A 125,588-nucleotide genomic window follows, 5' to 3' on the forward strand; every position below is an offset into this window, starting at 1 on the left:
GTTTGATTCTTTACAGGGCTACTAAGTTATAATGGCCAAAAATATTGCTTAAATGAATATATTGACGAACATAAAAGAACGAACGACAAATGTAAATTAACGAACATGAATGAACGTAAACGAATTTAAATAAATGAACGTTCACAAACATAACTGAACCAAAGAGACATGTGTTCGTGTACGCTCGTTTAACTAAATTAAAAAAACATTTGTTCATGTTCGCTTGTTTATTTTAACGTACTCCTGCATAACTATTTATGCGCTTCTTTTTCTTTTTTTTTTGTTTTTGCCTTTTAGATCGGGAGATTCGACAGCAAGAATCTGGACCGTTGGTGATGGACCATGTAGCTCAAATCCACAAAATGGGCCCTTAAACGTTGCGGTTTTAAAGCATTACAAAGGTCGAACAAATGATAAGAGTAAAGATGTAACAACACTGGACTGGAATGTGAGTTCTAGAATCTTCTACATACTTCTAGAATCGTCTATCCTTTTTGCATAATCCAATCTTTATTTTATGTAGAGTGACGGTACACTTCTTGCAACGGGTTCGTATGATGGCCAAGCGAGAATATGGAGTAAAGATGGTGAGTTTTTTTTTTTCTTTTTAATTTAAAGAGAGGAGGAATTTGGCTTTATTGGTTCTTTAATTATTTATGTTTGTTATATTTAGGTGAGCTTGTAAGTACATTAACAAAACATAAAGGGCCAATATTTTCTTTGAAATGGAACAAAAAAGGAGATTATCTTTTAAGTGGTAGTGTGGACAAAACTGCAATTGTTTGGGATATTAAGACAGGAGAATGGAAGCAACAGTTTGAATTTCACGCAGGTGCGTTTATATGTGTTCTAATAATTTGGGATGATTTCCATATATGGCCCTCAAAACTTTATATAATGTAGTATTTATCCAACAAAAGATCATAATATTAAATATGCCAGTTTTTAAGGTTTTGACATTTATACCTTTTCATTAACACTTGCATTAGGATATGAGTAGAGATGGGTATACCAGTCATATTATAAATTGTATTAAAATGAAATGGGTAAATATGAAATTTTAAGTATTTTGAATGGGCATATTTGATATCCCCTCAGAATTTGGTATAATATCATATTTACCCAACAAAAATCATAATATCGAATATACCATTTCTGTATTATGACATTTATATCCTTTATTTAAAATTTTCATAAGGATATGAGAGTTTGGAGTGTGAGGAGAAAGAGAAGGGTATAATGGTCACATTGTAAATTGTATTTAGTGAAATGGGTACATATGGAATTTTAGGTGTTTTGATTGGGCATATTTGATATCTTCTCCGAACTTGGTGTGGCGGGAAAAAGAGAAGGGTCATATTAATATATTATAAATTATATCTATTGAAATAGGCAAATATGAAGATTAAAGTATTATAAACTGGTAGATTCGATATTAATTTTCAAAGGTGTATATGATATAGGCTCTAATAACTTTTAAACTTAATTTCTATGTGTGTGATTAAAAATTTCTGGTATCATTGCAGCACCTACTCTTGATGTTGATTGGCGTAATAATGTCTCGTTTGCAACATGTTCGACTGACAACATGATTTACGTGTGTAAAGTTGGAGATAATCGGCCCGTAAAAACTTTTGCAGGCCATCGGGTATATTATTTTTTGTGATTAGCTTTCTTGCAAAAATATTCCAACATTTTTTAATGTTTGAAATTTGTATTCATCCAGGGTGAAGTTAATGCAATCAAATGGGATCCTACTGGTACATTTTTGGCTTCATGTTCAGATGATTCAACTGCCAAGGTGATTGTTTGTATTATAAACAGATAATTGTCTGAAATCTTGATTAATTACTTAATTTAATTAATATATTTATGGTTATAGATATGGAGCTTGAAGCAGGATACATGCCTGCATGATTTAAAGGAACATACGAAGGTACACCGACACACCGCAGCTAAATACTTTTCTACATATTATGATCATTTTATAGTTTTATGTGATTTTTGACATTATGATATTAATTTTGAAGGAAATATATACCATCAGATGGAGCCCCACGGGTCCCGGAACTAACAACCCTAACCAACCTTTAGTGTTAGCAAGGTAAATAATAAATATGCCTCTTTAAAATGTTTATACCATTTTTTTGCATCTTATATATATTTAAGTTTAAAAATTTTTATATGTTAAAACAGTGCATCATTTGATTCTACAATAAAGATATGGGATGTGGAAACAGGGAGGCTTCTTCACAACTTAGTTGCCCATGGGTACATTGCTTTATATTATATTATAGCTTTTTCATTCATTCCCACATATTCTAGCTGCAGTTGCACGTGTACCCAATTATTGTTTAAATGTTCGCAACACCAGCTGCCATGTCATCATTTTGATGGATTTTGGGTAGGGCTAGCCAAGCCAAGCCAAGTTGCGCTCGGCTCGTTTACAAACTAGGTTGATCTGGTTCAGCTCGCTTATCTTATCTTAACGAGCTGAAATGCTGAGCTTGAGCTCGGCTCGTAGGAAGCTCGGATCAGCTCATTTATTAACATAAATTGTATTTTTACACATTGATATATAAAAACAAAAAAATATATATATTTTTTGAACATACACATCAAGTAGAAATTATTTATATATCTTTGCGTGCATGCGTTTGTTAATTTAAACGAGCAAGCTTGACCCAAAAAAGTTTGCTGCCTTTTTAAAAACACAAACGTAACTACTTTCTGGTAATGTGATGTCCGTATACGGGCAATTTTGTAATGCCTTTTTTAAATTTTGAATGAAGGGATCCGGTATATTCTGTTGCATTTAGTCCGAATGGGGAGTATTTGGCAAGCGGGTCATTAGATAAATGCATGCACATTTGGTCTGTGAAAGAAGCGAAGGTAGTGAAAACATATATGGGAAGTGGTGGGATCTTTGAAGTTTGTTGGAACAAAGAAGGTGATAAGATCGGGGCGTGTTTTTCAAACAATGTAGTTATTGTCTTGGACTTCCGAATGTAATCGTTTTTTCATTATTTTGTGAGGCTGTGTATCATAAAAAACCGTGGTTGGTTGCAGGTAATTTGGTATAATTTATAATTTAGAAACCTTGACATTTATTTTGTTTGGTATGCATTTTCATAGGTGTTTTTGGTGCCATGGGTCTGCTAATATGTTTTTTTTATTGAGATGGGTTTGTTTTTGTTGGAATAGTGTAAATTGACATGCTGGTATAATTGAAAGCTGAGCAGAATATTTGTTCTTAACTAAACCTAAAACCATAATGTTAAAAAGTTTTGTTAAAAGTGATTTTAATAAACATTCTAGCTATGTTTTCTTAAAAAGTGACATGATCCTTTTGTATGTAATCTTTTGAAAAATAATATCTTAGTTCAGTATGTTATGGCTTGTGAATGTAATACATGATTTTAAATAATATCAAGTTTGGTAAGGTGATCTTTCACATTTGAAAAAAGGATGTGCTACTAAAGGAATCCTTCGGATGACCTTTTACCTTTGAAGAGTTCATACTAAGGATTGGTCATATTGGAACTCTATTCAAGATATATGTGGAGGTTGTCTACAACATTACACCAAAACTTATGAAGGAGATTTTGTTCATCTAATTTTATTTTGTATGACTTGTATAATGTTTTGTTCTTTTCTCAACCACCCCACTAGTTCAAGGTATGCAAGATTGTGATGAGCTGAAAGATTACAAGACATTCTACTTGTCATAGTATACGCTGAATTGAATTTAATTATCAAATTCTTTGTCGTCGTCGTCGGTGTGAATCAATATAATCACACAACTTTGTTGATTTTAAATAGAAGAGGTACCAAGAGTCTATACGCAATAATTCTAGAACTATTTTCGAAGAAGCTTAATTTTATGAGAGTATATGCGAGACATGAACTTGTTTTCTAATTTTGCATACATCGAGTTTCCATTTTTAATTTGTTTCACATGCTCTTTATTTGTTAGTTTTGCACTATTGTCATATTTGCATGTCATAACATTCTAAGCAGTAAAATAAAGTTTTCACTTGTATATTCTAGACAGACTTTAGGATCTTCATTATCGCCTAATTTGCATGCATATAATCCAATTTCCTATGTACATTTATTAGTCTTCTGCTATACATTCATTACTGAATGTAACATTTAACTCTTGGTCATATAATTATCCTAACACTAATCAAGTTAAAGGCTAGATTATCAATGATGCATATTTACACTAAACAATAAAGGATAAACTTTGTATTTGAAATTTAAATAAATAATAAAAGATATGAAGATGCTTCTGCATCAATCAACATGTTCAACATCAGTAAAAGTCATATTATATATGTTGGTGAAGGGTATTAATAAACTTTGAGCAAGTGAATCAAGAACACGAACACGAGGATTTGATCAACACACGATCTACTTTTTTGTTTATTATGAAGAAATGAAAGACAAAATAAACCTAACTTCTATGGTTTATATAACACCCATCTATCCCTATACAAACTCAAACTAGGAATTTAAATAATAAACTTAATTATCTAAATTCTAAACACTAACAAGTTAATTATAAACAAACTTAAACTCCAAGTAATTCAAATTAAACCTTGGACGTTATTAATCTCGTCCAACCACCCTTATAGAGATTACCGTACCACCCTTGTACTTTACGGTACTAACCATTCGAGTCCTTTAAGTTGCAGTGGCGGATCTAGAACATAGTTTTAGGGGCAGCGTAAAATTTTTTTGACCGTACGTTCATGAAAATTTTTTTGACCCGTTTTGCGCGTATGGGTAGCAGGTTTCGCGTTTTGCGCGTATAGGGGCCCGATAGTAGGGATGAGCAAAATCAGTACTCATCGGTACCGATACCAAAATTGGTACCGATTTGGTACCGTCAGTACCGAATCGGTACCAAGTTTTTGAGTTTTCGGGACCGGTATGATACTGGTATTTCCCGAATTTTACCTTAAATATCGATACCGAACCGAACAATTCGGTACCGGTACCAAAAATTTGTGATTTTCGGGATCGGGATTTTCGGTACCGGTACGGTACCGAACTCATCTCTACCCGGTAGCGCGTTTCGCACTTCCCCAGCTTGGTTACGCGCTACACGTACCGGCGTTGGGATTATTTGTTTCGCGTGTACTAGCGCCCAGTTACCATTTTCGCTGGTCTCGTAATGCATTTCGAGTGTACCGGCGCCCGGTAACACATTTCGCTCGTAGAACCACCTTGTTAAGCATTTCACGCATCCCAGGCCTAATTTAGCATTACGCGCGTCTCCACGTTCGGTCACCTGTTTAGTGCATACGGGTGCCTGATTACGCGTTTCGTACCGTCGCACAGTAACCCTTTTCATGCATACCTTCACACGATTATAAGTTGGACTTTTAAGTTTTAATTAAATGTTAGACTTTTAATCATCAAAGATAAAGTTTTGGACTTTTCAAAAATTTTGAGGGGTAGCGTAATATATTTTTAGAGGTAACGTAATACATAAAACGTAAAAATTTCTACTTCGCCGGAAAAGTTGAGGGGTAGCGAGTGCTACCCCTCCTTATTGCTACATCCGCCCCTGTTAAGTTGGTATTGTATCATTTTTAACAAGTATGGCACTTCAACTCTTGAGTTGAATCCAAAGACTACGTGTTATCCATCCATAGTATGTTTGATACGAAAAATGGTTTTTGAAATTTACTACTGTATTATATGTTTGGTGCAGCTGCTATCAAGTCTTCTTAAGTATATCTACATTATGAACATGTGCTTCATACATTTGGTACCAGTTTCTCATGCGTCTCAAGTTGTTATCATCAAACATACCAACTTTGTTTCTTTTCGAGAAGTATTGCGAAATCTTCTTGGTCTAGGTGTTAATGTTTTGTTACTTACATTTCTAATTCCATATCTTTATGAAGGGTTGTAAAATTGTTTAACCTTTAAAATTTCTTAGCGATGACTTAAATGATGTGTTTTATAGCGAGGTACGATAAAAGTGTTGTATTTTGAGAGAGTTGAGATTCTTGCATCTTATATTTTATAAAGAGGTAGGCAATGCACCTTTTTTATCAAGCATCATGAAGTTGATATCTTGGAACAAAGGTTGTCATTTTTATCCGCAACCTGAAACACTATTAACCTTAACACAAAAGTACTCACACTCATGAAACCCGAAGTAGAATCTAGCAAAACCTGACATGCACTAATTCGAGTCGAGAGTACTTTCAAATGAGTTTTGGGTAAACCCGAATAACTTGTTTGACCTAGTTGACCGTAAAAAATGCTATTATATTGTCAATTCATATTCTGCTCCGTTCTATATTATATCACCAATTCCAATATTGTTGGTAAAATATTTTACTCAAATTCCAACATTCCAACCCCATCAAATCCATTATCATTTTAATCTACTTTAGTTCCACCGATTACTTAAGAAATATGACTATATATTCAATTAAATTGATCAATTTTTTGCTATTGGAGTTTTTAATTTCGCTTGTTTAAAGTTTCTGTATTTTGGATTATATGATTTGTTATTTACTTATGTAAGTTAAATTTTGAAGATAATATTTTTTTTTCTTGAATTTAAGCATATAAAATATTTTTTTATTTCTCTTTAATTACTCATAACCCGATTAACCCGTACTCATAAAACACAAACCCGAAGAGTACTAGAAATATATTTCTCCGACCCGAAACCCGAAAGTATAACCCTAATAACACATAGTTTGGGTAATTTAGATCTGGAGAAAATTTTTAAATAAGAATAGTTTTGAATATGAGTGTTTACTGCTTCATTCGGCCAGTTTTGACACATTAAAAACTTAACCACTAACCTGGTTTTATAAAACAAAAATGTAAACCAGTGTCAATTGGATTAGCTTGTCAAACCAAAACAGGTCTCGTTGATGGTTTGGCCCAAGTTTGTTTAAAAAAAAATCAAAATCATTAGTTTGCATTAAACTTTAAAATGACAATGTATACATTTGAAACTTTATATTTTTAAAATAAAAAAGTCAAACCAGGTTTTTCTTTTCAGAAAAAAAAAAAGTCAAACCAGGTTTTTAAAACTGTAAGCCAAAACATATAAGCCTCAAACCAGCCAATTTGCTTCGGTATAAAAACCCTAATTTGAAGTCATTTACTCATAAATATATGAATATAAAAGGCACCAAAATTTGAATCAATATGTAAACTTCTTTTCATTATATTGTGGCTGTAACCAAACTTTCTGACATGAAAATTATCATGTGTTCCTTTTACCTAAACAACTATCCAACATCTGTTTCTCATCCAAAATTGTATATGTAAAACTAAACCCACAATCATAGTCAAAGACTCAAAACCATAGTCATAGCTTAACAAGACCAAAACCCCCAACCATGACACCACCCTCATGCCATCCAAATCACCACTCAAGTCAAAGATTCATCTTTGCTTCATATCCTTCCATATTGGAACATAATCTTCATGAATCCGCATAAACCCGTCACCCTTTTTCCAAAAGTTATGTCACCTTGATGTCATCAAAGTAGGATGATGGAATCACAGAAGGCGAAGACAATCCAGACACACATTTGAACTGCCATAATAAATTATCAAAAAGTTAAAATCACATTTTATAGCAATGGTATAAAGAATCATTTAAATAAGTTGCATTAATGCTGCACAAACCTTATGTTGGTTGTATTTTTCTCTAATTGCTACTAAATTTCCAGCTCTTCTACTTGACTGCAAATCATGTAAAATTTGAACACAGTCTTTCACATCGGATGGTTTGTATCCTGAGAGTTGTTCTAGAGCTGAATTCTGTAAAAAAGATGATATAATTACATCAGAATCACTGTTTTATTTGATAAAAAAAAGTATTTTATAAAAATACAAATTGTTTTAACAAAGATCATATTTTTTAATAAAAAATAAACTTTTTTCAAGAATATTGTTCTAAAATCAAAATGATTGCATTTAAAAAAAAGATTTAAATTTTTACCTAAAAAAATAAACTTTTTTCAAGAATATTGTTCTAAAATCAAAATGATTGCATTTGTTAAACTTTTTTTCAAGAATATTGTTCTAAAATCAGAATGATTGCATTTTTTAAAAAAAGATTTAAATTTTTACCTAAAATTTAAACTTTTTTTAAGAATATTTGTTCTAAATCAAAACGATTGCATTTTTTAAAAAAGATTTAAATTTTTACCCAAAAAAAATAAATATCACATTTATTTAATAAAAAAGCAACTTATTTTTATAAAAAGATCTCATTTTTATTAAAAGCATCAAATTTTTATGATTCTTACCCAGGGATGTGAGTTGGGTTCAAGAGTGAATCTTGAAAGAAATGTGACAGATGCAGCAACCAAAGAAGGCAAAAACTTGATGCAATTATATTCCAACAAGCTCAATTCAGCTAAATAATAACTTAAAAACTCCAACTGCAAATTCGGTGCCTGCAAATTTCAAAACAAACCCATAAATAATCCATTACATAAAAAACAACACGAAAATCATAATAAACACAACGGTAGCAGAGCTTACGTTATAATCTTCTTGACCAATTCGAAACCTTCTAAGGAAAGTCCTAACTGTTGGATTTCCCATTTCAAACTTGAGTGTTTTTAGCACATCCGCTTCCATTTTCACAACTTCTTGCTTCGTATATGTATTATCAGTTATGTAGCAAAAATCTTCAGTATGTGGAGGGCTAATTTCTTCATATTTTCTGGTAAAAATAAACCAATATTAGATTAAATGCATTTACAATTTTTTATATCATTTATGATGTTACAAGTTTGCTGTCTGGTCCGGTTCTGAAAACACTGAGCATAATATAATCAATAAAGCACCTGAATGTGATACTTACGATGCAATCAGCATTGAAGAAACACCAAGAAGTTGAAGTCTTTGTCTGTTAAGAACATTTGACGATAAAAATCTGTCAATGTATGAGATTGTGAGGTACAAAGTGTCTGGAAGAAGCTTATATTCTTCTGCAACTTCAACTAGCCAATCAACCAGCACACTCCTCATATTAACTGTCACATCTTTTTGTATTTTTTCAATGTAATCTGCCATTGGTCTCCTTTTAGCCTCCATCTAGATTGAATAACAAGAACACAAATTCATCAATTTAGTTGTTGAATGCAAAATAATTTGACCCTAGATCTAGATTTGAAGTTCTTGGTTCTTTGATTTATCAATGGACACGTCAATTAAAAGCTAGAAGTTGGATAAACTACAAATTTGTTTGACACAGTTCATTTCACAAAACCTGGATTTATGGTTTGTTAAGCTAAAAGCTGATACTTTTTTATTAAACAAAAAAAAACTTATTTCAATCCAACTCTAATTTGGCATGAACCTAGTTAAACTCAAACAAAATTCACTTTTTTTAAACCCCATTTTGACTCAAACTCATTCTGCTTAGAACCATATTGACACAAACAAAATTGATATAATTTTTTTTCTACAAAAAGTGTATTTTGATCCAAACTCATTTTTACTCAAAACCAATTTTCATCCGAACCAAATTGCAACTTTTCAAAACCATCCCATTTAGAACTGAACTCATTTTGCTCAAAAGATGCAAACCAAATTAATTGCTTTACAAAACAAGCTAATTTGGCACAGACTCATTTTGCTCAGAACCCATTGTGGCATAAACCAAACTGATACATTTTAAAAACAACCCATTTGACCAATCTCATTCTGCTTAGAACCCACCCGTTTTAAATCGAATCAAATTGATACCTTTGTATAAAGAACTCATTTGACCCAACCAAAACCGATCTCATTTCACTCCAAACCCATCCAATTTACAAGGCTTAAAACCAATCCTAAAATATAATAGATACAAACTAACCCTAAGATCTAGCAACATAAGTAGAGATCAAGTAAAATTAAAAACAAAAAATGTATCAAACCTCCATATTATGAAGATAATCAAATATCTCCGAAACATAAGCCTCACACATCTGAGGGTCAACGGAAGTCAACGCATCACCAACACTCTCATCTTTTTTCTCCACAACCGGTTTTTTCACATCCTTCTTCACCTTCTTCTGAACCTGATCCAAACCCACCTTCGGATTCTCCCATGTAACCACATTATTCGACAGCTCACCCAACACCACACGTTTCTTGTTCGCCGGTTGGAGGTGGGACCCAATTGCTTCCATGGCCCTCTTCTTCGCCAGCCTTGTAACCCTCACACTGGTGTTCATGTTCTTGTTCTCCTGGTCCGCCATTGATGGGTTAATAATAATAAGAATATTTTTTATTATTATTATTGGAAGCAACGAACACAGGAGATGAGTTGAATGATGGTGGTGAAATGGGGTTAGAGTTTTGAGTATTTTAAGGAATGGGTGTGCCGCCATTTTTAGTATGATTTTGAAGTTTTTAAGGTTTTGGTGAAAATGGTTGAAAAGTTTGGAGGAGCGAATGGGAGTTTGACACGTCGGATTTGTGAAATGTGTAGTGGCGGGTTGTTTCATGGGATTTAAAATGTTAAAAACTAAAACATGGGTTTTGGTTGTGGTTTGAAATGTTAAACCACGCGCCTTTTCAAAATATGTTGAAATTTTTAAGTTTTTAACATATATGCCTTTGGTGCTCGTTACATGGATTCAATGTTTTTTAAAGATATTTTAGGTAATTGTATATTGAGTTAATTGCATGGATAATTCTTGATCTCTTGTGGCAGGAAAAAAAAATAACTTTATGGATTTTATATTCCTACTATTTGCGGAACTATAATACATTTGGTTTTAAAATTAACAAACGTTAATATATATTTTTTATTTGCAATTAGTTTGACAGTCTCTTAACTACAGGCAGGTTCAAGAAAGTTGCAAATGGTTTAACATTCTTATAAAAATATTCAATATATTTTTTTTCAAATTAATGTAATGTTAGCGTATTCCAATTTAATGTGCTTTTATATGGCATTTATATTTATACAGATGTAACATGAAAAGCTAACGAAGTATACAAATCACAATTGATACGGATTTTTAAGGTAAAGACGGATACTACAAGAGAAATAATTGAATACAAGTCATGACTTGTGGCAAAAAGTTATGTATAAACGCATGGCGTAAAATTTAATGAACTATTTGTTCTGTGGAAAAAAGGAAACAAATAGACTATTGTTTGCCCTAACAGCATGTGAAGATTGGTCGATACATCATTTGGGTGTAAATTATACATCTCTGCACGAACACCTACAAGAAGATGTTCATGTCCTGTAACCAGACACAATTATAAAGCTAGGATAAGGAAAAAAAATCTACGAGCTAAAGAAGGCCCTATACAAACTGCGTTAAGCATTGCGTGCATGGAACTTATGATAATGATACACCTAAAGGCTTAGGCTTTATTCAATGCCCTCAAGAACATGCCCTTTATAAAAGAACTACAATCAAGTCAATGGTAAACATTGGTGTTTATGTCAATGCTATAGTAGTAATAAGAAACTATGAAAAAGAAATCACTACATTTAAGAGGGAGATGCAAAATCAAATTTGAAATGAGCGATTTTGGGTTATTTTCGTATCACCTTGAAATTGAAGTTTGCCAAATACCCGAACGAGTTTGTCTACAGCAATCTACCTATACTAAGAAAGTGTTAAGATAACTAGGCGTGGAAGATTGTAATCCAACTAACACAATGGAAGCAGGTTTGAAGCTATCCAAGGACGGTGAAAGTGAACCAATAAAAGCAACAAAATATAGACATTGGATTGGTAGCATCCAGTATCTCACCACCCATACCGATTAGATGTCAATTTTGCAGTTAGATTTGGAAGCCGATTCATGGAAAATCCAAAAGTTGCCCATACACAAGCATTTAAACATCCTATAAGATACTTGAAGGTAACTATTAACTATGGGATCACATATAATGAGGGAAGAAGCAAGAGCATTATAAGCTACAATGACAGTAGTTAGCAAAGCAAGCAATAGTACCTAATGCGAGTCATAAATCATGACTACAACATTAGTAGCATGTTATGGCTACAACTCTACAAGGATTATTGAAACCATATTCCATGAAAGCGCCAAGCACATCATAACAAGATATCATTTTATTCGTGAGTGTGATGTAGATGTCGTGTTCTAATAAAAAACAAGTATTTATTATAATTAAATACATATAACTAGTGTGGGTAAGTAGGGCCGTCTTCACAGGGAATCAGTGGAAAATGCAAGTCTGACTCATAACTTCAAAACTAATTAACTAGGAGGACAGACAATATCAAGCAGTTTAAAAGGATGAATTAAATTACACGATAACTTTTAAAGTTGTTAACAATTATGAGAAAAGTAATTCACTCCATATTCAGCTAATGTGATATTCAACTAATCACATATTCAATTAGCTTGATTGCGCAGTAACTACTAGACCTATTAGTTTGATTGTGGTGACAAACGATACCCTAACCGAATTGTTGACACAATTGAACTTGATTTACCCAATTACCAGTTTATGTTATGAAAATCAATTAGGTTGCAATGACTAGAGATTATTGCTTCAATGATACAAGAGCTAACCCTAAATGTTGATGAACACAACCAGATAAATGATGCAAGATTCAATAATCAACGGCGCAAACTATTTAAACAACCAATTGATAAACCCAACAAGATCAAATAACAAAACCTAATCAAGTTCTTAATCATTAAGCACAACGAATCTGATCAAAAGTTAATTTGCATAAACCCTAGCCTAGAGTGAACACAAGCGTTTTAGTCTAACATCGACATAACAATCAGCTCGCCTATCTGATGAACGGATGAACTCATGCGATGATTTGACGAACTGGAAGCTTCGGGATGATGCAAAGTCATCCTAGGGTATGTCTCTGGCTGCTGGAACAAATGATAGGTCGAATGGGGGCTGAAAAACTAATCATATATCAGTTAGGGTTGTTTTCTCCCGTTTTTATGTCTGTTCGCGTAGTGCGAAGCGTTTTACCCCATCAGTTCGCATCGCGCGAACCAAACTAACTTCATATTCATATTTTTGACTCGTTGAGAAACCCGAAATTCATATATTGTGGGTCACGTAACTCATTTAGGCCGAGATATGCCCGTCTTTACTAAAAGGCACTTTCCTAGTAACCCCGTTTTGTTCAGTTTTCGCTTCGGCTTCAGGTTTCTCATCCAAAACCTTTCCCGAATCCTTCTTAACCCTCCATATATGTTTCCCTATGCTTTCATCTTCTCGAGGCTTGCTTAATATTCATCTGAGTAGCTCTGAATTAGCTCGTTTAAGCTTCGAACACTTGTGATCATAAAAGAACTCAAAGTAATTGTGCTCGCTATACATAAACAATAATTAAAATACATGAAATAATACATATATACACATGATTTATACCCGACCATCAAAGTGTACTGAAAATGTGGAAACTAAGAGCATTCTCAACTCATCCTCAAAGTTTTTGTAAGAGGATTTTGTAAATTATAGGATAAGGTTAAGAGTAATTTGGTGGATGAGAGAGAAAAACTAATTATTTTTGTAAATTTAGAAAAAGTTTGTTTGTCCACATTTATTTTTTAGTATTTGTTGAAAATATATGTGAGTAGAGAAAAGAGAAATTGTAATTATAAATGTATAAAAAAAATATTATTTAATTAAATAAGAGAGTAAAATATAGTGTTATTTAGTGTAATTATAGAGATGTGGATGAAAAACGGGCTGGGAATGCTCTAAAGGTGAGCACATACGTAAAGAACTCCAAAATGCAAACATCTGAACGTTGGCTTAATTTATCAGGAGTAAAGTTGAGAGAAATGAGAAGCGTACTTGGAGAGTCGGAGAGTCAAGTAACTGTTTTTCTTTTTTTATATTTAGTTGATCTTATACTACAGCATCCTCTTATACAAAAAGGAAAAATGATTGTATTCATTTATCTATATCTACCATCCTGCTTTACAAATAGAACAGATGATTTGTTTCTATTTATCCAAATCGACTTTGTTGACTTTTATAAAAGATTTCTTATATAAATCAATTAGCTTTAGAACCTATGTATTATATGAGATTTGTTAACGTGCAAATTAATACAATGAAAAACACTAAATGTTAAACATAAGAACATAATTATGTAAAAAATGTATTACACATAATATTCGAATATATATGCTACAAGTACTAAGAAGTTTAGAATGTACAAAATTGAAAAAGGTAAAAAAGGATTACTTGGAAATTTCTTACATTTGGACTTCTGGATAATTTTAAAATAAGACGTAAAATAATGACACAAACATAAAGTTCAATATTAAAACAATACGTGAATGCATGAAGTGGGCTTACAAGATGGGGTAAGTCTATATGTTTCAAATTTGTAAATACTTACACTTCAATTTCATCAGTGGCAGTACCCCGATTGCCACGTCCGGCGCCTTCACGTTTTCCCATTATTGCAAACCATAAGACATAATTAAAAACATATGGTCATTTATTAATTTTTATCAATTTAGTAAAAAAGTTACAAATAAAAGAGGTCATCCGCGACCAATGTCATTGTGGCGTTAAAGTTTGTAAATGTTTGAAAACAAAAGAAGTTGATTATGAATCCATTGAAACATTGATTTTCGTTGGATGTTTGATATGTAATTGTATAGAAAATCAAAAGAGAAGACTTGGATATAAAAACATAAAATAATGAAGGTGTGATACACTTGATATAATCCAGAACACAATGATCATTTACAATAGTAATATTCTCAAGAGTAAAGTGCCAAAATAGCAATACCTCATTTCATATCCAATACGTCGGTCAAAATCTTCAATTTCAACTTCCACAAACCCTTGCATTTTAGGGATTTAAGAAAATATTGAGGGGAGAAGGAACTTTTGATGAGAGAGGTGGTGGCGCAGGTTTCCAATGAGATGAGTGGTGGTGGTGATTGTGTGGCGGTGACAGTGGCTAAGGTTGTTTGGTGGTGGTTACGGTTTGTAAAGTGAAAATTAGGGTATGAATTTGAAGAAGATGAAGATGGTAAAAGATCAAAATGGCCCTTCATACCTTAGTGAAAAGACGGTTTTACCCTTGAGTTAACGATGAAAATTACCGGAGTTAACTATTTGGACGTAATTAACAAAAACTAGGAAATCTCGATGGTCCAGCTGCAAAAATTAAACTTTTTGGATGGAAGTCGTATAATTGATCAAACCTCAAGGATGATTTTGACACTTTACTCTATTCTCAAATGAAATTGTATATTTATATATATAAGGTGGATAAGAGAAGAGTCTGCAAAAACTATCCGGATTTTGCTATATTAAATAAATATTGTCTTGATCAACTATTAGAGTCAAGTCCATTAAATTCTTTTCTTTTTATGTGATTTAAATATGCTTTTTTACATACGAAAATATTTTTTTAATTAAATTATATATATGTATACATATTTTTGTTGTTATGCTACAAAATATAGATATATAGAAAAGTTAAAGATATCAAAGAAAGTAATTTAATTTTTAAATAAAAAGTTAAAGATATTATTATTATTGATACATTCACTTTTATATATTATTATGTATGACATTATTATATATTATAAATTAAAATTGGTTAAATATTTCAATTCCATTTTTAGTTTTTTTTTTCTTTTTTGTCATCTAAATTTCAATAAACACAACTTGTTTTATTATGAATTATCCAATTTTAGAATACATAATCTTTATTTATATGAAAAGTTTATATAATGCCTATAAAAAGATATTACTAATTTAAGCGGGAAAAATTAGCCAAGAATAAATATGAAACTGCCACGTCATTCTCATTATTTTCTTTTATTAGTATAGGTAGATTTACATATAAACTTATTTTACAAATATCAAATATTAATCTTATCAATCTAATTTTCATATGTTTGCTTATAATATTCCGCTACAGAAGTGAAGCGGTCTGTATTCAGTAGACTAAAGTGGGCTAGAGAACTCGAATGGGCTACATATAAAAGTTAGGGTTCTTAAGTCAGACGGATGATACAAGTGTATTTGATTTTGGCGTAAAATGGAATGCTGCTAATCTTGAGGGGATAAAGATGGAAGCCTTTTTTGCGCTAGTGTTCAATGGACCATTCTCCCTAAGTCTTAAGCATTGGAGATTGGTCTAAGACACGGAGACAATCTAACACCAGAGTACATGTGGGATTTGTATATTTTAAGAATCATACCGGCTAAAAGTCTTTCACCGTAGATGCATCCGAAGAAACATAACACTCGTGACGCGTTAAACTTAATAACATGGGCTATTTTAATAAGACCACTTGTTATGGGCTCACGCCCAGACATTAGATCGCCAGGGAGGCTTTAAGGCCGTCCAAAATGCCAAAGTGGCGCGAAAGGGTGAGGCGCCACTCATATAATGCCACTTAACTTGTAGATTTTTTTTTTTGAGAATCTAATAAACGAATATATTTTATTTAATGTTAATGCTAGTTAAAGCTAGTTAAACCATAACGTGCTAGTTAAAGCCCCTGCTAGCACTTAGAGGCTTATGTCTATATGGCGATGATATAAGACATTGATGTGATGTTTAAACTATCATTGCTAGTTAAAGTACCATAATGGATAGTCCAAGTGTCATGTGGTCCAATAAACTAAGTGCATAATTTAAATGTTTAACATATCTAATAAGAACTAAATTAACTGGGGCCAAATAAACTAACGAGGATTAAGTTTTATTATGTATTGTATTAGTCTCCAGGTACATGACCAGACTCGTATCATTATTAAACATAAAGTGGCTACACAATAATGCATATTTTCTTTCACTCATACCTATCGGAGAACCAAACTAGTCAAAGTTGTGATAAGGGATTTAACATGGTAGCACGAGGACGACAAATTGCCTCCAAGTTTATAGCCTTGGAGATGCTTATTCCTTCGATCCCTTCACTCATATCAACCCGGCTCTCACTTGTTCGCTCCCACTCAAAGCACTGGATCAGAGATCCCAAACACAACCCGACCAAGCGCATTCCCATGTCATCTCCTGGACAACCTCTCCGTCCAAACCCGAATGGCATAAACTTGAAACCATCTCTAAAACCTTTTAGACCCTCAAATCTCTCTGGTCTAAATGTTTTGGGGTCACCCCATATGTTGGGATCGTTTTGTATTGCCCACACATTGACTAATACTATTGTCCCTTTAGGGACGTGATACCCTCCCACCGTGCAATCTTCTGCGGACTCATGAGGCAACAAAGGACCTGGTGGAAGCATTCTGAGAGTTTCCTTTATTATGCAACCAAGATAAGGTAGGTTACACATGTCTGACTCCTCAACACAACGATCATGACCCACATGTTTTTCGATCTCAGACCGTGCCTTATTCAGAACACTTGGATTGTTCAGTAAAAGAGACATTGCCCACTCCATGGTGGTTATGGACGTACCAGTACCTGCTGCTAAGATCACCTGCGCGTTGAACATTAAGAGATATGCTCAATTGTTTTGATTCCAGGAAACTTAATAAATGAGAAAGGCAGTATGCATGTCTTGAACATTATTGAACTGAAGGATTGTTGGTACTTTCCTGACTTTCTTGATTAATTAGCTAGGTTATATATGCAAATGCGGTTTTTAATTTCTTTTACCATCCCGGTCCATCGACACATTTTGTCAGTCAGAATGACGGCCATTTACTATTTGTGTTTGTAATAAATAAATCTGTCAATAAGAAAAGAAACTTTTTATTACTGGGCCTACTAATTTATATACTGTATATCCTCACAAGCTACAACCATCAATATATGTTACCTCAATTTTTAGCTATTCTTCATTTTTAAGGATAGATTTTGAGAATAAATCGTAGCAACTAATTATATTTATCCTTAAAAACTATTTTTACATCTCTAATTGAATCCCTCCTTCTACGTTAGTATTACATTATAACTACATTATTTATTTTAATTAACTATATAATCTTTTAAACAACACAAATTACACTACTTAAAAATGAGATATGTCCTTACGACAGTTTTTGTTGGAAATTTGTCAGAAAACTCATTTTCCAACGATTTTCTTTCAAAATACTGTGCGAGAAAAACACACAGGGAAAATCATTTCCAACAAAATGGCTACAAAAATATGTTGTTGTAATGTTCTCAGGCTATCTCGTGTCTGAATATTCGTTTCAGTGGGATCCGGTAAAGACAGAACAAGCAACATGTACTTTTAGCTGTGGATGATGTATGTGTTAGAGCTTAGCCAGGGGGGGGGGGCTTTAACCGCCTTCAGGATAATTGATGAGAAGGTGGTGGTAACTACGGAAGCTTAATGTTCTAGATTAAAGAGGAACAATTAGAAGCACATATGATATGAGGGTTTTCAGTTAGTTGTCCGAGTGGGAGATTGTTGGGCTTATAGGTCTTTGTTTATGTCCGGGTATTAATTAGTTGAAGTCAATAAGGAGGAAACAAGTTTAGGGTGGCTTGTTTGAGATTTCTTATTTACTAAGTTACAAACCCTAGTCTAATTCCTGTATATATCTTTGCTATGTACTTTTAATTGTTAGTTGACACACGTGACCGAGGTTAGTCAAGACTGAACCATGTTAAATCTTTGTGCTTGTTTATTGCTTTTCGTTTGTGTTCGATTTGTGTGTATCACTACAAAAAAATTGGCATAGTTGCATTATAAGATGAAGTTGGATTAGACCTAATGCAATATTTTTGTAAGATAATGCAATTGTTTCTTTCAAATGTAACTTTTCAAAAAAGTTGCATTTGAAAGAAATAATTGCATTATGTAATAAAAAAGTTGCATTAGGTCTAATGCAACTATTTTTGTAAAATAAATGTTGCATTAGACCAATTTTTTAGTATATACTGATCCTAACAAGTGATATCAGAAATTAGAATGGTTAGATCAACCGATGGAGTTCTAGTTAAAGTCTCATATTTATGGGTTTAAGTTAGTATTATGAATTATCGGTTTGCTTTACGTTTATCAGTTTGCATATGTTCAAGTTCGTTTTAAGACTAGGTTTGGTTTGATATTTTGATATAAATATACATAGGTCTAGCTAGGTTGGTCATTTGTTTTTATTAATAAAAGAAGAGTGGGTCTTGTACCTTGAATCTCCTAATTTTTTCATCTTGTTTAAGTGTCTGATTAATTTCTTGTTTGTTTATATATATACTAGGTTTTATCTTTCTGTATTATGGGGTTGTTTTTATTTTTCGTTTATAATATTTATATATTTGTTTATTTGAATTTTATTAATTGTAAGAAAGTTAATAATATACTTAGGGTTTGATGGTGAAAGAATTTCACAAATAAATGACATGTTATAACCCGTTTAAAAGCTATCTGAGTTTGGTGAGACCTATGACCCGCTTATTTTTTATTATAAAATTATTTCTTAATTATAAATAATATATTTTCTAAAAAAATGGATATTAATTTTTAGTATATATTCTTATTTTATAAGATTTTCATATCAAATATTTTGATACGATTAATTTTTAATATAATGGGATGTTATAACCCGTTAAAAAGTTATCTGGATTTGGTGAGACCCATACATGTGAATTCGGATCAAATGCATGAGAAATAAAACAATCTGGTGACTTGATATTAACTCCCTCAATTAATAAAATTCAAATAAACAAATATATAAATATTGAAAACGAAAAATAAAAACAACTCCATAATACAAAGAGATAAAACCTAATCTATATATATAAACGAACAAGAAATTAATCAGACACTTTAAACAAGATGAGAAAATTAGGAGATTCAAGGTATAAGACCCACTCTTTTCTTATTAATAAAAAAATGAACCTAGCTAGACCTATATTTATATCAAAATATCAAACCAGACCTAGTCTTAACAAGAACTTGATCAAATGCAAACTGATAAACATAAAACAAACCGATAACTAGAAAACTTTTAAATGTTTTATTTATATATATTTAAGATATATCTGAAAAATGCATATGAGATGATTAATTTGATTACTAGGTTAATTACCATCATGAGGCTTCGGATCATTTCATCAGTGTAGCAATCAGGTTCGGATTTTTGCAGCGATAATAACGTCTGAGTCAAGTTCATCATCTTCTTCTGCTTCTCTTGGCAAGAGCATTCCATGCTGTCTTTTATCTCCTCCATTAGCTCCTGCATGAACAAGTCCCGTTTTGCTTGCAAATTGATCAATCTTTTCTCTAATTTATTCACTCCTAACCACCTCAACATTGGCAAGTAGTCCCCTACATTTGTAGCCCCCATAAGCTTCAAAATCTCAGTCACAATCACCCGAAAGCGATGCGCCTTGTCTTTCTCCTCCGCCGTTAAATTAATATCATCAGCATTTGTACTATAATAATATCTCTTACCAGAAATCATCCTCATCACCACATTGAGAGTTAGGTCAGCCAACATAGATTGAACCTGCACCACATTGGCCTGTTTGGATGAACATCGATAGAGCTTACGCATCATAAGACGCACTTCGTCCGCACGTATAGGTGCAAACTCGGTTAGCCGATTAGGTGAGAAGATTTCAAGAGAGGAGATACGGCGGAGGCTACGCCAGTGGTCGCCATAGGGTGCAAAGACAAGGCTAGTGAAGTTGTAGCCAAGGTACTTACCTGCAAGCAACTGAGGGCGGTTTGCGAAAACAATATCGTTCTTGGTGAGACATTCTTCGGCTGCGGAGGGAGAGGAGACAACAAGGACTCGACGTGAGCCGAACCGCAAGAGTTGGATCGGGCCGTGTTTATCCGAGAGTTTGGCTAGGGCCTTGTGGATTGGTTTCTTGACAAGGTAGAGATGACCGATTATAGGTAGGGGAGGGAGCCATGGTCTAGGTGGAAGGTTTTGGAGTTTGTGGAGGAAATAATCAATGAAGATGGAGATGAACAATAATACTAAGGGGAACAACATGTAAGACACTTCCATTTCTCACTACCTAAGTTCAAAACACTGATGTCTTCTATCATATCACCCTTGTGTTCCCTTTATATTGAGGAGCATTTCGGCTTTCTCATCATTTAAAAAATAAAAGAAAAAATATATTCAATTTTTCCCGGTAGGTAAGAGCATCAATACATACGTTCTTGTTTTGAATTGTCAATTTAGCATGCGAAATCAGATTTTAAACCGACCTGTAAAAATTTTTAATCTTCTTTAATAGTTATTACTTATTACTCGGTCCTTTTTTTTTCAAATCACCACCTCACTATCCATCTTATAACATACTTTTCTCTTTATTTTACATAACAATTTATATCTTTTATAACTAATTATTTTATATTTCGTATGTATTAAATAAAGGGATATGATATTCGTACATTATTTGGTTATTCACACGCCTTACGTACGATTGTATAGGGGCTATACGATCGTATGAGACCCCATGTTAAAGGGTGTGTAAATAACCAATGCCTAAATAAAAAAGGATTCCCTCGTGAATTGTTCTCTGCACGAAAATAGTGCTCAAAGATGTAATATCCCATCAACTAGGACCCTTCATGGCATTTTAAATCATGTTTTCTAACTTTTAATACAATCAAAATTTAAAACAATTCATATCTATGACTTTGCCAAGAATGAAAATATGGAGTATATGTAGGGTCCTGTTTTGTTATATAGTCTTTTGGGGTGCATAAAATAACTGAAAGGTATAAAATAAAATAACACAGCTTCATATATCTAGTGAAAAAAATCTATTGCAAATAATTGGAACCGTTTTTGTAGTCTTTTGCTTGTTTTAATGTCTAATTGTTTTTAATGTCTAAAAGAATTTGTAATATTCCGGGATTCTAAATATGCTGCGTACCAAATCTTAAAATAAATATAAAGCTAGTGACAAAAGGTATACAATTACTTATCTGTAGAAAGAATTTGTGTAAGTGGACAACGGATATTGCTATCATAAAAAGTAAAACAATTTTAAATGGGAAAATTATATGCATGCATCTTTTAAATTGGAACCGTTTTTGTAGTCTTTTGCTTGTTTTAATGTAATTGTTTTTAATGTCTAAAAGAATTTATAATATTCCGGGATTCTAAATATGCTGCGTACCAAATCTTAAAATAAATATAAAGCTAGTGACAAAAGGTATACAATTACTTATCTGTAGAAAGAATTTGTGTAAGTGGACAACGGATATTGCTATCATAAAAAGTAAAACAATTTTAAATGGGAAAATTATATGCATGCATCTTTTAAATCCATGCATGTCAAAATGATTATTAAGATAATTATATTTGACACCCTTATATTTTCTCTTTTCAATCTTTTCTTTTGATATTACAAATTGTACTAATCTTAATAGTTGCCTCTTACCGCTACTGGTGGTCATAACTCATAAGTCATTGAAACGACGCAACCAACGCAACCGTCTAAACCAAATCAAATCAAGTTGTTCGCGATTTCAACCATTTTGTTCTTATAAACCTAATCAAACTGCTCCAATCGTCAAATCGTAACACTTTGGCTATCTTTAGGGGTGTTCAAAACCGTCTAAACCAAATCAATTCATATCCACCTTTAGGGGTGTTAAAAACCGGATATCCAAAGTTTCGGATATTCGAACTTCGGATATCCGGACCTTTTTGGATAGTGGATTTCACTATCCGAATCCGAATCCGAAATTTCGGATCTGATAGTGAATCGGATATCCAAGATTAAAGAAAAAAACAAATTGTTTCAAAATCAAACATACAACATATCAAGATTCAAGTTTCAATTCCAACAAAAGAACACACATGTTTTTCAACAGTGCAACCATTCAACAAAAGAACACACAGATTCTTCAACCTATGTAAAATTGAACATTGAAAAACTCTATAATGTTGCAAACAACAAATCTATAACTCACAAATGAACAAATATTATAACAAATCTATAGATCGGAAACCAATCGTGTGAAATCTAAAGTTGGCACTCATCAGAAATCGGTTCACGCAACCACCGGCTCACCATCGTTTGATCATACACCACCACCGTCAAGTCGTAAGTCTTCCACGCAATCACGACTTCACCACCGTGTAGTTGTCCACCCAACTGGAGAGATTGGGAGGCGATCGGAAGAATGGTCACGGCGATTGAAAGACCGGAGACAGCGAGATTTGAAGAAGGGTAGGGTTTTGAAGAGGCTGGACTTTGAAGAGGCCGCGTGTTTGTTTGAAGTTTGCGTAATGGTAGGGTTTTTATTATAAGATTATATATAATAAATAATTTAAAAGAAAGCTAAATTGAATATTTCGAATAGTTCGGATATTCGAACTATCCGAAAAATCCCAAAATTGCTATCTAAATCCGAATTTTTGGAAATCCGGGATTTAGATATCCGAATTTTCAGATATCCAAAATTTCGGGTAATTTGAATTTGGATTTTCGGATAATTCATATAGGGTTTCAGATTCGGATTTTTTTGGACATCCATACTAATCATGATGTAATTTACTTAACTTATATAGGGATTCGGATTTTTTTGAACACCCCAATTAATCACGATGTAATTTACTTAACTTTCGTTTTGTCGTAATAACGTTTGGGCCCGAGGTTTTGTAATGGTGAGCCCGTTGGGCCAAACATAATGAAAGATATGTGTATGAAGATGCACTATATATAGTGCATCTTTCCATGCACAAAACAACATTTTTGGCAAAAACTCTATCTTATCCATTCACAAACTCTCTCTACTTACTCTCTTACTTTCTACAATCGAAAATAACCGAACACCAACTAGATCTGAGATCTCGATTACTTGTAAGTGATTTCTGCTAGCTTACAAGGAGATTGATCCAAGAACATTGTTGTTTGATCCCGTGTCTAGGAACTACAATTGGTATCAGAGCTTTTGGCTCTACTAGTTGAGGTTCTTGAGGCACAACCTTGGGTTTTGGTCTAACTTGAGTGCTTGTGAGGTGTGTTCTTGCATAACAAAGTGTGTCTAAGTGTTACAAGTGGGTTTTCGGGTTGGATAGTGCGTGTATAAGTTTGAAAATTGGTTAAAAGGTGTGTTTGAGATTGTAGGAGTGTTCTTCGAGTTTCCATTAGTGTTTGAAGGTTCAAAAATGGTAAAAAGGGTGTTTGTTGTCAAATCCGTACGTAAAAGGTGGATTTGGAGTTTCTAGACATTTTAATCGAATCGAGTTTCTTTCTAATCGAATCAAGTTTCTTTTTAATCGAATCGATTTTTCATTTTAATCGAATTGAGTTTTTTTTAATTGAATCGAGTTCTGAAATCAATCGAATCAACTTTCTACATTCGATTCGATTCATTTTTATTCGATTCGATTCATCTGTATTCGATTCAACTCAAACCGATTCGATTCAAATCTAGTCAATTCGATTCCTTTTTGTTCGGTTCGACTCCTTTAGACTTGTATTTCTAAATCTGTTATTGTTCAAGAGTGTTTGGTTCTCTGATTTGACTATCAAAATGGCACAAGATCCTTAAGTAAAGACCTACATAATGCTTGAGAATGAAGCCAGTACCACAAACAAACCACCTAAGCTTCTGAATTGGGAGAATAACTTTTTTGGAATTTAAATGGAGATTTAAGAACTACATAAGAATAAATGACTTTGCTCTTTTACGATCCATTGAAAATGGTCCTCATAGACCTACCGCAGCCTCTCCTGATGGACCAGTTCTGGTTTATATTGCAAGTTATACTGAAGAGGATAAAAAGTTGATCCTTGATGATGAGAAGGCCTACAGTGTCTTAAGTGTGTGCTTATCAATTGACATTGCTCAAACACTTAGAGAATACACCACTCCAAAAGATCTTTGGGATGCTACGTTGAGAAGTTTGAGGGTAATTTAGACATGAGGGAAAGTAGAAAAGAAATGTTGAAAGGTGAGTTCAACATGTTCAATCACAATCAAGGAGAATCCGTGACATCCCTCATTCATAGATTTGTGACCCTTAACACCAAAATGAGAAATGTCGGATTTAATCTTGAATACTCTGAAGTAAACAAGAAATTGTTGAATTCATTGCCTTACACGCGGAATAGTAGTGTGACGACTATTAAAAGAACCATGAATCTGAATACAAGAACATTGAGCGACTTGACGTCCATCATAAAGTCGTTTGAGATGGATGATAAGCTGCGATTAAACAATCATGTCAGCTCTCTAAATCATGCCAGGGTTTCTACTGGTTCTAGTGTAAGCGCAACTGTCCTTAGTCAATCACACCCAACTGTTCATACTGTTGATGGTATAAAAGGGGATGATGCTCAATCTGAGAAGAACAATGCTTTCAAGGCTTCAGCAAATCAGCTGGTATCATCATCAAACTCATTTCAAAATGCAGTGAATAAGGCCGTTGAACAAGCTCTCAAGGCTCAAGGAATCAGTAAGTCTGCCAGCAAAAACTTAGAAAGTTCAAGTTACTCACCGACTCATGTTGATGACTCACACATTGCACTCTTCCATGCTTTCATGGCCATCCATGAGGAACTGATGCAAGGAAGCCTCTTGCCCCCCGCCTTTCCAGCAAGGAGATATCTCTGAGATTGATGAAATGGATCTTGAAAGAATGGATATCAGGTATCAGTTGGCTATGGCAGTTCACCGTGCCACCAATTTCATAAAGAAATATGGCAAGAATAGCTTCAGGGATTCCAATAACAAGAGTATTGTGTTCGACAAAGACAAGCTCTGTTGCTACAATTGCAACGAAACATGACACTTTGCAAGAGAATGCACGAACTCGACACAATCTGCTGATGATGTAAAGATCACTGAAGTGTCAGATGGAGAAAGCAGTGGGAAGAGAAATGACAAGAGGCCTAGGGCCCTGATTAGACAGTCTGCTGAAGCATCTGAGCAAGACTGGGAAGGTCAATTCAAGGAGCTGATGAACCTGCTGAACTTTGCCGGCATGGCATTTGTGCATGGAGACTAAGCTCTGCATCAGTAGACAACCAAGACACTCCTAACACTCTCGAGGCACACACAGATCTTTGCTCTCAAGCATGCATTCATAAAGTAGAAAATTACCGAATGCATAATGCCGCTCTAATTGAAGAAAACTTTGGCATTAAATATCAAATTGGTGAATACAATAAAGCTAACAAGATGTATACTACGAGAATTAAAACTCATCATGACTACATGGTGTTGTAATAGTGAGCCCGTTGGGCCGATCATAATGAAAGATACATGTATGGAGATGCACTATATATAATGCATCCTTCCATGCACAAAACAAACCTTTTTGGCAAAATTTGTAAGGCCCCGAACCCGGTGACCCTACTTTAGCGTCGGATTTACTCATAAACACAGTTCTTCAAATCAGAGTTTATTAAAACTTTTCGTGGAATATAAAACATCAATCATTTGTTACAAAACATTAAATCTTTTCTTTGATACCATAACACAAAACTTTATATTTAATACATCTTTACTTCTTTCTTCAGATGCCAGCCGTTCAATCCATGCCGTATGTCAACCTCATGCTAACTCTATAATCAGCTCACCTGCGTGCATACTAAAAGTCAGCTACGCTGAGTGAGTTCTAGTTAATCAGGCAACATACAATTTATTCCCATATATTTCTTCCCGTATCCGAAGACACATATTACTACCTTAACCTCGTATAAATATCCATATGAGGATCGTCACGTAATATCTATTAAAAGAACCATTACCATTACCATACTATATATAATTTCCATAGGAGGAACACTCTGTATACTTTCCATAGAAGGAACACTTTACTATCCATAGAAGGAACACTATACTTTCCATAGAAGGAACGCTATACTTTCCATAGAAGGAACACTATACTTTCCATAGAAGGAACGCTATACTTTCCATAGAAGGAACACTATACTTTCCATAGAAGGAACACTATCTATAAGTTATTATTTAATATCCATGTAAGGAGCTAATCACTTCTCTTGACGATACGTGCAATATCCGAAGATCGTTCACGTACCGACAAGCTTTCATTCATAATGTTCATACGTCATCCTTACATTACATACAATATTAATATCTTTATTTATATCCTGACAGTACGTGCAATATTCGAAGATCGTTCACGTACCGTCAAGCAATCAATCGTATCTATCACATATATCATACACGGCATACACTTACCATTTAAGGTAGGTGTATTAACTATCACATTGAGTATGCACACAGCCCCGAAAACATAACAAGGAATGGGGCTAGAAACTCACCTGAACTCTGCTTCTTCCTCTGGTAGCTGTAAATCCCTTCTTTAACTGAGCTCGGCTGACTGTACAAGTTACACGTATCAATACTCGCCTGATCTAATCTGGTGGCCTAGTATTAGCTTACTTTAACTTATCGCTTTTAATTTATTTCCTAATCGAACTCGGCTTTAGGCGAAGTTAAACCTTAGGTGAACTTGGCTTTAGGCGAAGTTAAACCTCAGGCGAACTTGGCTTTAGGCGAAGTTAAACCTTAGGCGAACTTAGCTTTACAGCGAAGTTGTCATCAGGCGAACTTGGCTTCAGGCGAAGTTGTCATCAGGCGAACTTGGCTTCAGGCGAAGTTGTCATCAGGCGAACTTGGCTTCAGGCGAAGTTGTCATCAGGCGAACTTGGCCTCAGGCGAAGTTACCAGTTAGGCGAACTTAACTTTACAGCGAAGTTGCCATCAGGCGAACTTAGCTTGCAGGCGAAGTTCATCAGGCGAACTTAGCTTGCAGGCGAAGTTCATCGCTTTGAAGGCGAAGTTGCCCAGATGCAGGCGAAGTTGCCCAGACAGCCGCTGTTCGGTTTCTTTCCAGCATTTTGAGCGATTTTAATACCCTTTCTTTGGTTCAATATCACCCACTACGCTTCCCGACCATTTTCGGTCGCTTATACACTAAAAGCTTGGATCTTTAAACTTCAAAGATCAAGAATCATACATTTTTGAGCTTTGTTTGGATCTTGTTTACTTGTTAATCACAACCAACCGCTCTCTCTCTCTCTCGGATCTGCCCGATTCTTCCCTTGGCCCGGCCGGCGAAGTTGTGGTGTGTGGTGTGTGTGTTTTGGGGTGTTAGAAAACAAATGGAATGAAAGATATTTTGGGTTTAGGGGATATTTATATCCCTTAAATCCCATGGACCTAAGGCCCATTCTCATTTAACCCGTCTCCATTAATCCAACACTAGCCCGACTCATACCAACTCCTACTCTATTATTTATTTCCTGACAACCCGAGTAAACTTTCCCTCTATTAGTAAGTAATATAATTAATATCACTTTGAAATTTCGGGATGTTACAAGTCTACCCTCCTTATAAGAGGTTTCGTCCTCGAAACCTGCTTAATCCTTGTAAAAGGAATACTTCCTGTATTCACATTCTTTCTTGAACCGACTTAGCTCCCTAACTTACCGGTTCATCCTTTGTCTTACAATCAACGAGTGATGTTAATTAATTTTAGCTTCCTAGGTAGCCTGTCCATGAAGTCCTTGGTGATACACTTTCTTATCCAGACTTTGCAAGTGCATATCGCTTCCACAAGCATACTCTTCTTTCTTGTCCTTTAAATAGAAACATTGCACTTACTATCATTACACTTAGCACTGAATGATCATTCCGTCCCATTACAACCTTTAGCAAATATACTGCTTTGCAATACGTTCAAAACATATTAATTCCAAAAAAAAGGAAACCTCTTCAGTTTCTTCTTAATGGTTACTTCTTAGAAATCCCTTTGTCTATTCCTTGAGAGAGAACACTTCTTGCAATTCTTAAGCGCATCCATTGCATAACTTGTCGGAGAACTCCTTAAGTCACCCCTTATACCTTCTTTCATTTTCAGCTCTGCATCAACATGTAAGGTCCATGAGTTATAGCTGTCCAAGGTAGCTTGATCATGAAGTCCATGATGATACATCTCCCTCTTTCTTGAGTAATCAAGCCTCGCGTTGTCCTATGAATCCATTGTTGTTTGCCGTTGCATATCAGGCTGCCTGACCTATCGTAACCAATTACCTTAACCGACTTCCTTTCTGGCATGTCTTGACTTTCTTTTATAATACCATTCTATCCTTTCCGTTCCAGAGGACTTCCTTCCATGATCACATGATTATCAATTACTCACTAATCATTTGTGCCAAGACTCGTCTAAACCATATCTACGCTTTCCTTGCATGTCTTTCCACCTTTTGTCCCTGGTTTCTAGCATCCTCTTGCAGTGTGACCGTCGGCTCCATATTCGTAACACATGGGGTTGTTCTTATCTGTGTATGCAAAGTATCAAGTATATCCATAGCTGTCACATACCATGGACTCATCTTCATTTGACTTCTACTTAAGCATGTGACTTCCATTAGTATACGCCTTCATTATAACCGACATCTAGACTTATGACCTTCATCTAGGATTTGGCCTCGAGGATACCCATGACGTGGAATCCTCAGGTGACCAAATCTGATTTTCACATCATAAGTATTATCTTTCAACTCTTGGTGTAACTAGGGAATTCATTTATTTATTTTTTTATCTTGCTCTCATCCTTTATAACTTTTAAAGGTACCTTGTGGATCTTGCTAATGCAATCCGGAGTACTAATTAATTTATACTACTTAAATGTCGTGATATCTTCTCCACATTCTGGCCGTCAGCAAACCAGGATAATACTTGATTCCACAGTCATAATCCTTTATCAGCCTCACTCATCTTCTTGCCTCGTATTCCGTTCCTTCTGCTTCTTATGAAATGTGTCAATGGTACCCCTTGAAAACTTAGCCAACGATTACTCTTTCTTCAGCGTTTCCAACTCTTCTCTCAAGTGTTCAGCATGGTCGGACTTATCCCTTGAATAATCAAAACTATCTTCTGTGAAGGCAACGACATATTTGTCCTAATATCGGATGACATACCTAATTCATCATAACCATAAATGTTGCTTGAGCATTCGTCTATCTAAACGGTATCACGAGAAACTCGTAGTATTCATATCGCGTTTGAAATGTTGTCTTAGGGATGTCTGCCTCTTTCACTTTCAACTGATGATAGCCTGCTCTGAGGTCTATTTGCGAGGACCAACTCGCACCTTGCATTTGATCAAACAAATTATCCATTTGTGGCAATATATATTCTTCACAGTAAGCTTGTTCAACTCATAGAAATCTATACACATCCTCATACTTTCATCTTTTTTTTTTTATCGGAATGACGTTAAGCCTTGAACTTTCCTTAATATCATAAACCGTCACTGTACCGTCACCCAAAGACTTAAACATTATCAACTCATTCTTACCTTCTATACGAGCTTTAAGCTCAAACGTCAAATCCAGTCCCAAACGACATCGAACTCTCTTAAGGTCAATCATAAAGAGTAGCAAGGAACTCACATCCTTCTAATTCTACCTTACAATTCTTAACCATCCTCATATTTTAACGAAAGTATCGCTAGTGGTCTCTTCCATATGGTCTCAGGTACACAACTAGATTCTTCTTAGCGTCTTCTTTCATATTCACTACACTATGTAGCCTCATCCTTTCATGCATGTTTACTCAGGATATCTTGACAATCACCGTCCTTCTCAATCACCTCCGCTTCCTCATCATTCGCTTCGTTACTCCCGATCCCAGCAAGTTCCTTTATGGAGTTAACCATTGCAGACATACTACATTTCTTGACTCATTCTAGTTGGCTTATCTCCGTTTCTTTCATGTTGCCTCCACTTGGACTTCCCAGTTCGAGCTGCATTTGATGCTTCAGAGAACATTTTTGGCATTGTAGTGCGATACAATTTTAGCAACTCCATTAATATTTTACTACAAGCTCCAAGTGTGGTCCTTCTTCAATACTTCCTAAAGTTGAAGTCCTGCTGCTTTCGTACATCGCTTTGTCACCCTCTTCAAAAAGGGTGTCTGGTTGGAACGTATTGTACCACAGCGTCCAGTACGACCTCCTTTGTATCGGTCATCTATCTTATCTCTAAGGAAACACAAACATTATCTCTCTAGGAATTATTTAGCACATGATTCGTAAGGTAAATAGTTAATGACAGTGGCCAAGTGTAATTAACTCTTAACATTACTCCTCAGGTTCTACATATTTCCCGTTGTGATTTCACTTGTGCTAGTTTCTACTTCACACACAACCATAATCATACATATAACCTACATTCTTATCCTTAGCAATTAAGCTAGCATACACACATTCCTTTTTTAGCAATTTAGCTAACATTCAAACATTCTTTCTATAGCAATTAAGCTAACTTCCTTACACATTCTTACGTTATACATGAAATTAATCATATACTTTTACCTTTACCGAGCTTGCTTGTGTGACACATGGCTATCTTGAACTGGCATCTTCTTTCATTTCTTACTTTAATCCCATTCTCTGTCCGAGTCTAAGCATGTAGGATGCTTAAATCTCTCGAACTTTGCTCTGATACCAACTTGTAAGGCCCCGAACCCGGTGACCCTACTTTAGCGTCGGATTTACTCATAAACACAGTTCTTCAAATCAGAGTTTATTAAAACTTTTCGCGGAATATAAAACAACAATCATTTGTTACAAAAAATTAAATCTTTTCTTTGATACCATAACACAAAACTTTATATTTAATACATCTTTACTTCTTTCTTCAGATGCCAGCCGTTCAATCCATGCCGTGTGTCAACCTCATGCTAACTCTATAATCAGCTCACCTGCGTGCATACTAAAAGTCAGCTACGCTGAGTGAGTTCTAGTTAATCAGGCAACATACAAGGAACACTATACTTTCCATAGAAGGAACACTATCTATAAGTTATTATTTAATATCCATGTAAGGAGCTAATCACTTCTCTTGACGATACGTGCAATATCCGAAGATCGTTCACGTACCGACAAGCTTTCATTCATAATGTTCATACGTCATCCTTACATTACATACAATATTAATATCTTTATTTATATCCTGACAGTACGTGCAATATCCGAAGATCGTTCACGTACCGTCAAGCAATCAATCGTATCTATCACATATATCATACACGGAATACACTTACCATTTAAGGTAAGTGTATTAACTATCACATTGAGTATGCACACAGCCCCGAAAACATAACAAGGAATGGGGCTAGAAACTCACCTGAACTCTGCTTCTTCCTCTGGTAGCTGTAAATCCCTTCTTTAACAGAGCTCGGCTGACTGTACAAGTTACACGTATCAATAATCGCCTGATCTAATCTGGTGGCCTAGTATTAGCTTACTTTAACTTATCGCTTTTAATTTATTTCCTAATCGAACTCGGCTTTAGGCGAAGTTAAACCTCAGGCGAACTTGGCTTTAGGCGAAGTTAAACCTTAGGCGAACTTAGCTTTACAGCGAAGTTGTCATCAGGCGAACTTGGCTTCAGGCGAAGTTGTCATCAGGCGAACTTGGCTTCAGGCGAAGTTGTCATCAGGCGAACTTGGCCTCAGGCGAAGTTACCAGTTAGGCGAACTTAACTTTACAGCGAAGTTGCCATCAGACGAACTTAGCTTGCAGGCGAAGTTCATCAGGCGAACTTAGCTTGCAGGCGAAGTTCATCGCTTTGAAGGCGAAGTTGCCCAGATGCAGGCGAAGTTGCCCAGACAGCCGCTGTTCGGTTTCTTTCCAGCATTTTGAGCGATTTTAACACCCTTTCTATGGTTCAATATCACCCACTACGCTTCCCGACCATTTTCGGTCGCTTATACACTAAAAGCTTGGATCTTTAAACTTCAAAGATCAAGAATCATACATTTTTGAGCTTTGTTTGGATCTTGTTTACTTGTTAATCACAACCAACCGCTCTCTCTCTCTCTCGGATCTGCCCGATTCTTCCCTTGGCCCGGCCGGCGAAGTTGTGGTGTGTGGTGTGTGTGTTTTGGGGTGTTAGAAAACAAATGGAATGAAAGATATTTTGGGTTTAGGGGATATTTATATCCCTTAAATCCCATGGACCTAAGGCCCATTCTCATTTAACCCGTCTCCATTAATCCAACACTAGCCCGACTCATACCAACTCCTACTCTATTATTTATTTCCTGACAACCCGAGTAAACTTTCCCTCTATTAGTAAGTAATATAATTAATATCACTTTGAAATTTCGGGATGTTACAAAATTTCTATCTTATCCACTCACCAACTCGTCTCTGCTCACTCTCTTCCTTTCTACAACTGGAATAACCGAACACCAACTGTCACACCCCAACCTAAGGTGGAAATGCCAGGGCATGATTTCGATTGCTCACAGCTCGAGGATATTATCATAATATAAAAGTGACAATATCTAATTAATTATTTTATTCAAAGTATACACACATTATTCAAATACAACAAGCAATTTAAATACATGAATATAAGCTCAAATAATGATTATCTTGATTATACCCTAAGGTCTTGTCTACGTGTCCAAACTTCAATCTTCAATACAAGCAACCTGCATATGCGTAGAAAATGGAGTCTGTCAACATAAAGTTGAGTGAAAATATCGCCAGTTTGCATATCAATATAAATAAGCATAACGTGATAAAAGCGGTAAACATAATCAAACCATAATCAAGTATGTAGATCGTTGCCAAGCGAATAGGGCGTTGGTCAATAGCATGAGAACCCAATACATGGGAGTATGATAGACCCCTTCGAATATACGAATGAATGAATATTAACACAAGTAAGCATGCAACATGTATATTTGATTAAGTCACTCACAATTACACGTATGCATTTGTTTGATATATATATATATATATATATATATATATATAGTATGAAATACGGATAGGTACGCATATGTCCCCGAAATGTTTAGAAAAGTTGGTTAAATAGAGGAATGATAAACTCACCTTAGATTAACGACAAACGAATATAAATACGATTAAGCGAGTTAATGAATAAGCGAGTCGTCCACTACATGTCAAATGATATAAACAATTCAGAATCTGATATTTTAGTTTATGATAATATAAATAAAAAAGAACTCGTTGTTGCTGGAATCAATCCAAACGTTCGTTTAGAATTTAAGTTATGTTTGTTTTAAGATTTGAGCGACCTGGTACTGACCAGAATCCGAACAGCGAGTCGGAAGTCAGGTTTTGGTCAGTAGCCTTAAAATTACGTTACGAGAATAAAAGTCTTCTGGACCGAACGTTGAATCCGACCAAAAGTATGAGAAAACGTTAAGTCAAACTAGTTGACTATTTTGTCCTTTAACGAGTTTTAAACGATTTGACCAGTCAACACTCTTCAACCACCGAAATTGATTGAAGGTTATTGACTAGGGAATATATATGAATGATTTCTATATTTACAACTTACCTAAAAAGTGAAAGAATCAACATAATCAATGAGTCAAAGGTACACATGTAAACAAAGTCAAACGAACAAGCTTGTATCTTCAACAATAATGCAAAAACCAAAGGATTTTATGAATCATAGAGAGGTGTGACAGCTGAGAATGCTTCTTAGGGTTTAGGTAAAGTTTGTGGCAGAGATTATGAGTCTTGTTTATATAAGAATGTCAAAAACGAACCATATATGGAAGATTTACTCATTTAAGTAACTAAATACGACATTAATAACCAAATCAATGAAATAAGTTGTAGATTTCGTGCATGATCAGTAAATTATGAATATGGACTTGTAGTTTAGTTATAATCTTTTTCTTGGATCTTAATTTACTCGATTTATGCCAAAAATAAGCGATTTGGATGCTAAAAACAAATTATGAAACAAAATAAGCTATTTAATAAGAAAATATAGTACAATATCTAACAAAATTTGGCTTGGACACAAAGAAAACGAAATTGGACCAGCTATAACATTTCTTGGAGTTTAAGTTTCGTTAATTTAATCGAAAATATGAAAGAATTGACAAAATTAGTCCCTGTAGTTCCCGGAAATGTGATTTTTAGCCATTTTAAGCAATTTTAAAGGTTTTTAAGGATTATTTGGCATGATTGAAAATTATGGAATTATAAAATAAGTTAACCCAAGTTAAATATAAGTTTTAATTAGTTCAAAAGATCCGAATTACATTCTCGAATCGGTTTAAACAAATACGAAAAATCCAAGATGTTACACCAACTAGATCTGAGATCTTGGTTACTTGTAAGTGATTTCCGCTAGCTTACAAGGAGATTGATCCAAGAACATTGTTGTTTGATCCCGTGTCTAGGACCTACATTACAATTTTTCCATCTTAGATGGAGGGTTTCTTGTTAAGCTGCCACGTGAGGGAACATATTTTTGTCGAATTAACTTGGGATCCAACCATATAAGATGAGCGGATCCAGTTACCACAAGAGAACATGTCCTTACTTACTTGGAATACCACTAGGAGAGATGAGTCAGTCCCGCTATCTCAGATGACAGGACACCTAGAATCCTTTTAATCACTTGCTAGGGACCTAGAAAACTTTTTTTTTACTAAACCTACTATTGTAAAAAAAAATTCAAGGTAATAATAATGAATACACATGTTAGGCTAGCGTGTCTGTTTTTGGTTCAAGCATCCTTTTTTCAAGAAACAATTTTATAATATTGAAAGAAACATACATGATGAAATTTAACTTATTTTAAAAGTTACTCACCACTTGCTAGACCTAGAAAACTTTTTTTTCACTAAACCTACTACTGTAAAAAAATTCTAAAAAAAATAATAATAATGAATACACAAGTTAGGCTAGCATGTTGTTTTTGGTTCAAGCACCCCTCTTTCAAGAAACAATTTTATAATATTGAAACAAACATATAGGGTGAAATTTAACTTATTTTAAAAGCTACTCAGGCTATGTGTAGTGGTTGATATTAAAAAAGTTTGCTAAAGTATCACGTCAATATCACGTAAGCAATGAAAGTTAACTTATTTATCCTGCTTTAATAATTATGTAGTGGTTAACTAAACACTAAATAGAAGAAAAGAAAATATGGGACTGTGTGCTTGCAAGTGGGCCCCGCCTCCTCTGATTCTCATGCCCGCCAACCTGTTATCACCCAAGCCAATACCCAGCCCCCACCACTCCCCACCCACTTGTGAAATGTGTATAGGTGACCATATTATAACCATCATTTGTCAGAATAACTCTGCTAACATATCTATACTAATTAGCTTTAATGGTGGTCTACGAATTAATCTCTACCTCATTTATAAACCTAATCAACTAACATCATACAGTATAACGATGCCCACAGAAAGACAATAATTAGAAGAAGTTGTGAATTACTTTCATGGAGGTAATAGTTGAGAGTGATTATAATTTAGAGGGAAAAGATCCTATATCTGAATTCATTAAGGCTCCAATATGAAATCAACCTTAGCATAAATTTTAGAACGCATCATCGCTAACAGTGAAACGTATTGCAAGTATGAAACTATTATATAAGCATTTCATTAAACGCCTTATATGCACAGTTAGGCTTAACAATCCAACTTTATGCTCAGATATTTATAACTGCAATTCTAGTTGCTTGTTACCAAGCAATATAGTTGCCACGCCAAGAGTCCGTCATCCTCATCACTGGTGTGGCACAGTTGTCAAAGAATTACATCAAACACCTTATGTGCATAGTAGCTAAGATGACAGATATCCATGACAGAGGCTCAGAAAACCATCATAGTCTTTTTAAAGCCCAAACGGACTGACATGCATTTAATCTAACACCTCATGTGCGTCTATGGTCACAATAGAGGCAACACACTACGTGTAGGTCTGCCGCCTCCATATGCGACCGAAGCTACCAGCAACATCTCAGCAAACACCCCACTTTGCTTGTATTTCATTCTAAAAAACGAAAGAAATACATGCAGAGAACTCACATGCAGAGAACTCAGTTGTAAAGCCATCACAGTTCAAAAACATATATACCGAAAATCAAAACAGAGATCAAATAAAATATAAGTTGTCCTAGCATCCAGTTCAGAAGATAGCTAATTGAACAAAAAAAAGGACCGAGCGCCAGACTACCGCCCAGCGCCAGACACCAAAGACGGCCTAAAACAACCGCTGTCGTCCAACGTCCCTAAAATTGGGACAAAACCCCCCATCCATAACCACAGAGAAAAGCCGAAGGTCCACCACCACCATAGACAATCTCCACCATCGCCGCCACCAAGGATTCCATCATTCCAAAATGGAATTCGGAAATGGCCACCACCGCCACCAGAAACTGCTAAAAACAGCCGCAGGCAACAACGGTCGTATGGTGAGACAAATACGATGAATCGGCATTCATATAGTGAGATATGGCTATGACGGTGGGAGAACACCCGACATTAGGCTAATGGTTCGTGGCTACGACAGAAACTCCATGGCAAGAGTATTTTCGTCTTTTCACATCTAAAAATATGGGTGATACATTTATGCCCGTTTGGTAACCAGGTTTAAACACTTTAGTACAATACCGATTGTTAAATGGCCTCCTCCTCCTCCTCCTCCTCCTTTGAACAATTTCTTCCCCAACCTTGTAAGGCCCCGAACCCCGGGAACCCCACAGTTGGTATTCATTCAAAACACTTGTAAAAATATTTAAACTTAAAAACGATTCATTTCATTAAAATAACCAATTTAGAGTATAATTCAGCGGAAAACATAAATAATAAAATAAGTTCCCAAAATCCCGGGAATATTGCCCAAAACCAAATTAATTATATTTTATAAAACTTTTTAAATAAAATGTTCAATAATAAAATCTTCCTTCCACGTATGCCCTTCACCGTCCAAGTAGCTTTGTGCACGTCCAAGCGATAAGGCATCATCTTCCTAACCTGAAACTCACACTAACATGCACACAAAGTCAGCTTGAGCTGAGTGAGTTCACTTTTAAGTAAGTAACATCAATAAGTAGTAATCATAGTAGCCATTCCAAAAGTTTAAAAGTAAAAGGAGTACATCAGTTAAGCCATCATCATTGATAAATAATCATTCTTATATATATATATACATACATACATACATATATATAAACATCCTTATAAGTACATCCCTATATATATATATAAATATATATATAACATCCAAGTAATAACATCAGGGTCAAGCAAACGTACAACCCAAACACGTAACATCTCATCAACGTATGCAAACACAAAGTAGGCATACGTAACATCCGTAGTCGATACGACTACAACATCGCCAAATATAGGCCATACAATAATACACACACACACACACATACTATAACATCCCAAGGCCTACCATATACTAGCAAGCCTATATAAAATAGTTTAAACGTTTCATCAAGTAAAATCACTTAGGTGTGCATGCTAGCCCAAAACTTAAAAAGAGTTAAAAAGGGCATCGTGAACTCACCTGACACAAGACACGTATTCAGCCCGAGCTAGGAAATCCCTAAGTGATCCTAAAACTCAAACACCTGTCGGTTTACATACAATTGTTACAATCGACATCGAAAGTACTCGTTTATCCTACGAGACGTTCTAACATGGTTCGAGTTACCTAAACCCTCGACCTCATCAAACTAAACCACAACAGCCCCCGAGGCCTCACGTTCACCAAAATGACCCTTAGACACTCCCGGGAATAAAGAACTCCCAAATTACCCCCGGAAGCACTAGGTGATACCAATACGCGCATTTAAGAGTCGTTTAGGCCATTAACATCCAACTCAGCCCTGTGTGGTCCCAACATGATAAAATCACAGCCAACAAGTCCACACGACGCTACACGAGTCAAATGGGTCGGTAATTCGCAAGTACAACGCACCAACTACTCAATAAACGCAATTGCGCGTTGTACCGACCCGTTGGAGTAACCGATAACCAATTCAGCCTCATAACTTATAAAAATGAATTTGCAACAGCCCGTACATCAAACCAAGTGTCCCCGAGCTTAATTGGTCGTTAATCACTTCAACACTCACGTTAAATGCATCAAACTACAATTCTAGTCAACCGAACACTAACAATCTAACTACAACTAGTTGACCAATCTAACGAACACCAATGAACATGATTTTTAGGTATGATATACGGGACATACCTAGGAAGATTGTGGTGCAAAAACTCACTTCAAACAGCCTCGACAAGAACACAATTGAACATCCACCGGTTAAGCCTAAAACGAACCAATCGATCAATAACAAGTAGAACGTGCAGATTTTAGCATCCGATGATGCATTTAATTACATAGGATAACCTTTGAAATAAATTATTAAATTTTTACCAGACTTTAATAAATGTCTTAGGTTTATAAAAATATTTTTATTATATTTTTCTAGTGGACACAAAAATTATAAAAATTCCTCCAACACAGCAAGATACGTACAGCTATTTCAGTGCGCAATAAAATGGTTTTATTTTTATAAAATTCATTACCGAACCAAATTAAACGATTCCAATTGGGTTTGATTCTTAACTCAAATTATTAAGTTCCAGAAGTGGAACCAACTAATTTGGACTTGTTGAAAAAGAGTTATGATGTCGGGAAGACAGACCAGAGTCCGTCATCCCGCATCAGCTTTGACACTCGATTTTATAAATTCATAAAAACCATTCAAATCTCGTCCAAAAATTACATATTATACCTTTCTGGAAACTAGACTCAAAATAGAACATCATGGAATCAAGAATCGATCAAAAAAAATGGATTATCATCGCGTTACAGACCCTACAATAAACATATACGAATCTGCCAGCAAACTGTTATCATCAAAACTCAATCCTAACGTGTTCGATAATGGGATTAATGGTGAAAAATACTTGCATGGACGTTAGACTAACCTTTAATTGATGTTTTACGCTCACGAATTGGCCGGAAAAGAGGAAAATCGCAGGGGGGGCTGGAGCTGCCGTTCTGGATTGAAGAATGGGTTAGGGTTAGGTTTGTTTATGTTATATACATTTTTCACATCCAGTCCCTCCAATTATAAAGAATTAACATTTTGGTTGAAAAGTTAGATGTTATAACGTACCAGGATGGCGAGAGGGCTTCTGAGAACGGTCGGTTAAACCCCGAGAATTATACATACTTTACAGACTTTAATTCTTTTAAACCAGAAATTAACGTGTGTTACAAGCCTCTTCTTCCTCCTTCCTCTTCTTTTCTGCTACTTCCCCTAATCAATCTCATCCTTTATCTTCACCAATATAAACCATCACCATCACTGATTACCATAACCATATTCGGTTCACCTTCACCGAGCACCATCAGCATCACAGTCAAATCATATCCGGTCGCACCAAATTCGGTTCACCATCACTGATACATGCACAAATATGCCATGCCAACCATGTTTCCTTTAGTTATGCATTTTGTCTCTTTTAATGCAGTAAATAGGAGTTTTTATTTGTTACATTATTCATCTAAATTAGATTACACATGCACGGAAATAGGAAGTAGTGGAGTAGTTGAGTCGTGAGTTTGCTTATTTTAAGTTGATGTACTTTTCATTTGAGGTTTAGTGAAGAAAACTGAAGTAAAATTATGTCTTGTTTTCTCTATTTTGTTAAAGTCTAACCCGCTCAAAAGGTCTATCTATTAAGAGATTAGCCATCTCGAATCGTCTTAATTATTATCAATAATTCAATAAATACATTCTGAAAGCAAATCCGCCATTAACAATGGAGGTTCCTTATTTATGCATCTCCCTCATAGTCCTACCTCTTCATCACCATCAGCCTCCGTTGCATATCCGCCAACTGTCTTCCCGTATCTCCCTATAGTCGGCCATATCTACCTTCTCAAATTAACCATCACTATACAGAACCTTAGGCAAACTCTCCACCAAACACGCCCCCCGTTCTTCAACTCCAATTAGGTTTCCGCAGCCGAACAATGCTTCACCAAAAACGATATAATCTTCGCAAACCACCCGAAGTTATTATTCGGAAAGATAATCGGAAACAACTACACCAGTTCTCCCTACGGTGAGGACTGGCGCAACCTCCGTCATATTGCATCCATTGAGATTCTTTCCACCGTCTCAACAAGTTCCACAACATTCGTGTAGAGAAAACAAGCTTCTAAAACGTAAACTGTTATACAATTATTCTTCACATGTGACTTTGTTGGTGTTCTACGAACTAACTTTGAACGTGATGATGAGGATGATATCCGGGAAGATATATATTATATATATATATATATATATATATATATATATATAGGGGAGATTTCAATTAAGAACCCTTTTGAGTTTTAAGAACTCGAAAGAACTCAGTGTAACGATTTTTTTTTTGAATTTTTTTTTACACATGCGTAATATATGTAAGTTACATACACGTAAAAAATTACAGAATTTTTTACGCACCGAGTCGACTTTTTACACATGTATAACGGACGTAAAAGTTAGTGTAACCACTTACATATTTATTTTATATCCTACTTTAACTTTTTTGCGAGATTTAATCTCAACCACATATTCCAGTCCATTTAATTAAATGTGTGACCTAGAATGAAGTTCTTAAGTTCTTAAAACTCATAATGGTTCTCAAAATATCCCTCCCCTATATATATATATATACACACATGTATGTATGTATTAAGTGAGAACCACTTTGAGTTTTAAGAACTCAATTGTAAGGCTCTCGACCCGGGAACCCTACTTTCTCGCTGGTTGGACTTACTCATTCACATAATTCATAAATCAGAGTTAATTAAAACATTTTGCGGAATTAAAAGTCAACTATTCATACGTAGCATAAACATCTTGTCTGACAATACTTAACATTAGTCTTTAAACATAAATTACAAATAACACATGTCTCTTCTTTTCTTCGATGCCAGTCTTCCTTTATTCGCCACGTGTCTCCCTCAAGCCACCCGTCTCATCCTACTCACCTGCGTGCATACTAAAAGTCAGCTACGCTGAGTGAGTTCTAGTTAATTACATACAATGCATTCACTTACTAATACGCACCCGAAGATACGTATTAATACCTACATGTTCCTCTATTAATCAAACATACATTCATAAATTTATACTGCTTACTAACTACATACCTCGGATACTATAAAAATCCGGTCCTCATTTACTTTGGATATTATAAGGGTCCAGACCCTACTTACCACGGATACTATAAAGATCCGGTCATCGCTTACCTTGGATATTATAAGGGTCCAGACCCTACATACCTCGGAATTAATAAGGATCCGGTGTCCTTCCTACCTTGGATAACTTCAGAATCCAGTCCCTACTTACCTTGGATATTATAAGGGTCCAGTGCCCTACATACCTCGGTGCCCTCTAATATACACTACAACTCTACCTTCGTTACCTTTTCTTTCTACTTCCTTCAATCATAACTAATATATCAACTACTTGCATACTAGTTCATCAATCAATAACATTCACATTCATACGCAAACATATATCTAATATACACTTACCATTTAAGTTAAGTGTATAAATCTAAACGCATCGTAGTATGTACACAGCCCCGAAAACATAACACATAAAGGGGCTAGAACTCACCTGGATCCTATTACGTTCGCCGTTAATAGTGATTCCTTTCTTCAATTAATCCCGACTAATTGTTATTAACATACACGTATTAATCCTCCATAATCTTTTGTCATTCATTTTTACATTAACGGGGTTAACTTTTTAAGTTAACCAAACCGACATGAAATCTTTCAAGTTGTTCTTGTTAAATTAATATACTTGGCACTATCTTATTATCGAACCGTCTTTATTAATTTACGTTCTCAACAACATTTATTATTATCGTATTTATATTCATTATTATATTCGTTCTTTACTATTCGTTCATAATTATATATTCTCGTATGTCATCCTTTGTTTACAAACTCCTTTTTACTTTCTTCATCTACACGGACCTTTTTGTTTAAGTGTTACCAAACGGGTCCCATAAATTCTTGATCTGGCATAGGACGGGTTACGGGTTATAGACGAGTCGGGTCTCGGATTTTGTTTAAGTTCTCATAACCAACTTATTATTATTATTATTATATCATAGCATCCAACTTATCCATTTTGAAAGAAATCCAAATAAATAAATTACATACAAAACAGAGATTGAAAGCTATACAAAGCCATTGATTCAAAAAAAAACTTCTAAGCACACACATGAAAACAGATCACGTGCACCATGATAATTTGGTCAATGTCAGCAACATGGCTAAGAGGTATTATTATTATTATTATTAATATTATTATTATATATATTCACCCAAACCCTACCCGGCCCCATTCCCCACTCACACCTTCCTTCCTCACTCAACCCCTCCCTCTTCCTTGTTGCTACCCCCGCCGCCACCACGTTCGTTTTCCGGCGACAACACCACAGCACGGGAACTTCGCACAGGGGAACCTCGCGTAGGGAATCTCGCTTGGAGTGTTTCGCTTGGCCATGCGAATTCCCTGATTTCGCATGCCGTAATTTCGCGCGAAGTTCGTATGGTTTCGCTCGGGGTTTTCGCATTCCAAGTTCGCTTGGGATGCGAAATTCAAGATTTCGTTTGGATGGGTTCGGTTTCGCGCGAAATGGGTTCGGGTCTGGTTCCAGCAGCCGCGTCTAGGGTTTCGTGCGGCTCTCTTTATGCCGGAACTCAGATCCAAGCCTCATTTGGCCGTTTGGGTCCACCTCGGGTCTCATGTCCGTTTTCCGTTCACCGGAACCCACCCTCGCCGGAGCTTCAACCCGTTGATTCCTCGTGACCGAATATGAATATATATATATATATATATATATATATATATATAGGATAGAATACACTAATTGTTTATCGTACATTAAGTACGCGACGCTTCCAACCGTTAGATTTTCAAAACCCAAAATCACAGTTACACTAATTTGTTCGTCCCTCTCACTCAATCCGTCTCCACCACCTCTCACCGACACCAGCACACCTCCTTCACCTTCGCTTGCCGGCGCCATCAACACTCTTCGTCACCATCATCGCCGTCTACAACGAACTCATCGGGAAAACGCAAATCACAATGTTGTTTAGTTAAATTGAAATTGAAATTGAAGTCAATTGATCGGTTAATCTTTGAAATCGATTCAATTAATCATCAATTTGAAGCTTCAATCTATCAATTTTTGAGTTCTGAATGACGGGTTTTTGAAATTGAACGTTTAAGATTTTAAACGTATTAGCAGAACGTTCTTTTTATACGTTTTGATAAAATGGTACAATATGGCCACCAAATTAATCCATTTAATACGTTTTTGATTAATACGTTTTGGAATATGGCCACCAAATTAATTGATTCAATACATTATCCATTTAGACTTATTGGGGTGTATGTCAATATGGGCCACCAAATTGATAAAACGTCCAACATAATACGTTCTATGTCAATATTGATCTTATACATTTTTTATAAAACGTTCTATTAAAACGTTTTGATAAAACGTTTTTGATAAAATGTTCTATTAAAATATAACAGGTAATAGGACGTTTTGATTAATACGTACTATTACCTTTTGGTGCACAAGAAAGCTCATTATTAAACTGTGTCCCAACCTTTTTAATCAAATTAATTCAAAAGAAATACTATTCGAAACATGATTAATTCAATTATAACGACCTGCAAATTCAATTAGTTATGTCGATAATGGGACGCTCGATTTTAGGGGTGAGTTATTGTACAATAATGAAGAACAACAATTTGGGACGGAATTACCCTTTTGATAACCGCCGTATAGTATCGTATTAATGTATCTAATAATTTAATCGTGTTGAATTGTACGTTCTGGATTATCGCGTACCTAATGCACGATAAGGTATTAGTGTACGTTAACCGCCTCCTATATGTATATATATATATATATATATACGTACTCGCACCTGCATATATACATATGTGTACACATGTACATACATATGTATATATATATTTGTGTACATACATATATACACACATCTGGACAATCACAATTTCATTATATGTATCTTAATTGTATTATTTGTCAATTCTCATTTTTGTTAATGTTATTTGTATTAGATTTGTTTATGTTGGTTTGACCCGGTTTAGTTGTTAATAATCTTAACGAAGAACGAATGACAATAAATATAAGGTTTACCTTTTTGGTGATTGGACTAGATCTATGATAGAAATGAAAAGATGGATTTATGTGTGTATGAGTGTGTGACAATGATAGGGAGATAATGATGAAATGATAAAGATTTTAGGGTTTAGGGGTTTAAATAGGCAAGCACAAAGACTTTTAGGCCCAAATCACTCTAAGTCCATAAATCCCTCTTTAGCCTATCAAACTTCTATATATTATTTAATTAATTTAAACGACATCTCTCGACATGACAACTAAAATAAACTCGAACGTTTTATTTATTATTATTATCAAAATTAGGACGTTACGTCAATGTGACAATTTTTTTTTTTGAATTTTTTTTACACATACGGAATATATGTAGGTTACATATACGTAAAATAATTACATAATTTTTTACGCACCGAGTCGACTTTTACACATGTGTAATCACTTACATTTTTATTCTCTCCCCTACTTTAATTTTTTAATCACATTTAATATCAACCATATAATTTAATCTATTTAATTAATTTTTTTTTTCTTTCAACCAGGATTTACTCATTTTATATATGGTAAAACAATCATGTTAATTGGATTACATCGAAACAGAAGGCAAGCGGACAACAAGCTGCGCCGCTACCCCTTTTTGAATCGCAAAACCCAATCTTTTAAAAACTATATTTGCTGATCTTGGAGTCATAACATTACTATGCATGACTCGCTGAACACGGGTAAGTAGCTCTACAGCTTCATGCGCGAGGAAACCAAAAGTGTCAAAAGCAAAAGGAATAAATACATGTTGGTTGTCAAGACACGCCTTTTCATGTTTTGCCACCTTACCTGAAGCAGCTTTTAATGCGGTTTGACCGACCGCGAAACCACTACTCCCTAAGCCCACCAAAGGAGAAACCCCTGTTAAATCCACACACACGTGTTTCCCTCCTATCCATCCAAACACCAAAATGTCAGCCGGTCGAAGAGATGATCTTCCCTCCGACGGGTCAGTCAGGAAATTCACAGGTGCTTCTTTCTTAACAGAAATTCCAGCTCGCCTGAATATATCAAAGAGCACATCCCTAACCAGATCGTGTCGGTACTTGAACCCCGGGAGCTCTTTATAGTGCACCGCGTGCTCCCCATATGAGTCTAAACACGCTTTACGACAAACAGGACATATCTCATCAATCGGAAATAGAGGAATCATAAGGCGATACTTAAGGATACTACGATACTCCACTGGAGACATATGCTGGCCTAACCCATCTATAGGGATAGCAAGAAGAAAATCTTGAGCATGTAGTGCTTGTAGACACTCAAAAATGGCTTTTTGTCTGCTTGTCATGTTAAAGTGTGACTCCATGTCGTGAACAATTTTACTAAAAAGAGTGCTCGCCAATGCATGCTGGGCTTTAGAGGGGGCGGTCTCTTTGTTAGAGAAACTGCTAAAATCGAAGCTTGGAATCATATCACGAAGACAAGCCAGAGCACAAGAATAATCAGAATCCTTCCCACATATACCACTGTCTCGCAAAATGTGATCCTAAAGCTCTCACGATTGGGCTCTCGAGGCCACAAACGCATAAGAGGAAGCCTCTACTGCCGAATACAACCCCAAACCCCCATTCTTAATGGGTAAGGAAGCAAGTCGCCATTGGAGGTCTCCAAAGAAAGGACCTCCACAAACTACAATGTCCTCGATCGCCTCACGCAATCCCTTGTCAAAAAACACCGCTGCCTCCATCATGTGTACAGGTTGGCATGTTCTCAAACCGAAGAAAAGTCTAGCAATACCCATACATGATCGAAGCAAAAGTAACTCACTCTGCGGGTCACCAAGTTTTGGGATAAGACGCATCAAATCAACAGCATTAGTAGCTCTCTTCTTTGCCAAACCCTTAATAAACCCGGTGTCTTTACTAACAGCTCCCCCAAGAAGCTTCACCCCTAATAATGGTCTCCCGATGTCAGCAGGGAATAAACCGTCACGAGACTTCGTACCATCACAAGAAGGCCAAAATAGCTCAGTTTTCTTAATATTCAGTTCAAGACCCAAAGTTGGACCCGTCACCTTAATGATATCCAACACTTTAGCGACCTCCATTGAATCTCCAATGACTGTCTCATCATCAAGATACCAGGCATGAAGAAGAAGCTTGCAATTGTCTCGAATCTGATGCACAAGGGGGTGTAAAACCAAGGAAAAAAGGAGTGGTCCCAATGGGTCTCCTTGTTGAAGTTCTTAACTTTTTAAAATTAAATGTGTTGTCAAGAATGAAGTTCTTATGTTTTTAAAACTCAATAAGGTTCTCAAAATATTCCTTCCATATATATATATATATATAATGGAGGAGACATGGGCAAATTAAGACACCTTATTTTTAAGTAAAATACAAGATTTAATGCATAAAGTATAACACACAAAGCATGTTGAACAAGGGCAATAAGGTCTTTCATCATGAAATGGTTACATTTTGCCCCTCAAATTTAATAAGATTTTGTAAATTTAAGACAGAATTACAGAAATTGTTCTTTATCTTTCACCCAAATTTCACTCGTGGTCTCTCATCTTCAAAATATATTCTTTTTTGTCCTTTATGTTTCAAAATCCAACAGCGTTTGTCTTTTTCGCCTAACCCGGTTAGATTTTATCGTTAAGTCAAGTCATGTGCAACATGAGGGCAAATTGGTCAATTTACCTATTTAATTAAAAAATGTTTTAATAAATAAAGAAAAAATATAAAAAAAACTAATATATATATTTATATTCTTTATCTCTCTCCTCCCTTCTTCCTCCATAGCCACCACCAAGCTTTCCGGCAATCACCACCGCCGGCCGCCGTCTTCTCCGGCCACTCCATCTCCCGCCGCTGTCTTCTCCGGCCACTCCATCTCCCGCCGTCATCTTCTCCGACCTGCTTCTAAACCTCCAGATCTCGAACACGCACAGACATCCAGATCTTCGACCTGCTTCTCCGTCTTCTACAACCTGCTTCTCCGGCCTCTGACCTGCTTCTTCGGCTTCTTCAAAACCCTCAACTTCACACACCCAATCCCAATATCAGTCACACCTGTACACCTCACCAAACTCAGCCTCTATTAAGCACAAACCCAACCACCACAACCTTGGAATCACAAAATTGATAAATTGACAATAATAATCAGCCCACAAATCAATCAAATTGGGGATTTGATGATAATTAAGTGTCGTGAAAAAGAATGGTACCCACTAAGTATTGTGGAACAGAAGGCTTTGACGGTTAACTTTGGTCAATCGGCGGCAAGCATCGCAACCATCGTAAACCACCCTCGGCAATGCGCGACACCAATGACACCTAGGATTAATAAGTCGAACCCAACAACGATGGCTGACTGTAACTACAAACTCATGCACCCCGCAACAGCCGCAACCGCACTATCGGTCAAATGCACCGCATTCGACAGATCAATCTCCACCAAATTCAGACAGTTGTTCACCAAACTCATCAACCCCACCTGCGTAAACACCCGAGACCTCGAATGCACGACAGTTTTCTTTGTCAAAGAAGACCGCGGCGGTGGAGGCTGCCGGAGATTGGTAGTGGAGGAGGAGGAAGGAGGAGTAGGAGAGAGAAAGAGAGAGAATTAAATATGTATTAATTGTATTTTATTGTTTTTCTTTATTTATTAAAACACTTTTTAATTAAATAGGTAAATTGACCAATTTGCCCTCATGAGCAAGGTATATGATCTGACTTAACGAGAAATCTAACCAGGTTAGACGAAAAGGACAAACACTGTTGATTTTGAAACATAAAAGATAAAAATGATCAATTTTGAAGATGAGGGACCACGAGTGAAATTTGGGTGAAAGATAAAGAACAATTTTGTAATTCTGTCTAAATTTAAAAAAATATATTTACAACTATGGTACCTAATCTTTTACATATATACTCTTGTTATTTTTATTTTAAACCCAACTTCTCCCAACGATTTTTAAACGGTCATAACTTTTTCATATGCAAATATTTTTTTAGAAACCATTGGACCATAAAAATGAGCATTTTATTATCTTTAATTTGAGTATGATATTGCTATAGTTTTTCAGTTAAAAAAAAACATTTTACATAGGGGTTTTTGCGGTCTGATTTTGATAGTTTTTAAAATTAAACTGCGAGCCAAACCATAGTAACATTTTTTTGTCGTTAGAAACTAAAACTAACCTGTTGAAAATTGAAGTTGGATGGCCAAAAGTTAAAGTAAAGAATCAATCATGAAATCAAACTAATGGCCGGTTTGATGGTTTCACAGTTTCAAACTGAACAAAAATGCCCATAAACTTGTTACATGATTACCACAGTATGAGTTTTTTCTGCATCGCGCGGGTACCCGTCTAATGTGTGTGTATATATATATATACTACTACAAAAAAAGGTATTTGCTACGGTCAAATCCGTAACAATTCTGTAGCAAACACCCCGTTTGCTACGGATTTGCTACCGTTGTGGTCCGTAGGACAAGTCTCGTAGCTAACTTATTTGATACAGATTTTTGCTACGAAATCAGAATTTTGCTACGAATATAGCTACAAAAAGAGTCGTCGTTATTTTAGCTACGATAGCTACGATTTAGCTACAAAAATGTTTAATACGGATTTTTTAGCTACGAATTGTTAGCTACAAAATTTTTGCTACATTATTTTAGCTACGGAGTTTTGGCTACGATTTTATAGCTGGGTAATTTTGCTACAAATTTGATAGAAACGGAACTCGCTACCAAGTTTCAGCTACAACCTTGGCTACGGATTTCATCTAATGCTTTTGCTACGATTTGGCTACGAAAATTTGACATAATTTTTGCCACCAATTTTGCTACCGATTTTATATGAATTTTGCTTTAAATTTTGTTCACAAATTTTAAAGAAATATAAATTTTTTTTACTACTTTTTCACTGTAAACATTATATTCAAATATTATACCAAAGATAAATATTTAAACCAAATAATATAAAATATCCAAATGTAAACAAAAAAGATCTTAAATCATCCAAAAAAACAATAAAGACCATAATTTAGTGTACTAACACAAACCCATATGTCTTAACTTAATGGAAAATTATGAAACTGGTTTCATAACAACTTAAGTTTCTCATTCATTTAAGCGTGCAGTCTCGTATTTTCTTCAATTTTCTCCAACATAGCATGTTTCTCTTCTATTCCTCGTCCTAACTCTATTAATTTTTCCGATTCCAACACAACTATTTTTTCTTCCAACTGAGCACTTGTAATTATAGTAAATGCATACATCATCCTTAATAACACATCAATGTTAAATGTTCTATAGAAAATGAAGAGACCAAGTTCACATGTTCAAACATTAGGGCCAAAAGAAACCAAACTCTGTTTCTTTTTTCTTTTCTTTTTTCTAAAAGAGAATACAAACCTTATCACTTCTCCTCAACTGAAAAAAAAACTATCAGTACTCGGCTTTTTGATGCACGACATATGGGTTGACGATGTGGCCAGTCCTGTACAACAACCTTTTTTCTCCCCCCCTACAACGCTTGAGTATAATTCCATATCAAATTTTGAGTGTAAGCTAGCGTCGCCTCCATACTATATAACCAGTTCCTTGTATGATTCCTAAGATGGGAGCATTAAAAATTAGTACACTAACATTATATAATTAAGCAGTAAAAGCTAGAAGTGAGCATTTCACGGGTTAAGCCCGCCAAAACCATGTACCCGACCCACCAAACACGTGGAACAGACCCACATTTGATATAGGTTCGTAAACCGGTTATGAATTTCAACACAAAACGGGAAACGAATCAGGTCAGGACGTCCAGATGAACAAGGTTGAAACCGAGAACCCGTGAAGATGAAAAGATCTGCTAAATCAGTTCTCAAAATAAGAAGAATGTTGCTAGTTTGCATAAGTAGAATGTGTTGCACCCTACATGTTAATAAAATAAATTTTAAACAAGAAAAAATGTTTAAAATAAAACAAAGATTGCCAATAGTTTGATGTGTACCACCATGACCATCAAAGACTCCAAAGAGACCATTGTTTTAGCATCTCTCTTTCCATCTGAGCTTGCAAACACATAATTGAATTTTGAATCTTCAATCACACCATCACACCGCCACCACTATCTACGAATCGCCATTGTGTTCACCTGAGATGGCAAACGATAACAAATAAGATTGCCATAGTCACCAAAGTCGAATCAAATTTCCTATCAATAAAGTTCAATCTTACAAATAATAGTAGTAAATGAAAGAACCTTCATCATTGAATCGTTGATATTCAAAGAAACATACCAATAGCTGGAACAAATATCTTAGATAGCTAATTCTTTGAAAAATATTTGTCTAGATTAAACTTTATATTGCCTTTGCATTTAAAAATTAATATATAACACAAACCAGTGAGTACATGTTTTGTGTTTTTGTTGGAATGATAACCATTTGAAATGTAGTCTTAAGTTGTGAATAGAAACTAAAACTTTATTTTTATTGTATGTCAAACAATACCAATTGCGACTTTGTAAATTATTTTTTCGATGTTACAAACAACTGGAGCATTGTAATACATGAGATGTTCGGATCAAAAGTTCGCCACTTGCCTAAAAATTGGTTTAGGTGTATATGCAATTGTATCAAATTAAAATGACAAATGAACAACAATATGACAAATTGGAAATATTCACTTTTTTTCTACACTATGTCACTATAGATAATTTTTTTTTATCAAATACCTGCTTTAAGAAGACGCTGCTGCAACTCTATTTGTAGATCAATCACCTTAAGGCTAAAAAAGGGAAATTGATGAGAACAAGACCTAAAGATACGAACAATGTTGACATACGTATATAGATAAAAACTTCTCACCTAGTAGCGTCTATCATTATTGAGATTCGATCGCAGCATCGTTGTCTAGATTTGCTCAAGTGTGGTTGACGGTTTGGATGCTGCGGCGGCGGGTAATATAATGTCAACAGGGATGGCCACAACAACAGCGGGGCATAGTCAAATAAATCCATCGGTGGAGGCTAGAGATAAATAGGATTGGAAACCAAACGCAAGACAGTGATAGAGGGAGGTTGATTTGGGCTTATGTAACGGGGAAACAATAACTAGTCGTTGGAATTGGATTAAGTTTGGGGATGTAGTCAATTTAGGAGTAGTGGATGGAATGTGAAAATGAAAAAGCCTAAGAGGGAAATTGAAGCAAACGAGAGGGAAATCAATAAGGTGGGTTAAATTAGAGGGGGGAAGTGAAATGAAAGTTTGAGTATGTTTGATAATGAGTTTGAAAAATGCTTATTGGTGTTTTTAAAAAGTCAACCAGTTAAAACGTGTTTGGTAATTACGAAAATTTTTCTTAATTTAACTTTTTAAAGGGGTTAAAAAACAGTTTTTTAAAAGTCTCCAATTCTTTCTTTTCAAAATGACTTTTTAAAAAACCAATAAGCTAATATGCACTTTTCATCTTTTTTATGTTTTGAAGAAAAAGGTGTAAAATAAAAACCTATACAGGAAAATCTAGACCAAAATTAATTAAGTGTTAGTGAATAAACAACCAGTGGTTGGAGGCTTGGGTCCTCTAGTGGAGACTCAAGTTCGAATCTCACTTGTGTCACGAGCAATAACATACATACATACATACACACACATACATACATACATACACACATGCGTTAATACATACATGCATACATACTCACACACACACACATATATTACATACATACAGTTGTCCTACCAGTGAACCGCTAAAACGTCTAGTTCAATTTTCGATCGAGTTCAGAAACAAGTGTTATAATAATTGCATGTTCGGTTCAGTTCTTGGAGATTTTGTTAAGTCTTATAATAACTTATTTTAGTTATTTTTTAAATATTTGACTTTTAGATATTGCTATGGATTTTGCTACCAAGTTATTAAAATAGATTTTACATAATTGTTTGTTATTTTGCTAATTTTGGTACAAGATATATTTTAACTATTTTTTCATTTTTTTGTTTCTCAACTTAGCTACAGATTTGCTATATATTTCACTAAAGTAGTTTTATAGTTTTATTTGTTGATTTGGTTACCGTTTTGTAACGAATGTTATTTAAAAACTTTCTCACTATTTTTATTTTCTTAAGTTAGCTATGGATTTTGCTAAGAATTTTAGTAAACTTTTCTTTTTTATGAATTTTAAATATTTATTTTCATGATTTTGCTACCGCTTTTAAGAAGTCCTGCTTTTATTCTTATTTGCTCAAGTTCGTTACAGGTTTTGCTATGGATTTCGCTACCACTTTTATGAAGTAACGTTTTTATTCTTATTTTCTCAAGTTCGCTACAGGTTTTGCTACCGATTTAGAAGTCATTTTAATTAAAATAATTTTTCTCAAGTTTGATACGGATTTCGCTATGGATTTTTTTTTTGCTACGAAATATACGTAGCTAAATCATAGCAAAATGTGTCCCTAGCTAATCCGTAGCTATTTCGTAGCAAAATTTGCAACCAATTTTTTTCGTAGCCAATACCAGTTTGTGTGTGTGTGTGTGTGTGTATATATAATTATATATACTTTGGGGGAGATAATCGGAATCTGGTGGAAGAAGGGAACCGGTTTCGGAAGATACTGGTTGAAACGTTTGTACCTGCGGGTGCTTCGAATGTTGGTGATTATTTACCTGTTTTGAGTTGGCTGGGAGTGAAGCGTTTGGAGAAGAAGTTAATTGCGTTGCAGGAAAGGAGAGATGTTTTTTTCAGGGGTTAATAGAATGATTGAAGTGTACGTTTTTGTCGCTTCAAGAATCAGAAACTAAATATTACACGTACAGATGCCATGATTCGAAGCTTTGTGCATGGTAATCCTTCTGTTAATCTGAGTCAAATTGGTTGTGAGTTGTTTAGATCAAACTGCGTCAGGTTTGAGTTTAGGCTAAACCGGTTGACTTTGATATTATTTATGCAATTATATGCAAAAAAATCGTTACATGTTTAGCTAAACGTACTGGTGGTAATTTTGGATTTTTTTTATTTATATTGCATTTTGTATATGATTTTAAAGGTTCAGAGTATATTATCTAACAAGATATATAAAGTTTTAGTCAAATAGATTTTGTTGGTGTCAATCCGTGAAATCCTAAGTCATGTTCACTTGTCTGGCATGACTTTCCATTTTGCGTCGTGTTTTGAGTACACTAAAATTTTTCATATTCATACACCATATATTACACCCCTAAGTTGATTTCCAATTGGCATCTAAACAAATGATTTGCTTTTGATCAGGTTATATTAGCAGCATGGACTGACACGTCGGTTGGAACCATGGAATTGGCCATCTCCCTTTTGATAAACCACCCACACAATCTAAAGAAAGCACAAGATGAAGTCAATCGAGTCGTCGGCAACAACCATCTGGTAGATGAGTCAGACATAGCCAATTTACCTTACCTTCGTTGCATCATAAACGAGACCCTCCGGTTGTATCCTGCTAGCTCGTTACTAGTCCCCCACAAGTCTTCCGAGGATTGTGTAATTGCAAGCTATAACATCCCACGTGGGACGATGTTGCTAGTCAATCAGTGGGCCTTACATCATGATCCGAAGGTGTGGGCCAACCCTGAAAGGTTCAACCAAGAAAGGTTTGAAGCGCTAGAATGGACCCATGGGTTCAAGTTGATGCCATTTGGATTCCGGGAGGAGTTGTCCGGGTGAAGGATTGGCGGTTCGTAAGATTGGGATGACTTTGGGGTCGATTATTCAGTACTTTGATTGGGAGCGGACGAGTGAGGATATGATTGACATGACCTGGGCTCACCATGCCTAAAGCTGTATCGTTGGTCACTAAGTGCAAACCACGGTTAGATGTGATGAATCTACTATCTGCGCTATGAGCTGAGCCTTATGTCTATGTTTGAAAATATATAAGATTCAGTTTAATATCTTCTAGTTATGAATTATATATGATCATGCTAGTGTCTTATAGCTGGTGGAATTTGGGCGTTTCAGTAATAAAACATAAGTGTGTTCTGGAGTTGGTAGGTCGAACCTGACACGAACCAACAAAGATTACATGAATCCATAAATAGTGTAAACACACAAACCCAACACGACTCATGTACTTGAGTTAAAACAAGCTAGATCTGTTTAGCACAGTTTTTTAATATTTGAATAATATCAGTCTAGAAATATTACAAGAGATGAAGTTCTCTTTTAAGTTTTAACATAAACTACATCAAAAATAAATTGGTACATTTAAACGTGTTAGGGCAATATGAATTTGACCAATTTAACTAAACCTATTTAAAGGTTATTTATTATGATAAACATGAACTCATGAATACGGCATGCATTTAAGAAAAATACGGCAAGCATTTAAGTCGAATACGATTGAAGGACTGACAGTTACAAATTACGAGCAATTCGGACTCTAGAGGTTTCAGATTCTGATATACGAATAGGTCGACTTTGGAAATTTTAGATTACGAGTCATCGGCTAATATCAACTTGTTAGAGGAGGTTACGAACATGGCTCATAGTTCGACTCTTTTTATTTGATATACGAATTACGACTCTTTTTATTTGAAATTAGTGTCCAACATGACAAGTATACAAATTCGTTTTAACAACTTGTATTCGAATAATAAGATATTACGTAGACTCATAGTTCGGCCAATAGATCTTGTAATTCTAGACGTGGTTTACACTTGGCAACCAACGGTTTGTCCTTGGGCATGGTGATACCTGGACCTTCCCTCATAACAACCATCTTATCGCTTAATCGTTCCCAATCAAAACATTGAATTAGCGACCCTAGAGTTAACTCAAGCATATGAATGGCCAAACCTTCCCCTGGACAACCCTTTCTTCCAGACCCAAATGGCATCAACTTAAACCTATCTCTCGAGCCTTCCAGCCCCTCAAACCTTTCAGGATTGAACCTATCAGGGTCAGGCCATAACTTGGGGTCATGTTGTATGGCCCATTGATTAACAAGCAACATGGTCCCACGAGGTATGCTGTAACCCCCAATAATACAATGTAGTGATGACTCGTGAGGAATTAATAAAGGAGCACTAGGGTATAATCGTAATGTGTCGTTTATAATACAACGAAGGTAAGGTAGATTAACCATATCCGACTCACCCACAAGGGCGATCTTTGCCAACATTTCTATCAATCTCGTTTTGCGCCTTTTGTAGTACTTGCGGATGGTTTAGCAAAAGAGACAGGCACCATTCCATGGTTCCAGACGTAGTATCAGTTCCAGCCAACAACAAAACCTAGACACGAATTTTCAAGTATACGATCAACAACATATGTTATAAAAAGTTACTATATAATTATATACCAGCACAAAGTTACGAATCATTTGATCACTGTAGTATTCAGGATCTGATTCTTGCAAAGATAACAGGACTTCAATCATCGTCTTCTTCTTATTCGCTTCGCCTTTGGATCTTCTAAGTTGCTCGATCAATCCTTGAAAGAACCGATCCCTCTTTTCTTGCAACACAGTCAACTTCTTCTCCAAACTATTCTTTCCAAACCAACTCAAGATCGGCAAGTAATCCGCGATATTAGCAGCACTCGCGAGCAAAAACGTCTCATCCATTATCTCCCTGAACAGTTTCCCTTCTTCCTCGACTGCCGGAATATCCCCGCCAAAATATCTCTTTCCGGATATCATCCTCATCATCACATTCAGCGTCAGTTCATAAAATGCCGAGTTGAAATTCACCGGGGAGTTAGAATTCGATATCAGTTTACGGATCAGAAGGCAGACTTCATCAATCCGTATGTGGTGGAGTTCATTGAGGCGGTGAGTTGATAAGATCTCGATAGCGGCAATGCGGCGTTGGTTGCGCCAGTTTTCGCCATAGGAACACCATACGAGGTTAGTGTAGTTGTTGCCGATGATCTTTCCGAATAACATCTTCGGGCGGTTTGTGAAGATGATATCGTTTTTGGTGAAACATTGTTCGGCTGCGGAAGGAGAGGAGATAATAAGTACGCGGCGGAAGCCTAGCTGTAGTTGGATAACAGGGCCGTATTTAGCAGAGAGTTTGGCTAGGGTTCGGTAGAGTGGTGGTTTTAGAAGGTAGAGATGGCCGATTATAGGGAGGGCCGATAAGATGGTTGGCGGGAGATTGGCGGATTTGCGACGGAGGCGGGTGGTGAACAGGTATGAAGCTACAAGGAGTAGGAGGGAGACGTATAGATAAGGAACCTCCATTGTTGAAAGTTTCTAGTGCCTGTGTTGATGGTGGTATATAGAGTGGGCGAGCTGAGTTACTATGACCAAAATGACGTGAAAAAACCGTATAACTTTTTTTTTGTTAATGTATTAACCACGTGATATCTGATACTTCTTTATTTCGAAAAGGTTGTACACACTATTTTTGGTATGTTACAATAATATCAGGCTTTGTTTGGTAGAAGTTAATGAAATGAATGTGAAATTAAAAATAAATCATTATTATTTGTAATCTACGAGAATGCAATAAATTATTACTTTAAGTTTTCTGGTAGCAAAAAAAAAAATTAAAGAAACGGCATGAACAGTGACGGATCCAGAAAATTTTCTTACAGGGGTCGGAAAACTTCTGTGTTAGTACTCAGTTGCTTATCGCTATATAAATTTTTCTTCGGTCCAGTTCGGTTGTATGGGTCAGGTCAAATCAGTATATAATTTCTTTTTCGATCCGCTTTGGTCGTTTAAGTCGGGTTAAATATGGCCAGGTCATATAAAAAAAAGATAATCACACAACATACCATATTACCATATAACCAAAAAAAGATTACAGGATATGTCATTAGTTATACATCATTAAAATACAATATATTTATGGTTGTTTTCTATGAGTTTTTATTTTTTGGTATCTAATTATAACATTATTCGTTCGATATTCATATATTAAAAAATATATAAAAGCAAAACAAATACTTATTAAAAGTTAATTAATCATATACGAAATAAATGGTCAAGTAATTTTCGGCAAAAAACATGTTGACTTTTATTATATATTAGGTTATAATTTATAAGTAAACTAACTTAGAAATAATTAAATGTTTTGTTGACATTATCATTATATTCACATATCCTATTCAATTTTGGTAATATAATGGGCTGTGAAAGAGAGTTAGTAAATGGCAATTACATCCTTAAAATGTTAAATTAGGTCATCTTCTTTCTTTTTTAACTGCAACATGAGAATACTTCTTTGCGTCGGCTACTGGAAATATGGTTGGTTTACTCTTTTCTTTTCATCTCAAGTTCTCTCTGTTGATAGTCGTTCTCAAATCCATAGGGGTCGGCATCAAATATTCATAGGGGTCAACCGGAATTTTAACACAAATATATACCACTAAAATTTTTTTTCTCAGAGGGGTCGGTCGACCCCCCTACCACTAATGTAGCTACGCCACTGGGCATGAATGAAATTGAAATGCAAAAAGATATACCTCAAAATAAATAAAGTTAACAAAACAAAAACAAAAAAAATTGGCAATGATAACATTGGTGGTGGCGATGGTGGTCTGATAGCGGCGATGGCAGTGATGACGGTGACAGCGGCAATGGTTAAGTGGTGGTTGTGGTGCGGTGTTGATGGTGGCGTCGGTGGTCAGGTGGCGGTGGTGGTTGTAGTGGCGGGTGGTCAGAAGGTGGTGGTGGCATCGATGGGTGGTCAAGCGATGGTGGTGGTGATGAAGATAGTGGCAGTCAAGTGGCTGTGATTGTGGTGGTGTGGGCAGTCAGGTGGTGGCAATGGTGGTCAAGTTGCGGTGGTGGTTGTTATATGGTGCTGTTTAGAAAGTAGGGTAAAGAGAAATGTAATGAGAAAAAAAAAACAGTATGGAAAGGAATGGTTTTGATGAAATGAAATTCCTTATGTAATGGTTTGATTTTATTCCATTGACCAACTAAACACCCCGTTTTTCATTCCATCACGTTGATTCATTCCATTACTTCTTTTATTCCGGCATATCAAACACTACCTTATTATTTTAGATCAAGTAGAAATGTTCATACTTTCATTGGGGGTTAGGTATGGCAATGGGTTAGGTTTGGGTAGGATTTAGGTATTCCCAAACCCATACCCAGTTATAAAAGTTTATCTCAAACCCATCGGGTTTTAATCGGTAATTACCCGTCGGGTTTCGGGTTTTCCCTTCGGGTGTCAGGTTTCCTATCGGGTTTTGACAAAATACTCGTCGGGTATACCCGACTCAAAACCCGTCGGGTTTCTACCGGGGTTTTGACAAAATATAGCTAATCGATTACAAAGATGATTACCTTAAAGGTAGAATATCTCAAATAATTGACATAAACAAGTTTCGACAAATAATATATTTGGAATGTAGTATATGTATAATATAATAAGCTATATCGGGTACATCGGGTATATAATCGAGTAAATGGGTGTATGTTATCGGGTAATCGGGTATATTAGAAATCCCAAACCCTAACAAGCCGGGTATTACCCGTCCCATTTATGTCGGGTTTTCCTATCGGATTCGGGTTTCATTGTCATTCCTATTGGGGGTTTATTACATAATAAAAAGAATAATGAGAAAAAAAAATCTAAACCAAAAATTAATGGTGTATTGTCATTTTCTAATCCGTTTCTCTCTTTCTTTCATTGTATTTATTATTATCTTTTTTGAAAATTAACCTATTTGATGTAGGGCTATTGAGCGCCTCCTTTAAATAAGATTAAACATGTTAATCAAAATAGTTTATTAAATAATTTTTTTTAAATAATTGAAATTAGCAGGATAATGTCTGATATTTATTCTTATTGGTACATGAAACTTAAAGTTGTGTTATAGGCATGACATATAAAATAGTTAAACAAGTTGTATTTAAGTTTGATACATGTGTTAAACTCGTCGTCTCTAACTTATTTAACACGATTAAACCTGTTTTGACATCCCTAATTTGATGAAATTGAAGCATAGGTTTAAACATTGTGATACACTATATTTGAAAGGTTTCCGACGGGAACAAGCTTGCGAACAAAATGATACTCTTTTATGAGTAAGCGAGTTTTGACTGAGAAAGATAGCACTCAAGTTTTCACATATCAATGTTGGACGATCAGGTGACAATGCATTAAGATCGCGTAAGGGATGAGTGATCCATATAGTTTCGGCTGTAGCGTTGCCTGATATTCAGATTCACGACTAGAGCGAGCAACTGTTGGTTGTTTCTTGAAACTTCAAGAGATCATATTTCCGCCAAGGAAAATGGAATAGCCATAAGTTGAACGGCATGTTTCGATACACCAAGCCCAATCTGTGTCTGAAACCTACAAGAGATGTCTTTGTTGGACATGAAAATATGCAAGCCATGACTATAGTTTCCTTAACATATCACATAATATCTTTGCCCATGTGAAAGTGGTCGTCTGTGGGATTAAGGAATTGACTGACTTGATTGACAACATATGATAAATTTGGTCGAGTAATAGTAAAATACTGCAAAGCACCAACCAATGACCGGCATAGAGTTACGCCATGAAATAGTACCCAGAAGTAGTGAAAACATTCACGGTAGAAAGAGGAGTGGACAAGGATTTGGAGTCAAGTAATCAAACTCGGGTGAGAATATCTCAAGCATATGTTTGACTAAGAAATAAACCATCATTTATGTAGGCGACTTCAAAAACCCTGAAAAAAATAGTTAAACTTTCACAAATCATGTTAGGTTGATACCATATTATAATGGTTTAATTTCGCCACACCTCAAAAGGTTCATATCATTTATTAATATGATACTTTTTTTTAGTCGATGGGAAATATATGATAAGATAAAATATACAAAACATCTTATTGTTTTTATAAGTACGTTATATCATTATATTCTTTAAAAGCATTTAATAGTGCATCCAATAACAAATATGATGATGAACAATAAAACAAAAGGAAAGAAAATGAAAAAAGAAAAATAAAATGTATGGATTTGATTTGATATTTTAAAAGGAGACTTGAAATTGCAAAAAATATTACAGGGTGGTCATATGTCAAATAAAATTGTACAAGGAATTGAAAGTCTAGGGGATGAGGTATGACAAGTACACGAGAGGGTACGTTTAGCTTAACTCTTTTTTTTATTTGGGAGGGGGAGTAATCAAGGAATTTGCTTGCTAAAATGGGTCATTTTGGTTATTTTTCCCATAAATTTAATTAGTTGAGTTAATTACTCGGATGCTTCCTATAATTTGCACGCGTGCTTCCCATCTTTCTAAATTTACAAGTATACTCTACTATTTCTAAAATGTAACATGAATGCTCTTTTGAGCGGATGACCCTTGTTTTTTCAATTAAATGTGTGCGCAATTACAAAAAGATCCATTTTTATTTAATAAATATAAAATAAATTAAGTATTAAATAAATAGTTAATTAAAGATTCCACATGATTTTATTTTTATTATTACAAAACAAAAAACCGAAATGTTCATCCTTGTTAATCTCCATGGCGAAACCGAAGCCTTCATGGCTACAACTTTCGGTGATTAGCCGATTCTCCATAGTTGTTCAGGCGGTCTAAACCCCATACCCTAGATTTTTTAGTTTGATTCGTCCAGATTTGTGATTTTAAAAGAATGGCTGAGGTTGGTCTTGTGTCATAGACCTGGTTTAGAAAGGTACGAGAGCATAGGTGTAAGAGCATTCCTAGCAAATTCTTCATCCTTATTTCAACAATTACACTAAAAAACACTATATTTATCTCTTATGTTCAATTAAATAATATTTTTTTATATTTTTTCATTGCAGTTTTCTCTCTGATCTACTCAACCAATTCAATAAATATTAAAAAATAAATAAGGACAAACAAAGTTTCCCTAGATTTACAAAAAATTACTGCATTTTTCTCTTCACTCTATAATTTACACTTATAACCATTCATAACTGCGTCTTACAATTTGCAAAATCCTCTCATATCATTTTAGAAAAGCTATTAGGAATACTCTAATTTGCGCAAACATATACATCCTACATTCCTACATCATACAACGTACAGCTTCTCTCCACCCTATAATTCACACTTACAACCGCTCATAACCCCCGTCTTATAATTTGCAAAATTCTTTGATGTCATTTTAGATAAGCTGTTTAGTCTAACTCGCACAAATAGATACATCCTACCTTCCTACAACGTACAACTCTAATTATTTGACAAGAATGTTGAGAGTTGATCTCAACCACCTGTTCAACTATAGAAGTTTCGTCCATCTTCGGTAACACTTTTGTCAAAAAGAAAAAAAAAATTGATTTTTCACGAATGAATGATATCACGTCATTTTCTTATCAGCACCATGTCACTCAACTCACCAACAATATATCACACAACTAAGATAGTAAGATCCACCATTAACACTCACCAAAAACCTTCAACAATGGAGGTTGTTTATCTATACATGATCTCCCTCATACTCCTCCTAGCTTCATATCTCTTCACCACCCACCTCCATCACAAATCCGCCAACCACCCACCAACCATCTTCCCAACCCTCCCTATCATCGGCCATCTCTACCTCCTCAAACGACCACTCTACCGAACCTTAGCCAAACTCTCCGCGAAGCACGGCCCTGTTATCCAACTCCATCTAGGCTTCCGCCGCGTACTTATCATCTCTTCCCCGTCCGCAGCCGAACAATGCTTCACCAAAAACGATATTATCTTCGCAAACCGCCCGAAGATGCTATTCGGAAAGCTCATTGGCAACAACTACACCACTCTCATTTGGTCTTCCTACGGCGACAACTGGCGCAACCTACGTCGCATTGCCGCTATCGAGATCTTATCAACTCACCGCATCAACGAACTCCACCACATCCGCATGGGTGAAAACCGGTTTCTGATCCGTAAACTGATGTCAAATTCTAACTCCCCGGTGAATTTCAAATCGGTTTTCTACGAACTGACGTTGAATGTGCTGATGAGGATGATATCCGGGAAGAGGTATTTTAATTTTGGCGGGGATGATTGGGAACCGGAGGAAGAAGGAGAACGGTTCAGGGAGATAATGGATGAGACGTTTTTGCTTGCGGGTGCTTCGGTTACGGCCGATTACTTGCCGTTCTTGAGTTGGTTGGGCGGGAAGGGGTTTGAGAAGAAGGTGATTGCTTTGCAGGAAAGGAGGGATCGGTTCTTTCAAGGATTGATCGAGCAACTTAGAAGGTCTAAAGACGACACGAAGATGAAGAAGAAGAAGACGTTGATTGAAGTGTTGTTATCGTTGCAAGAATCAGATCCTGAGTACTATAGTGATCAAATGATTCGAGACTTTGTGCAGGTATTTTGTTAAGTAACTTTTTTATTTTATATGGATATTATTATTAGATTATATAAATTATAAGCTCGTTTAGACTAGAGGTCGGTCAACTTGATGTGTTAAAATAGAAAAGATATACAGTATAGACCATGGTAGGATTGTACAATGAATCAACTTATTCTAGGTGGCTCAAATTTTAACTTAATATTTTTAGTCACATTAGCAAGTCATTTGTTGAGTTGAGACGTTAGAGCTTGGTCTGTTTTACATGCGTTTAGTTTATTTAAAAATAAATAAATAATAATTGAACGATTTAAGCGTGTGCTTTTTACCTACTAGCTTATTCCTATAAGGTAAAGGTCCGGTTTGACTAACTTGACCCAAACCTTAACCAACAGTTTGACCTACGACTCTGATCGGGTTTGACTTCTTATGATTGCGCTCTCAACCCTTGACCAGAACTTTGATTGCACCTTGACTCGTTTCCAACTCACCCGAACACACTTCACCATCAACCAACCAAGCATCTACTCACCATCACCCGATTATTTAAGTTGGGCATTTAAGTTTTAATTAAATGGTAGGCTTTTAATTATCTTGCGCTTTGGGCTTTCAAAATATTTGATGGGTAGCGTAATATAATTTTCAGGGATAACGTAATGCATAAAACGTAAAAATTTCCACTTCGCCGGAAAAGTTGAGGGGTAGCACCACCTTATAAGTTGCGTCCGCCTCTGACCACAACCACACATCTTCCGTTGTTACCGACAACCATCACGCAAAACACCACCACCGAAACCAACAACTACCATCACCAGAAAAAGGGAAAAGGTGTCGAGTAGGCTAAGTTACTCTGTTAGTCGGCTATCCTCGCTAGAGATTCAACCCTTCGTCAGAAAAACCATATGTTGCCGGAATGACCAAACACCACTGTCCCCACATCTGATTTTTTTTTTCAAAGTAAGAGGTTTAAAAAGAAAAAAATGGTTTCTAGGTGTTTGACAACGGATCAAATAAATTTTAGGTATCCAGCCATCTGAGATGGCTAATCCAGTCACAACAAATGTACACGTCATCGCTTACATGGAACGCCACTAGGAGAGTAAACATGATCCAACCATCTGAGATGGCTGGACACCTAAAATTCATTTGGTTCATTTTCAGACACCTAGAAACCACTCTTTTTCTTTCTAAACCTAGTACTTTGAAAAAAAAATCCCCACATCGACCTGTCACCACGACATCAGATCTTGAGTTTAGGTTTGCCAGAAAGCTGTTACAGGTCTTCGTTGCCCTCTAGTTTTAATTAAGTTGTCTTTGATCGGCTAAAAGTCATTAATTGAGCTGAAGTTTTGATCTCGAATTTGGCTTGTATAGAATATGAGCCATGTGCTAGCTCGTTTTTTAAACAATAGTAGTCAAGTTGAAAAGTATTAATGCATTATAAATAGTAGTAATATATATACTAAAAAAATAAGTAATTGCTACGTTAAATTAGGCAAACTAATTTGGAGAACCCAATGACCTAATAAATAAAAAAGTCTATCGTTTAAAAAAAAAATAAACAATAAATTAGTCAAACTCAAACTTGTGTAGTTTATATATATAAAGCTTAAGGTTTAAGCTCAATCTCTTATTCTCTGTATAATCGAACTAGTGGAGCTCAGCCTTGTTCTAATTGGTTTGCCAAAACTCACAACTGGTTTGATTTTAAGAAGACGGGTTTTGACTAGTGAACAGAGTATCTTATATTTGGCAGTTATCAAACCCTTTTTTTTTCTTTACTTGCGGATGTGTACTCATTTGCACCATGGAACTTTTCAAAACATATTCTCATCAAAATATATTTTTATCATATTCTTGAAAACTTGTGATCAGGTCTTGTTGATGGCTGGCATTGATACTACGTCTGGAACCATGGAATGGTGTTTGTCCCTTTTGCTAAACCATCCACAAGTTCTACAAAAGGCGAAAAATGAGATTGATAGTAAAATTGGCAAAGATCGTATTGTTGATGAGTTAGATATGGTTGACCTGCCTTACCTTCGTTGGATTATAAACGAGACATTAAGATTATACCATGTTGTTCCTTTACTACTTCCTCATGAGTCATCACAAGATTGTATTATTGACGGTTACAACGTACCGCGTGGGACCATGCTGCTTGTTAATCAATGGGCCATACATCATGACCCCAAGTTGTGGCCCGACCCTGAAAGGTTCAATCCTGAAAGGTTTAAAGGGCTCGAAGGAATGAGAGATGGGTTTAAGCTTATGCCATTTGGGTCTGGAAGAAGGGGATGCCTAGGGGAGGGTTTGGCTGTTCGTATGCTTGGGTCAACTCTAGGGTTGCTAATTCAATGCTTTGACTGGGAACGATTAAGTGATAAGATGATTGATATGACAGAAGGTCCTGGAGTCACTATGCCCAAAGCTAAACCGTTGGTTGCCAAGTGCAAACCACGGTTAGAGTTGCAAGATCTATTGTCCCAACTATGAGTACGTGTAACATCCATTTATTTAAATGGATGGTGGAAAATTCAATCAATAATGCGTGACATTTTCATTTTATACAAGATGGTAAACAGTCATTTGATTTAATCTCTTAAACTTACAATTAACTATGAGAAATTATTTACTCACGAAAAAACTCTCTTGAGAAAGTAGTTCACGAAATAAAACTTAAATTAAGTTGTGTATCAAGCACAACATGCTAATTTTTATAAAAATTCTTTTAATGGCATGCATTCTACAAACGACTCATTCCAAATAAAGAGACTCGTCATGTTACGTTTGCAATTATAATAAATTGTGAAATTGAAATGCATATATATATATATATATATTCATGTGAGGGTTACAGTATAATAATCGTCTATCATACATTACGTACACGAATTACACTTAAGGTATATACAAATTACCCTCAATGTTAAAATCCAATTATACTCAAATACAAATATGTTTTTCATAATTACGCTAAAAACATTTTCATTAAGAACAAACCAAAAGTTGATCAATCAACTATCTAATCTATGTGTTTGAACAAGGTAATGCTTGATTAACTGGATAATGATTGACAATTTCAAAATCACGTGCTTTGATTTTAAGAATTAATTTCATGGATATAGAATGTTCTATGATTATGATTAACCATTATTGCATTTGATTTTTTTTTAATCTATTTATAAAGTTAAAAAATAAAAATAAAAGCGTATAAAATTAATAGGTAAATATCTTAAAGAGAAGAATAAGCTATTTTTCAAGTAAGTTGTAACAAACCCAAAACCTTTAAAGTCATGATCCAAACAAATCCGGAGGAAAAGTAACGAACTCTATTCCTAATTACACGTCTTATTCCCGGCGCCGGAGATCACCTCATCCCGCCGGCGACCATGACACAACACTCCTCTCCGATCACCGAACCAAAACCCAAACCCGAACCCGAATCAGAACACCACACTCTCCTCCCCTTATCCACCGACTTCACCCCCACTCGCACCGCCGACAACAACGCCTTCGAATCCCAACAAAAAATAATAATCGACGGCTTCGATTCAGATTCATTCTCCGAAGATTCCACCAACACGCCGCCCTTTTCATGGAAGAAGCTGTGGCTATTCACCGGACCCGGGTTCCTAATGAGCATCGCGTTTTTGGATCCGGGGAATCTCGAAGGGGATCTTCAGGCCGGAGCTGTTGCCGGGTACTCGTTGCTTTGGCTGCTGATGTGGGCCACTATAATGGGTCTGTTGATCCAGCTGCTGTCCGCTCGGATTGGGGTGGCTACCGGAAAACATTTGTCGGAGCTTTGTCGGGAAGAGTATCCGAATTGGGCGAGGTTGGTGTTGTGGGTTATGGCTGAGGTGGCGTTGATCGGAGCTGATATTCAGGAAGTGATTGGCAGTGCGATTGCGATACAGATTTTGAGTAATGGGGTGCTGCCGATTTGGGCTGGGGTTGTCATTACTGCTTCTGATTGGTTAGTATTTTGTTGAGTTTTGAAATCGGGATTAATCGGTGGTTAATTGGTAATGGGTGGTCAAAATTAGATCTTGGTTTTAGCCATTTAACACGAATTCCCGACCCAAACCATGAACTAGTTAAATGTTTGGATTTTTTCTAATTGATTTGTTATGTTTACGTATAATTGTTTATCTTTGAACTATACTCTCTGTGAACTTTGAAGTATTTATGTGAACTTTTGTATGTAATTATTCATTCTAGTGTTGTAGAAATCACAATTAGGTGCCGATTAATAGAGATCGGAGGGCTACCGATTCGATTTCACCTAATAGGCCCCTAAAATCGGTAGCATTTGTCAAATTTCAGAAAAAATTTGTTGAAATCTTTTGAGGTATTTGAAATTTTTATATATGTATAAATAATTCGGAAACATTACATATAAAATTCCCATCTGGTCAATCCCGATTAATCGCTAGTTGGTACCCCACCGTCCGACTGGCGTCTAGCGAGTTGTACGACATTGAATTCTTCAAAATATACATATAAAAATTTTAATATGATTAATCCCTTTTAATCGCTAGTCGGTACCCCACAGCCTGTCTAGCGCCCAACTGTTTCTACAATACTGTTTAGAGGTTTATTGTAATTCATCTTTTTTGCTTCTTTTCATAACAATGGTGAATTTATATCAACAGCTTCATGTTTTTGCTTCTTGAAAACTATGGAGTGAGGAATTTGGAAGCTGTGTTTGCAGTTCTCATCTCAACAATGGGATTATCGTTCGCATGGATGTTTGCAGATGCAAAACCTAGTGGAAAGGAACTTTTAATAGGTTAAATTTCTCTAGTTTTAATATTTTACTACAATAGTATGTGCAATTTCTTGATTTACGTATATTATTCACAGGTCTTTTAGTCCCAAAGCTCAGTTCAAGAACAATTAGGCAAGCAGTTGGAGTTGTAGGATGTGTAATAATGCCTCACAATGTATTTTTACACTCTGCGTTAGTCCAATCAAGAAAAATTGACCCGAACAAAACAGGGAGGGTCCAAGAAGCCATAAATTACTACACAATTGAGTCCTCGATCGCGCTTTTCGTTTCTTTCATGATAAATTTATGTGTAACAACTGTTTTCGCAAAAGGGTTTCATAATACAAAGCAAGCCGATAGCATAGGGCTTGTAAACGCGGGTCAGTATCTTGAAAAAATATATGGAGGAGGGTTTGTGCCTGTTTTGTACATTTGGGGTATTGGGTTATTGGCTGCGGGTCAAAGTAGTACAATCACGGGTACATATGCGGGTCAGTTTATAATGGGAGGGTTTCTTGATCTTCGCTTGAAAAAGTGGTTAAGGGCATTAATAACTAGGAGTTGTGCGATTGTGCCGACAATGATTGTGGCACTTGTGTTTAACAAGTCGGAAGCTTCGTTGGATGTGCTGAATGAGTGGCTTAATGTTCTTCAGTCGGTTCAGATCCCGTTTGCACTTATTCCGCTTTTGACGTTGGTGTCGAAAGAGGAAGTTATGGGGAGTTTCAAGATTGGACCGACTTTAAAGGTGCGATCTTTGCTTGATTCTTTTGTTGTTTGGGTAATATTGTTGTTGTGAAAGTTAAATGGCATTCTTGTTTTTAGTTTAGGGGTTTAAACTAGTCAAGCCTGAGCTCGTGAGTGTTTTTTTAGCTCATGACTGGCTGTTATGTTATTAATTAATTAATTTATTTATTTATATACATTTATCATTATTTTTTATGTATAACATAATATATATTATTTGGTTATTTTATCATAATTTATACATAATAATAATTATCAAATATATATTAAATAAACGTTATATAAATGATGGACTTGTTTAGGATCGTAAGCCGGCTCAGGCTTGATATATGAAGCTTGGGTAGTCGGGATCGACTCATTTTTTTATATAATTATTAATTTATATGCATTTATAAGATTTTTTTGTGTATATTTTAATTATAATTTTTTTATATAACATGATATACATTATTTGGTCAATTTTATCATACTTTTATACTTAGTAGTAGTTATTAGATAATTATATTTAAAAAAAGTTGCATAAGTAATAAGCTTGTTGAGGCTCGATAGCCAGCTCTGGATTGATATATGAAGCTCGAGCTCATGCTCGTTTATTAAACAAGCTTATTTCTAGGCTCGAGCTCAGTTAAGCTCAGCTCGATTTGGAGCTTTTAGGAAGTTGATCTCAACCAGCTTGGCTCGTTTACACCCCTAGTTAACAAGAAAAAACTATGAAACATCAGTATGATATTTTGAAGTAAACATGGATCATCAAAAGTCAAAACCTTTAGCTAAAGATGGTCAAATGGCTGGGTCGAACGGGTTGGAAATGGGCCAAAACATGTAGTTTTTATGTATTGAGGCAAGCGGGGCGGGTTGGTTAACCAGTTACACTTTTTTCCCATTTCTGTAAATTTGTAATATTAATGTGTTTAATATGATTAAAAACTATATCATTAATTTTGTCATTCAATTTCATTTAGTTATTTAGTTATATTTATAAATTGCAGAAAATTGCGTGGAGTGTGGCTGCCTTAGTGATGGTGATCAACGGTTACCTTTTGATTGATTTTTTTGTAGCCGAGGTCAACGGGTTCTTGTTTGGGTCTTTAGCCATAACATGTACCACCGCTTATGTGGCATTTATATTATATCTTATAAATCATGGAAATTACCTACCATCTACATGGTTTAGCAATATAATCAATAAAGGGTATGCAAATATTTGAAAATAAATCAAGTCCGTTGACCCGTTTTTTCAAAGTCAAAGATTGGCTGCTGGTATAGCAATATATAAACTTTAACTTCAGTTTAAATGAACTGAAAGAACATGAAGAAGAGATTGAAGTTTTCACAAAGAGAAATGAAGATATTTACTGAATTACTGTCCATAGGATGACCATTAACCAAAGTTGAAAGCTTTATCTTGTATTTGATTTGATTTTGTGTAGAATAGCGAAATATTTTGTTTGCACGTTGGTAGCGTGAAAGTAGACATGAATATTTGACATAGAGCATTGATTCATTTGGTATACGGCTTTAAAACACCTTAGTTTTGTATCACTTTTGTTAGATTTAAGTAACGTTTATAGCAAAATTAGTTGTATTACGTTTGTTTCAAATCGGTTCAGGTTACGTTTGTTTCAAATAGGTCAAATCAATAACCATATATACAAACCAATTCATGATGCCCTTAACACTTGGTCTTTTGTCCACTCTTTAGATAATTGGTAACTTATTACTTATTGACTTTTGGTTCAAAACTTATGCTTCTGATGGCCAAGTGTTAAGTCGTTATTCGGGCCGTCGTTTACTGTTGTGTCACATATGTTGAATCATGTGTAAGTGAAAGATTGTTGGTTAAGTACCCGGAACCAAGTATACAAGGACACGACTAATATATTTATAACGTTCCACTCATATAGTATTTTTCTAGTATTATTGATTACATATGTAGCACAACTATATCAAGGTATGCACATAGTGGTGTCCTCACTCGTGAGGATAGGTGTACCCACATACAAAGATGGGGGTAACCGTCTTTCATAAAAAATTGTGTTGAAATCCTGATTGCCCCTCATAAAATTTTGATAAGTCCTCCGATTGACGGTTATGAAAAGAACTCTAGGTTTGCCATTGCGTGAGGGTTCGAGCCCCGTAGTTGACAATGACAAATTTGAGACCAGGATTAGCGGAGTGTTTGTTGGCGATCCCCTAAATGCCCCCTCCTCTATGTTGGTGGATGACGAGCATCGTCAATGGAGGCTCATGGACGCTCCTCTCTCCGTGTCGTTGAAGCCTATCATTCTCCTCCCTTCATAGTCTATCCATGGATTACTTCCCCCTTTCTCCTTCACATCAGTTGCAATGAGCTGCGACATCAACCATAGATTGCCAGGAACATTGAGTACTTGTTATTCTTTCTTTCTCTACGCACCCAACATAATGCTTCCACTTCTTACAAGATATACTTTCTAGAGAGAAATATGAAGAACAATATAGGTATAAAAAGTTCACTTAACCCAACTTAGTTATCTACTTGTTGGTGTCTTTAATATGCAAGTTACACAAGTATGGTTTATATCAAGGGCTTTACACCACTAAATGGCTGATGAAATATGATTGAGGACATAAATTGAGTAATTGAATGTGTGTGTTATATTGAATGCTTCACCCCCTTTACATAAGCCTGTATTTTATAATATCCTCTGGTTATTATCTCATTGCTTTTCTATGTGACCTAAAGCTTCTTCCTCCACTTATGATGTTCCTTTCACATCCTTCTTGCCAGCCTCCATGGGTTTGTTGGAAGTGGTTGGGCTTTAAATGCCTTGTTTCCTTCTTCTTTAGTAGTATGATTAGACATCTGGTTAAGGGATCTCGTTCCCACAATTATCCTCTAATGGGATCCCCTTTGGGGTAAAAAAGATGCTGTGTCAAGAAGCTATTTTGATGGGCCTTCATGTTTGGGCCTTACTACTTTGTCGATGGGGCCCTGTTTAATAGGTTGGCTCTTCGTTAAGAACCTAAAGAGTGGAGTTGGGGAATGATCAGGGCAAAAAGGGGTTAGTTATGAACGCCATCCCTTGGTTTCACCCGAATGATTTTCTATGCAATCCGGGGATTAGTTTCCATTTTTTCGGATGAATTTTCTTGTGGTGGACCGTTTCGGAAGAAAATAGGAAAAAATTGGGATGACACCGTGATGTTTGAGGGAAAATGAGATAAAATCTGAAAAACAAGGAGAAAGCTGATATGACATGCATGATAAAATAGAGAAAAAGTGTGGAAAGACTCGTGTGGTTCATCCATCCTTTTTGAAGTTCAGCTTCAAGGCTCGTTTTCTTACAACTCACCATGCATAAGTTGAATATATGTGGATCGTTGGACATTGGTAGTTGTATGTGTTTTCTTACAAATGTTTTCCCATTTTTTCTTCCATCCGAACCGATCATTATGGTTACTTCATCCTAATTTGTGATCAGATTTATCCACTCTCAAATTATTTAAATTCTAATTAGTGACGATGGCAATTCTTTTCATAAATAAAACATTGCATTAAATAGTAAATTACCACTATTTTATTTTATTTACATATAAAAATAAAAATACAGGTTACAATTAATGCACTCCATCGTTTTCAAGTTCATATATACTTCAATGCCTGGAAAAGACAGAGAGAATATATAAGTGATTTACGTGCATAATTGTCCAAAAGATAAGAAAGCTCACATGGATGGTGACATATTATTAGTAACTTTAGTTTTATATTTAATCATAAGTTATATCTTATACACGTGGTGTACTAGTTTTGTATCTAATTTTTAAAATGACAGAGAACATGAGAAGAAATATAAGGTTTTGGATATCTAACTCTGTCAATACATAAAATGTGTGCGTTAGATCTATTTAACCCGATTAATTAAACAGGTTAACTCGTCAACTTGGTTAATATTTTAACAACTTGATTATTACATGCCAACCTGTTTGACACGTTTAGATAAATGACTTAAATCTATGGGTGACTCAAGTTGCTACGGGTAAAGATATATGCTTCTTATACAGATATATGCGTCGTGTCCGAATTGAGCAATGTAACCTATCAATCCAACATCTATGTGGTGGCCTTATTCCCATTTAACAAAGATATCAATTTAGTTTTAACTGGTTTCTGTTTATGGGGACGTCTTTTACACACTCGTGGACTATCCTTTATGGGGATGCTACTTTGGTTCGTATTGTGTAGTTCATCCATTCATTTTGAGGTCAAACTTCAAGGTTAATTCGTTTGTATGACTTTTGTTTCTCAGATCGAATGGATGTGGATCATTGGTCGTTGTATGGTCGCCGGACTAATCAACTCTCAAATCATTTAAATTCTAGCTATTACATTAACAGTAACATACCACTATGCTATTTTATTTACATGAGGAAATTAAAGGGAGAAAAAAAAAAAACTGGTTACATGTGCACACATCTTTTTCAAGTTTGTACCTCAATGCCTATAAAAGACAAAAAGAATATGCAGTGATGTACGTTCATAACCGTCCAAAAGATAATAAAAAGCTCACTTGGTGGATAGCAACATACCATTTTAGTATTACACAAAATTATAAAATCATATATTATGCTTGTAGTGTACTACTTAATTTAACAAGGTTGACCCGTCAAACTTGGTTAATATGTTTACAACTTAAAAAAAAAAAAAAAAAAAAAATACTTCCCGACAATCGTTTGAACCCATTTAGATAAAAACGTTAACATATAAGTTAAAGCATATATGCGACTACGCGTTAAGATATTTTGATACGAATAAACATATAATGCCCAATTCCGAACTCTTGCATTGCATTATCATAACAAACACATTCTTGTTCATGTGATTCTCATCCAACACAAAAGTCGTACGGATTTCCGTTCAGATGAACTTACAAACGGCCAATAATAAAATCATTAATTTATCATGGGACGACCATTTGAATTCATCGTGAGTATGCATCAAAGAATTCACGGGGCCCACATAGTGCCACGGTGGACAAACTTATCCTCCACGCATCAAAATATCATTCCATATTTGCATGCAATCCTTTGTTTCTCTCTCTAAATTGTTAACAACCAACCAATCAATCATATTCATTCTTCATAACCCCATTCCACTTCATCTCCCCCAAAATCAGCACACACCCAAACAACCAACAAACGTTCCTCAAATCCCAAAACCCTAAACCTCGTATTTCACAATCCCACTGTCTTATTTCATATTTCAACCCATTAATGGACCATCGAAGAAACACCCACATGATGCAATTTCCGACCCACCAGAACTACGCCGGAAACGGCGTTCCATTCCCGTCTTTTCCGCCGGAGTTTAGTTCCGACGGCCCGTATTTATCGGAAAACAATCATTTTTCTCATTTTACTCATTTACCATCTCCGATTGACGCCGATCAGAGCTTATCTAACGTCTTTTCCTTGCTTAGTCTTTCTCCGGCGCCATTTAACACTAACCCATCTCCGTTTTCCGGTCAAATCGGTTCTTTCTCCGGCTCCGGAGAGGGTTTTGGTCACCCGATGAACAGCCCTAGAATAATGCAGTCTGATTTGGGCGTTCAACGGTGGTCCGACGAGATTGAAGCTCGCCGGCGGCACTGTTCTTTAGGGTTTGACGACGTCTTTGACTTTGGCCGAAAGTCTCGTTTGGAGACTAACAAAACCCTAAATTTCACACAACATTTTGAACAAATTACTGGTAACAAAATGAAATTTCATAAATCAGATGATTATGAACAATATGAGCAATATAATCCTAGTTGCAGTAGCAGCCAATTTCAAAATCAGAGTCAAAGTCAAAGTCAAAATAATGAGGTTACTTGGTGTTTTAAGAAATTAAGGGGTAGGATTTACACAATGGCTAAAGATCAAAATGGGTGTAGGATATTGCAAGCTATGTTTGACAACCCAACATCGGACGAGGTGGAGTTTGTTTTGTCCGAGGTTGTTGGTGTGGTTTCTGATTTGATGAAGGATCAATTTGGGAATTATTTGGTTCAAAAGCTTGTTGCTCTGTGTACTGATGATCAGAAAATGCGGTTAATTCTATCCATGGTTAAAGATATTATTCTTGTGTGTGTGAATCCACACGGGTATGTGAAATGTTTATAATTATTTAATTGAATTTTTGAACTTGAAGAGCATATGTTTTTATTTGTGTTTTTGGTGGTTTAATAGGACAAGATCAGTACAAAAGTTGTTGGAGAATTTGCAAGATACAAATCAGGTGAAGTTAGTAATTAAAGCTTTACACCGCGGCGCAACCATGTTGGCAGTCGACCCGAACGGTCATCATGTCATACAATTTTGTCTGGTTAATTTCCCTACCGATATTAACATGGTACGACGTTCTCTAGCATAATTTTTTATTTATTTTTATGCGGTTGGTTAAGGGTAAGCAGTAAGCACCCCTCCTGTTAAGTCAAAGTAGAGAGGTGAAATTGCTGATTTAGTATTATTTTGTGATTGTTATATAATATTGTTTATCTATAGCTCTAAATGCAAGTTTTATTGAGTTAATTAAAGCCAAAATTGGCTTGAGGTACCAAAGCACCTTATTAATGTGAATCTTCATATCTTTCTGGAACACTTTTGTTGTACATATCAAGGAACATTTTAAGGAAGATTTTTGTGAATATTAAGGAACATTTTAAGATTGTGATCGTTAATGCTAATGTTATTACCTTTGACAGCCGATTCTCACTGAAATCGCCAATGAGTGCTACAGAATAGCAACTGATAGAAGTGGCTGCTGTGTGCTACAAGCGTGTGTGGAACACGCGCGAGGAGAAGTTAGAACACGTATACTTGCTGAAATTATGGCCAATTCAGTTCACCTAGCTGAAGATCCTTTCGGGTTTGTTTCTAAACTCAAAACGCGAGTTTTTTATTTATCTTTATGGGTTTTGAACTTTTCATTAATTGCTGTTATTATTTTGTTTAGTAATTATGTTTTGCAACACATGGTGGGACTGAATATACCAGAATTAACTGCACTGCTAGTGAGGCAACTGCAAGGGAATTTTGCAACTTTATCATGCAATAAGTACGGTAGTAATGTCGTGGAGAAATGTTTGACTGAATCTGGAGAAGGTATATCTACAAGAATCGTTTTGGAACTTGTTAGAAGCCCTAATTCATCGTCGCTTTTGGTGGACCCGTATGCAAATTTTGTTATCCAGTCAGCACTTAAAGTTTCCAAGGTTAGTTCATATTTTCAATTACCAAATAATGAAAGAATAATGTTTTTGATACTAAAGTTTCTGATTTATGAAATGATGTTTGATACTGTTGATGGTAAGCAGGGTTATGCACATGAGTGTCTATGTGGCTTGATTTCCAAGAACATGTGGTCTATGCAAACCAATCTTTATGGTAAAAAGATACTTGGAAGATTCAACAAAAAGAAGGTTAATTTTGTCTAAGCTAGAGACTTCAGTGGGTAATTTGAAAGTTTAGTTTGTGAATAGATGTTTTTACTTCACAAATCATGTAGCAATTAATGTCTGTCATATGTTGTCTCTTGAATTATGTTCTTCTTTACTTGAACCTTCAAGGTTGACGTTTGGAATTTGGCTTTTGACCATTGTGTTATGAAGTTGTTAAGACATGGGAGGTTAGTGATTATATATGTGATGTATTAACTTTTTTAGAAATCTTCTTTTGTTTGAACTTTGAATCATGAAGGATGAATTATATGCTCACAATAGTGTCCATGGTGTTAACCGCCATCAACCACCAAAATTATGCCCGACGTTTCAGGATTACTATACATAATTATTCTAGATCACACCACACTACATGTTCATGTGGAATAATTGAGTCCCGAAAAGGTAAGGAATCTTGGCTTGGAGAATTGAGTTAGAGAGATACTGGCAATGGCATTGTTGGCCAAGAGAAACGTTGATGTGGCTTCAATATCTTGTTCAGTTTGTAGGGATATGGAGTAGACGGTTGAAAGCATTCTCGTGTCCCGTGAGTTGGCACAATTGGTATGGCAGGCGATTTCATCGTGGTGTAAGACTCCAAGCATCTTTGCTTTTAGCGTTCATGATCTTTTGGATTTGCATAAGTACACTAAATTTCCAAAGCGTAAAGCCAAGGTTTTTTATGCCATTTTTTTAGGGTTGGCTTGGTGCCTATGAAAGACAAGAAATGATATGGTGTTTAATGGCAAACTGATTGTGGTAGAAAGCATATTGGGTGAAATCAAGTTGCTTAATTACCTTTGGATATAAAATAGATCATGTGGGCATCACTATCATGAAAGGATTGATTTGGGTTCAAAGTGTAAATTGACTAGACTAAAATATATGTAATTAGATATATGGAGTGTTTTGCTAAGACTAGCCTCTTGTAGGCCTAGTAGTTGTATAAGTAATAATCTTTCTCCGTTTCTTTAAAAGAAAAATAATTATTCTAGATTATGTCATGTCATAATTAGGTCTTGATTCCTAATTCAACATCTAGAGCTCAATACCAACTTGCAAAATTTTAGAAATGGCTTAAGGCCGTAAGAGTACAAAGAGATGATTGAGATCATTGATCCTTACAACATGCTAAAATTTGACAAAGCATGTCAAGAATATTACAATATTCACTTGGAGTTATTGACACATAACCAAATCACCAAATCTCACTCTCTCTTGACTTTCTTGAATTTCACTTTGTTGATATGGCACAATTAGCCCTCAACTCCCTTTTTCTAAATGCAAAACATCAAAGTCGAGTTTTGTCAAAATTTGATATAAAGTAACTGAAGTCGAGAATTTCATCAATTATATAAAGTAATAACCATTAGAAATATAATATTACAACGTAAATTGAGAAGCTAAACATTAACTATGAACTTATTTCATGTAAGAATCTAAGAAAGGATAGAAAGGTTAAAATACTCTTAAGGGCATTTCGACCCACCCTTAGAATTCTTCATGTCCCTATAACAAGGGCATTCGCCCTCATTCCCGTAAGTGCCAGAAGGTACACAATGACACTTTTCACAACATATCCCGCAATAGTTTAAGCATCTATCATGCATCCTTGACTTCAAACATTTAACATCTCACTACGCCCTTCGAATCACAAGAGCCTACAAACACACAATCCAATTTTAGGAACTACATAATGCATGAAGTACAAGAATCAAATGCATAAATGATATTTATGAAATCTAATGTAAAGAAATCAATGGGTTTGTTAGAATCACATCCAAGAGGGCTTCTTATTCAAAATATGTTAACCTAAGTTATATCAAGTTATGTTGAGTTTCTCAACCCTTTGACTTGAGAAGTTTTACCAGAAAGGGAAAACATATATGATAGTTGGGCAGACACTCCCCGGTAGTGTGTTCTAGATAGAATAGTTTTCGATCTGCCTGACTCTCATGACCGAGGATTTTGATACCCAAGACTTTACTACTTAGAGGCGAAAATGACTATGCCTTGAACTTTGTCAAGCTTACGCCCTGGCCAACACCACTTCTTTGATGATCAACTACTGGATAGTTGAAATTGAAACCATTTAAGTTGAGAGCCATGTATTGCCAACGAGTAAACAAGAGTTATTGAACCTAGTATGTTGAAAGATCAATCGGCCAAAATAACAATGAGAAAATATGAAAAATGACTAGTAAATTGGTTAACTTTAGAAGGAAAGAACTCCAAGAGTGCGCTAGCTATAGCCTATAAGCATAAATACCGCAACAAAAAGCTTCATCTTTTTTTTTTCTTAGAATTAAATGAAATAAAATTGCAAAAGGAAGAAGTTATTTTATCTAACAACTGACTCAAATGCTCCTAGAATAAATGGATACACATGTTCAATCTTCATTTATGTCAATTTTGGTGAATTGTGATAATGTAGGATTTGAGCTAAGTCTTTGAAGGTTGTCGGTTTGAATCCCAAGCATACTCGGGTTTTCGTCTCATTGTGTGTTACGTCAGAGAGTTCTGTTCTTGCGATGGCGCAACGGCTGTCAAGTGGCAGCCAACGGTATGGTTTCCCGGGGTAACGACTAAGCCAAACTTTAAAGCCAGCGTGGGCCTGGTTAAGACAGCATAGTCTGCCAGAGTGGGACAATGCGAATCTCCAGATTAAAGTATTGCGGTGAACTAACACACAAGAAAGTCGTCGTTCTTTAAAAAATTAGTGAAATTGTTTTCTTTTCATCAATGTAAAAAACAAAACAAATAAAACACAGTATGTTGTTTGAATTATCTTATGAATGGTAAGAACCAATCTGAGCCACTTATTTATAGAATCAATAGTTGCGAGCGAACCACATCACATAGATGAAGTTTGACTTTCTAAGATTCACATGCAAGCTTTTCATTCGTTAAAAAAAATATTCGGAAAATTTTTTTATTTAAAAAATTCACCATGAAATCAAGTGTTTTTTATGTTTGATATGAGTATGATATTGCTATACATTATTATTATTATTATTATTATTATTATTATTATTATTATTATTATTATTATTTTGCAAAACACAAAATTGGAGTTTTTGAACATATGATGTTTTAACATTTTACACATGGTATTTTAACTTTTCCGTCCTGACGTTTTAGCATTAGGACATAAATTCGAACATGTTCTAGATTGGTCATAGTTTTACACCTTAGCACCAAATTTAAGCATGAGGTGGAAGGTGATGTTTAAATAATTTTGTGAATGGTAAGAATCAATATGAGCCACTTATTCGTAGAATCAATAGTTGCGAGCGAACCACATCACAAAGATGAAGTTTAAAAGGGTGAAGGGTAGAATAGGAATATCGAGCCAATTTTGACTTTCTACGATTCAAATGCAAGTTTTTCATTTGTTTAAATTCTTCATCACGTGCGTTATTGTGTTGGCGAGTGTGGCAGTGGCACCCTCTATTGGTAAAGGTGTAATGGTGTTGGGGCCATGATTGGGTGATTCACTGATTTGGTATGCCCTTCACGTCCCACCACACTTAGTCTTAAGTGTGGGCCTAAATGCCCCCAGTATTTGATACCATTGTGTTGAGTAGAGGTGGTACTACTCTTCAATATGGATTGAACTCGAATGTAAACTCGAGTTACATTTTAGATCATATCTTTGACACTTACCCGACTACATAGTTCTAGATATTTTAATTGTCATAACTCTCGACTGCATTATTAATAACCAAAATTCTTTCTAGGATTATTTTCGAAAGTCACGTATTTATGATGCTTTACATTAATACCTACAAGATAAAAAGAAAATAAATAAGCAGAGTTCAACACTTCAACTTGCTTAGGCCTAAATCTACCAGCCTTTATTATAACATTGGGCCTGAATAATCCAGGTCTAGTGTCCCTCATACGCAAAACCCACAACAAATAAAGACTAAAATCTTCATGATTCAGGTTCGTAAGGCCTGCCTGGATAAATTCGGAGAGCATGCGGTTCATTGCAAGGAGATGCATGGGTTCAAATACCGACATGATTGGGTGCGGGACGTTCTTTGGGACATCTTAAGGCGAGCTGGGATATCAGCTAAAAAGGAAGCCCCCGTAAACTTCCTTACAGACCCCACGGAAGGGAGATCCACTCTACGACCGGCAGATTTGCTCGTCTTTGGTTGGGCCGGGGGAAAACACGCTTGTGTTGACCTCACAGGGGTATCTCCCTTAGCTGGTTTGAGGGATAATGGGTTTGTAGCTGGGCAAGCAATGAAAAGGGCTGAAACGAAGAAGGTGGAGAAACATGCTAAAGCCTGCGAAGAGAACCAACATGTTTTTGTCCCTCTGGCTTTTGATACATTTGGCTCCTTGGCACCGGAAGCTATCCGTTTTCTAACCAGGGTCCAACAGGTTGTGCATAGCAATGTGTCGACTCCAAAGGGGCAGGGGTATGTCTTTAGCAGGTTAGGGTTTGCAATTCAGAAAGGGGTGGCGGCGCAGCTTGTTGCCCGCCTACCTGCTATATTGATGTAATATCTATGTTTCTACATATTGGAACCCAATTTTTGACACATCTAAATAAAGAAAATTGATATATTACTGAACGTTTAGAGAACCATTTTTGAATCGTTTAGTGGAAAGTTTTTTTATTAATTGAACAACATAAACGAACATTTTGTTCATTTAGTTAAATAAACGAATATGAACACATGTTGTACTTTTCAATTCATTTATGCATGTTCTTTTATATTCATTTATGTTCCTTAGTTTACTTTGTTTAAGTTTGTTCGTTTATATACCCATTTGGCCTAGGTTTGTAAATTTAAAATATCATTCGTCATAAGTCTAAATTTATTAATATTTTTAGGCTCGAAAGATTGATGCTCCCATTTAATTTTATTTGGTGTCCGATCAGTTATGTTCGTTCTACTATGTTCGGTAATGTTCATACGTTTATGATCGTGGGCCATTCGTTTAACATAAATGAACAAGAACACCTGCATTTTCTTAGTAAATGAACACATACAACAAACCACATTCAGTTATCGATTGTTCGTTTGATAAAAGTTAAACGAACGAACATAATTCCTTACCGACCCGAGTAAAAGCAAATTTATAAATGCCAGAACTATTTGATCAATCTTGTCGATTAACCAAATCTCAAAGATGTATTTATATGAGATGGGTTAGGTTATAATATGAAGTATACTTTTTGTATGAAGGATAAGAAGTAATATTGTCCATTGATTTTGAATATGTAGGGTTGGGATTAGTTTAGGGGGAAATCAAATGTGAACACAAGATAAAGGGCATAAAAGGAATAACACATTTGTTGACTTTCTCTCTTCACATGCAAGGCACATGCCAAATTCCCCCGTCATTTTAAAATGTCCATAACTTTTTTTACGACGTTTTTATTGAAAAACAAATTCACCATAATAACGAGTGTCTTTTTATCTTTTTACCGAATTGGGTTTTACAAAATTGTGTTATACAATAGTATTTATCATTGTGTTTTTTTTTTCTCATTGTGTTTTTTCCATTGTGTTATTAACATTGTGTCATACAATTGTGTTTTTATCATTGTGTTTTTTTTTCATAGTGTATTTTTCCATTGTGTTTTTTTCATTGTGTTTTTTTGAACTTTTCCGGCAAGGTGGTGGCGGTGGGTGACGGTTGTGGTGGCGGTGGGCGGTGGAGTGGTGGTGGTTGTAAGAGATGAGTGAAGATGTAATTGGGTTTTATGTAAGTAGGTTTTTGAAATTAATTTAAGTGGGTTTTGATATTAAAGTATTAGACTAAAATTAGGGCTCGCAATTTATACACGAGACACGAATACACGACACGTACCTGCACGACCTTAACAGGTAACGGTAAAGCCTTAACAGGTTTCGTGTACTAAACAGGCAGACACGAATTTACCTGTTAATTTTCGTGTCTAAACAGGTAAAATACCTGTTTACCTGTAAGTACCTGGTTAAATTTTTATAATTAAATATATATATAATATTATAATTATAAACTATTATTATCCTCAAACCCTAACTCACGTTTCCACTTTCCACATTCAGATTTCAGATATCCACATTCACTCCATCGCCGCCACCACTTCTCTAGACAAACCCCTCTCCGCTCGCCGCCCCTCTCCGGTGATTCCCTTGCCGCCGCCGCCCCTCTCCGCCCGCCGGTGATTCCTCCGCTGCCACCACATCCTCACCGGACTTTCTCCTCTCCGCTGTCAGAGCCGCCGCCGCCCGCCGGTGATTCCTCTTACTTGGTAAGTTATTAATCTTTACCTACCTATTATTCCCTAAACAGGTTGTCAAAGATGTGTTACTAAACAGCTCTTATCGTGTATTATCGTGTATTACAGGTATTAACAGGTTCGTGTTCGTGTTTAGGATACAGGTACACAAAAAGTTTTCGTGTCGTGTACAGGTATACCCATTTCGTGTTTGTGTCTTATCGTGTACGACTATACACGATATGCCAGCCCTAACTAAAATACTCCCCTTCCTAGCCTTCTTAGAAAAATCAAACTTCTTATTTGAACCTAACCCTATATATTTATATTAATATCAATGTATGTGATCTTTTAGCAAATCGTGTTAAGGCATTAATTTTATTGGTTATTGGTCGTACTAGAATGTTGATTTATTTTGTTTATTTGAAAATAAAATTAACAATTAAAAAAAAAAGATAGGACATTACGTATCAATTTAACATAGACTATTGTAAACTATTATTTTAATATAATACTTATATTAGTTGTTTTAATCAAGAATCTCAAAATAGAATCCATCTGAAATAGCATCCAAGGACATATCGTTTGAATGCTAAACTTTAAAGTCAAAAGTATCTTCTTAAAGGACAAAATCTTGAAAATGAGTTCATGTTTTTCTTATATTAGCTAGTTATAGTATAACTTTATTTCTTGATCAAATTAGCTTGGAAAAACTGTATGACTAATTAGATTTTATATATTTATTACTAGTTTTACGGATGATGACAGATGTCGGGTTCATATTAGCAGATTATCCAGACACCCGCTCTGGTCAAACACTTCAAAGGTACAACACTAAAGGAATTGATCTAGATTCAGACCTATATTTGTAAGGATCTGAATCTAAGTGAACAGACGGATAGATATTCGGATCCTTCTCCTCAGTCGAACGTTGGAAAGAAACAACTCCCAAGAGGCTGACAACTTAAAGTTCCAACAAAGATAATTTCCCAAACAAGACCATGGAAGAATGCAACGATTCATGAAAGAAGAAAGTTCTCAACACACACACACACACACATACACACACAAAGAACAAGAATAGTTATCATATCAGATACCATTGTTGACCTTAAAAGGACTATAAAACGAACCCTAACCATCAAAGGGCAAGCATTCAATACACTCAGGATATTCACTTTCAACAGACACACGATTGGTCTTGGCTTTAAAGCTATCCACAAGCGGTAGTTCATTCGTTGGTTCAGATACCCTGTTTCAACAACTAATGATTATAAAATGTACGAGATCCGCATCCTCATTTTTTGTAAGTGTGATTGAATGTTGCTCCCGGTCGTGAGAGTTTAGCAAGCATTTCGCCTTTCTTCTTTTGCAATTAATAGTTTGTTTTAGGGTACTTTATATTGTTTATTGATTTGTTGTTGGGTTATATGGTTACAAAAACATATAGTTTACTTGTCTTTATGATATTTTATTCATCCTCAAAACGAAAGCCGGAGTACGGATTGTAATCCTTCAGAAGAAATGTATAACGTCATAGATGATTCAACTTGTTTATAATATTGCTCTTGTAGATCTTGTCATCTTGTGAGGTTGTTGGTTTAACTGCCTCAGAATTTCTTGTTATATTCTATGAGTTAGTTCATCATATCTTGTGATTACCCGGATGTGGTTGCAGATTTGATTCTTGGTTTGTATATATTATGTGATATTTTTAGCACATCCTCTTTAGGATTTGACGTTTAAACATAATTTATACACAAAGGCAACAAAAGAAAACAAAAAATCACTTGTTAATGACATCAATTTGAATTTGAAGAAGAGACTTACGGGCTATTTGGTAGCCTCTTAACGGTCATTAAGAGGCTACCTCTTAATGGTTTGTAGTCTTTTATGGTTAAGAGATAACCTTAAGTCTGAATGGTCAAGAGGCTACCTTTTAATCATTAAGAGGTTATGAACCATTAAGAGGCTACCAAATAACTCCTTAAGGCATTATGGCTGTTAAGAGCCTCATGTTTTAGATCTTCACTAAATATTGATGCGACTACGAGAGATCCATTATTTGTGAATATGAATCTACAATATATGGATAAGGTAGATGATGATCAGATGTGATTTCCCATCGATGGTTACCCATGTTTAGGTTTGGGTATTTAGCTAACACATTCTTGTCTCACACAAAAATCAATTACGTCACCTTTAGCCTCATCATAGACTTGGAGTATGAACTTTCAACTTTATAATGGCGTTTATCGTCCATGCATGGTCGTCTATAACCACAACTGCTTTTACATATATCAAACCTATTCTAAATATACTAACAAGTTAATTTTTATATGCTTCAATTAAAAACCTAAACAACTCATCGATTAATCATGAAATGACTTGTAACATATTTAAAAAACTGTCATAAAAAGTTACACTAAAAGATGGTTGAGTATTAGATAAAACATCATAAACTCGATAATTGACATTAATTTTTTTTTATATTAAAATTCAAGCTACTAATTTATGTTATCCCTAAACTCCTAAAGTCTAATTAGAAAGGAAACAATAAGCATGAGTTGAAGTGATAGGACGCGGATCTCATCTACCGCCCGTTAGTTGCGCCATAACTCACCAAACAACTAGCAAATACTCAAATTAAGCCCCCCACCAACTCCCATTTCCTATGTATTATAAGCTGAGTATTTTTTATAAATAGTTCAAGCAAAATAAAAAAACCCGCGATTAATAAATCTGATTAAGGTTTTTTACGGTCATGTTTGATTGATTTGACAAAACTTTTAAACTGAATCACTATGGTATTGGAAAACGGCAAACGAAGCCACCTGGATTGGTTGAGTCGGTCAAAATGTTCGATTTTAATGGTTTGAACCTTCTTTTATTTTTCAAATTCATTAGTTTTTATTAAATTTATTTAAAATAATAAAGATGGTTCAAGTTTGTAAATCATATACATAAGCTGAATTTGATAAAAAAAAGAGTAAAAAAACGGTTCGATTTACGCAGATGGTTTCATGTAAATCGTCAGTCAAAATGTTAAATTGTCAAACTACCAAACCGGATGAAGCATTCAATTTGCTAATTTGTTTTGGACTGTTTGACTATGGATCGAATCATTAAACTGTCAAACTGGATAAATCGTCCGATTTGATTTGGTTTGGATTGTTCGACCGCCTTTTACTGTTTATGAACGTGAGCAAGGCCGGCCCTTAGGTATGGCAAACCGGGCGGCCGACAGAGCACATAAATTTTGGCGGCCAAATTATATATATATATATATACTATTATATCTATACTATATAATAAAAAAAACTTTGTAAGAACCACATGTCATCACCAAATTAATCCTTACAAAATTTTTCCTCATTTCTATCATATTAAATATATTTATCTTTCTTATTAATAATTTTGTATTTTGTTTTTTTTTCTTTTTAATCTTTCATTTTCTCTTTTGAATATTTTTTTCCTGATTTAAAAAATTTAATACCAACACAAATATGTTATTTTGTTTTATATAAATATATTGCATTAGTTATTCATATTAGGGTTTTATTATAAGTAACTAATTTTCATATTATTAGTTAATTAATGTTAAGGTTTTAAAAGAAATGAAATTATTGTTTGAAGAGGCAAGATTAATTTAAAATTAAAATTTCAATAAACTTAATTAACTTATTAAATATATATGATTATTTATGTTAGTTTCACTATTGATGTCATTTCAGTGTTTATGTTAATTTAAACAACCAAGTTTCTTTAACCTATTAAAGTATCAAATAGGTTCAAGTCAAAACAGTTTATGATTAGAATGAGTTTCAGTCCACGGGTTGGTTTAAAAAATTAGTAATTTACAACTTTTTTAATTAACTATTTAATCAACCTATCATTTATGCTTAGTTCAACATCTTAAAAATCCAGAAAATTATAAACACCAGACTGCATGTTTTGGTTTTTAGGTGGATAAGGCAACTTCTTACCATTCGAATACAAATGTTAGACATTAGCACACTGTTAATCAAATGATAAATTGACTTTGTATATCCTTCAAATATTGAAGATTTAAAAAATATAGATTTTTATAGTGAACGAGTTATACATGCACAGAAAAATAAGGTCGTTCAAGAAATTAGCAAACGTTTGCTATCCATGTTTTTGGAAGATGAAAAATATTACCATTCAGATAAAATGATACGTTACATAGTTTTCTTATATTTTAAATAGCCTCAAAATCTAAGGTTGTCAAGTCATAGGTTAGCCCTAAAAGTCGATGTTGAATGAAAATACAATATGACAGTCATGCTATAGAAGCCGAAATCATATCCGGAAGTAATATTGGAACTCACCCTTTTATTTTTAATAAAAAAAATCCTACACTTTTAGATAAAATTATTAATTTCAAATAATTAAATTTTCACTTTATTTTTGTTTTGCAACGAATATTAATAAAAGGTGGTCAACCAATATAGATGATTGGTTTGTTTTATATAAAATTTATTTTAACTAATGGTCAGTTATGTGTTGCATTATCTAGAGTTAAAAGCAGAAACAATGTGAAACTACTAAGTTTTTATATAGAAAGTAAAACTACAAATATTGTGTACAAAGAAATAAATAGAGATTTATGAATTTTCTAATAACTTTTTATTTTCATATTGTGTAATTAATTCTACCATATAATATATCTTTATATCTGTTGAACATATATATATTTTTTTGTATTTCACGTTGTGTTATTATTTAAATAAATTTATTTGTTCTAACCCGTGTGCTACACGGGTAGCTAGCCTAGTGTGTGTGTGTGTGTGTGTGTATAAGAAAATTATAAAATAGGTATGAATCTTAATCATATTAAATGCATTGGATTTAAAACTTCTTTTATCCACAATCTATTTAATCTATTTGGCCCAAACTAAATGTAAAAAACTAAATAAATAATTAATGTTAATCGTCATTTGACAAAATTAGCTTATATATTTCGTTACTCGGTAGGGTCTATGGGCCTTTTTATTTCGGTAGGCCGAAGTATTTAAATTCTCGAAGACGGCCATGAACGTGAGAACATCCCTAATTTTGATTGGAAATGAAGTTAAAGGTTGCCTTAGTGATTTAAGTTACACACCAAAACTCGAAAGCATATTTAACTCTAGGTTAAACCGTGACAGTCTCGAACCCGAACTTGAGAAGTAGTATTGAAAATAATGCACTCGATAATCATAATCCATAACGTAACGGCTTAGGTTTTTGCATTTTTGTATTGCATGGTCATTAACTAAACTCGATTTGGTTGTGAACTTATGAGCACTATGAGCTTAAAAACTAGTGTGGGTCACTTTACTTTTAGACTTAGATCGGTTTTTTAATTCCGTCATACCAATGCCTATTTGTTATTTTAAAATGTTATTTACCGGCGCGTTGTGCCGGGCAAACTCGTACAGTGTAACACAGAAGTGTTGTTAGTCCTGGGCATTGAGTTTGTAAGTCGATGCAAATTCAGACGATTTCGGTTACGTGCGTTATGGGAGTAGTGTCGGCCGGTAAAACTCGGTCTTCGTAAAACCCGGGCGTTGTTGATCCTGGGCATTGAGGCGGTGAGTTTAAACAAATTTGGTCGGTTTCCGTCATGTTCGTTACATTACCATAACTAAAACAAAAAAATAAAAAAAAGGTATACACAACACACATGACCCACCAAATTGAACTTAGCAAAAAAAGCTATTTAAACAAACAATGAAAACCCTTTCCTATTGCAAAGACAACCACATTAGGCATTAGAACATCCCCACACAACCAACGAGCCAAAAGTCAAGTTGTTTTCTAAGTGGAAACTATCTATTATATACCAAAACAAAAGTTTATCAAAATAGCAACTTTGTGGCACCAACATTCTCTTTTATACTACACTAGTGTTTTACCCAACACGTTGCGCCGGGGCAATAGTAAAACCCAAGTGTTGTCGGTCACAAGTGTTGAGGCGGTAAGTCGAAGCGAATTCGGTTGGTTCCTATTACGTGTGTTATTGTACCAGAACTAAAACCAAAATAAAAAAATAATAAAATTTGAGGTGGACCAACTGGGTGACGTCAGCCGGTAAAACTCGGGTGTTGGTAAAAACGATCGTTGTTGATCCCGGGCATTGAGGCAATGAGTCTATGCAAATTCGGTTGGTTTATGTCACATTTGTGACAGTACCGGAACTAAAACAAAACAAAAAAAAAACTTAGTGAGCCAATGATAGATGGAGTGCTACTATGAGCCAAAATTTTGCCCAAATTTTAAGTTTATCTTTGCAGTGATCTTCATGGAGTGCTACTATGAGCCCAAATTTTGCCCGATATATGATAGGATGGGGAATGTTGTTGGTTGTAAGGACTCATCTGGTGCAATGATGGATTACATACCACATCCAGAAAAGATATTCATTGATTTCATGCGTGTCGTTAATAACATGAATCCAAGTACACCGCTTGGGGATTTTATGGATGAGTTTCAGTCAGGCTTAAAATGTCGAGTACAACTTAGTGAGCTGATGATAGAGTTGGAGGATGTTGGTTTACAGAATCAGATGAAGGAGAATATTCCCTCTTGGGAGGACGAGTTTAGAGATGAATTTGGTGAAGAGTTAGTGGGTTTAGTTGATATGGATGAAAGAGATTTTAACCCCGAAAGAGATATTAAGGAGCTTGAAGTATTGTTATTCGGGGAGCCGGTTGAGAAGCTAATTGTCAAAGAGGAATCACAAGAGATATCCGAAGAATTGAAGAATAAAGAACTGCATCTCATTGTGAAACACCAACCGTGTGTGTGCGGTAAAACTGGCAGGTTTTTTGAGATACTCGTTCGTGGATCGCCACGTAGATCAAGAGCTCCAAGAAGGAGGATATCTGGCATCAGAAATCAAAGTGTGTCAAATTTGTCACATCCTCGGAATTTCAATAATTGGGTGATCGAGCTGAATTCATATTTTTGGGCCCACATGAGTTTGGAAACTAATTTCTTCCCAACTAATTGTAAGATGAGAGTGTTGAGAAGCACTGATGGGAAGAGGATAAAGGAGAAGCCTCCTGATTGAGGTTTCGGGAACGAGTCCTGCTTAAGACTCTTTTATAAACTTAGCGCTTCCCGGGAGGCAACTCGGTACTATGTTTTCATTTTATTTTTATTTTTATTTTTATTTTGTTTTGCTTCTTTGCTCTGTCGGAGTATTTTTTCTGTTACTTACAGGTTGTTCCAAGATTGCTTATAAGATGGTTGCTGAGATACGGTTTTATTCAAGTGTAGGGATAGAGCAACCGACCTATATTCTTTTTATTATTTGCTGCTGTTAATCATGTTTTATTCATTGGTTGGGTTGGTCGGTTTGGAGATACTGTTTGATGCATACGTTCGGAGTTGGAGGACATTCATAGATTAAGACTTTGGCATCAAATTTTCATGCGCATATTCCAGCTTAGTCTTTTCCATTATTTATCTTGCTTGTTTATTTTTGGTTTTTATTTTGTTTTTAGGTTTTAGTTTTTTGTATTTCTACCTTATTTTATTTTTTCGTCCTTATCCTTGCATTGAGAACAATGCAAAATTTAAGTGTGGGGATAGGATATTTGAGTCATAGTTATAAATAAAAAAAAGTTTTGAAAAATGTCCCTTAATTTTGTCTCTTTTTGCACTTAAATGGGAGATGAAGATATTTATTGAGAATCGGTTTTCCAAACTACTAATATGAGATAATATTAAAGAAGGCCTACTAAGCTTGGGATGTGTCGGTAGGCCCAACTAGTCTTGAAAGGTTTCCCATTGCATATTCTTAATAAACCTAATTAAATCTTAGATTTTGTGGGTGGGTTCTCATCCAAGGGGGGACAGTGAAGCTGAAATTCGATAAGGTATAGAGAGTATTACCATAAGCTGATTACCCTAAGGTGGTGAGAATTGAATGCACTTTAAAATTAGCACGCCACTCCATATTATGAAAATAAATAAAGAGTGGTGGCGCCCCGCAAATGTCCAATTGTATACGAGCTTTAGTTATATATTTTTAGGTTAAAGATGCCTAAGTGCACAACAAAAAGAAATAAATAAAAAATATAAATAAAGAAAAATAAATAAATAAATAAGCATTCCAATCGTTGATCTGAAAATAAAAAGTGAGAAAAGTTATGTAATGAAAAATGCCAAAGAAGCATTCTAAAAAATAGAAAAAGAAGCCAAAGTGCACATACTAGATGAGACTGAGAGTTTACGTGTTACCAAGGGGATGACGACTCTAAGGATACGCTATTGGGGCTCGAAAGTTTCTAGTCAATAAATATTTTCTTATGGCATATGTAGGACAAAGTCCAATAATATTTAGTACATGCTCGTACAACCTCACTTGACCTATCATCCATTAATTCCATCTAAGTGCATATTCTTCTTACCATTAAGGGGTTGTTATCTTACGGTGATATGTTGAACCAGTTTGTTTTAACTCGATTATTTTTAATTGTCTTTACTATGCTTGAGATGGGGTAGGTGGAACTTAACTCCAAAGGTGTGAGACCCATAGGTTTTTGATATCACATGAACTTAAATGCTTAATGTGCGTGGGGGCTTGATAAGCTGGTGGTTGGGTTTAAGTGGACAACAATATCAGCAATCGCGGTTTTTACGTTTATCTGAGCTTTAAGATAACATAATATGTTTTTAAGATCGTATTTCTCCGATTCTGATCCCACTAGAATGAGACTTTTTCAGGGACGAAAAAGATAAGTGTGGGGATATTTGATATAATGCTAAATATATATAAATCTCTTGTATATTTAATATAATATTTTATTTGTTTTTGTTTGGTTTTTATTAGAATTTGTGTATTACTAATTTATTTGAATATTTTAGGTACCGGGTTTCAATCATGTCGAAAAGAGGGCGAAAACAAACAAAATGGGAGAAGGCCCGTCGCGCAGCATTTTGGGCTCAGTTTTCTAAAATCTTCTACAAATATTAAGTCTATGGGTTCAGTTTTTTAGAATCTTCTAGAAATATTAATTTTATGGGTTTAGATTTCTAGAATCTTTTCTAATTTTAAGTTTATGGGCCTTGAAAGTCTATATAAACACCTATAAACATAACCTGAATAACTTGAAGAGCCATACAAATTTTGAGAGTTCCAAGGTTTAGGAGTGCATCTTTTGGAGGATTTGGAAGCTTGGAATCTTCGGTGGCGTGCTTATCGGTCAATAACGAAGACCCCGGGTTTTATCACCTTTAATCTTCCGTTCTTATTTATTTTCGTCATGATTTCGTTTAGCATTGTTTTGTTTGCTTTTATGATGTTAGGCTAAACTTTATAGACTGCCTAGGGTTATGATGAACCTTTGTTGATGTTTGATTTTGACTTGGGATTTATTTATCGTTATGGTTTTTATGAACTAGTTAAAAGGTTTAATTATATTTAATTGATGCATATGTGTGCTTGAGGTTGTTTAATTAAGTTTTATTATTCCATAGTTGTCTTGATTATTATTTGTCATTATGATAGGTTTCTATTAGGTCATTTACTTTGTGTTTTTGACTATTTTATGATTGATTTCGCGTTAAGATCATAGGAATAATATTAGTTAATCAAATAAACCTAAGTGTGCTGCTAACCTAAATAGTTGTAAGGTGCTAGGTTATTGATATGTCTTTGTTGATCAGGATTGCTAGATTTAGTTCTTCGTAAGGAGTCCGTCTAGGTTTGATTGATTAACTTTGTCTATCGAGTCAATTGAATATATTAGACTGCCTTTGATTCACGCTGTAAGGTAGGATTTCGTATAAAGGAACTAGTTTGTAATTAATTAGTTGACCGTAAGGAAACTTGATTTTTAATACTGGTGTACGTTAAAACTTATTAAAATACATAGGTATCTCTTGAGAAGGGTCAGAGGTCCTGTTCGGGTTTTCTCTTAAGCGTCTATTTTACGATCCCAGTTCCATAACTAAATAGTCTCCCGGTTAATTGATAACTGAAGCTTAGGGTATTCTAGCCTAGGTGGTTGTTCATCATCATCTGAATTAAGTCTAAGTTATAAGTTTAGTCGTCTTTAGTTTTCTTAATTAGTTAAAATTAGTTTAAAATTAGTTTATTAGTAAAACCCCCCAAACAAATATAATTAATAAGTTGTGTTTTGTAGTCGAGTCTAATTAGCTAATAAACATAATTAAAGAGTCTCGTGTGTTTGACATCTGGACTTACTTAGCTTTACTAGAGTCGATCGGTTCACTTGCCAGTTAGTAGTTTAGTCGAGTTTTAGAGAGTATAGAGTATTACTTAGTGTTTATTTTTAGTTAATTTAGTTAATAAAAATTAATAACTACTTTTAGCACATCATTAACCCTATATACTATTTAAAGTGTCATTTTTGTTTTCTTCTAAGATAATTAGGCCTAATTTTCTTTATGATATAAATTGATTTGGTTAACAATTGTGTGTTGGTTGTTACATCTACTAGCGGTGTTATAGTTTGATTTAAAACCATGAAACCGGTTAAACCGATCATCGGTTTGCTTTCACGGTCTATTTTTTCATAATTTTTGGTCAGCATGTTACGAAGTTCTAAATGTAATGTGTTGGACCTACACAACTATTCTGTGACAACAAAGTTACAGTACTGGACACATTGTCAACAACCCTGTTTTTTTTTTCATGAATAGACCAAACACGCATAAATGGATTGTTGTTTCGTCATGTAAAGGGTTTAATTAACGAAATACAACATATGCAAATTAATACAAAAGCACAAATTGTTGATGTTCTCACAAAACCATTGAAGACAAAAGTTCTCATATCTTACTCGACAAGTTAGGCACTCTAAACCTTCATGCACTAACCTAAGAGGAATTAATGACCGGAATTTACTCATCGACCGTAACCTCCTAGGCTACTCCTCCTTGACTCCCTAATTGTAGCCTTGACTGTTTATAATTCCCTTAGATGACTTCGACCCCTACGTGTATATAAAGTGTATATATCCCCTATGCAATTCTCTGCATCAGTCTTTTGTATCAATCAAAAAAGAAAAAAGACACTAATAATAACAAAAGTTATTAATTTATTTTTAAAACAGTTGTATATTGAACTTTATTCTCTCTTTAATTCGTCATCAAATTCTATATTTTTAAACATGTGGCACGCCCCATATATTTTATTTTCTATTTCAATAATATTATTAATAATCTTAAGAGTTCTAGATTGTTATTAATTGTAAAACATTCTATGGCCAATACTTTATGAAATCGACGATCAACTTGCTATTAAAGAAAGTCACATTAACGTAGCTTTATGATGTGATCATACCATGATTTATTTTTTTTTGGAACACTTAGAACCAATCTTCTTTTCATACAATTTATTAAATAATTGTATGAAATATCATGCAACTGCTCTTGCTTTTGTTATTAAATCATAATAAATGAAAATAAAAATATTTGGACGCAGCATGCATAATGGAAGAACTCGAAAATTTGCCCGAGTGATAATGGAGGTTCATTTTCATCAATTATTAATATTGTTTCATCATCTAACTAATATATTAAAGCAAAATTTATTTGTCCACTTGTCCTTCTCCTAGTTTGTCCACCTAATGTTCCATGTCATCTACTTTCTATGCTTATAATTTTTACATAATTAATCAATTAATTTTAATCTTAATGCTAATCTTCTTACTATACTATTAAAGCAAAACAAGATATTCACATGGCTTTCAAATAGGATGTCCACATAAGCTTACAAGGTTTCCATCTCTAGAAGTACCATATAATTCACTAATTAATATTTTCTAGATTCATAACCTCACTAATTAATGTTTTCTATAATCATAACCAACTATTTTTGCTACCTTTTTTAGTATGACTATTACTTTAGCAATTCAATTATTTGTATATTTATACAGTTTCTCATTCACACCATTTATACATATTTTTCCTACATCTTGTGGTTTTGCAGAAAACAATATAAAGAATTCTTAGGATAGCTACATATATATATATATATATATATATATAAATTTTTTCCACCCGTGTGTAACACGGGCCACTATCCTAGTTAATATTATGAATACACATGTATAGGGGATGCGATGCCGTATTAAATATTTTAAATCATTAATTAGCTCAACTGGTATTAGGGAAATGAAGATTTGGGCAGAAGATCGTAAGGTCTTAAATTCAAATTTGATCCCAGCCGGGTTTTACCGTAGTGGGCTTTCGGGCGGCGGATTTTTCCCACAACAAAAGATGATGGACTTGGGCTACCCAATGCCGTCTGCGGTCGCTGGCGTATAGCCTTTTGTCATTGTGTTACCTTGGATAGCGAAACTTTATTCTTTGATCGTTAAAAAAAAATCACGGGCAAATATAAAATTGTTGACTTATGATATCGGTGGAAAACTTTGATGGCGATGTTCATGTCTAAATCCATGTTCTTATTACAGTTACATGTTGTTTTCGACCAGAATAAATACAAAGAGAATCTGGTCCTCTCATTTGCGCTTGTTGGGAGTCACTTCATATCTAACAAGTTAGTTGTGTACTTCACTTGTGTTTATTAATAAAACGGACACTAATTACCTTAGGGTAAAAAAAGTTATCGATCAATTAATGTGTGTTGCCTACGGAATGAGCTTTGATTAATTTGTGTGCCCTCCTTGTGAACCCATGTTGTATCATAGTCTGCGGTCGTCAGTCTAGCCGTACCGTTAGAGCTTGTTATGTTATGTTCGTTAACTACTTTAACTATGTGCTCGTCAAAGTATTGTGGAGGTACTTGCAACAAGGTAAATACTAGTAGATGATATGTAGAACATTTGACTATTTGAGGAATAGTTGAATTCGTGTTCAATGACGATGAGTTGAAGCTGAAGTAAGATATTGGTTAGGAGTTAGGACCAAGGCTCTCTAACGGAAGTAAACACTTGGTATGGGATGAGAAAAAAATGAAAGTTTAATATCATTTATTACTGTCTTGGTTAGTGTGTGCCCTTAAACGTATCATTTTAGGACACGTGTGATATATATAAAAGACAAGAGTTGTTAGTGAGTTACTCGAATTCAACTTGTTAAAGTTCTTACTAAAAACTGTACTTCGTGCATAGTCAAAATTGTTCACGATAATTAATTAAAAAAAGATAATTAAAAATAATACATTAATGATAAACGAGTCGGGTTCAACTTAAAAAAAAAGTGTTCACGAGCTAAGCTTTAGTTAGACATAGAGCTTGAAATGAACTTGACTCGATTTGTTTACAACCATAGACTTGGGTGGATGAAAGTTTTCTATCTTGTAATAAATATTTAAGTGTTGAATTTATCAATCTTATAATTATCTTTGTTAATCTTGTAATTCACTTTCAATTATTACAACTAAGGATGAAATTTGTATTAGGTTAGAGGGTTGAAAATTAAACAATTTTATTTTCATGGGGTTTTATATTGAACAAGTAAACCCAAACACGTCTTTATATTTAACCAATTTAACAAGATGAATCTCAAATTACAACTTTTGTCACTTTGAAATTTCGCTTTCAAACATGATTTCAATGATTTCAGATATGAAGTGAAGTCATTAAGTTTGGTGTTCTATTTAAAGTCACACTTTAATAATTTATTAAGTAATTAAAAAATGTGAATTTGCAATGACTTTTTAGGATTTATTTATAACTAGAAGTAAAATACAATAGCACATGTTATAAATTCATTAAGTCTATAAAATAATAAATTTTCTTACTTAGATAGTTTGGTTTGATTCCACGCCGGATAAAATTCTCCAGAAAATAGTAAAAAGGAAAAAGAAAAAAAATATATTGAAAAGCAAATATACGTAGGTTAAGCACAATCAATCCCTCTTCATTGGCAAACCTTGCATATAGAACCCATCAACCCCAAGTAGATGACTATTCTTAGATGTGGCCATTCAACATAACTGCATTCTCTGCTCGTATCTCATCCCATCTTTATAATTAAACTAAAAACTATTACATTTTTTTTTTCTGTTTAATTAAATAATATTTTTTATATATTTATCATATCATTACAGTTTTCTCTCTTTTTTACTCACAACCAATTCAACAAATATTAAAAATAAATAGGGCAAACAAAGTTTCCATAAATTTACAAAAAATCACTGTCTTTACTCTTTACACCTTATAATTTACACTCACAACCCTACCATATAGTTCGCAAACTCCTCTCACATAATTTAGAAGATGGGTTGAGAATGCTTTAAGCCAAATGAAAAGAAGTCATGTAATAGATACATGTAACATAAAAGATTTGACACATGTATCAAGGTATAGATCAAGTACGAGATTAGTTATTAAATCTATAATATATATAAACGAAAACCCAAAAATCCTATGTGCCGCGATGTGGTCGCTCCCCCCTTTTATGGAAGCCACCAGATTTCTTGATTTTTAAATGGAGGTCTCTCATTGATTTAACCCAAATTCATGGGTATGGGTCTTACCAAAACCATATAGCTTTTAAATGGGTTATAACATCTCATTAAATTAAAAATTAATCTTACCAATTATTTGATATAAAAATCCTACAAAATAGGAATATACTAAAATTTAACATCTAATTTAAAAAGAAAAAAAAAATATTATTTATAATTAATAAACAATTTTATAATAAAAAACATAACCGGTCATGGGTCACCAAATCCAGATAGCTTTTAAATGGGTTATAACATATCATTTATTTATGAAACTCTTTCATCATCAAACCCTAAATATATTATTAACTTTCTTACAACAAAAAAAATTTTAATCCAAAAAATAAATATTAAAAAACAAAAAATGTAAAACAACCATTCTCTCAAGCCATCAGATTACATTATTTGTAAATTAAAACTTCTCACGCATTTGACCTGAATTCACGGGTAAATGTCTCACCAAACCCAGATAGCTCTTAAACGGGTTATAACATCTCATTATATTAAAAAATAATCCCATCAAATATTTGATATGAAAATCCTATAAAATAGGAATATACTAAAAATTAATATCATATTTTATTTTAAAAAAAGATATTATTTATAATTAAGAAACAATTTTATAATAAAGAAAATAAACGGGTAATGGGTATCACCAAACCCGGATAGCTTTTAAACCGAATTATAACATATCATTTATTTGTTAAACCATTTCATCATCAAACCTCAAGTATATTATTTATTAACTTTCTTACAATAAATAAAATTAAAATCCAAATATACATAATGATAATGTAAAACAACTCTCGTAATACGGGGGATAAAATCTAGTATTTTATAAAATCAGTATGGTATAATATAAGGTGATTCTTGTTCAGTTATGTGAACTTGTTTGCACGAATACAAAACTGAATATATTATTAAATATTATACAGTCTTAAAAGAATATAATAAGTAATTTGTTAACATTTTTATAAATTTATAACTATTATATTCGTAGAATTATTAGAAGAGTAATTACATTTTTTTATTTTACTACTTAGTCATTAAGACTACTTTATGAACACATTTCAGGTAAATTTTAATCATCTCTTGACACATGTTCGTACAACTTGCATTCGATATTTTTGGTTTCCTCGCGCATGAGGCTATGGTACCCAACTCTAAAATCAATCAATACAGTTTATAAAGATTTTGGTTTGACAATCCAGAAGGGGCTAGTGACGCACCTTGTTGTTTGTTTGCCTTTTAATTCGACGTAAAAGGAAATATTTATGTTATTAATTTCATATATCAAATTATATACTAAATCAAAATGAGTTACTTTTATAAATTTAGTAGTTTATACAACCCGAGCCTAGTTGGCTAGTCCGAACACATCTAAGCCTAATCTCGTCTCGTTGGTAACCGTAAACCGTGAACGGTTGACGTGTAATATATGCAATTTCCCCCCCTTAACCGAAACAGTTAATGAACTAATCATCTTATAAATGGACTTAAAATTAAAAATAAAATGTGTGTGTGTGGGATTTAAAACAAATATGAAAGTATTATATAATTTTTTGTATCAATTTACAATTGGTAACATAATATGAATATAAATAAAATACGAAACTTGAATTAGTAAATGAGGTTTTGAACGAAAAGAAAATTAAATTTAAAAATCAGTTTAACCACTAGTCTGATTAACCGGTTCAACCAATTTGATTATAATATTCTATCATTACTTTAACCTAAATTCATAGTTTTTAAAATTTATCTCTCATTTTTTCTCTCATATTTCATTACATATTTTTATCTTTATATTACTCACAAACGTTTATTCTATTATTTTTCTCATTTTTATATACTTACATAATTTGATGGAAGATGAATAGTATAGTTTTTCATTTATAAAAGTTACTATATCAACTTTTTATAATTTAGGATTAGAGAAGCGTAATAGTGGAATGAATGAAATGTGTTTTTGAAGAACTTTTTTATATTTTAAAGATTGAGGGGGTTTGATGAATAGATTGTGAATACTCTAATTGGCAGGCTCAAAGAAGTTTAAAATGTTTAACTAGACATGTTATGCAGCTATTTATTGATCCGACCTGCCGTTAGAACTGAATATAAATGTAATAAAACAATTGTTATGATGACTTTATAACTAAATAATATAACTTTTATTATAACAAGTTGGAGATTTCACATGCTGTGACTGTTCGAACTTGATTCGTGAAGGAATGCAATGCCTCTACCCTAGGCAATCCCACGTCAGCTGTGGACAGGAGAAATTTTTGGTTCATAAGAAGCTTAATGCAAGTGGATGAAATGAGTACTTTAGGTCAAATCGTGAAACAAACCGTTAGCAACAGTTTTTATTTTTGTAAACCAAAACCAAACCGTAGAACTCTAAAACCGAACCAAACTGTTAGTAATGGGTTGGCTCCGGCTTGGTTTCATGGTTTGAGCTTGCTGGATTTTTATACCAGATGTCCAAAATAAGTTATTTCAACAAAATAATTAACAAAACTTAGATACATAAGAGATTTCAAAAGAAACATAATCACTTTCAACATTAGTCACGTTAAGCAAATCTATAGGCATAAACATATAATAAGGATTACATAGCATGGGCATATGAGATTTACTACACCTGCACTTTAAAAAAACAGAATGAAAAGGTTTACTTACTGTGAGGATTGAAAATGAAAAGATAGGTTACCTTACTTTTGATTTAGTGCAACTTAAATAGAGTTAAAACAGCTTCAATTTTAATCATGTCTAATAACACACACATATATATATATATACATATTTCAAAATTTTAATATAATAAATTCTTATGGTCTTGACAATGAAACTAAACCAGCGACCGGTTTGAATGGTTTCACGGTTTGAAACCTAACCGTGAACAACCATATAAGTTTAATATCAGATGGGTGCCCATTGGGAAGTATCAACTTGAATAACAAGAAACAACAAATCTACCGTTTTGTAGCATACGGCTTCTCATACCTACCAACTTAGTTTGCCTTGTTTAAACTTATAATTTGAACTACAAAAATAACAAAAAGTCATTCTTTAATCCGTAAAGAAAATAGGTGAGACAAATTTAGAACTCAGTCAATTTCAAAACCTATGTTATGTTTGGTAATGTATGTTAAAGATCGCTTCAAGAATGGACAACATAAAAATCATGCCTATCTATTTTTTCAATTATGCCATTTTACATTTTTACCCAACATCATTTTATTTCTTCTTGGATACCCTATTCATATCAACTTCAATTAATCAAGAACATCTAACCATAGACAAATTATCATACTATAGATTATATTAAAGATTAACTTATTTTTACCTTTATTGTATGTGAAAATATATATATTTTTTAACTTTACAATGGCATAAAACTAAATGGGTAAAATTTGATTAAAAAACAGGTGTTACATTACAAGTTTAAATGTAATAAAATATTGCTTAAATTGCTTGATAACAAATTACTAATATTATTATATATAGTAAAATTAGTTACCATATTTTTTCTGTTTTAATTATTTTGTGAAAGTAAAATTGATAAAACACTTGTAAAATACTGGATTGCGAGTTTCATATGATTGATATAAAAACATCAAAGATTGAAACTGAGAAATTTGAATTACAAGATAGGGTTTGTTATCTTTCGTTGTTTTTAATGGATCGGTTTATATATACAGTGAGGGAAACATGCGTTTCATCAAGACCGTCACAATCCTTTACAAGTTTACGTAAATTATATCTTAACCACCTAGACTCCTAGATAATAAAATTTCAACACCAAACTAACTATGCATAAGTTACATGATTAACCCATTAGCGTTTACACTAAACTTGATCATAATTAAGGCAAACAATGAACCCCCCCCCCCCCCCCCCCCCCCCAAATTGATTATCAGGTTAGAGTCTTCTTATCTTGATTTCTGTTTCATTTGATATCCGCCTTTTCTCGTTTATGAATAACTGTTGATTTGGCACTTAAGGCCATATCATTGTGAACGAGTTTCGTTGATACAACCTATTTCCTGGTCCTTAATTCCTAAAACCTTATGTTCCTTCTTTGCAAATTCCATCCCAAACTAACAAAACCAATCGTGGTCCCATCTTCTTATCCTTGTGTCAGCCCACCCTTTGATTTGTAATTTTGGAAATCATCTACTTCGTTATGAGAATAAGTGCGGATTAAAATTGAAGAGTCATGTGATTATAACACGTAAACGGACCCAAGATTCAAAGCTATCAGGACCTTCGTGGTTCCTTTCTGTCCAAACTTTGGATCATAATCAGCACCAACACAATAACATGCGATACCCGACGTAGACATGTAGTCCTGATGGTTTGCGTTAGACATCAAGAAGCACAACAAACAAAATTAAAAAACTGGAACATAGGAGAACAAACTAAAAATCTTATGACCAAATATTTCAAATTGATCAGTAGACTCAGATATTTCTAAATTAAAATAAAAAACAAGACTTCAAGGAGCAACCATCATAAGACAAAAAAACATTTTTTTTGTTGTCTTTTCAGGTTTTATAACACAAAATCACAACAGAGACAAAGGCCTTCTTCATATTTCTTGATTTCAATAGGCTTAAGGTATATGATTTCCTCAATATCATTTATGTCAGATATATTAAATGGATTTTGTTTCTGGCTTTTGATTTGCTCGATGCTGAATCTATTTTGATATGCCACTTCTAAATCAATTTAATCTGATTTTCCTTTTTAGAACCGATTTTACCGAGTTGATTTATCTGTTTGATTGTGGTTTCCAAAACGAGTTGCAATAAACGAATTCATTTGAGCCCCTGGCTCTGATACCAAATGTAGAACACAAGATAACAAATTTCATAGGATCATCAAAATATCAAAGATTGAAAAAAAGACATCTTAAATTAGAAATTAGGGTTCTTCACCCTTCATCATCACTATCGTAACCCTTTACAAGTTTACTAAACTACATCACTCCTAGATAATACAATTTCAACACCAAACACCTATACATAAATTACACTAGCCTGGTGCCCGCGCAATGCAGCGGTGTACACGCAAACGCTGCCGGTGTTAGTACGTTTGTAACCTCGCAACTGTAAGTGCGTAACCTGACGGTGGTATGCATTTAACATGGCATCGGGCATGTAACCGGTGCCAGTAAGCACGCCAAATAACGCTTATACGCGAGCAATCTGATATGTACAAACAATGCCATCCGCGTAAATGTTGCTTGAGCGTGCGCAACCGGTGGCGACAATCAAGAAGCAAAGATGAAATGTACAATAATTTCAAATAAACTACTTTATAACCCAATCCGTTTTGACGGACGTGTTTCGACTTGAAAACGTTTTAACCCGAAGCCCGTTTTGACATGACCCGTTTCGATCTAAGCCCATCCCGACATGAAATAAATTAACCCTTTTTTGTATTAACTTGTTCCAACCCTAACTCGCTTCGACATCATTAGCCAAACCCGCACGACCTGTTGCCGATAATAAAGGGTAATCACGTAACATGCTAGTTTTTTTAAAGTTTAATAAACTATAGCAATAGTATATTCAAATTAAAGATAATAAAATGTTCGTTTTTATGGTGTAATTTATTAGTAGAAATATTAACGTGTGAAAAAGTTATGGCCGTTAAAAAGTCGTTGGGGTGGTGGTTTAGAATGAGGGGAAAATGTGTAACTATTTAATAAATTAACAAAACTTGATTGAAATTGAAGGACCATAATTGTAAATTATTTTTGATTGTGTAAAGACTATATTACCCCTATATTTTTAAAATTCTATGCATTGTTACTTGTACAATATGCAACAAGAGTGGTACCTCTTAAAATTTAAGAGGTCCTCCACTCCTATATTATATGTAGTATAGATATAAATAATTGACCCGCTAACTTTTGTATCATACTTAAGCATTAATTAAGGCTAAGATGTCGTGTGTCATAAAACATTATTGCTACATTACTATTGTACATGATATAAAATGTTACCAAATGCTACTTTGTAGATGTGAACATGTGCATTATGGCCGATGTGTTGATAGGACGGAAAATTTGTAAGACTTGGTTTGAATAAAATTTATGTGGAAACAAAGCTAATTATAAGCACATAAAAATGGTATATTTAAAGATAAACAAATTTGAAATTGAATTGAGTTCATTTGAGTTAAATGGTATATCAAGATCATTGTTGAGGGTTAAATGGGCCCACATACAACCAAGTTCAAGTATTTAGAGCTGTTTCTTCAGGGTTATGGTGGAATAGATAGTGATGTAGCACATTGGCTTCAGGCATGCTTGTCTAGGTGGAGAGTGACCTTAAAAGAAGGCTTATAGGGTGGCAGCTCGATCGACTATGTTATATGGTACATATTGTTGGGCCATCAAGAAGGCACAAGCACATAAGATGGATGTAGCAAATATGAGGATGCTAAGACAGATGTGTTGACACACAAAGTTAGATCGGATAAGATATGAGGTTTTTAGGGTAAGGCTATGGGTGGCTAGTATATCAAATAAGATAAGTGTAACATCCGGCCTCTCGTACCACCAATATTGTCCGTTTTACCCACGAAGAACTCATATATTTATTTTTGGTTGCTTAGGTGGAGGATTCTCATGAGGTCACTCATCCTAATACTACTCCTACATGAGAATGCTTAACTGTGGAGTTCTCATTTCATTCACTAACATTAAGCCCAAACCGCGTTAGTGATTTATGAGACGGGGCACTCCTTATGAATCAAGAATCTCTCATGTCCACGAATGATGTGGGGCTTGGCCTAGGGTGCCACAATAAGGGAAGGCAGATTGAGATGATTTGGGCATTTAAAGAAGAGGCTGGAGACAACGCCAATTAGAGCAGTGGAAAACTTCATTGTGCAGCAGAGGAAGAGTAAAGGCATACACAAGCTCCCTTGGGATGAGCGAATTAGAAAGGATTTACTCAATTTACACCTCTCTTAGGACATAATCCAGTATAAAGGTTTATGATATAAGATTATGGTTAAGATCACTAGGGAAGGTACACTCTTGTTGGATATTGCTTGTTATTGTCTTCCAGTGGTATCGTATATAGGTTATAATTTTTGTGATGTTCTCCTTGCTTCTTTATTATTTTTCCATTGTACACTATGCTAGTGGTTTCTTTTTAGTTCTGCAGTTTGAAACCATCACCACCATACTAGCACTATATATTCTTGTACTATGCTTTTTGATGCATATTTTTTTTTTCCAAAGCTGATGATCTCATTGAAAACAACCTATATCCCATGAGTAAGATTTTTATTGAATATAATTTTGTGTAGCGGTTAATATTGAATTTGAAGGCTTATTAATATTATTGGTAAAGATACAGGGGACCTATATGAAACTAGTCAACAATAAGGGGGGCCAAATAAGATACCCACCACACCACCTATATGTATGTATAGCAACACAACTTTCAATATCCCTCTTTAAACAAATGGACACAAAGTTCAGAGTGAAGGGGTATGCATCCGCCTTAACATCGAGCGGGGCGGGTCAACCCACAAGATATAGACAAGAGGCTTGAAATCAGGAAACATCTGCGCGTGGCGCATATCACATATGCACAAGCGCAAGCGCAAGCGGGGCGGGTCAACCCACAAAGCCAAAACCTATGCGCAAGCGCATGAAACATCTGCGCGTGGCGCATATCACATATGCACACAACAAACACATTTAGTGTGAGAATAAAGAGAAGACCTTGCGCATCCCCGGGATAGGCGCATAAAGGCCGCGCGTAAGCGACACACAACAAATGAGACAATAGTCTAATCCAAATCAGGATAAGGACAACCATGATTGTACTCATCAGGCAACCTTCCAGAAGGTATCTTTTAAAGAATAAAGAATGTGCTGATGTTGACAGCTGCCAATGAAGGGTGGACAACTCAGCAAAGCCCATGTGCCACCACGTGATGGCACATGGGTCAGGTGAAATACCTTGGTCAGAGAATAATCAATGAAAAAGCACCAGGTGTCCTAAGTACACGTGGCGCGAAGCAATAGGAGGAGGCCAAAAAGGCCCTAATTGGGTCTGAGCCCAATCATTGGAAACCTTAATACTATAAATACCACACCACCTCAACAGTGGGAAGCAGACAAGAAAATATATTCTAAGTCCTTTACTCATTTTCACATCCTGGTTATCCTCTCCTACAATATCTGATTCTCACACCGGAGGGTTACCCCAAAGAAGACCCCTCTGTCCCTTTCTGAGGGGTAAGCTCACGGTGCTGTTCGTTTTGTAGGTGGAAGAACTCGTATCTCGGAAAACCATCGGTGATATAGCATACTCGTACCCGAGGAAAGTTGATCGTATACAAGTAAGTCGATACACGCTTCTTCATTGGCGCCATCACCTGTTACAACGGCAACAAAACCACTATTTCATCAATTTTCTCTCTGAAAATCTTCACCATGGTTTCCGGTGTTCGAAACAATGATCAAGTTCTGTAGGATAATGAGCTTGAGGATGTTAATGAGGGACATCAGGTTCTGAGGGCGCCGCGTGACACTGCGCGCACCACCAGTAACCATCCCTTCAACACAACACCTCATACTCAAACTGAAACTCCCCCAGACGATCTCACGTTCCAAAATCTGACCGGTACAAAACAAAAATGACCAATGGGCCCGGAAGTTGAAACCAATGACCCTAAAGAATGGCTCATAAACGAACAACGACGTTTAATGGACAAATACAATGAGTTGGTAAAACATAAAAAGTTAGCCGATTTAACACAAAGGCTCGCATTTGATAAACAAACCATTCAGGGAACAACAAAAAAGACGCATGCACTAGAAGACGGTCATTCTGTTCACACTGAACAAACTGATATTAGTGATGAGGAAGAGGTGCACAGCATGAAGAAGACGCGAAATACTCATGCAGGAGGATCACAGCTTCGCGCACACATGCACATAGCACCTGGAGCCAAAGCTAATATGGATTTATACACACCATACAACCCACAATCGAAAGGGCAAGTGGACGTAACCACACCATATAGGTCAGCCATCTTGGTAAAACATTCAAAATTCGCTGAGCGCATTGCGAAGGCTCCCATTCAACACAAAACCAATATGCCAAGTGGTTTAGGCAAGTACGATGGTACAACAGATCCAGATGATTTCTTACAAGGTTTTTATAACACTGGAAACTTAGAAAGCTGGACAATGCCAACATGGTGTCACATGTTTGCTCGCTGCCTCACGGGTGCAGCGCGTGTCTGGTTCGAAAGCTTGCCGACAGGACAAATCGATGGGTTCGAAGAGCTATTGGAAAAGTTCCAGGCTCACTTTGTACAGCAGCGCAGACACACGCGCGACCCCGATGACATCATGCACTGCGTACGCAGGAATGATGAAACCATTGAAGACTACATAACTCGTTTCAATCAGGAATCTCTTGCAATTGGAGGCATCACTGAACAACTCTTGCGCGTGGCCTTTATACAAGGTGCGCGCAGTGATCAACTCCGCAGAACTCTCGTGAGCAGAGAAGGCATGCCAACCACTTGGGCTAAGCTTATGGAAGCATCGCGAGTCTTCGCACGAAATGAAAAACAAATTGCCCAAGACAGAGCAAGAGATAAAGGGCATCAAACAGAAGCACCACGCAACAATGAAAAGTGGTGCAAACAAAACTCTGTATGGTCCAGGTTGCAACAAACCAATTATTCTCCTGCAGAAAAGCAAGCTCAACAAAGTTCACCCCAACCCCAAAAAGACATTCTTAATCGCGGAGAAGGTGACAAGAAGGAAGGGAAGTGTTGGAATATGCTCTACCTACGGTACCTAACTAGTCTTTCTTTTCGGTAAGTAAGAATACATTGATGGCAGAGAGCCTAACAGACCTCTACCAAGAATATGGACTCCCATCACCAAAACGCCTTCGCAAGTGTTAAGCACAGAGAATATCCAGTTTAAAAACCCCAGGCCATTACTCCATAAGGGACCACCGAACAGTGGCAAATATTGTGAGTTTCACAAATCCACAGGGCACAACACTGATGCATGCCATCATTTGAAGGACGCGATCGAAAAAGATGTGAAATCAGGCAAGTTGGCTCACCTGGTAAAAAATCCAAGACCAGAGAACGAACAACCAGACGGAGCCTCAGCCAGTAAAAAATTCAAAAGAATCTGTGTAGCTGAATGAAGAAAGCAAGGGCAAGGATCGACGAAGAGAAGCGCGCAAATCCAAGGGGACTGCCGCGAGCAACAAGTAATCTTTCCAAGAATCGGAGGAGGCCCGTCTATCAGCAGCCCTCTAGTCATCACTGCACACATCGCTCATTATGAGGTGTCAAGAGTCCTGGTGGACACCGGTAGTGAGTCAGACATCATGTATGAGCAATGTTTCAGGAAGTTGGATCCAGCAGACCAAGCAAGGCTTGAAGTCGTGAGTGCACCAATCTCGGGTGTCTCAAACGAAATTATTCACTCCCTAGGTCAGATACAATTCGAACTAACTATGGGGGATGAGAAGCACAAGCGAGCTGAAATTGTCAACTTCCTGGTCTTGCCCACCACTTCATGCCATAGTATGATCTTGGGTAGAGGAACGATTGCCCAATTCAACGCCATACCGTCACCAGCACATGGCGCGTTGGGGTTCCTAACACCAACAGGAGTAACATTTGTGTACCGAGATCACTTATGCGCAGTAATAAGTATACCTCGAGAGGGGAGAATGAAACTTCCAGTGGCAAACAACGCGCCAGAGGAATGGATTCTCAACCCAAAATTCCCATAACAAACAATCACAATCGGAGCTACGATATCAGATGACACAAGAGTGAGAATGAAAAGATTGCTCACAACGTATATGTCAGTCTTCGCGTGGCAACATTCTGATATGACTGGGGTTCCGCGAGACCTGGCGCAGCACTCTCTCAACACATTCAAGTCCGTGGAGCCAATTGCTCAAAAGAAAAGAGCCATGGGAGACGAGAAGACAAAGGCCATGAATGAGCAAGTAGAAGATCTACTGCGCGCGAATATCATTCGCCCAATACGATATCAAACATGGGTAGCCAATCCTGTGATGGTAAAGAAGAGCAATGGGTCATGGAGAATGTGCATTGATTTTAAGGACCTCAACAAGGCGTGTCCAAAAGATTGTTATCCCCTCCCAAACATTGACATGAAGGTGGACTCTATGGTGCCATTTAAGCTCAAATGTTTCCTGGATGCCTATAAGGGCTATCACCAAATTCAAATGGCACCACAGGATGAAGACAAGACTGATTTCAGAACTGACAAGGGTGTTTTCTGTTACACAAAAATGCCCTTTGGTTTGAAGAATGCAGGAGCCACTTACCAAAGACTCATGGATGCAATTTTCAACGAGCAGATTGGAAAAAACTTAGAAGTCTACGTGGATGATTTGGTGATTAAAAGCAGGGAGGAAAAACAAATGCTCAAAGACATCGAAGAAACCTTTCGGCGCCTAAAGGAAGTAAACATGAAGCTCAACCCGAGCAAATGCACATTCGGCGTGGAAGAAGGGAAATTTCTCGGCGTAATGGTCACCAAGGATGGTTTCAAGGTGAACCCAGAGAAGGTGGAGGCTATCCTCGGCATGCCCTCACCATCCACCATGAAGGAAGTTCAAAAGTTGAATGGTAGATTGGTATCAATTAACAGGTTCCTAGCAAACCATGCAAGCAAATCTACCCCATTCATTAACACATTGAGAAATTGCTTAAAGAAAAGCCAATTCAAGTGGACGCCTGAGGCCGAGCAAGCTTTCAGTGAGATAAAAGAATGTCTGATAAATCTGCCTGCGCTCACAGCTCCACTACCTGGTGAAACTTTAACGTTGTACCTGTCAGCATCATATCTGTAATTTGTCTCGTGTTATTGCTAATCTATTAATATTAATAGTACAGTAATAATAATATTATAATAATCAATCATCATATCTGTTCCCCCTTTGATTCATTCCTAAAGCAATCACCATGTTTTGCTTCAACTAAACGTCATACCCTCTTCCTCTATTCTTATTCTTAGAGCATTCTCATCCAACCCCTCATATTATGTGAGGGGTGTTTTTATAATTTAGAGAGTGATTCAAGGTGTTGTGAGTGAAGAGTTTTTATATTTTAGAAAAAGTAGTGATTTTTCTGTATATTTGAAAAGATACTGTTCATCCTCTATAATTTTTTAATATATTTTGAAAGTGGTTGTGAGTGAAGGAAAGAGAAAAGGTAATGATAAAAGGTATAAAAAGTATTATTTAATTGAAATGGAGAGAGAAAATAAAGTAAGTTTTAGTGTAATTTTTGGTTTGGAGATAGGGGGTGGGATGAGAATGCTCTTATTCTTTTTCTCTCTCATCTCACCTCACCTCACCTCACACACTAAAACTAATCTCCACCTTAAATCCCATCTGGGTTAACCTTAAACATGGAAAAAAAACAAGGGTTTTTCTCCACATTGAAGGACGAAGTAGTACGAGGTTTATCTCCGGGCCGGTCAAGAAACCGAGCTCCCAAACCCGGTCGGAGTCGAAGCGGGTCACCCAATTCGGGTCTGCTCCGGCGAAGGAAAGGCCACCACCATGCGGGTCAACCCGAACCCGTTATGTCAAGATCCGGCAGTTTGCGCCCGTTGGAAGCCCTGTCGCCGCTCCGGGAAGGTCCGGATCCGAATGACCCGGCGGCGGAGTTCGCCGGAGATTCGTCGAAAGTGGAGAGGTGGGGCCACTGGATGAAGGGTCAGCTGTGCCGTGCTCCGGCCGTTGGGTCGGGTTCCGGGTCGTACCAGCGTTCGGATCTGAGATTGTTGCTTGGTGTCTTGGGTGCGCCGCTTGCACCGGTGCACGTTAGCAACTTGGAACCGTTTCCTCACCTCAGCATCAAAGATACACCCATTGTTAGTTCCCATCTCATTAATTATTATTATTTTATTATAAAAAATTGTTAAAATCTAAATAATTTGACTAAAATAGTCAAAAAGTTTTTGAATCTAAAATTTGTGTATTTTGGGTTGATCATCTTTGTTTCATGGAAATGATTAAAAAAATTGATGTTTTGTGTATATGTAGCATATACTAATAATGTAGGGTCTATTAAGAAATTTAGTGTTCTATGATCTATCCTATAAATTTTGTTATATGGAAATGGTGTGAACTATTTGGTGGTTTTTTTATGTCTGCTTGGTTATTTTTGGGCTTTTTCTTTATTGTTACTTTTTTTGAGTTAAGCATATTTTTGGTACAAAGATTCAAATTTGAGATATGCATGTTTGTGGAAAATGCAAAAGGAGATGAATTTATGTTTCTTTTTTTATTTTTTGAAGTGTGAATTTGTTTCTTTTAATGTTATTGAAAAAAAATTGTGATCAAGAATCAAAATTCTTAGCCTCTTGAAGGCCACCTATCAAGCTCAAGCTGTGATTTACTTGATTGGGTTGGCCGTTGGGGTTAGCAGTAACGGTGCACATGAATTGGTTTGGGTGGGTTTTGGGCTCAAACCAGTAACTGGGAATTTGGTTTTTGTGTTTTTGAAAACTGTCAGGTTCTGGTTTTTTCAATGGGTTTGGTTTCGGTTTTACCAATTGGGCTTGAAAATTTTGGTCATAAAAGAAAATAGCTCAAAATAATGAATGTGGGCCTGAAACCTTAGGCCTAATTTTGTTTTGCCAACTAATAATTATTGATTATTACACATGTGGACCTAAGCAGTTTTGGGCTGCACCATTTATATATTTCTTATAAATTACATAAAATTGTTTCTTTCAGTTAAATTTGGCTTGGGTTTTTTGACTTTCGGTTGATAGCAAAACTGAAAGCGAACCGAAAAACCAGATTTAGAAAGCATAAAACCAAACAGTAAGTTAGCAGGCTATTGAAAGGGCCCTGCGAGTTTTTGTACCAGATTTCACGGTTAAAATAAGAATACAAAAAGGGAAGATTCTTGATCACATTTTGGGTGGTTTTGAGTAAATACAAAGAAATGTTTGATATTTTATGGTGGAAGTTGTTATAATAGTTTGGTGGTTGTGGTGGCAGGAAACTTCAGCAGCACAATACATACTGCAGCAATACATGGCGGCATCTGGCGGTCAGAAGTTGCAGAATTCGATTCACAACGCTTACGCAATGGGGAAAGTTAAAATGTTAGCGTTTGATATCGAGACCGCAACGAAGGTTATAAAGAATAGAAACGCATCAAAAACCGCAGAGTCAGGTGGTTTTGTGTTGTGGCAGATGAACCCGGATATGTGGTATGTTGAGCTGGCACTTGGTGCAAGCAAGGTCCATGCTGGTTGCAATGGGCGGCTTGTGTGGCGGCATACACCATGGCTTGGTGCACATGCGGCTAAAGGACCCGTTAGACCCTTGCGTCGTGCTCTTCAGGTTATTATTGGTTTCTTGCTTGAGTTTTTGCTCTGTTGACATTAGGGCTGTCGAAGTGATAAATGGATGGGTGGGACGGGTTGAGTCACGGGCCAAAATAGTTTTTGGGTGAAATGGTTGTTTTTAGTAACGGGTCAGGCAAAAAGGTTGTTTTTAGTAAAGGTTCGGGCAAAAAAAGGTTGGTTTAGTAACAGGTCAAAATGGGTCAAGCAAAAAAGGTTGTTTTATTAACTGGTATGGCAAAAAAGGCTGTTTTTAGAACGGGTCAAAACGGGTTGGGCAAAAAAAGTTGTTTTTAGTAAGGGGTCAAACACGCTAGGCAAAAAAGGTTGTTTTATTAGCAGGTCAAGCAAAAAAGGTTGTTCTTGTAATGGGTCAAAGGGAGTCAGGCAAGAAAGTTTGTTTTTAGTAACGGGTCAAACGGGTTGGGTAAAAAAGGTTTTCTTAGTAAGAGGTCAAAACGGGCCAGTAAGATAAGTTGTGTTTAGTAACGGGTTAAAACAGGCCGGGGAGAAAAGAGGTTTCAGTAACGGGTCAAAATGAACTGGGTAAAAAGGTTGTTTTTAGTAGCGGGCTGGGCAAAAGAGGTTATTTCCAGTAACATGTCAAAAATGGTTCTGGCAAAGAAAAGGTTGTTTTTAGGAACGATCAAACTGAGGTGGGTTAAAAATGTTGTTTTTAGCAATGGGTCAAAACATGTCGGGCAAAAATGGTTGTCTTTAGTATTGGATCAAAACGGGTCACGCAACAAATATTATTTTTAGTAAGTGGTCAAGATGGGTTGGGGAAAAAAGGTGGTTTTTAGTAATGGCTTAAAACGAGTCAGGCAAAAAAAGGTTTTCTTTGCAAGGGTCGTGTAAAAAAAGGTTTTTGGTAACAGGTTGGGAAAAAAGGTTGTTTTTATTAACGAGCCGGGAAAAAAAGATTGTTTCTAATTTCTAATAATGGGTCGGATAAAAAGCTTGTTTTTCCTTTTTAGTAGCAGGCCGGGAAAAAGGTTGTTTTTGGTAATGGACCAAAACGGGTTGGGTCAGTTTCGGATGACTTTAAAGCAGGGAATCTATGTTCTACTAACTTAATATTACATGATTGGCTCGTTTATCAGGGACTGGACCCACGAACAACCGCAAGCATGTTCACAAACGCACGATGCACAGGAGAAAAAAAGATCAACGACGAGGATTGTTTCATCCTCAAACTCTGTGCAGACCCGCACACTTTAAAAGCCCGAAGTGAGGGGCCCGCAGAGATCATTCGCCACGTTCTATTTGGTTACTTCAGCCAGAAAACGGGCCTCTTAGTTCACCTAGAAGACTCTCATCTAACCCGCATCCAGACCAACGGTGGAGATGCGGTTTACTGGGAGACCACAATCAACTCGTTTCTAGACGATTACCGGCCCGTGGAAGGGATCATGATTGCTCATTCGGGTCGGTCCGTTGTAACCCTTTTCAGGTTCGGTGAAACTGCAATGAGCCACACAAAAACCCGCATGGAAGAGGCATGGACTATTGAAGAAGTTGCGTTTAACGTCCCGGGACTTTCGATCGATTGTTTTATTCCACCCGCCGAATTACGGTTTGGGAACGTGAGCGAGGCGTGCGAGTTTCAAGAAGATCGGGTCAAAACCGCTGCCATGGCTGCAGCTGCTTATCGGGCTAAAGTTGTGGCATTAGAAAGATCACGCGATGGGACGGGCAATGATAATCATGTCGGGTTAAGGAGGGATATTTGAGAATAATGAATGTCGGTGGGGCGGGATTCGGGTTTGACTACGGATGGGGACAGGTTTGACTTTAGATTGGATAGAAACTTGACTGATTATGAGCAAGTTTTCTTAAATCTGTTAATATTTCAGTCAAGAAAAGTCTGTCATCAAGTCTAAGGTGTTTATTTCTCTTGGTGGTGTAAGTTGGGCGGGTAAAAAAGGCCCGGCCTGACCCAACCCATGTAAAATCTTGCTTTAGTGATTCGACATTTGATATGGTCTATGTACAATACTTATGCAGAACATAGTTCTATTGAAGTTCAGTCATTTTGTTGGCCATTGAAAATTGTTTTGACAAGTCAAACCATTTGCCATTATAAACATAATAGATGAATATATGGATAGTGGTTTAGTGAAAGTATGAAGCAAAGTTAATGTGTTTCATGCTGAGTATGAAAAAACCTTAAGACACCAAATTTGTCACGCTGTAAAGGCAGAAGACTTAACAATATGTTTTATGCATAAAAGAACTTTTATCTGCAATCCACCTAAAGAAGCCTTGTTCTCTAAATGCCATTGATCAAACATAATGAAATGTGACTGGTGACAGAAACAAAAATGTCATGTTCCTAGTTCACAGATTGCATTTTGGGAAGTTGGTGTTTTGTATTTGGGGCTTTCCTAAAAGCAACAATTACTGGACCAGTGGAGTGCATTACAAAGATAAAATTAATTGAACTAGAATCTTATCAAATTGTCAATCAAAGATCTTCTATACCATGACAGAAGTTAGAAAGTTTGATTTGATATCCTATTTTAGCTTCTGCACTTTATTTGATATTACATTATGCCAGTAAGGTTACTAAAGTTTATTCTAGCTTATTAATAGGTTAGCAGTTACACATATTGGTGTTTGTAATTTGTACATAGATGTATTGCCATCTTAGGGGCTGACAATTGGGTACATGCTTATGACACGTTTATACATGTTAATCAAAAAGGTATCATGTGTGATTTTTTAAAAATAATTCAAATTAGTAAGCTAGACCCGTTATTTCTTCTTATTGGTACATGAAACTTAAAATTGTATTACGGACATGAGATATAAAGGAGTTAAATGAGTCGTATTTATGTTTGATACATGTGTTAAGCGTGTCACATGTAACCTGTTTAACACGATAAGGCCTGCTTTGTCAGCCTCCATGGCATTTGTAATTACAAGTCATGTTCTTTCATTTGATTAAACCGATCGGCCTGCTGATAATTAATATCATTATATGCCATGTAGAGAAGCCTTTGAATTTCCTAGTCCTCGGTGGAGGTATGTCATCTAAGACTTTTTTACTTGAACAAAACATGTTCTCAATTCATGTATTTATTATTCATGTAATTACAAAACAACACTTTTCATTAAGTGGGTCATTGGGTTTTCAATGGAGTTGGGCTGGGCCTTGGATGGGGCTTTGCTAGCAAGTACCGGTCTTCGAGAGTTCTAGAGCTGCTTTTCAGGGTGATCGCCCAAAGTCTATTTCCAATTTATCACTATTACGAATATTGTTTGGTGGACGTAGTTATAGGTGATCAAATCGGGTTGGTCAAAGGAACCGGGACCGGTTCAGAACCGGTTCCATTAGTCAACATCACTGTTTAAACTGGTTCCATGGTCGAACCGGTTAGGGAACCGAACCGGTTCCCCAACCCTCGGACCCGGAACCGGTGGAACCGGTTCTGACCGGTTCCTAAACCGGTTCTTACACTGTAACCGGTTCCAACCGGTTACAGTGTAAAATATTTTTTTTTTTTTCGTTTTTTGTTTCCGCTGCTTGTGTAGGTGATGATTTGTGTTCTTCTGATTTCTGAAGAGGCTCATGCTACTTTTGTATCGTGTTACATTTGTTGAGTTTGCTATGTATTATAGTCTTTTGGCTTACGCAAGTCAAATGCTGAATTATAATCAAGAGCGGTGTTATACGATTCGTATTTGTATAACATGTTAAATAAAAAAAACAATTAACATAAAATTCATTTTATTTACTTTAAGAAGTTCAAAAAAAAAGGTTACATGTTTTAAAATATTCAAAAACAAACTAACAAAACATTAAACTTATATTTTGTGACATATTATTTCTATAAAAGCCTTCTTGTTCGTCGTAATTATTGAGTGGCGACTTATTCATCAGAATTACTTGTAGAAACGCCTTCTTGTTCGTCGTGCACTCGAACATCAAGTGGTGTTTCGTCTTCCAGAGTGGTTACGTGTTGAACCCGATCGATTGAGTCCAAGTGATCCTTCAAGCAAATGCACATCTCCACCGACTCCGAATTCAGTCTTGTTCTTCTCACCGATATTACCCTGCCACTAAGAGAAAAAGCAGATTCCGAAGCTACCGTAGAAGCTTGGGCGGTTAGTAAATCACGGGCCATGGTGGCAAGAATCGGAAACTCGGTTTCCTTTACCTTCCACCAAGCCAAAACATCAAAAGTGCCATATTCCTCTTCGGATAAACCGGTAGAGAAATCATATGCACTATACCTTCCTAGTTCGCTTGAAGGGGTGTTACCCCTTTGTTTTTTAGCCGTTACGTTGCGAACGGTGTTCATAAGGCTAATCATGGGGTCTCGTACTCTAGGAGCACTTGAACTTGATGAAGACCCCCCCGGCGTAGGCATGTGTATGTTTGACCCATATTTATTTATATAAGAGTCATACATAAATTTAAAATTCAAGTTAAAATCATTTTGTGCCTCTGTTGAAAAGTTTGGGTCAACTTCATGCATATCTAAGGCTGAAAAAATTTCGTCTATCACACATTCAACCCCCGTAACATTTAACATTGGGTTTAAAGCGGCGGCGCAAGTAAAAATCGGTGGCAATTCAAGAAAGTATTTTTTTAATTTAAACTTCATTGGTAATATGATGTTTGAAAACATTGGACTTTTATTTTCAAATTCTTTAAGATTGTTAACGATTAAAAATAACTCCGAAAGAACCAAGGGACTTGTCGGATAATACGTTCCCGATAGTTTCGTAGTTGATGTTTTAAAAACTTCAAGAAAAGTCGATAAGTCATTGATAATTTCCCATTTCTCATTTGAAAAGGGGATTGCCAAATCATTCTCGGCAAGACTAGAATGAAACATTTGTAAAGTGTCTCTTTGTTTCAAAGCACTTTGAAACATTATGCAAGTGGAATTCCATCGATGAGGTACATCCCAATTAGCTCCCAAAGCTTTTCTTCCCGTATCTTTACAAAATTTTCTATAATCCATTTGTCTTTTTTTACTTTTCTTAAAAACTTCATGTAGCATTACTCTAAAATCGTTTATAACCGATGTAACCTCATCCGAAGCAAGTCCGTCTTGCACGATTAAATTAATGATATGTGCAACACACCTTGAGTGAAAAAATACACCATTGCAAATCGGCGTATATTTTAATTTTAATTTATCAACCGCCGATGTATTATTCGACGCGTTATCAAATGCAATTGAAAATATTTTATTTTCTAGTTTATAAGTTTTTATAACATAATCTAAAATTTCAAACAAATTATCTCCCGTATGTGGATACTCAAAGAGTTCGAAAGCAATGGTGCGTTTCATCATTTCCCACGATGACGGGTCTACCCAATGAGCGGTGACACAAAGATAAGATTCGGGTAGACCATGTGGAGCCGACCAAACATCAGTAGTTAAGTTTATTCCCGTATTTATATTTTCAAAATATGCAATTAGTACCTCTTTGGCCTTCTTCCACAATTTTAAACAATAACGTTTAAGAGTATGACGACTTACGTGAGTGTATTGTGGTTGAAGCGTATCTCGAATCATGGCGGTTAAGCGAGGGTTGTCGAAGTGGCTAAACGGCAAAGCTTCTTGAATCACAAACTTCGCCATACGATCTTGAACTCGATCAATTTGGTATGTAAATATTCCGCCTTCACTATCCATTTGCGTTTGTTGCGACTCGACGTTCTGTTTCAACGCCCTGCAATACGGTCTTTCGATGTGTTTCTTCAAATTTGAATTCGAAAGTGGGTTTAAATAAATCCCACAAAACTTGCACCGAGCCTTCAATGAATGGTCACTCAATTCAACCAAATCCCAATTGCACCAAATCTCTTGATTACGATTATGAGGTACAATACGAACGAAACTTGGTCCGGCGGTGGAACCTTGACCAACCGATGATTGTGAGGCAGCCATAACAACAAATATGAATATAGAAGAAGAGAAAACAAGAGATTAGAGAACTCAGAACGTTGTAATAGCGTTTTTTTTTGTATTTTTTTGCGTTCGGGTTTGCGTTTTGAGTGTTGTGATGAACCCATTACACCAAATACCTATTTATACTAGTAGTGGGGTGTTTGGGGAGCCAAAAAACGGCCATTTTTGACCCCAACGGTCAAAAAACGGCCATAAAACCGTTTCCCAACGGCTAGAACCACTCCAACGGCTATAACCGGTTCCGAACCGGTTCCGGTCGAACCGGTTCCAGAACCGGTTCCGGTTCGGTTCCGGTTCCTACCCGGTCCACCTCCAAACATGTCAAACCGGTTCCGGATCGTCGGGTTGAAACGGAACCGAACCGGTTCCTACGAAAAACGGGTAGGAACCGGTTCGGTTCCGGTTCGGTTCCACCGAACCGGTTCCAGGAACCGGTTTTGTTGTCCACCTCTAGACGTAGTTGTCACATTAAAGCAGAAAAGGTGTGCGGGCAAGCTTGACCCAAACTGTTTTGAATCGTACTGGCATGTTCATCTTGCCACCTACATGTACAATTTTAAACCCAATCTTCCACATATTGACTGGTGTAAGTCAGACTACTAAGTGTTGGTGTGATCATGTCATGTAGACGGTATGTTTTACAGGTATAACAATAATACTGAATCACACAAAACTGGCTATGTCAAAGTTCATGCCAACTAAATGACCTATCATCAACTTTTAATCAGGTGATTTAAAAGTGTTTTTAACACATCGTGGTTATTGTAGAAATATTCTATAGGATAATTTTAACTCAATTGAATTGGAAAATAAATAGAGGAGCAAAACCACATTTGGTTGAGGGGAGAATTTGGTAAGACAAAAACACAAGATGCTCTGTAGTCTGTAACCTCTGTTGGCTTTTGCCCCAGTGTATGTTACAGAACACATGCTCAATTTCTTGTACGCCACGCAATTGCTTAAAATTATTAAGATATTCTAGTAAACCGTAGAACAACCATTATCCATCATCAAATCAAAATTATACAACGAATCAGTCAATTTTAATTCATCATATGCAACAATTTTCTAATACTAGCTGATTTCTAGTAATAATTTTCCAATATCATAATCATCTAAAATACCAGCCGAATTTTTAATAATAATAATTTTCCTAAAGTCAAAATTATATAATACCAGTCAGCCGAATTTCTAATAATAATTTTCCTAAAATCAAAACCCAAGAACTTTTAATCAGTAGATTAATGGTGTGCCGGAAACAGTCTAGATTTTTTGGCGGGATGTGGGCTTTCAACCTCTTGGTCTGCAAATCCGGCAAGAAACTTCGGCAAGACAGCTGGAAGATTCAGGTCAAACCCGCGTTGACTGTGGGTAGACCCCGATGACGTCATCCCGCGGCTGATAACACCTTCATAGTGACGCCTCTTGTGACCACCCAACGCCTGTCCGGTGGGAAAACACCGGTGGCAAACAAAACACTCATGACTCTTTCCCCCGTGGGTCCCACTTGTGGGAGTTGCGGTGGGTTGTTCGACTTCTGCTCCGCCGGCGGCACGGTTGTTTTTCCGGTGGCTGGTTGTATGGCCGCCGAGAGCTTGGTAAGACCCAAAAGTTTTGTCACAGAAGCTACACTTGTAAACCAACGTTTGCGGATGTTGTTGTTGTGGCGGCGGTGATGAGTTGGCATGGCGGCCTTGGGAGAGTAGGACAAGACAGAAAGCAAGGTACTCGTCATCCTCGGAGAGTGGCTGGTCGACACGTGGGCGTTTGGATCTTTTGCCTTTGGTCCATGGCTGATCTAGATACTTGAAGTGGTTGCCGGAACTGGTTGCCGTTGTTGGTGAATTCAAAGTTTCAAGTGCCATTAGGATTTTTAGGGTTTTAAAGAAAGAGGTGTGAATTGAGTGACAGCGGAGGTGAGTGAAAGTATATAAGGGAGGTTGTTGGTGTAGGGTTTAAGGAACGAAGTTGTAACTTGCGTGGCAAGTTTGAGGAAATAAGGCCCATGTTATTTATTTGTTTGTTTGGAAAATGAAGTATTAAGTGAACATATTGGGTGGATATTGGTGATGAAGACTTCGTTTTCTAGTAGAAACTCAAGTTTGATCTTTATTTATGTTATTTTTTGTGGATATTGGCAGTGACGAATTTGAGCTACACATTGCGATGTTGTCAGTTTAGATCCCGAGTTCACCCGGGGTTTTTGTCCCATCGTGTGTTACGCCAGTGGCATCACGACTGTCAAGTAGCAATCAGCGGTATGGTTCTCGGGGGAGCGCTCAAGCCAAACTCTAAAGCTAACGTGAGCCCGATTAAGACAATATAGTCTAACCAGAGTGAGATAACGTGACTTTTTAAATTGAAAAGTACGTTGGCCTAATCATGGAAAAGAAAGTTCTTGTAGAAATAAATTAAGTAAACATATTGGTGGGTATAACACGCTATGTGTTTTAACATATAATGTGACTAGTAGGCTACGGTTGGTGTTGAGTTTGTTTCTTGTGTAGTTGTGTGTGCCATGTGGAGGAATCAAGTGGGAGTTGAATCAGCTCAACACATGATGGGCTAGAATCCGCGCTTTATTTACATTTGTTGTATCACACATTCATTATACACGTATCTTTCTATCATTTAAGGGAGATGGATGAACGTGGCTAGAGGTGGTACCGACGGGAAGAGGGGGCCAATCTCGGTGTTGGCTCAAAACATAATTGCCCGGTATTTCTTGTTGATCTTTTCGACCGCACGTGTATGATTCATATATAATATTAAAACCAAAGGTTGACATGAATAGTGGTAGTCTTTTTTTTTTTTCCTTAAGTTTTATTTCACTCATGATACTAAATAATATACATCTTTAACACATTTTATCATTCATTTTTCTATAAATTCCGTTTTGTACGAGCAGAAGTTTGAATAATATTGTGATGTTTGTTCGAAACCCGTTCACTTCGTCACAATATTGACATGGTTGTAAATCCCAAGCTAGGCGTTGATTAATTCTGATAATCGCTGATTAATCTCACTTAATCTTTGATTAAGCCTATTTAATTAATCCCGAAAAAATCCCGATTAATCATTGTCCCCACCCAACGCCCAACTAGCGTCTAGCGATTACCATAATACTGAATATTCATATGATGCCCGGTATTGAAACTCGTATATCTTATGATACAAAAAAAAAGGTTTTTACTAAATTATGCCGAAATTTGAGAGAAAAATCAAACATGGTTGCATATTTAGTTTTTCATATAATAGAAGTAATCATTTTTATGGTTTTGGCAGTTTTTTTTAATATTTTTTTCTAGACATTCTGGCGTAAATTTTGTCAAAAACGGAATTGTACGTGTATAAAATAGAGTATTTTGTTAGTATCTTAAGATACAAGAGTGCATTTACTGTACCTTAACCATGACGAATCGAACCAAAATCTACCAAACAATATCGGCATTATCAGAATAGCTACCGAATTTCGCTTTTATAGTTTCGATGGATGTAAAACACATGTTGATATCTTGTTGACATATCACAACTTTATTTTTTTCGAGTAATCTCTTTCAGCTGCCATATATACCGAGTACATTTATCGTAACAAACCAAACCAATATTAACTAAATTCATACCACTTCACAGAGAAAATCCCACTAGTTATTAATATTATTACATAAAGATAGGCTAATTGCCATTAAGCCCACTTGCATGCTACATATTGGTGAGATCTAAATATATAATATCATGTAATCACAACCCCACAAAGTAGTTGGTGCCGGCTGGGGACCCTGGCGTCGGTTACTCGGTTTCATGTGTTTGACTCCGACCCGGCTAAGTCAAAGTCACCCCACAAAAACCTGGCTTCTGCGAAATGCGTATGATATTTTGTAACATTTGCAATGCGTCTTTGTTAACATATGTATAAAGTTTGATTAGAAAATGCTTTGAATAACAATTTTATTAAAAATAATATTTTGTATTATTGTGTAACAAATTTAAAATTGTTTTATTGTGAAAAATCATTAACTAGAAGACATGAGGTAACCTTTGTAAAAAAAGAGGGAAGAAATGAGGTAAACTATAATTCTTATAATCATGTCATTATCAATTGATCATCAACCATGCCAACGACAATAATTTCCGGGTATCTAAATAGAACCGGCTTTGAGGAAGTGACGAATATAGGAATTTTAAGTCCTGCCAAGTTTTGGGTAGGGTCAAAATAAGATAAATACATGTGGACTTAAAGTTGCCCTATTTTTAAATAATTAGGTGTTAACCTTAATAACAAAAAACAAAATTAACGTAAGCAAACAAGTTAACATAAAGAAACAAGTAATTAAATAGTTTAATGTAAACAAAAAGCTAACTTAAACAAACATTATAATTATAATATACACTAAACAACTAGAAGTATTTGATAAAAATATGTGTGTAGTGTATATCTATACAGTAGCTACAAGGAGTGTGATTTTCTTTAGAAAAGTCAAACTATCTCTCTTTTTACTTTTATAAGGATACATTGAAGCGGTCCAAAGTGCCATTGGGCCAAAAATTCAACATATTTACCCTTTCTTTTCTATGGTCCAACTCCACTTGTTTCTTTGTAGCACTTTCCTCAACGGACAACGGCTCAGCCCCCTTTAGAATCTTCTTTAAATATGTTCTTTTGCATTTCTCTAGCTTGAGAATTGTATCACATGCTAAAAAGTAGAGCATGGAAACTTCGTATATTATTCAAGCGCAGGTAAATAAATACGATACACGCAAATAGTAATAATAACTATAATTATACACTGAACCCCGGCATGTTAGGCAAATGGGTTGAGACTAAACTATTTCTATTATTATATATTTTTAGAGTGTCATTACACGCTAACTGTTGAAGTCTTGAAGAAAGAGCAGGTTGGGGGGGTTAACATATCGTGAAAATCATTAAATACGGATATCGAGAACACGAGACAGCTCGGGCTTGACTTATCAAACTTAAGAGAGTTCGAGCTTGACTCATTTACAGCTATGCTATTCTCTTAAAAACACACAATATCGAGGCATCAAAGTGTATCTGGACAACCTCCCTAGTTTGTATTATAGTTGCGAGATAAGAAGTTGTCATACACAATTTTTACTGTAAAGAATCGAACCGATACGGACCGAATAGATATACTTGTTTGCATATTTAGTATATCATTACACGATCACTATTGAAGAAAGAGCAGGTTGGGGGGGTTTAACAAAGTGTGAAAATCATTAACTATGGATACCAAGAACTTGGCACGACTTGTCTAACTTAAGAGAGCTCGAGTTTGACTCATTTACACCTATGCTATTCTCCTAGAAACACGCCATATCGAGACATCAAAGTGTATTTAGACAACCTCCCTAATTTGTATTATAGTTACAAGACAAGAAATAGTCGTACATAATTTTTACCATAAAGAATCAAAACAACACTGATCGAATAGAAATACTTGTTCACATTAATTTGTATAATGTAAATATAATTGATTAACAGAAAAATAAAAAGATAAGCAAACAAAATCAATATTGATGCAGAATTTTTTATATTGTATTACGGGGTTTTATTTTTCATTTTTTGTATCTAATATTTATAAATTTATTGCAAGTAAGTTAATTATATACCTAGGGTTTGATGATGAAAGGCTTTCACAAATAAATGAGATGTTATAACTCATTTAAAGGCTATTTGGATGATGAAACCATGACCCGTTTATTTTTCTTACTATAAAATTGTTTATTAATATAAATAATATCTTTTTTTTTAAATATTGGATATTAATTTTTAGTTTATCCATATTTTATAGGATTTTCATATCAAATATTTGGTGAAATTAATTTTTAATATTATAAGATGTTATAACCCGTTTAAGGGTTATCTGGGTTTGGGGAGACCCAAACCCGTGAATTCGGGTCAAATGTATGAGAAGCCTCCATTTACAAATAAAACAATCTGATGGCTTGAGAGAATGTAGAAAGCAATGAGAGAGTTTTTAAATGTTTCGTTTATATATATTTAAGATTATTAACAATTATAGAAGGTGAGGACAACACGAAGAACCTTCAATTCTGATTCTAGTCCACTCTTTTTCTAAGCAGACTCGACTCCACTTGATTCCTCCACATGGCACTTAAAGAAACAATCATTCAACTCCTAACTTAGGGGCTGTTTAGGATTTCTTATTTTTATCTCTTTATAACTTATGATAAGTTAAAAAAAAGTGTTTGGATTTCTTTATTATGTGAGAGAAAATGTTGATAAGTTACACTTTTGTAACTTATGACTTCTCCTTATAAGTTATAAGGAGCTGAAAATAAGGAATCCTAAACAGCCCCTTAATAATAAAACAATATCTATAAAACATTTATAAGTAAAAAGATAGATTAAAAAATGAATTAATAATAATAAAACTTTATTTTTTATTCTTCCTCTAGTTTAAATTAAGATTATTCAAAAAAGTTTTTGAAAGCTGTTTTTTATATTTATATTTTTTTTATTAAAAAAACAATTTAAAATAAAAGTCATAGTGTTCGTTTCTCTTTTTTTTTCTTTTCAATGTTTAATTATTGTTTTGTCTTTTTTTTTGTGTTTTTCTTTTTTTTTTTTCTAACATTTTCTTTGGATACAGTGTATTATAAAAAAAGTTTCTTCGAGTTGTTTTATGATTAAAACGGATGTATGAAAATAATTTTTTTATATTATAAAACTCATCTTTTACTTTATTATAAAATACACGCCATGCTTAATTTTTTTCTCGCATTTCAATTATAAATTTTGTTGAATACAAAATCTTTTTTAAAGTAGAGTACTTTTTTTACTATAAGATATAAGAATGCCGGTACTTAATTGATAGCATGATGAACCGAACTGATTTTGACTGAACAACATCGGTATCAATATCGGCATTACTCGAACTCATTAACAACATCGATATCGATATCGATATTAAGTCAAATTCAATATTTAAAAACTCCTGTATAAAAAAAACAACTCAAAGAAAACAATAAAAATAGCATATAATAAAGCAAATAAAAAACAAAATCAATAAAAAGAAAAAAAAAGCTTTTTGTTCTAAATTGGTTTTAATAAGTAAATACATAAAAAATATGGATATTAAAAACAGTTTCCAAAAACAAGTTTTTTAGTAATTTTTATCAAAACGAGATTTTTTTTTATTATTATTTCTAATTCATCTCTTTTATCTATCGTTTTCTTTAGAAATTTTTAATAGAAATATTTAGTTCATTAAGGTTAAGACTTAGAGTGAGAAAATGTATGTTAAAAGAAAAAAAAAACTTATTTTGGTAAATACTTTTTAAATCACCCATTTTGGTAAATTTTTTTCCCCTTCCCTATTTTGGTAAAAAAACTCTTTATTATCTCTATTTTCTTACACGCCTTACACCTTTGCATTCTCGGGTTTAAAATACACGGAAAAGAAATGATAAGATTAGATAGGGGGAGAAAGGAAAAAAAATTATATATTTAAAAGACATTCTCGAGTTAAATAAAAGAAAGGAAAAAAAAGTGTTAATTACATTCTTGAGTTAGATAGAAAGGAAAAGATAGGAAAAAAATTGTAACTTTACAATCATTTCCTTATTATTGAGTTAGATATGATGAAAATATGAGGTAAATTAGTAATATTATACATGACTATAAACTTTCCTTCCGAATCAGATCATATGTGACTAGAAAGTTTGATGGAAAAAAACATTAACTTTTCTTATCATTCTCTTTCTTTTCTTTTAATAAAAAAACTTAAAAACGAAAAAAGAAAAATTTTTTTATCTTTTTTTTTCTAAACCCTTAAATACTTAAGAATGCAATAAATCTTTTAAAAATTTACATTTTATTTATAATAGGACTTGAACAATCAACATAACGCGTTTTCAAGTGTTTTTCTACAAAAATGTTTATACTCCCTTTCTCCTCTCCGCCATTCCGTTCTCCTAAATTAAACAAATATATTATCATGCTATAACATTTTAATGCAAATACTTAAAAAAGCAATTACTAGTGAATGCTATATAATTGCATGACTAATGAATACTTTACGGTTTATACGCTAACTCTTATTTAATAAAGTTATATAACTTTGGCCATTTTAGTTTTGACTGGTGTGGTAAAGGGTATCGTCTTTGTAAGTGAGTCGTGGAATTCAAAACCTAACATGGAAGTATATTATTTCTTAGAGCAGTTTAGGACTAGACATAGGGATAGATAGGTGTGTTAGACCATTAAAAACAACAATTATACCTAGTAAATTCTACAAATAGTCAAAACTATCAGTAGGTCTGTGGATAGTGAGATACAGACAAACTTTTCCTCTACTCCTAAGGATAGGGAGGCCGCTTCCAACGAAACTCCCGAT

The 125,588-nt window shown here is 35.4% G+C and overlaps 7 protein-coding genes and 3 pseudogenes across 7 annotated transcripts; 6 read left to right on the forward strand and 4 right to left on the reverse strand.

Moving 5' to 3' along the window:
* Positions 1 to 283: 283 nt before the first annotated feature.
* LOC143569322 (WD40 repeat-containing protein HOS15-like) lies at positions 284 to 3,027 on the forward strand (the record flags this gene model as incomplete). Its single annotated transcript, XM_077055272.1, has 9 exons — positions 284 to 448; positions 524 to 587; positions 674 to 832; positions 1,527 to 1,648; positions 1,727 to 1,801; positions 1,883 to 1,936; positions 2,031 to 2,104; positions 2,197 to 2,271; positions 2,793 to 3,027. Coding segments are annotated over 9 exons (1,008 nt in total), but the record flags the coding sequence as incomplete, so codon positions are not given.
* Positions 3,028 to 7,382: 4,355 nt separating this feature from the next.
* On the reverse strand, positions 7,383 to 10,250 carry LOC143569323 (G2/mitotic-specific cyclin C13-1-like). Its single transcript, XM_077055273.1, has 6 exons — positions 9,927 to 10,250; positions 8,867 to 9,099; positions 8,542 to 8,725; positions 8,304 to 8,453; positions 7,678 to 7,812; positions 7,383 to 7,585 (listed from the first exon to the last, which is right to left on the reverse strand). Exons 1-6 carry the CDS (start codon positions 10,248 to 10,250, stop codon positions 7,511 to 7,513), a joined length of 1,101 nt encoding a protein of 366 aa, XP_076911388.1. The 3' UTR covers positions 7,383 to 7,510.
* A 6,565-nt stretch (positions 10,251 to 16,815) lies between these two features.
* LOC143569324 (cytochrome P450 81Q32-like) lies at positions 16,816 to 20,935 on the reverse strand. Its single transcript, XM_077055274.1, has 2 exons — positions 20,006 to 20,935; positions 16,816 to 17,445 (listed from the first exon to the last, which is right to left on the reverse strand). The coding sequence occupies exons 1-2, from the start codon at positions 20,933 to 20,935 to the stop codon at positions 16,825 to 16,827; spliced, it is 1,551 nt and encodes a 516-aa protein (XP_076911389.1). The 3' UTR covers positions 16,816 to 16,824.
* Positions 20,936 to 37,070: 16,135 nt separating this feature from the next.
* Positions 37,071 to 54,795, forward strand: LOC143569329 (cytochrome P450 81Q32-like; annotated as a pseudogene).
* Positions 54,796 to 55,562: 767 nt separating this feature from the next.
* Positions 55,563 to 57,137, reverse strand: LOC143569325 (cytochrome P450 81Q32-like; annotated as a pseudogene).
* Positions 57,138 to 62,227: 5,090 nt separating this feature from the next.
* On the forward strand, positions 62,228 to 65,704 carry LOC143569326 (cytochrome P450 81Q32-like). Its single transcript, XM_077055275.1, has 2 exons — positions 62,228 to 63,205; positions 65,063 to 65,704. Exons 1-2 carry the CDS (start codon positions 62,306 to 62,308, stop codon positions 65,681 to 65,683), a joined length of 1,521 nt encoding a protein of 506 aa, XP_076911390.1. The 5' UTR covers positions 62,228 to 62,305; the 3' UTR covers positions 65,684 to 65,704.
* Positions 65,705 to 66,579: 875 nt separating this feature from the next.
* Positions 66,580 to 70,042, forward strand: LOC143569330 (metal transporter Nramp2-like). The gene is made up of 4 exons (XM_077055277.1): positions 66,580 to 67,166; positions 67,846 to 67,982; positions 68,057 to 68,709; positions 69,698 to 70,042. Exons 1-4 carry the CDS (start codon positions 66,580 to 66,582, stop codon positions 69,914 to 69,916), a joined length of 1,596 nt encoding a protein of 531 aa, XP_076911392.1. The 3' UTR covers positions 69,917 to 70,042.
* A 3,919-nt stretch (positions 70,043 to 73,961) lies between these two features.
* LOC143569331 (uncharacterized) lies at positions 73,962 to 76,424 on the forward strand. Its single transcript, XM_077055278.1, has 5 exons — positions 73,962 to 74,830; positions 74,916 to 75,078; positions 75,431 to 75,594; positions 75,682 to 75,940; positions 76,040 to 76,424. Exons 1-5 carry the CDS (start codon positions 73,962 to 73,964, stop codon positions 76,160 to 76,162), a joined length of 1,578 nt encoding a protein of 525 aa, XP_076911393.1. The 3' UTR covers positions 76,163 to 76,424.
* A 32,827-nt stretch (positions 76,425 to 109,251) lies between these two features.
* Positions 109,252 to 113,075, forward strand: LOC143569327 (uncharacterized). Its single transcript, XM_077055276.1, has 3 exons — positions 109,252 to 109,783; positions 110,922 to 111,269; positions 112,375 to 113,075. Exons 1-3 carry the CDS (start codon positions 109,316 to 109,318, stop codon positions 113,002 to 113,004), a joined length of 1,446 nt encoding a protein of 481 aa, XP_076911391.1. The 5' UTR covers positions 109,252 to 109,315; the 3' UTR covers positions 113,005 to 113,075.
* Positions 113,076 to 118,445: 5,370 nt separating this feature from the next.
* Positions 118,446 to 119,069, reverse strand: LOC143569332 (zinc finger protein ZAT6 pseudogene; annotated as a pseudogene).
* Between the last annotated feature and the right edge of the window lie 6,519 nt (positions 119,070 to 125,588).

This window comes from Bidens hawaiensis, unplaced genomic scaffold, assembly GCF_021521415.1.
Source record: "Bidens hawaiensis isolate Kalapana, Puna unplaced genomic scaffold, B.hawaiensis_p1.1 tig00024457_1, whole genome shotgun sequence".
NCBI classification, from domain to species: Eukaryota; Viridiplantae; Streptophyta; class Magnoliopsida; order Asterales; family Asteraceae; genus Bidens; species Bidens hawaiensis.

Bases quoted from the DNA above. Each gene is read 5' to 3' on its own strand.
- LOC143569330 (XM_077055277.1), top strand. From the start codon at position 66,580: ATGACACAACACTCCTCTCCGATCACCGAACCAAAACCCAAACCCGAA. The intron at 67,167-67,845 runs GTTAGTATTTTG...TTATATCAACAG, and splicing joins GTCATTACTGCTTCTGATTG to CTTCATGTTTTTGCTTCTTG. The intron at 68,710-69,697 runs GTGCGATCTTTG...TATAAATTGCAG, and splicing joins AGATTGGACCGACTTTAAAG to AAAATTGCGTGGAGTGTGGC.
- LOC143569331 (XM_077055278.1), top strand. From the start codon at position 73,962: ATGGACCATCGAAGAAACACCCACATGATGCAATTTCCGACCCACCAG. The intron at 75,079-75,430 runs GTACGACGTTCT...TACCTTTGACAG, and splicing joins TCCCTACCGATATTAACATG to CCGATTCTCACTGAAATCGC. The intron at 75,941-76,039 runs GTTAGTTCATAT...GTTGATGGTAAG, and splicing joins CAGCACTTAAAGTTTCCAAG to CAGGGTTATGCACATGAGTG.
- LOC143569323 (XM_077055273.1), bottom strand. From the start codon at position 10,250: ATGGCGGACCAGGAGAACAAGAACATGAACACCAGTGTGAGGGTTACA. The intron at 9,100-9,926 runs GTTTGATACATT...TATTCAATCTAG, and splicing joins ATTATCTTCATAATATGGAG to ATGGAGGCTAAAAGGAGACC. The intron at 8,726-8,866 runs GTAAGTATCACA...TATTTTTACCAG, and splicing joins TCTTCAATGCTGATTGCATC to AAAATATGAAGAAATTAGCC.
- LOC143569326 (XM_077055275.1), top strand. From the start codon at position 62,306: ATGGAGGTTGTTTATCTATACATGATCTCCCTCATACTCCTCCTAGCT. The intron at 63,206-65,062 runs GTATTTTGTTAA...ACTTGTGATCAG, and splicing joins TGATTCGAGACTTTGTGCAG to GTCTTGTTGATGGCTGGCAT.
- LOC143569324 (XM_077055274.1), bottom strand. From the start codon at position 20,935: ATGGAAGTGTCTTACATGTTGTTCCCCTTAGTATTATTGTTCATCTCC. The intron at 17,446-20,005 runs GTAATTAACCTA...TTCAACGCGCAG, and splicing joins TGATCCGAAGCCTCATGATG to GTGATCTTAGCAGCAGGTAC.
- LOC143569327 (XM_077055276.1), top strand. From the start codon at position 109,316: ATGGAAAAAAAACAAGGGTTTTTCTCCACATTGAAGGACGAAGTAGTA. The intron at 109,784-110,921 runs GTTAGTTCCCAT...TTGTGGTGGCAG, and splicing joins GCATCAAAGATACACCCATT to GAAACTTCAGCAGCACAATA. The intron at 111,270-112,374 runs GTTATTATTGGT...CTCGTTTATCAG, and splicing joins CCTTGCGTCGTGCTCTTCAG to GGACTGGACCCACGAACAAC.